This window comes from Oncorhynchus clarkii, chromosome 2, assembly GCF_045791955.1.
Source record: "Oncorhynchus clarkii lewisi isolate Uvic-CL-2024 chromosome 2, UVic_Ocla_1.0, whole genome shotgun sequence".
NCBI lineage: Eukaryota > Metazoa > Chordata > Actinopteri > Salmoniformes > Salmonidae > Oncorhynchus > Oncorhynchus clarkii.
Window position 1 is genome coordinate 5,377,879 of NC_092148.1, and position 144,179 is coordinate 5,522,057.

The 144,179-nt window shown below is 43.5% G+C and overlaps 5 protein-coding genes and 1 pseudogene across 8 annotated transcripts in view; 5 read left to right on the forward strand and 1 right to left on the reverse strand.

The window, feature by feature from the left end:
- LOC139378858 (serine/threonine-protein kinase 31-like) overlaps positions 1 to 10,499 on the forward strand; it is a 24,245-nt gene extending 13,746 nt beyond the window's left edge. The window contains exons 18-26 of the mRNA XM_071121418.1: positions 4,999 to 5,100; positions 5,647 to 5,727; positions 5,980 to 6,105; positions 6,477 to 6,608; positions 7,112 to 7,198; positions 7,898 to 8,047; positions 9,697 to 9,828; positions 10,148 to 10,222; positions 10,398 to 10,499. Coding sequence (XP_070977519.1) covers positions 4,999 to 5,100; positions 5,647 to 5,727; positions 5,980 to 6,105; positions 6,477 to 6,608; positions 7,112 to 7,198; positions 7,898 to 8,047; positions 9,697 to 9,828; positions 10,148 to 10,222; positions 10,398 to 10,499 — 987 coding nt within the window. The remainder of the gene's footprint in view (positions 1 to 4,998; positions 5,101 to 5,646; positions 5,728 to 5,979; positions 6,106 to 6,476; positions 6,609 to 7,111; positions 7,199 to 7,897; positions 8,048 to 9,696; positions 9,829 to 10,147; positions 10,223 to 10,397) is intronic.
- Positions 10,500 to 19,098: 8,599 nt separating this feature from the next.
- LOC139378871 (pro-neuropeptide Y-like) lies at positions 19,099 to 20,384 on the forward strand (annotated as a pseudogene).
- Positions 20,385 to 26,350: 5,966 nt separating this feature from the next.
- On the forward strand, positions 26,351 to 63,046 carry LOC139378880 (protein PALS2-like). The gene is made up of 12 exons (XM_071121456.1): positions 26,351 to 26,450; positions 35,253 to 35,371; positions 40,128 to 40,280; positions 47,207 to 47,353; positions 47,723 to 47,950; positions 51,801 to 51,932; positions 57,941 to 58,037; positions 58,519 to 58,590; positions 60,702 to 60,863; positions 61,135 to 61,337; positions 62,011 to 62,139; positions 62,870 to 63,046. The coding sequence occupies exons 2-12, from the start codon at positions 35,255 to 35,257 to the stop codon at positions 63,044 to 63,046; spliced, it is 1,617 nt and encodes a 538-aa protein (XP_070977557.1). The 5' UTR covers positions 26,351 to 26,450; positions 35,253 to 35,254.
- A 5,973-nt stretch (positions 63,047 to 69,019) lies between these two features.
- On the reverse strand, positions 69,020 to 85,382 carry LOC139378884 (gasdermin-E-like). 2 transcript variants are annotated; one of them, XM_071121470.1, is made up of 10 exons: positions 85,259 to 85,362; positions 84,712 to 84,975; positions 83,097 to 83,289; positions 79,142 to 79,316; positions 77,561 to 77,681; positions 76,775 to 76,894; positions 71,913 to 72,040; positions 71,262 to 71,604; positions 70,989 to 71,062; positions 69,020 to 69,526 (listed from the first exon to the last, which is right to left on the reverse strand). In XM_071121470.1, the coding sequence occupies exons 2-10, from the start codon at positions 84,920 to 84,922 to the stop codon at positions 69,299 to 69,301; spliced, it is 1,593 nt and encodes a 530-aa protein (XP_070977571.1). In that variant the 5' UTR covers positions 84,923 to 84,975; positions 85,259 to 85,362; the 3' UTR covers positions 69,020 to 69,298. The 2 variants fall into 2 exon arrangements, with proteins under 2 accessions (XP_070977571.1, XP_070977579.1); XM_071121478.1 differs by having other exon boundaries at positions 69,027 to 69,526; positions 84,712 to 84,922; positions 85,259 to 85,382.
- Positions 85,383 to 91,089: 5,707 nt separating this feature from the next.
- Positions 91,090 to 110,977, forward strand: LOC139378897 (gasdermin-E-like). Of its 3 annotated transcripts, none has more exons than XM_071121496.1 (10): positions 91,090 to 91,317; positions 92,835 to 93,087; positions 93,447 to 93,651; positions 101,058 to 101,232; positions 103,671 to 103,791; positions 104,206 to 104,331; positions 105,079 to 105,206; positions 107,360 to 107,531; positions 107,639 to 107,712; positions 110,568 to 110,977. In XM_071121496.1, exons 2-10 carry the CDS (start codon positions 92,865 to 92,867, stop codon positions 110,847 to 110,849), a joined length of 1,506 nt encoding a protein of 501 aa, XP_070977597.1. In that variant the 5' UTR covers positions 91,090 to 91,317; positions 92,835 to 92,864; the 3' UTR covers positions 110,850 to 110,977. The 3 variants fall into 3 exon arrangements, with proteins under 3 accessions (XP_070977597.1, XP_070977606.1, XP_070977591.1); XM_071121505.1 differs by having other exon boundaries at positions 91,146 to 91,317; positions 92,839 to 93,087; XM_071121490.1 differs by lacking the exon at positions 91,090 to 91,317 and having other exon boundaries at positions 92,727 to 93,087.
- A 13,619-nt stretch (positions 110,978 to 124,596) lies between these two features.
- On the forward strand, positions 124,597 to 135,615 carry LOC139419579 (gasdermin-E-like). Its single transcript, XM_071169552.1, has 10 exons — positions 124,597 to 124,632; positions 124,857 to 125,129; positions 129,716 to 129,926; positions 130,598 to 130,760; positions 131,006 to 131,126; positions 133,579 to 133,686; positions 134,273 to 134,400; positions 134,545 to 134,728; positions 134,956 to 135,029; positions 135,272 to 135,615. The coding sequence occupies exons 2-10, from the start codon at positions 124,919 to 124,921 to the stop codon at positions 135,560 to 135,562; spliced, it is 1,491 nt and encodes a 496-aa protein (XP_071025653.1). The 5' UTR covers positions 124,597 to 124,632; positions 124,857 to 124,918; the 3' UTR covers positions 135,563 to 135,615.
- Positions 135,616 to 144,179: the final 8,564 nt, after the last annotated feature.

Sequence of the window (144,179 nt, forward strand, 5' to 3'; positions counted from 1 at the left end):
GATGTGTAGCTACTGTTCTCCATCATTCTATCAGCAGACAGCACTGACTGATGTGTAGCTACTGTTCTCCATCATTCTATCAGCAGACAGCACTCTGACTGATGTGTAGCTACTGTTCTCCATCATTCTATCAGCAGACAGCGCTCTGACTGATGTGTAGCTACTGTTCTCCATCATTCTATCAGCAGACAGCACTCTGACTGATGTGTAGCTACTGTTCTCCATCATTCTATCAGCAGACAGCACTCTGACTGATGTGTAGCTACTGTTCTCCATCATTCTATCAGCAGACAGCACTGACTGATGTGTAGCTACTGTTCTCCATCATTCTATCAGCAGACAGCACTCTGACTGATGTGTAGCTACTGTTCTCCATCATTCTATCAGCAGACAGCACTCTGACTGATGTGTAGCTACTGTTCTCCATCATTCTATCAGCAGACAGCACTCTGACTGATGTGTAGCTACTGTTCTCCATCATTCTATCAGCAGACAGCACTGACTGATGTGTAGCTACTGTTCTCCATCATTCTATCAGCAGACAGCACTACTGTTCTCCATCATTCTATCAGCAGACAGCACTCTGACTGATATGGAGCTACTGTTCTCCATCATTCTATCAGCAGACAGCACTCTGACTGATGTGTAGCTACTGTTCTCCATCATTCTATCAGCAGACAGCACTCTGACTGATATGGAGCTACTGTTCTCCATCATTCTATCAGCAGACAGCACTCTGACTGATGTGTAGCTACTGTTCTCCATCATTCTATCAGCAGACAGCACTCTGACTGATGTGTAGCTACTGTTCTCCATCATTCTATCAGCAGACAGCACTCTGACTGATGTGGAGCTACTGTTCTCCATCATTCTATCAGCAGACAGCACTCTGACTGATGTGTAGCTACTGTTCTCCATCATTTATCAGCAGACAGCACTGACTGATGTGTAGCTACTGTTCTCCATCATTCTATCAGCAGACAGCATTCTGACTGATGTGTAGCTACTGTTCTCCATCATTCTATCAGCAGACAGCACTACTGTTCTCCATCATTCTATCAGCAGACAGCACTCTGACTGATATGGAGCTACTGTTCTCCATCATTCTATCAGCAGACAGCACTCTGACTGATGTGTAGCTACTGTTCTCCATCATTCTATCAGCAGACAGCACTCTGACTGATGTGTAGCTACTGTTCTCCATCATTCTATCAGCAGACAGCACTCTGACTGATGTGTAGCTACTGTTCTCCATCATTCTATCAGCAGACAGCACTCTGACTGATGTGTAGCTAATGTTCTCCATCATTCTATCAGCAGACAGCGCTCTGACTGATGTGTAGCTACTGTTCTCCATCATTCTATCAGCAGACAGCACTCTGACTGATGTGGAGCTACTGTTCTCCATCATTCTATCAGCAGACAGCACTCTGACTGATGTGTAGCTACTGTTCTCCATCATTTATCAGCAGACAGCACTGACTGATGTGTAGCTACTGTTCTCCATCATTCTATCAGCAGACAGCATTCTGACTGATGTGTAGCTACTGTTCTCCATCATTCTATCAGCAGACAGCGCTCTGACTGATGTGTAGCTACTGTTCTCCATCATTCTATCAGCAGACAGCACTCTGACTGATGTGGAGCTAATGTTCTCCATCATTCTATCAGCAGACAGCACTCTGACTGATATGTAGCTACTGTTCTCCATCATTCTATCAGCAGACAGCACTCTGACTGATGTGGAGCTACTGTTCTCCATCATTCTATCAGCAGACAGCACTCTGACTGATATGTAGCTACTGTTCTCCATCATTCTATCAGCAGACAGCACTCTGACTGATGTGTAGCTACTGTTCTCCATCATTCTATCAGCAGACAGCACTCTGACTGATGTGGAGCTACTGTTCTCCATCATTCTATCAGCAGACAGCACTCTGATGTGGAGCTACTGTTCTCCATCATTCTATCAGCAGACAGCACTGACTGATGTGTAGCTACTGTTCTCCATCATTCTATCAGCAGACAGCACTGACTGATGTGTAGCTACTGTTCTCCATCATTCTATCAGCAGACAGCACTGACTGATATGTAGCTACTGTTCTCCATCATTCTATCAGCAGACAGCACTACTGTTCTCCATCATTCTATCAGCAGACAGCACTCTGACTGATGTGTAGCTACTGTTCTCCATCATTCTATCAGCAGACAGCACTACTGTTCTCCATCATTCTATCAGCAGACAGCACTCTGACTGATATGGAGCTACTGTTCTCCATCATTCTATCAGCAGACAGCACTCTGACTGATGTGTAGCTACTGTTCTCCATCATTCTATCAGCAGACAGCACTCTGACTGATGTGTAGCTACTGTTCTCCATTATTCTATCAGCAGACAGCACTCTGACTGATGTGTAGCTACTGTTCTCCATCATTCTATCAGCAGACAGCGCTCTGACTGATGTGTAGCTACTGTTCTCCATCATTCTATCAGCAGACAGCACTGACTGATGTGTAGCTACTGTTCTCCATCATTCTATCAGCAGACAGCACTCTGACTGATGTGTAGCTACTGTTCTCCATCATTCTATCAGCAGACAGCGCTCTGACTGATGTGTAGCTACTGTTCTCCATCATTCTATCAGCAGACAGCACTGACTGATGTGTAGCTACTGTTCTCCATCATTCTATCAGCAGACAGCACTCTGACTGATGTGTAGCTACTGTTCTCCATCATTCTATCAGCAGACAGCACTGACTGATGTGTAGCTACTGGTCTCCATCATTCTATCAGCAGACAGCACTCAGAATGATGGAGAACAGTAGCTACATATCAGTCAATCAGCAGACAGCACTCTGACTGTGTAGCTACTGTTCTCCATCATTCTATCAGCAGACAGCACTCTGACTGATGTGTAGCTACTGTTCTCCACAGCTTTTTCATTGAAAGCTCATTTACTTGTGTGTCTGCCAGCCAAATAGTGTTACACTTCTGTTGTAAATTACGCTATTGTCTGATGAATGTGTTGTACTAATGTAGTGTCTGATGAAGGTGTTGTACTAATGTAGTGTCTGATGAAGGTGTTGTACTAATGTAGTGTCTGATGGTGTTGTACTAATGTAGTGTCTGATGAAGGTGTTGTACTAATGTAGTGTCTGAAGGTGTTGTACTAATGTAGTGTCTGATGGAGGTGTTGTACTAATGTAGTGTCTGATGGAGGTGTTGTACTAATGTAGTGTCTGATGATGGTGTTGTACCAATGTATTGTGTGATGGTGTTGTACTAATGTAGTGTCTGATGAAGGTGTTGTACTAATGTAGTGTCTGATGAAGGTGTTGTACTAATGTAGTGTCTGAAGGTGTTGTACTAATGTAGTGTCTGATGGAGGTGTTGTACTAATGTAGTGTCTGAAGGTGTTGTACTAATGTAGTGTCTGATGAAGGTGTTGTACTAATGTAGTGTCTGATGAAGGTGTTGTACTAATGTAGTGTCTGATGGTGTTGTACTAATGTAGTGTCTGATGAAGGTGTTGTACTAATGTAGTGTCTGATGAAGGTGTTGTACTAATGTAGTGTCTGATGAAGGTGTTGTACTAATGTAGTGTCTGAAGGTGTTGTACTAATGTAGTGTCTGATGAAGGTGTTGTACTAATGTAGTGTCTGATGAAGGTGTTGTACTAATGTAGTGTCTGATGAAGGTGTTGTACTAATGTAGTGTCTGAAGGTGTTGTACTAATGTAGTGTCTGAAGGTGTTGTACTAATGTAGTGTCTAGAACTAGTTGCATGCCCCTGATCACTATTGAAGCAAAACAAACAAAGACTTTCAATATAAAACAGGTTCATGTCAACACACAGCTGGACTCACCTGCTCCCGTTTTCTCCTGTTGTGCCATTTACAAACAAACACGTGACTGTCTCAACTGTTCTGGGGAACTACGGTGAGCTTCATAATGTGACTGTCTCAACTGTTCTGGGGAACTACGGTGAGCTTCATAATGTGACTGTCTCAACTGTTCTGGGGAACTACGGTGAGCTTCATAATGTGACTGTCTCAACTGTTCTGGGGAACTACGGTGAGCTCCATAATGTGACTGTCTGAACTGTTCTGGGGAACTACAGTGAGCTTCATAATGTGACTGTCTCAACTGTTCTGGGGAACTACGGTGAGCTTCATAATGTGACTGTCTCAACTGTTCTGGGGAACTACGATGAGCTTCATAATGTGACTGTCTCAACTGTTCTGGGGAACTACGGTGAGCTTCATAATGTGACTGTCTCAACTGTTCTGGGGAACTACGATGAGCTTCATAATGTGACTGTCTCAACTGTTCTGGGGAACTACGGTGAGCTTCATAATGTGACTGTCTCAACTGTTCTGGGGAACTACGATGAGCTTCATAATGTGACAGGCTCAACTGTTCTGGGGAACTACGGTGAGCTTCATAATGTGACTGTCTCAACTGTTCTGGGGAACTACGGTGAGCTTCATAATGTGACAGGTGAAATGCCATCTGCTTCCTCTCCTAACGTATTGCACAAGTTGACTGCAGGTTTTACTTAAGTAGCCACAAATATAAAGATGTATTGAAACACTTCAACTTCCAGTAATAACATCATCCTATCACTAAAATAAGTACAGAAGCACAGACTGACCGGCCTGCTCTGCACTAATACTATGGCTGAACATGCTGTAGATGACGAAAGTGGAGACATGGAGAATAGTTCTGTATTGAAAAACTTCCCCAAGATATTTTACAAACGGTATTGAAAAACCAATCTTTGGCCATTTCCAAATCCCCTGCTATACGGTATACCAGCCAAGCCTATAGGATGCCGTTTGGAACACAGTCCCAGAACAGCTGGCTTGTCTGCGGAGGATACCCAGCTCATGTGCTCAATTTGAATAGTTATAATGGCTGAATGATTTCCTGTGAATGCAGTAGTGATTAGAGTGGTAATATAGGAAAGGGAGGTTTATTAATGGTTTCTCCTGTCAGGCTGAAGACTTTGACCTAACGGAGATTCTGAAGAAGAAGGAAGAGATTGCTGAGACCAGAAACACTCTTTTCCATGAAATCGGTCAAGAAAGAAAAGAATATGTACGTTACATGTTCCAACATCTTTCTGTCATTCTAATTCTGTCATATGTTCTGTCATTCTAATTCTGTCATATGTTCTGTCATTCTAATTCTGTCATATGTTCTGTCATTCTAATTCTGTCATATGTTCTGTCATTCTAATTCTGTCATATGTTCTGTCATTCTAATTCTGTCATATGTTCTGTCATTCTAATTCTGTCATATGTTCTGTCATTCTAATTCTGTCATATGTTCTGTCATATGTTCTGTCATTCTAATTATGCCATATGTTCTGTCATATGTTCTGTCATTCTAATTCTGTCATTCTAATTCTGGCATATGTTCTGTTATTCTAATTCTGGCATATGTTCTGTCATTCTAATTCTGGCATATGTTCTGTCATTCTAATTCTGTCATATGTTCTGTCATTCTAATTATGCCATATGTTCTGTCATATGTTCTGTCATTGTAATTATGTGTTCCAACTAAGTCCAGGAACACTTCCACAATGTGTAAGTTCCACTCATCACACCCCTCCCTAATAGCTGTGTCATGTTTATGTTGTAGATGAAGCTCAGTGCTCTGGCTGAAGGCTGCTGTCCTGAGCTCCCCCTGCTCTACCCTGAGGCAGACATCCACAGCCACATGGTGAGAGACAACCTGAGTCCTGACTGATCCAACTATACCTCTGTACAAGACCATAAGGAAACCAGGACATGGTCCCATTGTGCTGCAGTTCTGTCTCCTAGTGGAGATCTGTGAATGTGTCCAGTATTATTTCACTGTGTTCCTAATTACCATGTTCTCATCATGTATGTATTATTAGCAGCACCTACGTATTTCACAGATGTTAGTATGATGACCACAACTGTGTGTGTGTGTGTGTGTGTGTGTGTGCAGAGCTCTGGAGGTCTGGTGGTGAAGAGTCTGGACAGGGACATGTTTGACGCTGAGCCCATGAAGGAGCTGAGTGGACGCAGGCCTCTGGTCTGTACTGAGTTCCAGGGACAGAGGGTCATACTCAAGGTAACCCCTTTTTCACACACCTTTTTAGGTCTACGTCCCAAATAGCACCCTATTCTCTATATAGTGCACTACTTTGACTAGGGCCCCCATAGCGCTCTGGTTAAAAGTAGTGCACTATATAGGGAATAGGGTGCCATATGGGAGTTAGCCTTACAGGTTAAAAACATTGTGTAAATGTGGAACTCAATCAGGCCGAAATGTGAGCAAACATTTTGAAACAGAATGATTGTTCTTTTTGAACATGTTCAGGTATTACTGTTCCTGTTTAAAGACGTTTTGATCTCGTTTAGTGCCAACTGAAACACCCTGGTCTTTTGACAGGGGTTTAGCTGTTATCCTTATTGGTGGTTTGTGTCTGGTTTCCCTGTCAGGGTTACACTGTGAATGAGGAGGCAGAGGCCAGAGTGTTGGAGAGAACCACCCAGTTTCACAGAACCAGGACTCAGCGGGAGAGTCAGACTGACACTGGAATACTCCCTCTTCTGGCACTGTTCTTTGGCAAGGTACTGCTCACTCAGCTTCCCTGTCTCGACCCAGTCACTAAGCTTCATATGTCTTCCTGTCTTACAAGCCACATGTTTCATGATCTGAGGAACTTGACTTAAAGACATGTTTATGCATGATCTGAAAATGCGGTCGGAGGCTTCGTATGGAGGGTGTGATGTAATTGCGGAGCCTCCTGATGAGGCGTGCAGAGGCCATGTCGAGCTCTGTACCGCATCGCCGTGAGCCTCCCAAATTTTGTAACAATGCAGAGGGCTCTGTTTAGCTCTGCGTTGACATGATTGGTTGACAGTAGGTGGGGGCGTAACGTCCTGTGTAAACACACACACTTCCAGCTCTGCTCCCCTAAGCGTGGGACGTATGAAAGCCCTGAAGTCTGTGGAGGCATCATCGTAGTGAATGTTGTACAACCACTTCAGATGTCTGATTGACCAGGCAGAACATTTTAGAGAGGTCGTGATCTCCATTTGTCATGATGTCACTATGAACCCTTCTCTTCCAGTCAGACCCTCTTGCCTATGTGATGGTGCCATACTTCCCCAATGGAAGTCTCTGGGCTGTTCAGGCTGCCAAACCCCTAACAACCTCAGTGAGTTCTCTCAACTACCTTCCTCATATTTCATGTTTAGAGTTACAAAACTCTCCCAAAATTTCCAGGTTTCCAGAAATCTCAGTTGGAGGATTCCCCTTCTTCCAACAGAGTTTTCTGGGAAATCGGGCAGTTTTGGAACCTTATTCACATGCCCTTGTTTTGTAGTAGTATAACATATTGACCTACTGTCCTGTCTCTCCCATCAGGAGACTGGTAGTATAACACATTGACCTACTGTCCTGTCTCTCCCATCAGGAGACTGGTAGTATAACACATTGACCTACTGTCCTGTCTCTCCCATCAGGAAACTGGTAGTATAACACATTGACCTACTGTCCTGTCTCTCCCATCAGGAGACTGGTAGTATAACACATTGACCTACTGTCCTGTCTCTCCCATCAGGAGACTGGTAGTATAACACATTGACCTACTGTCCTGTCTCTCCCATCAGGAGACTGGTAGTATAACACATTGACCTACTGTCCTGTCTCTCCCATCAGGAGACTGGTAGTATAACACATTGACCTACTGTCCTGTCTCTCCCATCAGGAGACTGGTAGTATAACACATTGACCTACTGTCCTGTCTCTCCCATCAGGAGACTGGTAGTAAAACACATTGACCTACTGTCCTGTCTCTCCCATCAGGAGACTGGTAGTATAACACATTGACCTCCTGTCCTGTCTCTCCCATCAGGAGACTGTGAAGGTGATGAGAGGCGTGGCCAGGGGCCTCGAGGCCCTCCACGCTGCAGGCGTCACCCATGCCTCCCTCAACCCCAACAACGTCTTCGTCCTCCACCGACACCAAGGCATGGTGGGAGACTACGACTTCATAAAGACTCCTGTGAGTAGCCTTTCCTCCATCCTAACGTGCAGGCTAAAGAAACGCACACCTGTTTAGGAGAGGTGCTGGCTAGAGGAGTAGAACACCTGTTTAGGAGAGGTGCTGGCTAGAGGAGTAGAACACCTGTTTAGGAGAGGTGCTGGCTAGAGGAGTAGAACACCTGTTTAGGAGAGGTGCTGGCTAGAGGAGTAGAACACCTGTTTAGGAGAGGTGCTGGCTAGAGGAGTAGAACACCTGTTTAGGAGAGGTGCTGGCTAGCGGACTAGAACACCTGTTTAGGAGAGGTGCTGGCTAGAGGAGTAGAACACCTGTTTAGGAGAGGTGCTGGCTAGAGGAGTAGAACACCTGTTTAGGAGAGGTGCTGGCTAGAGGAGTAGAACACCTGTTTAGGAGAGGTGCTGGCTAGGGGAGTAGAACACCTGTTTAGGAGAGGTGCTGGCTAGGGGAGTAGAACACCTGTTTAGGAGAGGTGCTGGCTAGAGGAGTAGAACACCTGTTTAGGAGAGGTGCTGGCTAAGGGAGTAGAACACCTGTTTAGGAGAGGTGCTGGCTAAGGGAGTAGAACACCTGTTTAGGAGAGGTGCTGGCTAGGGGAGTAGAACACCTGTTTAGGAGAGGTGCTGGCTAGGGGACTAGAACACCTGTTTAGGAGAGGTGCTGGCTAGGGGACTAGAACACCTGTTTAGGAGAGGTGCTGGCTAGGGGAGTAGAACACCTGTTTAGGAGAGGTGCTGGCTAGGGGAGTAGAACACCTGTTTAGGAGAGGTGCTGGCTAGAGGAGTAGAACACCTGTTTAGGAGAGGTGCTGGCTAAGGGAGTAGAACACCTGTTTAGGAGAGGTGCTGGCTAAGGGAGTAGAACACCTGTTTAGGAGAGGTGCTGGCTAAGGGAGTAGAACACCTGTTTAGGAGAGGTGCTGGCTAGGGGAGTAGAACACCTGTTTATGAGAGGTGCTGGCTAGGGGAGTAGAACACCTGTTTAGGAGAGGTGCTGGCTAGCGGAGTAGAACACCTGTTTAGGAGAGGTGCTGGCTAGCGGAGTAGAACACCTGTTTAGGAGAGGTGCTGGCTAGAGGAGTAGAACACCTGTTTAGGAGAGGTGCTGGCTAGAGGAGTAGAACACCTGTTTAGGAGAGGTGCTGGCTAGAGGAGTAGAACACCTGTTTAGGAGAGGTGCTGGCTAGAGGAGTAGAACACCTGTTTAGGAGAGGTGCTGGCTAGAGGAGTAGAACACCTGTTTAGGAGAGGTGCTGGCTAGCGGAGTAGAACACTTCAAATTAAAGGAAAATTGCACACTAGGAGCTCAGATGTAATAATTTAATAACCAACGTTTCAACAGACAAGCTGTCTTCATCAGGGTATAATGACAGACACTGCGGGGTGACTAGTTTCTATAGTGTCAAAGGACACACACAGGTGTCTGTAATTATGGCCGGGTGTGGCCTGATCATTGGTATAAAAAATAACATACAAAAAACGTGAATGGACAGCACAACCCTAATTTACCACATCTCTCTCATCAAACAGAAACAACTGTTTTCCCCCTCCATTTTAAATACACTATCTCATGTACCTTGGTTTCTTTTACACGTGTCTGAATGAGCGCTACGTATGGTTGTTTCATGGTTGTACGTACCATGTCGGTTCCAGGTACAGAGGGCAGTGGACAGTGGGATGGTGGCCGGCTCTATCAGCCTGGTTGCCCCAGAGCTCCGTCAGACACAAAGCACACCTCCTACTCCAGCCTGTGACATGTACTCCTACGGCTGCCTGCTGTTCTGGGTAAAACGCCTTCATGTTGCCCTCTCTGTAGATCAGCCCAGGTCTCTGTATAACACAAGATGGATGGCTCTATAGCTCGTGGTCAAGCAGCTTTGGGACAGAGTGGAATACAGCAGGAATTGATATATATTTTAAGGGGTTTCAGGGGAACTCTGACATGTCATACAGGAGAAATCATTAGCAGAAGTTACTGATAACATTGAATATTCATCCGGAGAGACTCGAGGAGATGTGAACAATAGACTTGTTGAAAAGAAGCTCTCCGTAAGCAGTTGGGTCCATACCATTTATTTTTTGGCATCAACAACTCTGTCTGCAGCTGCATGCCCCAGGGTTCAACGGGGATCTGGATAGTGGCAGCAGACTGGCCCTGGATATCAGCGGAGTGAAACTGGTCAGTAACCCTGATGGCCTTTTCATGTTTCAATTCATTTAGAATGCATTTTATTTTTGCTCCCAAAGTACAGGTCAGTTTTAATTAGGAGAATAAAACATGTCATTTTTAACACACTTTCCATTGATAGACAATCACAAAGTGCTTAAAGGATGTTGTGTGTCCTCTTGTCCAGGAGGACAAACTTCAAGCCCTGCTGTCTAAGCTGCTGGTGTGTGTTGGAAGACTGACTGCTGCTGAGACCCTGGCTGATGACTACTTCCTGTCTGACCAGTAACCAGGCAACTGGTACATACTGGGATAGTTTGGTTGACAGTTTTACTTTAATACTAGCTTGGGTAACGTCTGTTTAGCTAACATTCCACTCCGTGACATACCAAATATGCTTTACCAGTACCCAGACTACTTCAATACTACAATGTTTTGTTGATCTCCCAATATAAAAGCACAATATATTTGTCAGTCTGCTGATGTAAAAGCACAGTATCATGTTGTTTAGCTGTATATTATTTTCCGTTTTTAAATGTTCTGTTCAGTAACTAGGTGATGTTGGAGTACCCTGTCTTGCAGTTGTCACTTTCTAGAGGAAATAAAAGACACGTTCTGAGATGGACCTGATCTGTATGGACCTGATCTTAATGGACCTGGTCTGTATGGACCTGGTCTGTATGGACCTGGTCTGTATGGACCTGGTCTGTATGGACCTGATCTGTATGGACCTGGTCTGTATGGACCTGATCTCATTTAGAACTCAAAGGGAACCACCACCAGCACAATGCTTTCGGTTCTAAGACATTAGTTAGAGTTTTTGCTGCTGTGTACTCTTTAACACTAGTTCTGTGCTCTGTTGCTGACTGTCTCCTGACTTGCCTGATCGGGATGTTGTCAGCATCAATCTACTGTAAAATCTCTGAAAATCCCTTGGAAAACGCTCCCCTGAGAAAATTGTTATCATTACATGTTTTCTCACCCTTCACTGGTTGAAAACTATGGTCAGATTTTTGTGCCCCCTACGTGCCCCTATTTTACAGAACTGCGGGTTGATGGTTTTGCACACTCTCTAAATGTCCTTTGATTTGGAGAGATTCATTAGAAGTTGGGCTTTTTTTGTTGTTTATTTTCCATCTGTAAAAACACGATGTTCATATTGTATTTTTGTCTCATTCTCATCATTTAATTTCATATCCTCATCATTTAATTTCATATCCTCATCATTTAATTTCATATCCTCATCATTTAATTTCATATCCTCATCATTTAATTTCATATCCAAACTGCTGGAGTAAAAATACTAAAGATGTTTTGCTTCAATGCCTCATTCCATATGGAGCCAGATGTGTATATGGGCTTGTCCTTATCTGGGGATGACTTCCTTAATCTTTGTTGTTCTGATGTGGAACATCAGGCTTCCATGAGAGAGGACTACTGCTGCCCATCTTCTGCCTGTCTGGGAATGGTTACTTCCTTAATCCTTGTTGTTCTGATGTGGAACATCAGGCTTCCATGAGAGAGGACTACTGCTGCCCATCTTCTGCCTGTCTGGGAGGGTTTTCCATGACAGTTAATGGCTCATCAATTTGGGGAGGATCTGTAAGAGTGGTGTCACTGGTTGGAGAATGACCTGTCTGCATTAGGGCTTGTGAGAGATTTATCCAGAGGTCTTCTTTTCCTTCAGGACTGGTGGTGGTCTATCCTTTGAGGAGACTTGCCTTGAAATTGATAGATAAATTATTCATGAGAAATAATGGCTGTCCATTGGGAGTGGTTCTTTACAAAACCTTACCTAACTATAATTTGATTCCCTTTTGCCTAGTGGGTGGCTGTTTGAATCTTATGTGGTAGAAGTCGCTATTTTACATATGGTCAACTTTGAACTTGTCCCAAGTAATGGCTGTTACAGTTTAGCAGATGCTCTTATCCAGAGCAATTAGGATTAAGTTCCTTGCTCAAGGGTACATCGACCGATTCTACACCTAGTCTGCTTAGAGATTTGAAATCCAGCGATCTTTCGGGTTACTGGCCCAATGCTCTTAACCGCTAGGCTACCTGCTGCCCTGTTGGTTTATGTAGGAGTCTCAGGACGTTGTTGTGATTCAGTGTTTGGAAGAGGCACTATCCCCCTGAAAGATGCATCGTTCTAATAAACTTCACTTTGTAATAGGAAGGGCTGATGGAGGAAGATGAACAGACAGTTCAGGTAAACACCACTTTTTACTGTTAGGACTTGTCTGACTGTTTTAAAATACACTTCTCGTCCCCTTTTAGTGTTTTAAACTAACAAAAATAAATTCTCATACACCAGAACCACTGGGACATATTTTTCATAAACACATTTTAATGCAAAATGAACAAATCAACCATCAGTCGATTCAAGATGAGCATCAGCGGTTTTCTAGTGGAAAAACCATTGAAGAGCTTGTCAGGCAAGCAGTTATCTCAAAGTGGGCACTCTTTTTAAATGAAACGTTAAAACTATAAATCCTCTTCAAGCCATTGTCCCTGCCTGGACTCTGGCAGTTGTACAGCAATCTCTCTTATGGACAGATCAATTTAGGTGACCAGGGGACTGGATGAAAAGCATGCTGTGATCGTATCTGTGATCACTGTGACCTCACTCACACATGTCCTCCTGACGCATTAGGTTACCACTCTGGTTAATAATACTCGGTTGTAATACTCTGCTATCCAGATTGGTGTCAGTGATTAGTAAAATAACATACAGTCTAGGGTATAGCTGTAGACAGACTTGCCTCATCAAACTTATGTGATGTTTTTACTATGCAAATTCTCTAAATAATGTTATGGTGATCACTGGAAGTAATGAACCTGCTTTGCTGCTTTCTCTAGCTGCTTGGCATGCATCCAAAATGGCACCTTATTCCTTACATAGTGCACTACAATCAAATCAAATTTATTTATATAGCCCTTCGTACATCAGCTGATATCTCAAAGTGCTGTACAGAAACCCAGCCTAAAACCCCAAACAGCAAGCAATGCAGGTGTAGAAGCACGGTGGCTAGGAAAAACTCCCTAGAAAGGTCAAAACCTAGGAAGAAACCTAGAAAGGAACCAGGCTATGAGGGATGGCCAGTCCTCTTCTGGCTGTGCTGGGTGGAGATTATAACAGAACATGGCCAAGGTGTTTAAATGTTCATAAATGACCAGCAAGGTCAAATAATAATAATCACAGTAGTTGTCGAGGGTGCAGCAAGTCAGCACCTCAGGAGTAAATGTCAGTTGGCTTTTCATAGCCGATCATTAAGAGTATCTCTACCACTCCTGCTGTCTCTAGAGAGTTGAAAACAGCAGTTCTGGGACAGGTAGCACGTCCGGTGAACAGGTGAGGATTCCATAGCCGCAGGCAGAACAGTTGAAACTGGAGCAGCAGCACGGCCAGGTGGACTGGGAACAGCAAGGAGTCATCATGCCAGGTAGTCCTGAGGCATGGTCCTAGGGCTCAGGTCCTCGGAGAGAGAGAATTAGAGAGAGCATACTTAAATTCACACAGGACACCGGTTAAGACAGGAGAAGTACTCCAGATATAACAAACTGACCCCCCCCCCCAAGTACTGGAGGCTGAGACAGGAGGGGTCAGGAGACACTGTGGCCCCATCCGATGATACCCCCGGACAAGGCCAAACAGGAAGGATATAACCCCACCCACTTTCCCAAAGCACATCCCCCACACCACTAGAGGGATATCTTCAACCACCAACTTACCATCCTGAGACAAGGCCGAGTATAGCCCACAAATATCTACAATGGCACCCTATTCCTTACATAGTGCACTACAATGGGAATAGTGTGCTATGTGGGACGCTACCTTGGAGTTGATCCTCCCGCCGACACGTCCATCAATATTAACGGTGAATTATAATTACTGAAGACCACAAGAGCAAAGCAGCTAAACTCTTCTTAATTGCTGAAGGCCACAAGGGCAGAGCAGCTAAACTCCTCTCCTGTCTGACTAGATGCAGGGAAGTCAATCATGTGAGTGAAAAGATGGGAGAATGTTCTAGCTCAGGAAAGGTATTATTGGTTTCTTCTGAGGTTTTTGCCGTATATTGATGACCATAAGATAAGTCTCAAAAGGATTGATTCACTGAATAGACTGGAGCCAACAAGTATTACTTAGATTATTATAAAAGGCATGTACATACATTTCAGCTTTCCATTTTTAATTAACTTTTCTAAAAACATAATTCCACTTTAACATCATGGGCTATTGTGTGTGTGTGGATCAGCGACACAATCTAAATGGAATCCATTTTAATTTCGGGCTATACACAAAATGTAGAAAGTGCAGACTTTCTGAAGTATTCAGTACATGCTATCTGAATTCAGACCTTTCTGAAGTATTCAGTACATGCTATCTGAATTCAGACCTTTCTGAAGTATTCAGTACATGCTATCTGAATTCAGACTTTCTGAAGTATTTAGTACATGCTATCTGAATTCAGACTTTCTGAAGTATTCAGTACATGCTATCTGAATTCAGACTTTCTGAAGTATTCAGTACATGCTATCTGAATTCAGACTTTCTGAAGTATTCAGTACATGCTATCTGAATTCAGACTTTCTGAAGTATTCAGTACATGCTATCTGAATTCAGACCTTTCTGAAGTATTCAGTACATGCTATCTGAATTCAGACCTTTCTGAAGTATTCAGTACATGCTATCTGAATTCAGACTTTCTGAAGTATTCAGTACATGCTATCTGAATTCAGACCTTTCTGAAGTATTCAGTACATGCTATCTGAATTCAGACTTTCTGAAGTATTCAGTACATGCTATCTGAATTCAGACCTTTCGGAAGTATTCAGTACATGCTATCTGAATTCAGACTTGACTCTGGGCCCATCCATATTCCAACGAGCCTTTCAATGGAAGCACATTATTCAGACATGGACTTGCACTGGCATTGCTTATCATAACATAAACTGCAGTTGTCAGAGGTCGATAGCATGGTTGAGCAAAGTTTAGTGACTCATTACAAATATTTAGTTTCCTATCGATGTAATGCTCTTAACAAGTTTGTCTCTTCAAAGAGGATCATACTTCCGGCGCCGACAGAGATGGCCGCCTCGCTTCGCGTTCCTAGGAAACTATGCAGTTTTTTGTTTTTTTACGTGTTATTTCTTACATTAGTACCCCAGGTCATCTTAGGTTTCATTACATACAGTCGAGAAGAACTACTGAATATAAGATCAGCATCAACTCACCATCAGTACGACCAAGAATATGTTTTTCGCGACGCGGATCCTGTGTTCTGCCTTACAAACAGGACAACGGAGTGGATCCTATGCAGCGACCCAAAAAAACGACTCCGAAAGAGAGGGAAACGAGGCGGTCTTCTGGTCAGACTCCGGAGACGGGCACAGCGCGCACCACTCCCTAGCATTCTTCTTGCCAATGTCCAGTCTCTTGACAACAAGGTTGATGAAATCCGAGCAAGGGTAGCATTCCAGAGGGACATCAGAGACTGTAACGTTCTTTGCTTCACGGAAACGTGGCTTACTGGAGAGACGCAATCCGAAGCGGTGCAGCCAACAGGTTTCTCCACGCATCGCGCAGACAGGAAAAAACATCTTTCTGGTAAAAAGAGGGGCGGGGGCGTATGCCTTATGACTAACGTGACATGGTGCGATGAAAGAAACATACAGGAACTCAAATCCTTCTGTTCACCTGATTTAGAATTCCTCACAATCAAATGTAGACCGCATTATCTACCAAGAGAATTCTCTTCGATTATAATCACAGCCGTATATATCCCCCCCCAAGCAGACACATCGATGGCTCTGAACGAACTTTATTTAACTCTCTGCAAACTGGAAACAATTTATCCGGAGGCTGCATTCATTGTAGCTGGGGATTTTAACAAGGCTAATCTGAAAACAAGACTCCCCAAATTTTATCAGCATATCGATTGCGCAACCAGGGGAGGAAAGACCTTGGACCATTGTTACTCTAACTTCCGCGACGCATATAAGGCCCTGCCCCGCCCCCCTTTCGGAAAAGCGGACCACGACTCCATTTTGTTGATCCCTGCCTACAGACAGAAACTAAAACAAGAGGCTCCCACGCTGAGGTCTGTCCAACGCTGGTCCGACCAAGCTGACTCCACACTCCAAGACTGCTTCCATCACGTGGACTGGGAGATGTTTCGTATTGCGTCAGATAACAACATTGACGAATACGCTGATTCGGTGTGCGAGTTCATTAGAACGTGCGTTGAAGATGTCGTTCCCAGAGCAACGATTAAAACATTCCCTAACCAGAAACCGTGGATTGATGGCAGCATTCGTGTGAAACTGAAAGCGCGAACCACTGCTTTTAATCAGGGCAAGGTGTCTGGTAACATGACCGAATACAAACAGTGCAGCTATTCCCTCCGCAAGGCTATCAAACAAGCTAAGCGCCAGTACAGAGACAAAGTAGAATCTCAATTCAACGGCTCAGACACAAGAGGCATGTGGCAGGGTCTACAGTCAATCACGGACTACAGGAAGAAACCCAGCCCAGTCACGGACCAGGATGTCTTGCTCCCAGGCAGACTAAATAACTTTTTTGCCCGCTTTGAGGACAATACAGTGCCACTGACACGGCCTGCAACGAAAACATGCGGTCTCTCCTTCACTGCAGCCGAGGTGAGTAAGACATTTAAACGTGTTAACCCTCGCAAGGCTGCAGGCCCAGATGGCATCCCCAGCCGCGCCCTCAGAGCATGCGCAGACCAGCTGGCCGGTGTGTTTACGGACATATTCAATCAATCCCTATACCAGTCTGCTGTTCCCACATGCTTCAAGAGGGCCACCATTGTTCCTGTTCCCAAGAAAGCTAAGGTAACTGAGCTAAATGACTACCGCCCCGTAGCACTCACATCCGTCATCATGAAGTGCTTTGAGAGACTAGTCAAGGACCATATCACCTCCACCCTACCTGACACCCTAGACCCACTCCAATTTGCTTACCGCCCAAATAGGTCCACAGACGATGCAATCTCAACCACACTGCACACTGCCCTAACCCATCTGGACAAGAGGAATACCTATGTGAGAATGCTGTTCATCGACTACAGCTCGGCATTCAACACCATAGTACCCTCCAAGCTCGTCATCAAGCTCGAGACCCTGGGTCTCGACCCCGCCCTGTGCAACTGGGTACTGGACTTCCTGACGGGCCGCCCCCAGGTGGTGAGGGTAGGCAACAACATCTCCTCCCCGCTGATCCTCAACACTGGGGCCCCACAAGGTTGCGTTCTGAGCCCTCTCCTGTACTCCCTGTTCACCCACGACTGCGTGGCCACGCACGCCTCCAACTCAATCATCAAGTTTGCGGACGACACAACAGTGGTAGGCTTGATTACCAACAACGATGAGACGGCCTACAGGGAGGAGGTGAGGGCCCTCGGAGTGTGGTGTCAGGAAAACAACCTCACACTCAACGTCAACAAAACTAAGGAGATGATTGTGGACTTCAGGAAACAGCAGAGGGAACACCCCCCTATCCACATCGATGGAACAGTAGTGGAGAGGGTAGCAAGTTTTAAGTTCCTCGGCATACACATCACAGACAAACTGAATTGGTCCACTCACACAGACAGCATCGTGAAGAAGGCGCAGCAGCGCCTCTTCAACCTCAGGAGGCTGAAGAAATTCGGCTTGTCACCAAAAGCACTCACAAACTTCTACAGATGCACAATCGAGAGCATCCTGGCGGGCTGTATCACCGCCTGGTATGGCAACTGCACCGCCCTCAACCGTAAGGCTCTCCAGAGGGTAGTGAGGTCTGCACAACGCATCACCGGGGGCAAACTACCTGCCCTCCAGGACACCTACACCACCCGATGTCACAGGAAGGCCATAAAGATCATCAAGGACATCAACCACCCGAGCCACTGCCTGTTCACCCCGCTATCATCCAGAAGGCGAGGTCAGTACAGGTGCATCAAAGCTGGGACCGAGAGACTGAAAAACAGCTTCTATCTCAAGGCCATCAGACTGTTAAACAGCCACCACTAACACTGAGTGGCTGCTGCCAACACACTGACACTGACTCAACTCCAGCCACTTTAATAATGGGAATTGATGGGAAATGATGTAAATATATCACTAGCCACTTTAAACAATGCTACCTTATATAAATGTTACTTACCCTACATTATTCATCTCATACGCATACGTATATACTGTACTCTATATCATCGACGGTATCCTTATGTAATACATGTATCACTAGCCACTTTATACTATACTATGCACTTTGTTTACATACTCATCTCATTTGTACATACTGTACCCGATACCATCTACTGTATCTTGCCTATGCTGCTCTGTACCATCACTCATTCATATATCCTTATGTACATATTCTTTATCCCCTTACACTGTGTACAAGACAGTAGTTTTGGAATTGTTAGTTAGATTACTTGTTATTACTGCATTGTCGGAACTAGAAGCACAAGCATTTCGCTACACTCGCATTAACATCTGCTAACCATGTGTATGTGACAAATAAAATTTGATTTTACTCGACCTACAGTTGATAAATGATTTATTCCGTGTGCGACATTATTCAATGACCGTCCATACATTTGATTACACACCCAAATAAAAGGTGTAGATGACAATGACGCATTTCCTTACTTTAAATCTCAACATGAAATCAGCATTGTTCATGTCAAACACTGAAGACTAGTTAAGTAGGCATATATATATCTATATCCTGGTTTAACGTTTGGCAAAGTGCTATATTACCCATCCCTGAACTCTTTTCCTTGCAGTCTGAGGTGAACATTACTTATGTGTTCTTTTGGGCACCCCCCCCTCCCCTCTCCTCCAAATGCGCTCCCTGCCACAGATATAAAACTCACCGGATGCTTGCTGCCAAACACAGTTGCGAGCACAGAACAGTCATTCAACGAAAAACCATCTCCAGTCTTCACAACATAAAGTGAGTAAAAAGCACTTTTCTATTGCTGACTATTTGCCTTTTTATAGACTTCCAGGATTTTTGTAAAGTTGCTCTTGATTGAATTACTAAAGAAAATATTTGTCCTCTGGAAAACCTTGTTTTCTGCACATTCAAAATATAAGAGTTGGTTAATATTTTTTCAGTTGGTTATTAAAGATGATGGAATATTGTTTTGGATAACAAGGTGTCGTTGGCTTTATGGTTCATTTTATAAGTTATTACGCACAGTAGCAAATAAAAATAATTGCATTTTATTGGCTACAATATGAACTAAGGACAGGAGCGTAGTCACAGTGCATTTGTTTTCTAGTTTGTTTCTCTGCGCTTTTGTGTGTTTTAGATGCGCCCTAACGCAGCGATGTCTCTGGGTATGCTGGCCGTGTACTTGCTGATATGCATGTCCAATCTGATGGCCGCGTATCCATCCAAACCCGTCATTCCCGCAGAAGATGCGCCTGGCGAGGACTTCGCCAAGTACTTCTCTGCACTCAGACACTACATCAACCAAATCACTCGACAGCGGTGAGTTCTTCATCTGGTGATGGGAAGGTACAGCACATGATGAAGATTATTATTTGGAGTAAACAATGAAATGCATACATTAAACAAGATGTGCATTTGATCCCAGAAGATAACACTTGAAAAACACATTTCCAAAGTGGTTCTGATGCTTCTGTTTTTGTTGCCTTTCACAAAATATCTGTATTTCATATGAGGTTTAACTTTCTAAATGTTTTCCTTTTTATTTGTACTCGTTACCTCTTTCTCAGGTATGGGAAAAGATCCAGCCCTGATATGGTGTTCTCTGACCTGCTACAGAGGGAGAGCACAGAGAGCGTCCCACTAGCAAGCTATGGAAGGTGGGTGTAAAAACATACCGAGGATACCGATATACCTGTCCTCAGAATGATCAGCTTTAGACATCATCTTTTTGGGGGTGAGGATTAGTAGCCTAAATCTAATCCATTCTTGTTTCAAGTAGTTTCATACTGTCAGAGATGCTGTTCCTCATTGTTTATTGGGCCACTATAACCTATAGGCTATAGTATATTGTGCATTTGAGAGTAACAGACACAGCAATAGTCAATTACTTATTAGTCAATGGACCAATATAATAATGGACCAACGTTTATGAACACTTTGCTTGTTTCTCCTGACAGATATGAGGATCTACCGTTGTGGTGGTGAAGCCAGTGTATTATGGACTTCCATACCAGTCCCTTTCAACAACAACACACTGCCTGTTTGTCACAGCACCACAACAACACCACACTGCCTGTTGGTCACAGCACCACAACAACACCACACTGCCTGTTGGTCACCGACTCGACCTGGACTTTAATGGATATCTACAGCCTGCATGCAACCACCTCCCTGTCTGTCTGTCATAGTAGAAGTGTCCTGTACATATGTTACTTTCTCCTTTTGTGCATCACACTGTGTACTGTAAACCAAAATAAACATTTACTGGTTGGATCAAAATACATCATATAAAGTACCTTGGATCAATGTTTTAGAATGTGACTCTGTTTTTAAGTATATAAACAAGAAAATCCTAGGACTCCAGAATCAGAAAGTAAGCAAAGTGGTCTTTCTTAAAGAAAAACATTTCTAGTGCATTTTTTTTTTTTTAAACACTTATTGGATACTAGTTGTTCCTGCCACAACCAGGACGAGGACCTACACCTAGAACCAGTGCTGCACAGGGTTCTCTTTGTTCCCACAGGTTTTACTAAGATATACTGCCCTCTTCTGGACTGGCCTTAGTACCCTGACACCATTATACTCCAGCTTGGACTGTAGCCTTCAAACAGCTGTCTGGGGTGAGAGGTGAGAATAACAATCTATTCATTCTGTCCATTTATTTCAATGTGTAACAATCTTTCACTGGTCTGTGTGGATTTTGATTGTGTACAATCGTTGTATATAACAGCACCTTGCCTAACGTGAAAACAGATTTAAGGTGTAGAGTCATTAAGTGGCCTGGGATCCCTATGGATCCCTGGTCAAAAGTAGTTCACTATGGAATAGGGTACAATTTGGGACACTGGCCTGGTTACCTCCAAAGGGACATGAGATAATGAGATCTGGTGCATGAACCCAGTTACCTAACTCTGTACTAAATGGCACCCTCTGTAGTGCACTATTTATCGCCTGGTAGGGTACCACTTGGGACTAAGTCCTGTTTTAGAAGATAGAACAGTCCCTGCATACTAATGGGTTCATTGTTCTAGAATGCTCAAATGTAACACAAGGTTCTGTCCCAAATTGGCACCCTGTTCTCTATATCGTGGACTACTTTTGACCAGGGCTCAGTAGTGCACTATGTATGGAATAGGGTGCCAATTTGAGATGTAGACATACAGTAGGATTCTTTATGTTGACGGCCAGATAATCATGTCAGGTCATATGTTATGTCTTTGGCTGTACTGAATAAATATGATACTGCTGTCTCTGGTTTTTAATGCTTATTTATTTCACAAGGAGTATGAATGTGTAACAGTGGCTAGTCATGTTGTGTAACTAACATAGGGCCTTTACGTCCTAAATGGCACCCTATTCCCTATATAGTGCTCTACTTTTTACCAGGACCCATAGTGGGCTTTACTATATAGGGTGCCATTTGAGATGTTATGTGTGGGTTAAAACGGTTTGTGGAGCGCAGGAGACCCAGATGATCATAGTCGATGTCAAATGCAGAATCTATAATTTATGAAATAATTACTCCTATTGAAAACTATATGAACAGAAAAGAGCAAGTCTGAAGTTCTCACACCGATATCTGTAGTACGTTAAACGAGTGGGTGGGAACTACATTAACTAGCTCCTCGTCTCTAAAGTGGACTTCGAGATCAAGCGTCATTCGGCGGCATGTCTCCAGGACAGGAGTCGACTGTTGCGCGCAAGGAAAAGTAGCCTCGTCTGGGGTGCAGGGAACCTATGGAGACTTGAAAGTCTGACTGAAGGACACGGAGAACGTCAGGTAAAGTCATACATTTTTTTAATGACCATCTTCTTCGAAACCGCATGAGGGGCTTAGTGCCACGAAAAGGGGTTCAAATAGCGAAACGCAAGTCAGGTTAGCAATCCACTCACCAATCTGGCAACACTCGCTAGCTAGCTAACACTAGCTGGATCCAGTCAGGCTGGAACTCAGTTGATTGCTAGCAAGCTAATAATAACACGCTAGCTACCACTGCTAACCTAACAAAGAGCATATTTCTAGACTAGATTTGAACTAGTTGGCTAGCTAAGCCAGATATCCAGTTAGATTGTAATGCCACAAGTTATGACGTGGAATTGTGCCAAATGCTCCGCTGTTATTTTGTTTAGCTCTAAATAGCTCAAATACACATTTAGTTTAATTGACCATAAAAGTGGTTGTATTTGCTTGATACCTAACGGGACAGTTTACTAATAAAGTTAGCAAACCACTAGGAAGGTGTCCCATGCGACCTCTCATCTGCTCGGTCTCAGCCGAACGGGAAACCAAAAATGTCTGCACGTGTTCCGCAGCCCGCACAGGAAGCTAGCTGATAGTGTGTGTGCCTTACTCTAACGAGGTGTGAGTCCCAAATGTGTTATTTGGAGTGTAACTCGTGTGTTTGTGAGATATGTGTTGGCTTTCTGGAAGATTCCACGTGTTGAGCTGTACGAGTCAGACATGTTAGACACATTGAGAAAGAACACTTTAGTGTCAACAATGGAGAGAGTAGTCAAATGTCTTGCTTTGCATGGATCGGCCTTTTTTGTTGTTGGCTACGTGTAGTTAGTTACCCTATACATTATTCTGTCAGTGCCGGCTTGCTCACACAATGAGCCCATCATTTCACCACGACTTGGACGTTTCCATTGCCACAATGAATGATAAAACAGATTGTCCCATCTAACAACTTTGGATACCTCGTGGTGTCCCAAATGATACCCAATTCACTACATAGTACACTAGGTGGCCTGGTCAAACGTGGCGTCACTGTACAGGGAAAGGGTTTCAGGTGGGACGGATGTCTTTTTATTTTTAATGCCTTTATTTGGGAGACGTGATCTGTTTTGGATCAACAGTAAAACACAGACCAGAAATGGTCATGCCGAATTTGGACCTCTTCCTGTAATCAGTGTGTTTTTTTGTTCTTCATTCCTGTGGTAGTGTTCAAATCCTTGTTTGCGTCTGAGGTTGAGCTATATACATCTTTCAACTTTAAAAAGCCTTATGAAATGGTGTAAAGCTGAGGGGGCGGTCCAGGAGACAGACGGGTGGCTTATTCAATGGAGTACAGTAGTACGATCCTTCAGATAGGAAAGCATACTTTTCTATTGAAATGGTCTGTAACAATACACTGAAGCACTCTCCTGAATAAGCCTCTGGTCTGACAGTGAAACCCATTCATCCCTGTAGCCTGCTGCTTATTATATGGGGTGGCAGGGTAGCCTAGTGGTTAGAGCGTTGGACTAGTAACCGGAAGTTCATATCCCCGAGCTGACATGGTACAAATCTGTCGTTCTGCCCCTGAACAGGCAGTTAACCCACTTTTCCTAGGCCGTCATTGAAAATAAGAGTTTGTTCTTAACTGCCTTCCCCATGGTCCCTGGCTGCGTCCCTTCACCCGGGTACTTAGCTTGGTCCCTTTCCTTAGTTGAGTCCCTGGTCTGGTCCTTTCCCCCTGGTCCCTGGCTGGTCTGGTCCTTTCCCCCTGGTCCCTGGCTGGGACGCTGGCCTGGTCCTTTCCCCCTGGTCCCTGGCTGGGACGCTGGCTGGCTTCAGGGTTTAATTGAGGTGTTGGAGAATCCAGAGAATTTCAGCCTCTGTGGGAATGCTGCTGGCGAGAGCAGCAGTGTGTATCACACCCTGGTTGTCTCCCAAATGGCAAAGGGTGCTATTTGGGAGACAACCAGCGTGTGAATTCTGATTCCCTCTGAAGTGTGTAGTCAGTGTGTACTGCACTCATTCACTCCCCCTCACATACAGTATTTGAAAAGGAATGGACTGGTGTGAACCTGGAGTCCTCCGTTGAAACAATAACAAAGTGGCCCACCCCACCTCGGGTTTGTTCAGACGCTGAGGGAAGAGCCTGGATAAATGTAACCACTCTCAAATGCATAGACAGAGCTATGGATGCAAAGACTGACCATCCATGATATCAACATTATAGGTATTACCATGTTTTGAGGCTATACAGTGTTTGTTTCCATTTACATTGTTTACAAACATTGGGAGTTTATATTTTTGTGTTCTGATGGGGGGTACAACAGTTGAACTAAGCTCATGAGACATAAGTTAGCCTATATTCTTCAAGAATCAATGTGTGTATATAGCATTCATTTAGAAGTCAACAAATGAATGTAGCAACTAAGGATTCTAGCTTTAAGGAATATGGTGGATATAATCCCCTCTCAAATTCATGCTTAAACCCATCCAGTGCTCTAATTTAAACCCACATAAAAAAATACCACAGTTTACTATGTAATACTATAGTACTTACTATAGAATTCTGTAGTAAAACTTAGTATACTACATACTGTAGTAGTACAATTCCCTCGATCATGTGTAATACTTAGTATAGAATTGTGTAGTATAGTGTACAATGCTATAATACATATTAAGGTATTATCCACACAAAAAAACACTAATAAATACTACAGTATTTAATTTGCATATACCCTGCCCATTTCCCCCTCCCCCATATCACAATTTGTGCCACCCGTAAGTCAGAAACCTACATGACAAGTACAAACCATACAATGTGTTCCCTTTGGTTATAGAAAAGAGTAGAAGCTCTGAACTCCCCGTTCAGAACCCAGTCCTACCTATCTACAGGTTATCTGCTCTTTTAGTCTTTCTCCCCACTTCTGTCTCAAAGATAAACAAAAACACTTCAGTAAATACTACATACGGTAATGTCCCCCAAAACACTTCAGAAAATACTACAGTATACTACAGTCTGCAAAAAACACTACAGTAATGACTGTTTCTATATAATAAAAAATACTACAGGATTTGTACTATAGTAAACTGTAAACACTACAGTAATTACTTTTTCTCTATATAAAAATGTACTACAGTATTTACACTATAGTAAACTGTAAACACTACAGTATATATTCATGTTGGGCGATACCCTGATTTTCATACCGTCATATTGATTCTGTACTGTTTACTATAGTAAACAGGGATTTATTTGACACAGATTTCTTGTAGTTAGTTATAGTTATAAGCAGTGGTGCAGGCACTCACCCTCAGTCCAACGTGCGGGGGTGTATGTATGTCCAGCGTGTGGGGGTGTATGTATGTCCAGCGTGCGGGGGTGTATGTATGTCCAGTGTGCGGGGGTGTATGTATGTCCAGCGTGTGGGGGTGTATGTATGTCCAGTGTGCGGGGGTGTATGTATGTCCAGTGTGCGGGGGTGTATGTATGTCCAGCGTGCAGGGTTGCCCCCAACCCCCAAATAAGTCCTTTTTTAAACGGTATTGAAAATCATACTGTCGATATTTCGAAATACCCCGGTATATCGCCCAAGCCTAGTAGTGTTTTTGCAACACTACAGTGAATACTACAGTATTCCTACCATAGTATACACTATAGTATTTATTTCATGTGGGAACCCACAAGGTGGAGTGAGTTAAGTACACACACCTCAGGGAGAAGGCCTGGGTAGAGAATCTGGACGGTTTGAATGTTCGCTTTAAATGCTACTGATCCCCGTGGTGATGAAAACCAACCTGACAAATATAGACCACACAATGATACCAGGGACTTGGCAGCTCTGGAGTTGACTACTTGCACTCTTGACCTCTAGGGTAATCAACATAATGCGATTAATGCTTTTCAGTCCGTCCCCCCCCCCCCCCCCCCAGAACGGTATGACCACATGACTTTCTTTGTCCAATCAGAAAGCACACACTAAGAGTGAGGATTGAAAGCCCTCTGGAGTGGCAGTGATCTGACCAAATGGAAACTGTTGAACATTACAGCATGTTGTCTACAGCAAGACTAAAATGGTTGGACTATTGTCCTTTAAAGGTCGACGCGGCCATTTCAGATGAGTCACTCTGAAGCTATTTAAGTTGGAAAGCAAGCATTTCAGGTTAGCTAGCAATCCCGTATTATTGGGCATTGGGTAATAACAAGGTGTTGTCTCCCTGTGTTCCTTTTCAGGTTCTTCTGTGTTGCCACAGGCAGGCAGGCCACCAGATGACTGGTGTGTACTGGGAGTAGGGCTTTCAGCCGCTGCGCTGCGTTGGAGCACAATTCACAGGTGAGTGTCAGAGGTTCACTTCCTGCTTTACTACTTCCATTCTTCTGTCACGTACGTCCACCTTTTTTTTTTTAACACTGATTGGTTAAACATGAATCTATGTTTGAAACAATGCTCCATTCATGAGGATGTCTGAGTAACTAAGGTGTGAAGAGGGACAACAATGTGTCTGTTGTGGAAATGTATTTTCTGCTGTGTGTGTCTGTGTGGTGTGTCCATCCATCTGGACAACCCAGCCACAGCGTGTTTGATTAGGCCAGTTTGTACTCTCCTCTGTCTGGACAGTGGGGTTGGTTATGCCAGTTTGTACTCTCCTCTGTCTGGACAGTGGGGTTGGTTAGGGCAGTATGTACTCTCCTCTGTCTGGACAGTGAGGTTGGTTCGGCCAGTTTGTACTCTCCTCTGTCTGGACAGTGGGGTTGGTTCGGCCAGTTTGTACTCTCCTCTGTCTGGACAGTGGGGTTGGTTATGCCAGTTTGTACTCTCCTCTGTCTGGACAGTGGGGTTGGTTCGGCCAGTTTGTACTCTCCTCTGTCTGGACAGTGTGGTTGGTTCGGCCAGTTTGTACTCTCCTCTGTCTGGACAGTGGGGTTGGTTCGGCCAGTTTGTACTCTCCTCTGGCTGGACAGTGGGGTTGGTTCGGCCAGTTTGTACTCTCCTCTGTCTGGACAGTGGGGTTGGTTCGGCCAGTTTGTACTCTCCTCTGTCTGGACACTGGGGTTGGTTCGGCCAGTTTGTACTCTCCTCTGTCTGGACACTGGGGTTGGTTCGGCCAGTTTGTACTCTCCTCTGTCTGGACAGTGGGGTTGGTTCGGCCAGTTTGTACTCTCCTCTGTCTGGACACTGGGGTTGGTTAGGCCAGTTTGTACTCTCCTCTGTCTGGACAGTGGGGTTGGTTCGGCCAGTTTGTACTCTCCTCTGTCTGGACACTGGGGTTGTTTAGGCCAGTTTGTACTCTTTTCCCTTTATAGGGAACTACTTCTGACCAGGGCTCATAGGGTGCTTTTTGGGGCACAACCTTTATCCAGGAGGAGTGGGGGAAAAACCCATCCTCTCCACCAAGACTTTGAAACTATGTAAAAAAAAAAATTAAAAAAAAGAGTGATCAACGTTGTTGTTAACATCCTGGTTGGTAGCTGATGAAGTGGAAACCTTTTGATGTGGGTTCCCTACCCTCTCCAGTCTACCTGAGATGAGGGCAGACAGACTGGTTTTGATATAGGGTGAAGTTGCCCTTAGACACTCATCTTGGGACAGTTTAGCATTTTCCCCCACTAATGGTTAAGGTTAGGATTGGAGGCGGAGAAGCCTATCATAGATCTGTACCTAGGGGAAAGTTCATCCTGTAGTGTTATTGTTCCATTCAAATGTCTCTCAAAAACATATTATTTACAAGGTGTTATAATGGGCCGCTGTTGTTTGCATTGTGGCTACATGGGGTTTGTTTACATGTCAGATTGTTGTTTAATACACCTGAGTATACCACACCTTAGGAACACCTGGCCTAATATTGAGTCTCAAAGGATCATAGGGGTTTAAAGGGTGTGTCTCAGTCACCAGATCTCAACCCAATTTCAACACTTATGGAAGATTCTGGAGCGGCACCTGAGACTGTGTTTTCCATCATCAATACACCAAATGATGGAATTTCTCATGGAAGAATGGTGTCACATCCCTCCAATAGAGTTCCAGACACTTGTAGAATCTATGCCTTGGTGCATTGAAGCTGTTCTGTTGGCTCGTGGTGCCCAACGCCCTAATTTGGGCTTTCCTTTATTTTGTTACCTCTATGTTAGTGTGTGCAAGTCAAAGTCCTTGTGATTTTGTCATGATGTTTCTTGTGAAGATTAGAAGGTAGACCAGAGAAAGCTGTCAGTAGGCTGTGACAAGCCTTGGTTTGAGTGTTTCACCAGTAACCACTTACAGGCTTGAATTGGGAAACGGTTCTGTTCTCTTATATAGTTAATGTTGGAGACATCTACCAGTGGGACCCGTCAATGTCTGTCCCAAATGGCACCCTATTCCCTATATAGTGCACTATGATGGGTCTTGGTCAAAAGTAGTGCACTATAAAGGAAATAGGATGCCATTTGGAACTTCTCCATTGTTTTAGCGAGTTGCTTGTTGGGGTTATGGAAATGAAGGCTTTTCGTACTGAATCACTCCATTGATGGTCGCTTACTGCTCCAGTTGTTTCACCCTTGTTATGCCGGGTATTTTACATCAAGGCCCTACATTTGTGTTTGATCTTGATTTTTGGAATTTGTCACTGTGCACTCATTAATATCCAAATCAAATGTCGTTACCATAGAAGTTAAAATAGACAGTTTAAAGGGGCGTGACGTGTTTCATCAACATCCATCTTGAATTATACAAAGGGTGGGTCTAATCCTGAATGCTGGTTGGTTAAAACTGCATTCCACCCGGTGTCTATTCCATAAGTTACCACCGGCTAAATCTGACTTTTTAAATTGAATCTGTTCTTTCTGACTACACAATCCACTGTTTCATCAGCCCAGCCAGGCAATTTATAAACTTGACCTCCACTAGAAAAAGTATGTAGACATTATCTCGCGTTTCTTTTAGGCTAACATTTAGTTTACAACAGTGGGTATTTGTATAAACCTTGCTGTCTGTCTCTCCGACATTTGCAACATTTGAATATTGAAACAATGTAATATCCAGCTGTCCCATAGTAATGAAGGAGTCGGGACGAGACAGGAGGCAGCTTTTCTCAGCCAGTCGAAATCATGAATCAGCTGGCATCATTTTTATGGTTTGTTCGTTCTAAATGTTCTTTTGCCATACTGGCTGACAACGTTCTTATCCCTTGCTTGCTTGCTTGCTAGCCAACTACGGATAACTTACAGTCAGGTCAAACAGCAAAGGAGATGCATTTTAATTTGTTTAAGCTGTTTTCTAGTGACATTTATTTGGATACATCCAATGCGCTAATGAGGCGTGATTTCACCTGGCATAGAAAATGTGTTCTCTTGTCAGGACACTGTTGTTCATAGGAGCTAGGCAACAGCACAGCTAACACAATCACATCAAACTGAAGCTGGAAAGACTGGAAACTAGCTGCTCTTTGTTTCGTTTGACATTTTTTCAATTGACATTTATTTGTATGTGTGTATGTACACTGCTCAAAAAAATATAGGGAACACTTAAACAACACAATGTAACTCCAAGTCAATCACACTTCTGTGAAATCAAACTGTCCACTTAGGACGCAACACTGATTGACAATACATTTCACATGCTGTTGTGCAAATGGCATAGACAACAGGTGGAAATTATAGGCAATTAGCAAGACACCCCCAATAAAGGAATGGTTCTGCAGGTGGGGACCACAGACCACTTCTCAGTTCCTATGCTTCCTGGCTGATGTTTTGGTCACTTTTGAATGCTGGCGGTGCTTTCACTCTAGTGGTAGCATGAGACGGAGTCTACAACCCACACAAGTGGCTCAGGTAGTGCAGCTCATCCAGGATGGCACATCAATGCAAGCTGTGGCAATAAGGTTTGCTGTGCCTGTCAGCGTAGTGTCCAGAGCATGGAGGCGCTACCAGGAGACATGCCAGTACATCAGGAGACGTGGAGGAGGCCGTAGGAGGGCAACAACCCAGCAGCAGGACCGCTACCTCCGCCTTTGTGCAAGGAGGAGCAGGACGAGCACTGCCAGAGCCCTGCAAAATGACCTCCAGCAGGCCACAAATGTGCATGTGTCTGCTCAAACGGTCAGAAACAGACTCCATGAGGGTGGTATGAGGGCCCGACGTCCACAGGTGGGGGTTGTGCTTACAGCCCAACACAGTGCAGGACGCTTTTCATTTGCCAGAGAACACCAAGATTGGCAAATTCGCCACTGGCACCCTGTGCTCTTCACAGATGAAAGCAGGTTCACACTGAGCACATGTGACAGTCTGGAGATGCCGTGGAGAACATTCTGCTGCCTGCAACATCCTCCAGCATGACCGGTTTGGCGGTGGGTCAGTCATGGTGTGGTATGGCATTTCTTTGGGGGGCCGCACAGCCTTCCATGTGCTCGCCAGAGGTCGCCTGACTGCCATTAGGTACCGAGATGAAATCCTCAGACCCCTTGTGAGACCATATGCTGGTGCAGTTGGCCCTGGGTTCCTCCTAATACAAGACAATGCTAGACCTCATGTGGCTGGAGTGTGTCAGCAGTTCCTGCAAGAGGAAGGCATTGATGCTATGGACTGGCCCACCCGTTCCCCAGACCTGAATCCAATTGAGCACATCTGGGACACCACCTCATCAGGAGCATGCCCAGGCGTTGTAGGGAGGTCATACAGGCACGTGGAGGCCACACCCACACTACTGAGCCTCATTATGACTTGTTTTAAGGACATTACATCAAAGTTGGATCAGCCTGTAGTGTGGTTTTCCACTTTAATTTTGAGTTTGACTCCAAATCCAGACCTCCATGGGTTGATAAATTTGATTTCCATTGATAATTTTTTGTGTGATTTTGTTGTCAGCACATTCAACTAGGGAAAGAAAAAAGTATTTAATAAGAATATTTAATTCATTCAGATCCAGGGCGTGTTATTTTAGTGTTCCCTTTATTTTTTGAGCAGTGTATATATGTATGTAAAACATGATGCCAGCTGATTCATGATTTCAACTGGCTGAGAAATGCTGCCTGCCTCCCTGTTTGTCTCGTCCTGACTCGTTTATTACTATGGGACAGCTGGAGGTCGAATTTGAATATTGAAAACATTTAGCAAATGTCAGAGAGACAGACAGGAAGGTTTATATAAATCTCTGCTGTTGAAAACTAAATGTTAGTCTAAAAGAAATGGTAGATAATGTCTAGATGCTTTTTATAGTGGAGATCAACTTTATAAATTACCTGGCTGGGTAGATGAGACAGTGGATTCAGCAGTCAGATGGAACAGAGTAAATAGGCATTTTAACTTCATAGATTTAGCCTGTGGTAACTTGTGGAATAGACACAGGCTGGAATGTGTTTCAGGATTAGACCGACTCGTATAAAACTAGACATGATCGCCTGGTCTTCCCGATATCTACTAAGGTGTGAGACAGGCCGTTCATACAAGGACCTGTACATACAGTGCATTCGGAAAGTATTCAGACCCCTTGACCTTTTCCACGTTTTGTTACATTACAGCCTTATTCTAAATATATATATATATATATATATATATATATATTTTAAATCATCAATCTTTAAAAAAAATGTTAATGTAACCTAACTAGGCAAATCAGTTAAGAACACATACACTACCGTTCAAAAGTTTGGGGTCACTTAGAAGGTCCTTGTTTTTGAAAGAAAAGCATATTTTTTTTTTGTCCATATAACATTAAATTGATCAAAAATACAGTGTAGACATTGTTAATGTTGTAAATGATTATTGTAGCTGGAAACGGCTGATTTATTTTTAATGGAATATCTACGTAGGGGTACAGAGGCCCATTATCAGCAACCATCACTCCTGTGTTCCAAAGGCACGTAGTTAGCTAATCCAAGTTTATAATTTTAAAAGGCTACTTGATCATTAGAAAACCCCTTTGCAATTATGTTAGCACAGCTGAACACTGCTGATTTTAAAGAAACAATAAAACTGGCCTTCTTTAGACTAGTTGTGTCTGGCGCATCAGCATTTGTGGGTGCGATTACAGGCTAAAAATGGCCAGAAACAAAGACATTTTCTTCCGAAATTCATAACTTTTCTTGTTCTAAGAAATGAAGGCTATTCCATGTGAGAAATTGCCAAGAAACTGAAGATCTCGTACAATGCTGTGTACCACTCCCTTCACAGAACAGCGCAAACTGGCTCTAACCAGAATAGAAAGAGGGGTGAGAGGCCCCGGTGCACAACTGAGCAAGAGGACAAGTACATTAGTGTCTAGTTTGAGAAACAGACGCCTCACAAGTCCTCAACTGCCAGCTTCATTAAATAGTACCCACAAAACACCAGTCTCAACGTCAACAGTGAAGAGGCGACTCCAGGATGCTGATCTTCTAGGCAGAGTTGCAAAGAAAAAGCCTGATGCTGCCACCACCATGCTTCACCATATGGATGGTGCCAGGTTTCCTCCAGATGTGACGCTTGGCAATCAGGCCAAACAGTTTTGGTTTAATCAGACCAGAGAATCTTCGGCTTTATAGTGCAAAAGTATTCATCCCCCTTGGCGTTTTTCCTATTTGTGTTGCATTTCAACTTGTAATTTAAATAGATTTTTATTTGGATTTAATGTAATGTACATACACAAAATAGTCCAAATTGGTGAAGTGAAATGAAAAAAATACTTATTTAAAAAATAAATAAAAAAACTGAAGTGGTGTGTACATATGTATTCACCCCTTTGCTTTGAAGCCCCTAAATAAGATCTGGTGAAACCAATTACCTTCAGAAGTCTCATAATTAGTTAAAGTCCACCTGTGTGGAGAAGTACAGATCAGGTTTGGGTCATAAAAAAAAAAATCCTCAAACTTAACATCCCACGGAGCACCATTAAATCCATTATTAAAAAATTTAGAGAATATGGCACCACAACAAACCTGCCAAGAGAGGGCCGCCCACCAAAACTCACGGACCAGGCAAGGAGGGCAGTAATCAGGGGGCAACAAAGAGACCAAAGATAACCCTGAAGGAGCTACAAAGCTCCACAGTGGAGATTGGAGTATCTGTCCATAGGACCACTTTAAGCCGGACACCACAGAGAGCTGGGCTTTACGGAAGAGTGGCCAGAAAAAATACATTGCTTAAAGAAAATAATAGGCAAACACGTTTGGTGTTCACCAAAAGGCATGTGAAAAAAAAGGCACTCCCCAAACATATGGAAGAAGGTACATTGGTCAGATGAGTCAAAAATTGAGCTTTTTGGCCATCAATGAAAATGCTATGTCTGGTGCAAACCCCACACCTCTCATCACCCCGAGAGCACCATCCCCACAGTGAAGCGTGGTGGTAGCAGCATCATGCTGTGGGAATGTTTTTCAACCTCCAGGGACTGGGAAACTGGTCAGAATGATGGATGGCGCTAAATACAGGGAAATTCTTGAGGGAATCCTGTTTTAAGTCTTCCAGAGATTTGAGACTGGGGCAGAGGTTCACCTTCCAGCAGGGCAATTACCCTAAGCATACTGCTAATGCAACAATCGACTGGTTTAAAGGGAAACATTTAAATGTCTTGGAATGACCTGGTCAAAGCCCAGACCTCAATCCAATTTAGGATCTGTGGTATGACTTAGATTGCACCAGTGGAACCCATCCAACTTGAAGGAGCTGGAGCAGTTTTGCCTTGAAGAATGAGCAAAAATCCCAGTGGCTAGATGTGTCAAGCAAGTTGAGACATACCCCAAGAGACTTGTAGCTGTAATTGCTGCAAAAGGTGGCTCTACAAAATATTGACTTTGGGGGGGTGAATAGTTATGCACGCTCAAGTTTTAGTTTTTTTGTGTGTCTTAATTCTTGTTTGTTTCATAATAAAAAAATATTTTGCATCTTCAAAGTGTTGTGTAAATCAAGTGATACAAACCACAAAAAACTCTATTTTAATTCCAGGTTTTAAGGCAACAAAATGGGGAAAATGCCAAGGGGGGTGAATACTTTCGCAAGCCACTGTAGGTGCCTTTTGGCAAAATCTAAACGGGCTGTCATGTGCCTTTTTCTTGATGAGTGACTTCCGCCTGGCCTGTCCACCATAAAGGCCTGATTGGTGGAGTGCTGTAGAGATAGTCACTCTGAGAACCTTCCAGAAGGACAACTATCAGGTTCTTTGTCACGTCCCTGACCAAGGCCCTTCTCCCCCGATTGCTCAGTTTGTCCGGGCGGCCAACTCTAGGAAGAGTCTTGGTGGCTCCAAGCTTCTTCCATTTTCAAGAATGATGGAGGCCACTGTGTTCTTGGGGATCTTCAATGCTGCAGAAATTTTTTGGTACCCTTCCCCCAGATCTGTGTCTCAACACAATCCTGTCTCAGAGCTATACGGACAATTCCTTCGACCTCATGGCTTGGTTTTTGATCTGACATGCACTGTCAACTGTGGGACCTTTTATATAGACAGGTGTGTGTGGCTTTCCAATCAATTGAAATTACCATTGGTAGAATCCAATCAAGTTGTAGAAATATCTCAAGGGTGATCAATGGAAACAGGATGCACCTGACCTCAATTTTGAGTCTCATAGCAAAGGGTCTGAATACTTATGTAAAGAAGGTATTTCTGTTTTTTAGTTGTAATAAATTGACAAACATTTCTCAGCCTGTTTATGGTTTATTGTGTGTAGATTGATGAGGAAAGGAAATAAATATGTAATCAATTTTAGAATAAGTCTGTAACGTAACAACGTGGACAAAGTGAATGGTTCTGAATACTTTCTGATTGCACTGTAGCTAGCTAGACATGACCGCCTGGTCTTCCTGGTAGCTAACTAGGTCAGACAGGAAGTCTCACCATCAGTGCACATTTACAAACATTCTCTAGTCAGAACATCCTGGTTTGATGTTGATGTGTGTTCTTATGTACCAAATATGCCAGGTGTTGTTGTGGGGGAAGGCCAGAGGGGGGAGGAGACCTTTGTGGAGCATCCCTACGTGGCGCAGACCTTCTGAAATACCAGGCCGCCGTGTCACGACAACAGTCTAGGTTATCAGTGCTGACTTGTGGTGCTGATGTTTGGGAGTCTCTGCCATATACATAGGCTGACATTACGTGGCCTTCTGATTGCAAGTCTGCATAGAACTATTGATTTTGTGGATATAAAAATAGTATTTTTCTTTTTTTAAACATTTTGTGTTTGTCCTCCAGCCATGCAGCAGGTGCTGGATAACCTGAGAGAACTGCCTCCCACCACGGGGGCCAAAGACATCGACCTCCTCTTCCTCAAGGGAATCATAGAGAGCCCCATAGTCCGCTCCCTCGCCAAGGTAACATACACTCCATCATATCATCAGTTAAGAGAGAAGAGAAGGAGGGGAGAGGAAGAAGCACTCAGTGCCACCATATAAATGTCTCCTCCATCTTGTCAGAACGGACTGTGCCAATAACGGCCATGAGTCAAACAACAGCAGTCTGGAACGTTTTGGCCACAAGTGTTTTGAATGTATGGTATGGCCAATTAGCCAGCCAGTCTGCCAGTACATGGCGCAACTGGCCAGCAATTTTAGTTGCTTGCAACCGAGTTGTTTGTTGGTTGCTTGGGGAAACACTGCAACCAATAAGCATCTCATCTGCAACTTGGTTGAATCCAGTTCAAACTTTGTGCAACTAGTTGCAAGCAACAGCCAATCAAAACAAACACTTTTGTCACATGATCCATTTGAAGGTTCGGAATTCCGACCCAGTTGTCATGTCAACACAGCTGTTCGTGCTGCGCAGAACAACCCGCAATCAGGGTTGACAGAACAGAGACTAACACAACAGGAGTTGTATACAAGTTATTTGTACATGGTTTAGCAGTCAATACATGTAATTTCAAAGAGAAGCCAAACCTCTCCTTGACCAGTTTCAACTGAAATTGTCCACCATGAACTGTGCTAGCTTGGTTAGCTCGTTGTTAACTAGCTAGGTGTTGGTGTTTGCCGTGTAATTTTGGCTAGCTAGCTGTGTTGGTGTTTGCCATGTAATTTTGACTAGCTAGCTGTGTTGGTGTTTGCGATGTCCTTTAGGCTAACTAGCTAAATTGTACAGGCTGCATTTCTACGGTGTCCTTGCTGTCACAATAACCAAACAGTTGGGTGAACACATTAGTGAAACCACGACGTAATGCAGCAGATGACATGGGTTGAGTTTAGAATTCTCAAACCATCCGCTTCAATTTGATTGGCTGTTGCGTGCAATTTTAATCACATTTGAGTTGCTTCATGTAACCAACCGCAAAGTTGCTTGAGATTCCGTCACTTGCAACTGCAACTAGAATTGCGTTAAAGTTGCTTTGTGTAACCCCAGCCTAAGTCTCGGTGGTTACTGCCGGGTGCATGGGGTTAACAGCTGCACATCTATGTTTAACACTGCAGTGAAATGTCATCTACAACGTGTTTCAGAGGGCCAGCCATGTCAGAGTCTGTAGAGGCCAGGGGCCTAATGCCTAATTTATAAACCGCAGTGGTGTTAAAGTACTTAAGTATAAATACTTTACAATTGAAGCAGTTTTTGTGGGTGTCTGTCCTTTACTTTAAAACCTGTTTCTGCACCTGGGCTGTATGGGTGAGGGGGAGTGTGGACAGTACACTGTGCAGTTGTCCCTTGGTCGTATTTGATTCTATTTTTTTTCACTTTTGTAGTGGTGTAAAGTATTTTAGTACTTTTAAAGTATTTTTTGGGATGAATCTGTACTATAGTAATCATATTTTTTGACTCATTTTACTTCATTACATTCCTAAAATGTCTTTACTTATTACTCCATACATTTTCCATGACACCCAAAAGTACTCATTATGTTTTGAATGCTTAGCAGGACAGGAAAATGGTCTAATTGACACACTTATCAAGAGAACATTCCTGGTCATCCCTACTGCCTCTGATCTGGAGGACTCACTAAACAGAGAACATTACTAGTCATCCCTACTGCCTCTGATCTGGAGGACTCACTAAACAGAGAACATTACTGGTCATCCCTACTGCCTCTGATCTGGAGGACTCACTAAACAGAGAACATTACTGGTCATCCCTACTGCCTCTGATCTGGAGGACTCACTAAACAGAGAACATTACTGGTCATCTCTACTGCCTCTGATCTGGAGGACTCACTAAACAGAGAACATTACTAGTCATCCCTACTGCCTCTGATCTGGCGGACTCACTAAACAGAGAACATTACTGGTCATCCCTACTGCCTCTGCTCTGGGGGACTCACTAAACAGAGAACATTACTGGTCATCCCTACTGCCTCTGCTCTGGGGGACTCACTAAACAGAGAACATCCCTGGTCATCCCTACTGCCTCTGATCTGGAGGACTCACTAAACAGAGAACATCCCTGGTCATCCCTACTGCCTCTGATCTGGTGGACTCACTAAACAGAAAACATCCCTGGTCATCCCTACTGCCTCTGATCTGGAGGCCTCACTAAACAGAGAACATCCCTGGTCATCCCTGGTCATCCCTACTGCCTCTGATCTGGAGGACTCACTAAACAGAGAACATCCCTGGTCATCCCCACTGCCTCTGATCTGGTGGACTCACTAAACAGAAAACATCCCTGGTCATCCCTACTGTCTCTGATCTGGCAGACTCACTAAACAGAGAACACCCCTGGTCATCCCTACTGCCTCTGATCTGGAGGACTCACTAAACAGAGAACATCCCTGGTCATCACTACTGCCTCTGATCTGGAGGACTCACTAAACAGAGAACACCCCTGGTCATCCCTACTGCCTCTGATCTGGTGGACTCACTAAACAGAGAACATCCCTGGTCATCCTACTGCCTCTGATCTGGAGGACTCACTAAACAGAGAACATCCCTGGTCATCCCTACTGCCTCTGATCTGGAGGACTCACTAAACAGAGAACATCCCTGGTCATCCCTACTGCCTCTGATCTGGTGGACTCACTAAACAGAGAACATCCCTGGTCATCCCTACTGCCTCTGATCTGGAGGACTCACTAAACAGAGAACATCCCTGGTCATCCCTACTGCCTCTGATCTGGCAGACTCACTAAACAGAGAACATCCCTGGTCATCCCTACTGCCTCTGATCTGGTGGACTCACTAAACAGAGAACATTCCTGGTCATCCCTACTGCCTCTGATCTGGTGGACTCACTAAACAGAGAACATCCCTGGTCATCCCTACTGCCTCTGACCTGGTGGACTCACTAAACAGAGAACATTCCTGGTCATCCCTACTGCCTCTGATCTGGTGGACTCACTAAACAGAGAACATCCCTGGTCATCCCTACTGCCTCTGACCTGGTGGACTCACTAAACAGAGAACATCCCTGGTCATCCCTACTGCCTCTGATCTGGTGGACTCACTAAACAGAGAACATCCCTGGTCATCCCTACTGCCTCTGACCTGGTGGACTCACTAAACAGAGAACATCCCTGGTCATCCCTACTGCCTCTGATCTGGTGGACTCACTAAACAGAGAACATCCCTGGTCATCCCTACTGCCTCTGATCTGGTGGACTCACTAAACAGAGATCATCCCTGGTCATCCCTACTGCCTCTGATCTGGAGGACTCACTAAACAGAGAACATCCCTGGTCATCACTACTACCTCTGATCTGGTGGACTCACTAAACAGAGAACATCCCTGGTCATCACTACTGCCTCTGATCTGGAGGACTCACTAAACAGAGAACATCCCTGGTCATCACTACTACCTCTGATCTGGTGGACTCACTAAACAGAGATCATCCCTGGTCATCCCTACTGCCTCTGATCTGGAGGACTCACTAAACAGAGAACATCCCTGGTCATCACTACTACCTCTGATCTGGAGGACTCACTAAACAGAGAACATCCCTGGTCATCCCTACTACCTCTGATCTGGTGGACTCACTAAACAGAGAACATCCCTGGTCATCCCTACTGTCTCTGATCTGGTGGACTCACTAAACAGAGAACATCCCTGGTCATCCCTACTGTCTCTGATCTGGAGGACTCACTAAACAGAGAACATCCCTGGTCATCACTACTGCCTCTGATCTGGAGGACTCACTAAACAGAGAACATCCCTGGTCATCCCTACTGCCTCTGATCTGACGGACTCACTAAACAGAGAACATCCCTGGTCATCCCTACTACCTCTGATCTGGTGGACTCACTAAACAGAGAACATCCCTGGTCATCCCTACTGTCTCTGATCTGGTGGACTCACTAAACAGAGAACATCCCTGGTCATCCCTACTGTCTCTGATCTGGAGGACTCACTAAACAGAGAACATCCCTGGTCATCACTACTGCCTCTGATCTGGAGGACTCACTAAACAGAGAACATCCCTGGTCATCCCTACTGCCTCTGATCTGGAGGACTCACTAAACACAAAGAAGAAAAACGTGTTTAATTTTTGTTTTATTTTTTTTGTACCGTCTTTGAAATGCAAGAGAAAGGCCATAAGGAATAGTGTGTTTGTTTGTTGTGACATGCTGACATCTGGTGGACATTTTACACTAGGTTCACTTTTCACAGGGAAAAAACTGACCAGGGCACGCATAAATTAAATCAGGCTTTATTTCTACAGCATGGAATGCAACACAATGTGCTTCATAGGAAAAAAACAAATAACACCTGAAATATTTACTACACAACAAATGAAAGAACAACAATAACTGAATGACTAAAAAGCACCCCAAGGAAAATCTCAACTTAAAAGCTGTTTTAAGATCTCTTTTAAATATGTCCACAGTTTCAGCCCCCCTCAGGTTCTCTGGCAGGCTGTTCCGGGGGCAGAATAACTAAACGTTGTCTCTCCATGCCTCTTGGTCCCCCTCAGGTTCTCTGGCAGCCTATTGGTCCCCCTCAGGTTCTCTGGCAGCCTATTGGTCCCCCTCAGGTTCTCTGGCAGCCTATTGGTCCCCCTCAGGTTCTCTGGCAGCCTATTGGTCCCCCTCAGGTTCTCTGGCAGGCTGTTCCAGAGGCCGGGGGCAGAATAACTAAACGTTGTCTCTCGGTCTGGGCGTTGGGATAGTTAAAACCTGAACTAAATACTGTGTGTATTAATGTGTGTCTCTGCAGGCCCATGAGAGGCTGGCGGATGTGAAGCTGGAGGCTGTGAGAGACAACAACCAGCAGCTGGTCTCAGAGATCCTAGACTCCCTCACAGGACTGAGTAGTAGAGACGCCTCCGCCGAGGAACTAGCCAACATCCTCCAGGAACCACACTTCAAGGTACTCACACACCTATGTATGCACACACACACTCACACACCTATGTGTACACACACACACAGTACCGTTGAGTTGTTAGAGCTAGCCTGAAAGTAGACTAGAGAATGACTGTCCTGTCAATCACCATATTACTCCTGAAGTTTCTGCCTCGCTGTCTCTGCCTCTCGCTCTCTCTCAAGATTCAATTCATTTCAATTTATTTTATTTTATTGTCATTATGTAACAATATACATGTTGCCAAAGTTTACTTTGGAGATTAACATTATAATAATAATAATCATCTCTCTCCCTGGTTGGAACTACACTACATGGTCAAAAGTATGTGGACACGTGTTCGTCGAACATCTCATTCATTGACTCTCTGGTGCCTCTACGGCAGCTAGAGCTGTGACTCTCTGGTGCCTCTACGGCAGTTAGAGCTGTGACTCTCTGGTGCCGCTACGGCAGTTAGAGCTGTGACTCTCTGGTGCCTCTACGGCAGCTAGAGCTGTGACTCTCTGGTGCCGCTACGGCAGTTAGAGCTGTGACTCTCTGGTGCCGCTACGGCAGCTAGAGCTGTGGCTCTCTGGTGCCTCTACGGCAGCTAGAGCTGTGGCTCTCTGGTGCCTCTACGGCAGCTAGAGCTGTGGCTCTCTGGTGCCTCTACGGCAGCTAGAGCTGTGGCTCTCTGGTGCCTCTACGGCAGCTAGAGCTGTGGCTCTCTGGTGCCTCTACGGCAGCTAGAGCTGTGGCTCTCTGGTGCCTCTACGGCAGCTAGAGCTGTGGCTCTCTGGTGCCTCTACGGCAGCTAGAGCTGTGGCTCTCTGGTGCCTCTATGGCAGTTAGAGCTGTGACTCTCTGGTGCCTCTATGGCAGTTAGAGCTGTGACTCTCTGGTGCCTCTACGGCAGTTAGAGCTGTGGCTCTCTGGTGCCTCTACGGCAGCTAGAGCTGTGACTCTCTGGTGCCTCTACGGCAGTTAGAGCTGTAATACTGAATGTGTTTAAGGAGAACTGTTTGGATTTAATCATTGTTTTTGTGGTGTTGGAAGCTGTTGTGTTAATTTATATTATTATTATTATTATTATTATGAAATTGTTTTCCTCAGGGCACCATTGTAAATGAGACACTGGTATCAATTGCTTATAATAATCTGTCTTTGACTCTCTCTCTCTGCCTCTGCTACTTGCCCCTCCTAGAGATAAAAATAAAAAAATAGCCTATTCTGTCTGGACCAATGAGAAACTGCGGCCTGAGGGGGGCTATGTCCCTGGTCCAATGGGAGTGGAGGGGTCAAGTGGGGGAGGTAGACGCACATTTCTGGGTTAGGGAGTTCTATCATGTGTGAACCAGATCTGTACTGATGCATGTTGCTGCTCTCTCTGTCTCTGTCTCTCTCTGTATTTCTGTTTTTCCCTCTCTCTGTCTCTCTCTGTTCTGTCTCTCTCTGTCTCTGTCTCTCTCTGTCTCTGTGTCTCTCTGTCTCTGTGTGTGTGTGTGTGTGTGTGTGTGTGTCAGATATTCATCCTGTGATATGGCTGCTCTGCAGGTGAGAACTTAACAGTCTTGTTCCTCCTTTCCTTCCTGTGGGACTGATTCATGATTGTATTTCCTGCATGCTACATTTGGTCTTAAACATGAACTGGTTGTGAAGAAGTGTGGTCTACTTGTGAAGAAGAGCTGTGATTGGTTCATATACATTGGAGGGGCAGTTACCCAGTAGGTTGTGTGTTTCTCTCTTGTTAGTTGGTAGTAAATCAATGAGTGTTGCTGCTTGACTACGACATGATGAAATATGTTGAGGAGGAGGGTGTGGAGACAGGTCTGTGTGATGTGTTGAGGAGGAGGGTGTGGAGACGGCTCTGTGTGATGTGTTGAGGAGGAGGGTGTGGAGACAGGTCTGTGTGATATGTTGAGGAGGAGGGTGTGGAGACGGGTCTGTGTGATGTGTTGAGGAGGAGGGTGTGGAGACGGCTCTGTGTGATGTGTTGAGGAGGAGGGTGTGGAGACAGGTCTGTGTGATGTGTTGAGGAGGAGGGTTTGGAGACAGGTCTGTGTGATATGTTGAGGAGGAAGGTGTGGAGACAGCTCTGTGTGATATGTTGAGGAGGAGGGTGTGGAGACAGGTCTGTGTGATAAAAATCAAATCAAATCAAATCAAATTTTATTTGTCACATACACATGGTTAGCAGATGTTAATGCGAGTGTAGCGAAATGCTTGTGCTTCTAGTTCCGACAATGCAGTAATAACAAGTAATCTAACTAACAATTCCAAAACTACTGTCTTGTACACAGTGTAAGGGGATAAAGAATATGTACATAAGGATATATGAATGAGTGATGGTACAGAGCAGCATAGGCAAGATACAGTAGATGGTATCGGGTACAGTATGTACAAATGAGATGAGTATGTAAACAAAGTGCATAGTATAGTATAAAGTGGCTAGTGATACATGTATTACATAAGGATACCGTCGATGATATAGAGTACAGTATATACGTATGCGTATGAGATGAATAATGTAGGGTAAGTAACATTTATATAAGGTAGCATTGTTTAAAGTGGCTAGTGATATATTTACATCATTTCCCATCAATTCCCATTATTAAAGTGGCTGGAGTTGAGTCAGTGTCAGTGTGTTGGCAGCAGCCACTCAGTGTTAGTGGTGGCTGTTTAACAGTCTGATGGCCTTGAGATAGAAGCTGTTTTTCAGTCTCTCGGTCCCAGCTTTGATGCACCTGTACTGACCTCGCCTTCTGGATGATAGCGGGGTGAACAGGCAGTGGCTCGGGTGGTTGATGTCCTTGATGATCTTTATGGCCTTCCTGTGACATCGGGTGGTGTAGGTGTCCTGGAGGGCAGGTAGTTTGCCCCCGGTGATGCGTTGTGCAGACCTCACTACCCTCTGGAGAGCCTTACGGTTGAGGGCGGTGCAGTTGCCATACCAGGCGGTGATACAGCCCGCCAGGATGCTCTCGATTGTGCATCTGTAGAAGTTTGTGAGTGCTTTTGGTGACAAGCCGAATTTCTTCAGCCTCCTGAGGTTGAAGAGGCGCTGCTGCGCCTTCTTCACGATGCTGTCTGTGTGAGTGGACCAATTCAGTTTGTCTGTGATGTGTATGCCGAGGAACTTAAAACTTGCTACCCTCTCCACTACTGTTCCATCGATGTGGATAGGGGGGTGTTCCCTCTGCTGTTTCCTGAAGTCCACAATCATCTCCTTAGTTTTGTTGACGTTGAGTGTGAGGTTGTTTTCCTGACACCACACTCCGAGGGCCCTCACCTCCTCCCTGTAGGCCGTCTCATCGTTGTTGGTAATCAAGCCTACCACTGTTGTGTCGTCCGCAAACTTGATGATTGAGTTGGAGGCGTGCGTGGCCACGCAGTCGTGGGTGAACAGGGAGTACAGGAGAGGGCTCAGAACGCAACCTTGTGGGGCCCCAGTGTTGAGGATCAGCGGGGAGGAGATGTTGTTGCCTACCCTCACCACCTGGGGGCGGCCCGTCAGGAAGTCCAGTACCCAGTTGCACAGGGCGGGGTCGAGACCCAGGGTCTCGAGCTTGATGACGAGCTTGGAGGGTACTATGGTGTTGAATGCCGAGCTGTAGTCGATGAACAGCATTCTCACATAGGTATTCCTCTTGTCCAGATGGGTTAGGGCAGTGTGCAGTGTGGTTGAGATTGCATCGTCTGTGGACCTATTTGGGCGGTAAGCAAATTGGAGTGGGTCTAGGGTGTCAGGTAGGGTGGAGGTGATATGGTCCTTGACTAGTCTCTCAAAGCACTTCATGATGACGGATGTGAGTGCTACGGGGCGGTAGTCATTTAGCTCAGTTACCTTAGCTTTCTTGGGAACAGGAACAATGGTGGCCCTCTTGAAGCATGTGGGAACAGCAGACTGGTATAGGGATTGATTGAATATGTCCGTAAACACACCGGCCAGCTGGTCTGCGCATGCTCTGAGGGCGCGGCTGGGGATGCCATCTGGGCCTGCAGCCTTGCGAGGGTTAACACGTTTAAATGTCTTACTCACCTCGGCTGCAGTGAAGGAGAGACCGCATGTTTTCGTTGCAGGCCGTGTCAGTGGCACTGTATTGTCCTCAAAGCGGGCAAAAAAGTTATTTAGTCTGCCTGGGAGCAAGACATCCTGGTCCGTGACTGGGCTGGGTTTCTTCCTGTAGTCCGTGATTGACTGTAGACCCTGCCACATGCCTCTTGTGTCTGAGCCGTTGAATTGAGATTCTACTTTGTCTCTGTACTGGCGCTTAGCTTGTTTGATAGCCTTGCGGAGGGAATAGCTGCACTGTTTGTATTCGGTCATGTTACCAGACACCTTGCCCTGATTAAAAGCAGTGGTTCGCGCTTTCAGTTTCACACGAATGCTGCCATCAATCCACGGTTTCTGGTTAGGGAATGTTTTAATCGTTGCTATGGGAACGACATCTTCAACGCACGTTCTAATGAACTCGCACACCGAATCAGCGTATTCGTCAATGTTGTTATCTGACGCAATACGAAACATCTCCCAGTCCACGTGATGGAAGCAGTCTTGGAGTGTGGAGTCAGCTTGGTCGGACCAGCGTTGGACAGACCTCAGCGTGGGAGCCTCTTGTTTTAGTTTCTGTCTGTAGGCAGGGATCAACAAAATGGAGTCGTGGTCCGCTTTTCCGAAAGGGGGGCGGGGCAGGGCCTTATATGCGTCGCGGAAGTTAGAGTAACAATGGTCCAAGGTCTTTCCTCCCCTGGTTGCGCAATCGATATGCTGATAAAATTTGGGGAGTCTTGTTTTCAGATTAGCCTTGTTAAAATCCCCAGCTACAATGAATGCAGCCTCCGGATAAATTGTTTCCAGTTTGCAGAGAGTTAAATAAAGTTCGTTCAGAGCCATCGATGTGTCTGCTTGGGGGGGGATATATACGGCTGTGATTATAATCGAAGAGAATTCTCTTGGTAGATAATGCGGTCTACATTTGATTGTGAGGAATTCTAAATCAGGTGAACAGAAGGATTTGAGTTCCTGTATGTTTCTTTCATCGCACCATGTCACGTTAGTCATAAGGCATACGCCCCCGCCCCTCTTTTTACCAGAAAGATGTTTTTTCCTGTCTGCGCGATGCGTGGAGAAACCTGTTGGCTGCACCGCTTCGGATTGCGTCTCTCCAGTAAGCCACGTTTCCGTGAAGCAAAGAACGTTAGTCTCTGATGTCCCTCTGGAATGCTACCCTTGCTCGGATTTCATCAACCTTGTTGTCAAGAGACTGGACATTGGCAAGAAGAATGCTAGGGAGTGGTGCGCGCTGTGCCCGTCTCCGGAGTCTGACCAGAAGACCGCCTCGTTTCCCTCTCTTTCGGAGTCGTTTTTTTGGGTCGCTGCATAGGATCCACTCCGTTGTCCTGTTTGTAAGGCAGAACACAGGATCCGCGTCGCGAAAAACATATTCTTGGTCGTACTGATGGTGAGTTGATGCTGATCTTATATTCAGTAGTTCTTCTCGACTGTATGTAATGAAACCTAAGATGACCTGGGGTACTAATGTAAGAAATAACACGTAAAAAAACAAAAAACTGCATAGTTTCCTAGGAACGCGAAGCGAGGCGGCCATCTCTGTCGGCGCCGGAAGTAGCTACTATATGTTGAGGAGGAGGGTGTGGAGACAGGTCTGTGTGATATGTTGAGGAGGAGGGTGTGGAGACAGGTCTGTGTGATATGTTGAGGAGGAGGGTGTGGAGACAGGTCTGTGTGGTATGTTGAGGAGGAGGGTGTGGAGACAGGTCTGTGATGTGTTGAGGAGGAGGGTGTGGAGACAGGTCTGTGTGATGTGTTGAGGAGGAGGGTGTGGAGACAGGTCTGTGTGATGTGTTGAGGAGGAGGGTGTGGAGACAGGTCTGTGTGATATGTTGAGGAGGAGGGTGTGGAGACAGGTCTGTGTGATATGTTGAGGAGGGGGGTGTGGAGACAGGTCTGTGCGATATGTTGAGGAGGGGGGTGTGGAGACAGGTCTGTGCGATATGTTGAGGAGGAGGGTGTGGAGACAGGTCTGTGCGATATGTTGAGGAGGGGGGTGTGGAGACAGGTCTGTGCGATATGTTGAGGAGGGGGGTGTGGAGACAGGTCTGTGCGATATGTTGAGGAGGAGGGTGTGGAGACAGCTCTGTGTGATATGTTGAGGAGGAGGGTGTGGAGACAGCTCTGTGTGATATGTTGAGGAGGAGGGTGTGGAGACAGCTCTGTGTGATATGTTGAGGAGCAGGGTGTGGAGACAGCTCTGTGTGATATGTTGAGGAGGAGGGTGTGGCGACAGCTCTGTGTGATATGTTGAGGAGGAGGGTGTGGCGACAGCTCTGTGCGATATGTTGAGGAGGAGGGTGTGGAGACAGGTCTGTGTGATGTGTTGAGGAGGAGGGTGTGGAGACAGGTCTGTGTGATATGTTGAGGAGGAGGGTGTGGAGACAGGTGTGTACTTGATTAACAGTGTCACGTCCTTCCCTGTTCTTGTCCCTTACCGGGCTGCAACCAGGGATCCTCTGCCTCACAAACAAACATGACCACACACTTGACAATGTCTTAGCAGAACGGCTCTATAGAAATGTGAGCCATTGTTTTCATTTTTTTATAGCGTGAGTGGGGACGTGTTCAGCTGGGGAGTGAGGTTACGAATCCAACTGTTTTACACTGTTTCCTTTCTGTGTGGTGATGTTTTTTTCTCCTTGGCTTAGTGTTCTACTGGAATAATACAATCACTCTTCAATAATCATGTCTCTCCCTCTCTCCTCCAGTCTCTGATCGAGGCCCATGACAAAATGGCAGCTCTTTTCCAGTCTCTCTCCTTTCCAGTCTCTCTCTTTTCCAGTCTCTCTCTTTTCCAGTCTCTCTCTTCTTTTCCAGTCTCTGATCAAGGCCCATGACAAGGTGGCAGCTAACTGTCTCTCTGTCTCTCTCTCTCCAGTCTTTGATTGAGGCCCATGACAAGGTGGCAGCTAAATGTTATGAGATGCCGTCGGAGGTGAACAGTAATGCCACGGCGACCGGCCCCCTCATGCCCGCCGACGCTGTCAGGATAATTGGCATTCAGAAGAAGGCTGGCGAACCACTGGTGAGTTAATGACTGTCACAAATGGCACCCTATTCCTTATATAGTGCACTACTTTTGACCAGGGACCAATAGCCGGGCTCCGGTCAATAGTGGTGCACTATGTAGGGAACAGGGTACCATTTAGGACGTCGTCTCAGACATTACCAATCAATCTGCAAGATCTGGATGACTGTTCATAGTTTGTAGTTAGCAGGTTAGGTACATAGAATATTTAAATCCCTTCTCATGCATTAACCTCCTCTCTCTCTCTCTCTCTCTCTCTCTCTCTCTCTCTCTCTCTCTCTCTCTCTCTCTCTCTCTCTCTCTCTCTCTCTCTCGCTCTCTCTCTCCATTCTCTCAATCCCCCTCTCTTTCTCTTCTCCTCCTCAGGGCGTGACGTTCAGGGTGGAACGCGGGGAGCTGGTGATCGCCAGGATCCTGCACGGCAGTATGATCGACCGGCAGGGCATGCTGCACGCGGGCGACGTGATCAGGGAGGTGAACGGGCGCGAGGTGGGCAGCGATCCCAAGGAGCTGCTGGAGCTGCTGAGGGACTGCCAGGGGGGCGTCACCCTCAAGATCCTGCCCAGCTACCGCGACACTCCAGCACCCCCACAGGTGAGAACAGGGTCATATTTATTAGTGAACCGTAGCAAAATGTTTTACAACAGAAAACAAAAATGTTTCTTGTTGGCCAGATTTCAGGTAGGTCCCTCAGTTTCAGTTAGCTTCCATTCACATCCTAATGACAACAACATGGGTGGCTAATCATCCTCCTCTTGGAGGGACATTGGGAATGTAGAGTTTTTGCAGCAACACACCCGATTCAGTTCATTGAGGTGATTCAGCCGATTAGTAGAGTCAGATGTGTTAAAGCAGGGCTGGACCAAAAGCCTGCCCCAACAAGTAGCTCTTCGGGAGGACTGGTTCCCCACTAGGTCAGAGGGGCTGTAATAATGATACTGTTAGATGTTAGAATGAGCTCTTCAGGAGGACGGCTGGTTCCCCACTAGGTCAGAGAGGCTGTAATAATGATACTGTTAGATATTAGGAAGAGGGCTGGTTCCCCACTAGGTCAGAGAGGCTGTAATAATGATACTGTTAGATATTAGGAGGACGGCTGGTTCCCCACTAGGTCAGAGGGGCTGTAATAATGATACTGTTAGATGTTAGAATGAGCTCTTCAGGAGGACGGCTGGTTCCCCACTAGGTCAGAGAGGCTGTAATAATGATACTGTTAGATATTAGGAGGAGGGCTGGTTCCCCACTAGGTCAGAGGGGCTGTAATAATGATACTGTTAGATATTAGGAGGACGGCTGGTTCCCCACTAGGTCAGAGGGGCTGTAATAATGATACTGTTAGATGTTAGAATGAGCTCTCCAGGAGAACGGCTGGTTCCCCACTAGGTCAGAGAGGCTGTAATAATGATACTGTTAGATATTAGGAGGAGGGCTGGTTCCCCACTAGGTCAGAGGGGCTGTAATAATGATACTGTTAGATATTAGAATGAGCTCTTCAGGAGGAGGGCTGGTTCCCCACTAGGTCAGAGGGGCTGTAATAATGATACTGTTAGATATTAGGAGGAGGGCTGGTTCCCCACTAGGTCAGAGGGGCTGTAATAATGATACTGTTAGATATTAGAAGGACTATGCCCCTATCTCCTATTGAGAACCTGTTTCTGCACCTGGGCTGTACAGGTCAGAGGAAGTGTGTACAGTACATACACTGCAGTTGTCTCTTGGTCGTATTTGATTTTTGCTTTAGCAGTGTAAATTATGTTTTGGGGGGGAATCTGTACTTTACTATTGATGTTTTTGACAACTTTAACTTCACTACATTCTTAAAGAAAATATGTACTTTTTACTCCAAACATTTCCCCTGACACCCAGAAAGTACTTGTTACATTTCAAATGCTTAGCAGGAAAAAGGTCCCATTCACACACTTCCCAACTGCCTCTGATCTGGCAGACTTGCTCATCACAAATGCTTAGCAGGACAGGAAAAAGGTCCCATTCACACACTTCCCAACTGCCTCTGATCTGGCAGACTTGCTCATCACAAATGCTTAGCAGGACAGGAAAAAGGCCCCATTCACACACTTCCCAACTGCCTCTGATCTGGCAGACTTGCTCATCACAAATGCTTAGCAGGACAGGAAAAAGGTCCCATTCACACACTTCCCAACTGCCTCTGCTCTGGCAGACTTGCTCATCACAAATGCTTCATTTGTAAAGGATGTCTGGGTGTTGGAGTGTGCCCCTGGCTAGCCATACATGTACAGAACAAGAACATGGTGCTGTCTGCTTTTCTATAGTAACAAATCATTTGAAATGATTTATACTTTTACATTTTGATACTTAAGTATATTTTATCAATTACATTTCATTTTGATACATATTTATAACCAAACACTTTGACTTTTACTCAAGTAGATTTTTACTGGGTGACTTTTACTTGAGTCATTTTCTATGAAGTTTTCTTTGACTTTTTCCATCACTGTGTTTTTGAACCTGTCAGGGTGGTTGAGGGGGAGACGAGGTTGACCTGGTCCTAACCCAGAATGACAGGGCACGCAGCTGGAACTGTTACCCTGCCTGGGACACACTGGTCCTATTAATACACTTCATGGGATAACTGGGGCACTGAGGAGAGGGAGAGGAGGAGGAGGAGGGAGGGGAGGAGGAGGAGGGAGGGGAGGAGGAGGAGGGAGGGGAGGAGGAGGAGGGAGAAGAGGAGGAGGGAGAGGAGGAGGAGGGAGAGGAGGGAGAGGAGGAGGAGGGAGAGGGGGAGGAGGGGAGGGAGAGGGGGAGGGGGGGAGGAGAAAGGGAGGAGGGAGAGTGTATGAAAGAGAAGGAAAGCCTATCTGGGGCATGAAGAGGAGTAAAGGAAAGGACAGCTGATCTGGGGCCTCATGTAGGACAGGGCCTCCAACCCTGTTCCTGGAGAGATACGGTCCCGTAGGACAGGGCTCTCCAACCCTGTTCCTGGAGAGATACGGTCCCGTAGGACAGGGCCCTGCAACCCTGTTCCTGGAGAGATACAGTCCTGTAGGACAGGGCTCTCCAACCCTGTTCCTGGAGAGATACGGTCCCGTAGGACAGGGCTCTCCAACCCTGTTCCTGGAGAGATACGGTCCCGTAGGACAGGGCTCTCCAACCCTGTTCCTGGAGAGATACGGTCCCGTAGGACAGGGCTCTCCAACCCTGTTCCTGGAGAGATACGGTCCCGTAGGACAGGGCTCTACAACCCTGTTCCTGGAGAGATACGGTCCCGTAGGACAGGGCTCTCCAACCCTGTTCCTGGAGAGATACGGTCCCGTAGGACAGGGCTCTCCAACCCTGTTCCGGGAGAGATACAGTCATGTAGGACAGGGCTCTACAACCCTGTTCCTGGAGAGATACAGTCATGTAGGACAGGGCTCTACAACCCTGTTCCTGGAGAGATACGGTCCCGTAGGACAGGGCTCTCCAACCCTGTTCCTGGAGAGATACAGTCATGTAGGACAGGGCTCTACAACCCTGTTCCTGGAGAGATACAGTCATGTAGGGCAGGGCTCTACAACCCTGTTCCTGGAGAGATACGGTCCCGTAGGACAGGGCTCTCCAACCCTGTTCCTGGAGAGATACAGTCATGTAGGACAGGGCTCTACAACCCTGTTCCTGGAGAGATACAGTCATGTAGGGCAGGGCTCTACAACCCTGTTCCTGGAGAGATACGGTCCCGTAGGACAGGGCTCTCCAACCCTGTTCCTGGAGAGATACAGTCCTGTAGGACAGGGCTCTACAACCCTGTTCCTGGAGAGATACAGTCCCGTAGGACAGGGCTCTACAACCCTGTTCCTGGAGAGATACGGTCCCGTAGGACAGGGCTCTCCAATCCTGTTCCTGGAGAGATACGGTCCCGTAGGACAGGGCTCTCCAATCCTGTTCCTGGAGAGATACGGTCCCGTAGGACAGGGCTCTCCAACCCTGTTCCTGGAGAGATACGGTCCCGTAGGACAGGGCTCTCCAACCCTGTTCCTGGAGAGATACAGTCCCGTAGGGCAGGGCTCTCCAACCCTGTTCCTAGAGAGATACGGTCCCGTAGGACAGGGCTCTCCAACCCTGTTCCTGGAGAGATACGGTCTCGTAGGACAGGGCTCTCCAACCTTGTTCCTGGAGAGATACGGTCCCGTAGGACAGGGCTCTCCAACCCTGTTCCTGGAGAGATACGGTCCCGTAGGACAGGGCTTTCCAACCCTGTTCCTGGAGAGATACGGTCCCGTAGGACAGGGCTCTCCAACCCTGTTCCTGGAGAGATACAGTCCTGTAGACTGTTTGATTCTCGCTGTAGATTCTCACAGTACAGACTGTAGAGCGTTGGGCTGTTGGTGATTTACAATCTGAAGATGTCGTTGTTAAACACCCCTCCTATTTCCTTTTTTCTACCTGAAGCTGTAACTATGGTAACACAGACCTTGTTTTCTAGGTTCACCTGAAACCCCACTTTAACTACAGCCCAGCCACAGACAACCTGATCCCCTGTAAGGAGGCTGGCCTGGCCTTCTCTAAAGGAGATGTTTTGCACATTGTCAACAGAGAGGACCCTAACTGGTGGCAGGTAGGTACTGCTGACCACAGAACAGCCCTTAGCTGTGTGTTATTCATCCATAATCCACAGGTCCTCATGCCTTACTGCTCAACTATATGGCTCTGCTACTACTTTCAGAGGAACGTTCTCTTAGACTCAGGGTTGAATGACTTTCCCACATCCACCCCTAGGCACTTGATCTGAAACAACTGGATGGAGAGATGCAGTGTAAGCAATATGGTAATAGGTCCGTGCTCCATCTTGCCTTCTGATTGGCTAGGTGGAAATGTTAATTAGTGATGCACGATAAATCGGAATCGGCCGATATTAGCTAAAAATGCCAAAATGTAAAATGTAGCGCTACACGTGCAACACAGCATTCCTAACCTAGCCCACAATGCATGTTGTGTGGATCGAGCAGTCAACAAGGCCAGCAGTCATTTGAAAGAGTAAGAACATTTCAGAGAGACAACTCAAAGGTGAAATCCATTAGTGGCAAGATAATGGAATTCATTGCCCTTGACAAATAACCGTTCTCTGTCGTGGGTGTTGTTGGCTTTCGCCGACTGGTTGAGCACCAGTACACACTACCAAGTGTGCTGTTGTTCAGATGTTGCCCTACCGGAGTTACACAGTAATAGCTTCACCACATGCTATGGAACACCGTTTGGGTCTTTACGTGTCAAATAAGATACACGTCAAATAACACTTCCACAATAACACTATTTGATAATAACACTATTTGATAATAACACTATTTGATAATAACACTATTTGATAATAACACTATTTGATAATAACACTGTTTGATAATAACACTATTTGATAATAACACTATTTGATAATAACACTATTTGATAATAACACTATTTCACAATAACACTATTTGATAATAACACTATTTGATAATAACACTGTTTGATAATAACACTATTTGATAATAACACTATTTGATAATAACACTATTTGATAATAACACTATTTGATAATAACACTATTTGATAATAACACTATTTCACAATAACACTATTTGATAATAACACTATTTGATAATAACACTATTTGATAATAACACTATTTGATAATAACACTGTTTGATAATAACACTATTTGATAATAACACTATTTGATAATAACACTATTTGATAATAACACTATTTGATAATAACACTATTTGATAATAACACTATTTGATAATAACACTATTTGATAATAACACTATCTGATAATAACACTATTTGATAATAACACTATTTCACAATAACACTGTTTGATAATAACACTATTTGATAATAACACTATTTGATAATAACACTATTTGATAATAACACTATTTGATAATAACACTATTTCACAATAACACTGTTTGATAATAACACTATTTGATAATAACACTATTTGATAATAACACTATTTGATAATAACACTATTTGATAATAACACTATCTGATAATAACACTATTTGATAATAACACTATCTGATAATAACACTATTTGATAATAACACTATTTCACAATAACACTGTTTGATAATAACACTATTTGATAATAACACTATTTGATAATAACACTGTTTGATAATAACACTATTTGATAATAACACTATTTGATAATAACACTATTTGATAATAACACTATTTGATAATAACACTATTTGATAATAACACTATTTGATAATAACACTATTTGATAATAACACTATTTGATAATAACACTATTTCATAATAACACTATTTGATAATAACACTATCTGATAATAACACTATCTGATAATAACACTATTTGACAATAACACTGTTTGATAATAACACTATTTGATAATAACACTATTTGATAATAACACTATTTGATAATAACACTATTTGATAATAACACTATTTCACAATAACACTGTTTGATAATAACACTATTTGATAATAACACTATTTGATAATAACACTATTTGATAATAACACTATTTGATAATAACACTATCTGATAATAACACTATTTGATAATAACACTATCTGATAATAACACTATTTGATAATAACACTATTTCACAATAACACTGTTTGATAATAACACTATTTGATAATAACACTATTTGATAATAACACTATTTGATAATAACACTATTTCACAATAACACTGTTTGATAATAACACTATTTGATAATAACACTATTTGATAATAACACTATTTGATAATAACACTATTTGATAATAACACTATTTGATAATAACACTATTTGATAATAACACTATTTGATAATAACACTATTTGATAATAACACTATTTGATAATAACACTGTTTGATAATAACACTATTTGATAATAACACTATTTGATAATAACACTATTTCACAATAACACTATTTGATAATAACACTATTTGATAATAACACTATTTGATAATAACACTATTTGATAATAACACTATTTGATAATAACACTATTTGATAATAACACTATTTGATAATAACACTATTTGATAATAACACTATTTGATAATAACACTATTTGATAATAACACTATTTCACAATAACACTATTTGATAATAACACTATTTGATAATAACACTATTTGATAATAACACTATTTGATAATAACACTATTTGATAATAACACTATTTGATAATAACACTATTTGATAATAACACTTCCACAATAACACTGTTTGATAATAACACTTCCACAATAACACTGTTTGATAATAACACTTCCACAATAACACTGTTTGATAATAACACTGTTTGATAATAACACTATTTGATAATAACACTATTTGATAATAACACTATTTGATAATAACACTATTTGATAATAACACTTCCACAATAACACTGTTTGATAATAACACTTCCACAATAACACTGTTTGATAATAACACTTCCACAATAACACTGTTTGATAATAACACTTCCACAATAACACTGTTTGATAATAACACTTCCACAATAACACTGTTTGATAATAACACTGTTTGATAATAACACTATTTGATAATAACACTATTTGATAATAACACTATTTGATAATAACACTATTTCACAATAACACTATTTGATAATAACACTATTTCACAATAACACTATTTGATAATAACACTATTTGATAATAACACTGTTTGATAATAACACTATTTGATAATAACACTATTTGATAATAACACTATTTGATAATAACACTATTTCACAATAACACTATTTGATAATAACACTATTTCACAATAACACTATTTGATAATAACACTATTTGATAATAACACTATTTGATAATAACACTATTTGATAATAACACTATTTGATAATAACACTATTTGATAATAACACTATTTGATAATAACACTATTTGATAATAACACTATTTGATAATAACACTATTTGATAATAACACTTCCACAATAACACTGTTTGATAATAACACTTTCACAATAACACTGTTTGATAATAACACTTCCACAATAACACTGTTTGATAATAACACTTCCACAATAACACTGTTTGATAATAACACTTCCACAATAACACTATTTGATAATAACACTGTTTGATAATAACACTATTTGATAAAAACACTATTTGATAATAACACTATTTGATAATAACACTATTTCACAATAACACTATTTGATAATAACACTATTTCACAATAACACTATTTGATAATAACACTATTTGATAATAACACTATTTGATAATAACACTTCCACAATAACACTATTTGATAATAACACTATTTCACAATAACACTATTTGATAATAACACTATTTGATAATAACACTATTTGATAATAACACTATTTGATAATAACACTATTTGATAATAACACTATTTGATAATAACACTATTTCACAATAACACTATTTGATAATAACACTATTTCACAATAACACTATTTGATAATAACACTATTTGATAATAACACTATTTGATAATAACACTATTTGATAATAACACTTCCACAATAACACTATTTGATAATAACACTATTTCACAATAACACTATTTGATAATAACACTATTTGATAATAACACTATTTGATAATAACACTATTTCACAATAACACTATTTGATAATAACACTATTTGATAATAACACTATTTCACAATAACACTATTTGATAATAACACTATTTCACAATAACACTATTTGATAATAACACTATTTCACAATAACACTATTTGATGCGTTAAATAAGCTTTTAATTTGCCATGTAAAATAACACCGTTCTGTTGTTGAATGTTGTTGTGTTCTGAGTTTACAAGCCAAGCACCACCACTACTATCAGTAGCACTGTCAAAGCTGTACAAGGTTCTGAGTTTACAAGCCAAGCACCACCACTACTATCAGTAGCACTGTCAAAGCTGTACAAGGTTCTGAGTTTACAAGCCAAGCACCACCACTACTACCAGTAGCACTGTCAAAGCTGTACAAGGTTCTGAGTTTACAAGCCAAGCACCACCACTACTATCAGTAGCACTGTCAAAGCTGTACAAGGTTCTGAGTTTACAAGCCAAGCACCACCACTACTACCAGTAGCACTGTCAAAGCTGTACAAGGTTCTGAGTTTACAAGCCAAGCACCACCACTACTATCAGTAGCACTGTCAAAGCTGTACAAGGTTCTGAGTTTACAAGCCAAGCACCACCACTACTATCAGTAGCACTGTCAAAGCTGTACAAGGTTCTGAGTTTACAAGCCAAGCACCACCACTACTATCAGTAGCACTGTCAAAGCTGTACAAGGTTCTGAGTTTACAAGCCAAGCACCACCACTACTATCAGTAGCACTGTCAAAGCTGTACAAGAAAAGTCTGCAAACACCGGCCACGAACGATGTGTTTACAATACCGCGTTGGTAATAAAGCATCATTTGTTCAACCGCAACTTCTGGGGCAGCTAGCTTTAGCTTGGTACCTAGCTAGCACCAATACAACCAGCCTGAAAACAATGACCAGTAGAACCTGCTGTCAATTTTTCTATTCTTAGCGATGATTTAGGAATCCTTGTGAGTAAGTATTAGCTAGGTAGTCTCTTGTTGTTCCCCTATTGAAATTGAACTTCAGTTAGCCAGCGACCTAACCTTGTTTCCCATAGCTATATTATAAGCAGCCAGCTAGCTAGTGAGTCTCAACGGGACCGGGTTATTTGCTGTGAAGCTAGCCGCAATAAGGATTAGGCACAATAGAGGAATTTGCGGTTTGCCTTCAAAATAAAAGTACCTCTTTGAAAGTGATGCAGAAGGTTACAATTGGTGGAATCATGCCATATTTCGACTAGATAATGTTAAACAAGATTGGAATGTGGAGCAATGAAATGGGGTATCAGTTTACTCGGTGACACCCACAGAACACAACTGTGAAGTTGTGAAGAGTTTACGCAAATATTAGCGTTGGAGCTCTTATCGCGGGACGTAGCTCTTATCGCGGGACTGTGACTGTGTGAAATCATCTCCACAGTCAGCCTATTGTGTGTTGACATTCATATTGCACTGTACCTAAGGATTGGGGATCAATGAAATGGGGTATCGGTCTACTCAATACCCAATATATTTTTTCCCAATGTCCTCCTCAGTTATCAGACTCCAAAACATCCACACAGTATAGGTTGACAATAAATGTGGCTCAATTCGCAGTTGTTTCAGAGTCCCGCAATAAGAGCTAATGTTCTCTAGGCGTCACTGAGTAGACTGATACCCCATGTCATTGATCCACAAGCCATTGGTAAGGCTCTACAGTGAAATAAGGACGCCCACAATGCAATTCTAAAGTATTTTATTTATTTTTTATTTTACCTTTATTTAACTAGGCAAGTCAGTTAAGAACAAATTTAAGAAGATATCGGAAATCGGCCAAAAATGTAATATCGGTGCGTCACTACTTTTAATCATATTGCTTCCAGCTGTCCTAACTCCCCGGCCCTGACCACCCTAATGGAAAAGGGGCTAGGATTCCATTTCTGACTTTAATTTACAAAACAATAACTGATCCTTAGGAGTAGAGCAAGAGAAACAGGAAGTAGCATGTCTCTGACCTCACATCCTGTCCCTCAGGCAGTCAACATTGTGGGAGGAGCCACAGGACTGATCCCCAGTCAGTTCTTAGAGGAGAAGAGGAAGGCCTTTGTGAGGAGAGAATGGAATGGATCAGGTACATTTCTGACTGTAAAGTGACATTGGGTGTTTTGAAAAGTGCTTCAAATGTAATTATTATTACGTAGTTAGAGTTCTTTACACCCACCTATATAACTCAGAATACTGCCTGGTTCAACTAAGGTGAAATGGAATTGTAACACACATCTTTATACTCAACAAAGTACTGACATCTACCCCAAAATCATACCTTCTTCCCACCTGTTTGTGTCCAAAATGGATCCCTTTACCCTATATAGTGAAAAGTAGTATACTATATACACACAGCCTCTATACCCATGACAGTTTATTTCTCAAATTATCACATTTGGCAGCAAACTGCCATGAAAGTATAGGCTGAATCCACACTCTAATAAATAACCCCCCCCCCACTATTTCCCCTCTACTTGTGTCCACAACTCAGACGTACTTAGGAAATATGTTTACTCTGGTGCCCTCTTGTGGTTCAGTGAACTTTTAATGTGTTTTGTTCCTCCCAGGTGTTCTCTGTGGGACACTAACAGGAAAGAAGAAGAAGAAGAAGATGATGTACCTGATGTCCAAGAATGCAGGTGAGTTCAGCAGCCATTAGACCTCTCTGATCCAGCTGTTAGACCTCTCTGATCCAGCCGTTAGACCTCTCTGATCCAGCCGTTAGACCTCTCTGTTCCAGCCATTAGACCTCTCTGATCCAGACGTTAGACCTCTCTGATCCAGCCGTTAGACCTCTCTGATCTAGCCGTTAGACCTCTCTGATCTAGCCGTTAGACCTCTCTGATCCAGCCGTTAGACCTCTCTGATCCAGCCGTTAGACCTCTCTGATCCAGCCGTTAGACCTCTCTGATCCAGCCGTTAGACCTCTCTGATCCAGCCGTTAGACCTCTGTTCCAGCCGTTAGACCTCTGTTCCAGCCGTTAGACCTCTCTGATCCAGCCGTTAGACCTCTCTGATCCAGCCGTTAGACCTCTCTGATCCAGACGTTAGACCTCTCTGATCCAGACGTTAGACCTCTCTGATCCAGCCGTTAGACCTCTCTGATCCAGCCGTTAGACCTCTGTTCCAGCCGTTAGACCTCTCTGATCCAGCCGTTAGACCTCTCTGATCCAGCCGTTAGACCTCTCTGATCCAGCCGTTAGACCTCTCTGATCCAGCCGTTAGACCTCTCTGATCCAGCCGTTAGACCTCTCTGATCCAGCCGTTAGACCTCTCTGATCCAGCCGTTAGACCTCTCTGTTCCAGCCGTTAGACCTCTCTGTTCCAGCCGTTAGACCTCTCTGATTCTGCTCTAACGGGCTTCAGTTCACCCTGTGGGTGTTATACTGATAACAGTAGTGGGGGTTGTTATACTGATAACAGTAGTGGGTGGTGTTATACTGATAACAGTAGTGGGTGGTGTTATACTGATAACAGTAGTGGGGGTTGTTATACTGATAACAGTAGTGGGGGTTGTTATACTGATAACAGTAGTGGGCGTTGTTATACTGATAACAGTAGTGGGGGTTGTTATACTGATAACAGTAGTGGGTGGTGTTATACTGATAACAGTAGTGGGTGTTGCTATCAGTAACATGTTGTTGGCCAGAGCCGTCTCCTAATGCATATCAAAGCAAAGAACAGCTGGATAATACCTCTATCTCTCATTATTGGCAGACATTCATTTAATATTTCAGTGATATGAAAGTGTACTACAGTACAGCCTAACTAATACGTATGTGTGGAGTAGGTTCATTTTTCCATCTATTGTGGGCTCTACACCGAGTGTACAAAACATTAGGGACACCTGCTCTTTCCATGACATATACTGACCAGGTGTCACTTGTTAAATCCACTTTAATCAGTGTAGCTGAAGGGGAAGCAACTCAATAGTAGGAAGGTGTTCTTTAATGTTTTGAACACTCAGTGTATATAACTGTAGTATAGATGACTGTATATAATACTGAACAAAAATATAAATGCACCGTGTAAAGTGTTGGTCCCATGTTTCATGAGTGGAAAGAAAATGTCTCAGAAATGTTCCATACACACAAAAAGCTTATTTCTCTCAAATGTTTTTCACCAATTTGTTTACATCCCTGTTAGTGAGCATTTCTATAGCATGATCAGTACACAGGTGCACCTTGTGCTGGGGACAAAAGACCATTCTAAAATGTGCAGTTTTGTCACACAACACAATGCCACAGATGTCTCCAGTTTTGAGGGAGTGTGCATTTTGCATTCTAACTGCAGGACTGTCCACCAGAGAATTGAATGTACATGTTTCCACCAGAAGCCACCTTCAACGTCGTTTTAGAGAATATGTCAGTACGTTGAACCGGCCTCACAAACGCCATCCCAGGACCTCCACATCCGGCTTCTTTACCTGCGGGATCGTCTGAGACCAGCCACCGGGACAGCTGTTGAAAATGAGGAATAAAGCCCTTTTTGTGGGGGGAAAAACTCATTCTGATTGGCTGGGCCTGGCTCCCCAGTGGGTGATTCTATGCCGAACCATGGCTGTGCCCCGCCCAGTCATGTGAAATCCATAAATTAGGGTCTAATGAATTTATTTCAATTGACAGTTGTTAACTAACTCAGTAAAATCGTTGAAATTGCGTTTTTATATTTTTGTTCAGTAGTTGTGTTAGTTTTATTACTGAGCAAACTAAGCTGATGGTGGTAGTGTGTCTGTTGTCGTGACGACCAGAGTTTGACCGCCACGAGCTGCAGATCTACGAAGAGGTGGCCAAGATGCCTCCATTCCAGAGGAAGACCCTGGTTCTGATTGGTGCTCAGGGAGTGGGCCGGCGCAGTCTGAAGAACAGACTGATCGTCATCAACCCCCTGCTCTATGGAACCACCGTCCCCTGTGAGTCCCAGTCCCCCCTGTGTGTGTGTGTGTGTATATCAACCCCCTGCTCTATGGAACCACCGTCCCCTGTGAGTCCCAGTCCCCCCTGTGTGTGTGTGTGTGTGTGTGTGTGTGTGTGTGTGTGTGTGTCAGGGGTACAGCAGAAGACAAACTTCAGTCTCCTATGGATGAATGAGATTTTTCCTCACCCCTCTTTCTCTCCTCACCCCCCTCTTTCTCTCCTCACCCCCCCCTCCTTACCTCCCACCATTTCCTCACCTCCCTCCAGTCACGTCTCGGCCTGCTCGGGAGGAGGAGAGAGACGGCCAGTCGTACTGCTTTGTGTCCCGGTCCCAGATGGAGACAGACATTAAGGCCCGTCGCTACCTGGAGCATGGAGAGTACGATGGAAACCTCTACGGAACCAAGATGAACTCCATCCACGAGGTGGTGGACGCAGGACGTACCTGCATACTGGACGTTAACCCACAGGTAGGTCTGACACACACACATTTCACACAGTCAGGATCTATTCATTTTAAAGGTCCAGTTCTGTCAAAAATGTGATTTTTCTGTGTCCTTATATTACTGCACTTAGGTTGGAATAATACTGTAATGTGAACATTATGATCATGCCTTTTTAGTGTAAGAGCTGATTTGAAAAGACGGCCTGAAATTTCAGCTTGTTTTTGTGGGATGGAGTTTTGGTCTGCCTGCTGACATCACCATGTGGAAAGTTAGCTTAACAGACCAATAAGAAAGAGAGTTCCAAACCTCTCTGCCAATAACAGCTAGTTCTCAGTTTTCCCCTCCCCAACCAGACCACTTCCAGACAGTCTTGGCTAAATTCTTTGAGAAATAGTTTTTGCTAAGAAGCTATTTTTTGTTTCTTTTTGTCTATTTTGATTGAAAATAATGACAGTAAGGGACCTCATTTGTTACCCAGAAATCATTTGATATTGAGATAAAGACAGCTGCATGGGTCTTAAGCAAAACCTGAATAAGCATGATGTTTGTTGATGGGTCGTGTGTGTGTTGATGGGTCGTGTGTGTGTTGCTGGGTCGTGTGTGTGTGTGTGTGTTGATGGGTCGTGTGTGTGTGTGTGTGTGTGTTGATGGGTTGTGTGTGTTGATGGGTCGTTTGTGTGTGTGTGTGTGTCGTCAGGCACTGAAGCAGTTGAAGACAGCAGAGTTCATGCCGTTTGTGGTGTTTGTTGCTGCTCCACAACTGGACACACTAAGAGCTATGCACAAAGCCGTGGTGGACGCTGGACTCACCACCAAACTGCTCACGGTCAGTCTCTGGATGTTGGTGGATCTGTGCACAATTCTGACTGTTGTAGTTATTCAGAAGATAATCACTGATGGAAACCTCTCTCACTCTCTCTCCCCTTCCACTCTCTCCCCTTCCACTCTCTCCCCTTCCACTCTCTCCCCTTCCACTCTCTCCCCCTCCACTCTCTCCCCATTCTCTTTTTCTCCCTCCCCTTCTCCCTCTCCCCCTCCACTCTCTCCCCCTCCACTCTCTCCCCCTCTACTCTCTCCCCCTCTACTGTCTCCCCCTCTCCCCCTCCACTCTCTCCCCCTCCACTCTCTCCCCCTCCACTCTCTCCCCATTCTCTTTTTCTCCCTCCCCTTCTCCCTCTCCCCCTCCACTCTCTCCCCCTCCCCTTCTCCCTCTCCCCCTTCTCCCTCTCCCCCTCCACTCTCTCCCCCTCCCCTTCTCCCTCTCCCCCTCCACTCTCTCCCCCTCCACTCTCTCCCCCTCCACTCTCTCCCCATTCTCTTCTGCTCCCTCTCTCTCCCCCTCCACTCTCTCCCCCTCCACTCTCTCCCCATTCTCTTCTGCTCCCTCTCTCTCTCCCTCCCCTCTCCCCATTCTCTTCTTCTCCCCCTCCACTCCACTCTCTCCCCCTCCACTGTCTCCCCCTCTCCCCCTCCACTCCACTCTCTCCCCCTCCACTGTCTCCCCCTCTCCCCCTCCACTCTCCCCCTCCCTCTCTCTCTCCCCCTCCCTCTCTCAGGAGACAGATCTGAAGAAGACGGTGGATGAGAGCGCCAGGATCCGCCGGGCCTACAGCCACTACTTTGACCTGACCATCGTTAACGACAACCTGGACAAGGCCTTTGAGCAGCTGCAGGCGGCCGTGGAGCAGCTGTGTTCTGAGCCCCAGTGGGTCCCTGTCAGCTGGGTGTACTGAGAGACACATCCTGGTTAGGCTGCTCCCTACTGGGCTGGAGGACACGCCGCCCGCTGCTGGGTCCAGGAAGAGGTTGTCCCTAACCACCACGGTTGGGGTTCAATTTCAAATCTGGAAGTAGACGAACTACAATTCCACATTTTTCCCATTGAGGAAAAGTGGAATGTTGGTGAACTTCCTAAATTGACTGAATTGAAATGGAATTGACCCCTACAGGGATGTGAGAGCTAAGGACAAATTGAGACTTATGTTTGTATGGGACTTTACCATGCAGCCCCACCCCGCCTAGCCTCACCCCGCCTAGCCCCACCCTGCCTAGCCCCACCCTGCCTAGCACCACCCCGCCTAGCCTCACCTAGCCCCACCCTGCCTAGCACCACCCCGCCTAGCCTCGCCTAGCCCCACCCCGCCTAGCCCCACCCTGTCTAGCCCCACCCTGTCTAGCACCACTCCGCCTAGCCCCACCTAGCCCCACCCCGCCTAGCCTCACCCCGCCTAGCCCCACCCCGCCTAGCACCACCCCGCCTAGCCCCACCCCGTCTAGCACCACCCCGCCTAGCCTCACCTAGCCCCAACCTGTCTAGCCCCACCCCCCTAGCACCACCCCGCCTAGCCCCACCCCGCCTAGCCTCACCCTGCCTAGCACCACCCCGCCTAGCCTCACCTAGCCCGACCCCGCCTAGCCCCACCCCACCTAGCCTCACCTAGCACCGCCCCACCCTGCCTAGCCCCACCCCGCCTAGCCCCATCCTGCCAAGCACCGCCTAGCCTCACCTAGCCCCACCCCGCCTAGCCTCACCTAGCCCCACCCTGCTTAGCACCACCCCACCTAGCCCCACCCTGCCTAGCCTCACCTAGCCCCACCCTGCCTAGCCCCTCCAGGCTCAGTCTGCTCTGCACCACAGGCCCCATCTGTACACTATGCAACTCTCTGGATACGTCCAAAACAGCACCTTATTCCCTATGTAGTGCACTACTTCTGACCAGCACTACATAGGGAGTAGGGAGCCATTCGGAATAGAACCAATGTTCACAATACACAAGAAGAACTTTATTTATTGAACATAGTTTTCTAACTTTAACTTGACTACCTTTCTGTTCATATGGAACGAGAAACAAAATCATGGAGTTGAGGATATTTTAAAAATATTTAATGTTTTATTTTATCACTGTTGGTTGCTCATAACGTTTAGAACAATAATACAAGCGTATTTATTCTGAAAGGAGATGTGAGGAGGGCTTGCTTTGTGACGATACCTCAGTGTGTTAAAACTCTTCTCAGTTTACATTGCATACAATACTTCATCTCCTGGCCACTATGTCCCAAATGACACCCTATTCCTTTATATAGTGCACTACTTTCACCGGAGCCTTATCAGCCCTGGTCATAAGTAGTGCACAACATAGAGAATAGGGTGCTATTTGAGATGCACACCCGGTCTCATCTCTGAACCCTCCATGTAGAATAACAGCCATGTTCTCTCTCTTTAAGGCAGACTAAGGGCTGAGAGAGAGGTGGTAATATCACACCACATCTGTGATATAAAGGTCTTTGTTGCTGTTTCTTGGATGAGACCATAATGTAGGCTAATACAACCCCCCCTCCCCCCCTTGTTACGCCGCTTTCTGTGTGACGAGATTGTGAATGGTTTCATTAAAGGTCGACTCAGCGAGATGTCGTTGCGTGCACAAAGTTAGCATGTAGTGGATCCATTTCCTCCACAACTAGGGAGCATGGAGCACGAGGTTAAACTACTCCGCTGTTTTGGTCCCGTACCTACCACGTTGTAGCAGCGTGAAGCGCACATGCTTTGTGTGACTATCTCACTCATCTCTATATCTTCGTTGCAACGTCATCTCAAGGAGTCTACTTTAAATTCCATTGTATCGTCAGCGGACGGTCTCCCAGTTGGGTCAGTACTCTTGTCAGTACATGTCTGTATGGTGCTGTGTTTTATGTTGGAATAATACTTCCAGGAGACTGGACCTTGACAGCGTACTGCATCTGAGAACTATCTCTTTGTGATATTACTGAAACTTAACCAACTGCCATATCTACTTAAAAGTTATATATTTTACAATTTCAACAGAGCAAAACATTGTATTTTCAGATGTGTCAAATAAATTAACTTTTTTTTTTTTTTTACAACTTGTACTTATCTCAGGTCATATTTATCATATCCAGAGTGTGTAAAAATGTGACTTAATTTATTTCACAGAAGGGTATATTTGTTTATTTAAACAAATCCTATTTCAAAGGTGTAAATGTCTCCCATATTAGTCAATAGAAACAACCATTTGGCTTAGTTCATTAAATGTCAGTAGTTACAGTGCCTTCAGGAAGCATTCACAACCCTCAACTTTTCACACATTTTGTTGTTACAGCCTGAATTTGTTTTTTTATTTACATTTAGATGTTATCACTGACCAGCACATAACACCCCATAATGTCAAAGTGGAATTGTTTATTTTTTACAAATGAACTAAAAATTTAAAGCTGAAATGTCTAGAGTCAATAAGAATTCAACCCCTTTATGGCAAGCCAACCAAGACAGTGGCCAAGATACAATTTTAACTTAAATCTATGGCAATACCTGAAAACGGTGGTCTAGAAATGATTAACAACCAATTTGACAGAGCTTGAAGAATTGAGAAAATAATGTGCAGATGTTGCACTATCCAGGTGTGGAAAGTGCTTAGACTTACCCAGAAACACTCACACCTGTAATCACTGTCAAAGGTGCTTCTACAACATAGTGACTCGGGTGTGAAAACTCATGTAAATTATATTTATATATATATTTCATTTAAGTAAATTTGAAAACATGTTTTCACTTTTATTATGGGGTATTTGTGTCTAGATGGGTGAGGGGAAAACAGATCTATATAATCCAGGCTATAACAACAACTGTGGAATAAGTCCATGGGTGTAAATACTTTCCGAAGACACTATAACAAACATATTAGTTTGTTAAACATAAAACACAACATGTAAAGTTTTGGTCCCAGGTTTCATGAGCTGAAATAAAAGATCCCAGAAATGTTCCATATGCACAAACCGTTTCTCAAATGATGTGCACATTAGTTAACATCCTTGTTAGTGAGCATTTCTCCTTTTGCCAATTTAATCCATCCATCTGACAGGAGTGGCATATCAAGAAGCTCATTAAACAGCATGCTCATTACACAGGTGCACCTTGTGTTCAAGGTTTGAGGGAGAGTGCAATTGGTATGCTGACTGCAGGAATGTCCGCCAGAGCTTTCAATGTTTTTTTTCTACCATAAGCTGCTTTCGTTTTAGAAAATCTGTCAGTACGTTGAACCGGCCTCACAACCGCGGCCCACTTGTAACCACACCGTCCCAGGACCTCCACATCCGGCTTCTTCACCTGCGGGATCGTCTGAGACCAGCCACCCGAACGAACAGCTGATGAAACTGTAGGTTTGCACAACTGAATCATTTCTGCACAAACTGTCAGAAACCGTCTCGGGGAAGCTCATCTGCGTGCTCGTCCTCCTCAGTCAACCTCATTGCAGTTTGGTGTTGTGACTGATTTCAGTGGGCAAATGCTCACCTTCGATGGCTACTGACACGCTGGAGAAATGTGCTCTTCAGGATGAATCCCGGTTTCAACTGTACCGGGCAGATGGCAGACAGCGTGTATGGCTTTGTGTGGGCGAGCGGTTTGCTGACGTCAACGTTGTGAACAGAGTGCCCCATGGTGGCGGTGGGGTTATGGTATATGATACAGACAACTAACACAATTGCATTTTATCGATGGCAATTTGAATGCACAGAGATACAGTGACGAGATCCTGAGGCACATTGTTGTGCCATTCATCCGCCACAATCACCTCGTTTCAGCACGATAATGCACGGCCCCATATCCCAGGGATCTGTACACAATTCCTGGAAGCTGAAAATGTCCCAGTTCTTCCATGGCCTGCATACTCACCAGACATGTCACCCATTGAGCATGTTTGGAATGCTCTGTATCGACGTGTAGGACGGTGTGTTCCAGTTCCCGCCAATATCCAGCAACGTCACACAGCCATTGAAGAGAAGTGGGACAACATTCCACAGGCCACAATCAACAGCCTGATCAACTCTATTTTTCAAAGGTATCTGTGACCAACAGATGCATATCTGTATTCCCAGTCGTGAAATCTATAGATTAGGTCCTAATGAATTTATTTCAATTGAACGATTTCCTTATATGAACTAACTCTGTAAAACCTTTGGAATTATTGTTTATATTTTTGTTCAGTGTAGCTTTGCTGGAGGCCATTTTCCCTGAAAAGCCTCATAATTGATGTTTGGTCCATACAGTACCATGTTACCAGAACCCCTGTTTTCCTCCAAAACTACTCTCTACTTTTATAAAGCCAGTAGAGTCGACCAACTGTCCAATCATTGCCATTTTTACATTTAAATGTACTGTAGGTCATTTAGCCAACACTTATCTAGAGTGACTTGAATATATGGAGTGGTAAACACCAGTAAAACAGAAAGGAAAATCCTACCACTGCTGCTCAGGCTCCCAGGTGATTTATAACGTTGTGACCCTGGGAGCGTAAGCAGTGGTGAGCAGCGTTTTCCAGGAGTTTTCCCTACAACTCCAGGACCTGCGGAAAGCACCTGGATGTCTGTATGTTCTCCAGCTGTTGTAGATGGGAAACATCAGTATAATAATAATAATGGTGTAAAGTTTTAGTATCCTGACAAAAAAAGAGCATAATGAAATGAGGGCCGTCCTTGTAACTTGCCACGCAGGAGAAAAGATCCAGGAGAAAAGGTAAACAGAACGGTGGAATTAAAGCTCTTCAGTCTGTATCACTGAAGAGTTAGATTGCACAGCAGAATTTAAGGAAATGTTCAGTGCATACCGTCAATGCATTCTGTTCCTGCTTTAGAACATTGCCTTTAAATTTAAATCACGCTGGAATGCTGAACTTTTGCGATGCGGATTGAATAGATCCCTTGACATGCTCCCAATTCTGAGGAGTAGTTTTAGGCCAGGATTCAATCCAAGCTGCGTTATCATAGAGCAGTGACTTTTAAAGGTAATTTACGCTTGATGCACCTTCTGCCGTGAATGATAATGTCCACAAACAAAAAAATGCCTTTAAAAGGATCATGGTCAGCTGTCCAGTGCACTACTCTATAACACACTTTGGATTGAATACTGGCTTTTAAAACAATCAACAGTTCTTGGGTGTAGAGTCTTCATACTGATCTTGTAAGGTCCTAATACTGATCCTGTAAGGTCTTAATACTGATCCTGTAAGGTCTTAATACTGATCCTGTAAAGTCTTAATACTGATCCTGTAAGGTCTTAATACTGATCCTGTAAGGTCTTAATACTGATCCTGTAAGGTCTTAATACTGATCCTGTAAGGTCTTAATACTGATCCTGTAAGCTCTTAATACTGATCCTGTAAGGTCTTAATACTGATCCTGTAAGGTCTTAATACTGATCCTGTAAGGTCTTAATACTGATCCTGTAAGGTCTTAATACTGATCCTGTAAAGTCTTAATACTGATCCTGTAAGGTCTTAATACTGATCCTGTAAGGTCTTAATACTGATCCTGTAAGGTCTTAATACTGATCCTGTAAGGTCTTAATACTGATCCTGTAAGGTCTTAATACTGATCCTGTAAGGTCTTAATACTGATCCTGTAAGGTCTTAATACTGATCCTGTAAAGTCTTAATACTGATCCTGTAAGGTCTTAATACTGATCCTGTAAGGTTATATCACTCCTATTGGCCATGACAACGTCATCCAGTAATAGTGCCTTCAGAAAGACTTCACACCCCTTGACTTTTTTTCACGTTGTTACAACCTGATTACATTGAGATTTTGTGTCACTGATCTACATACAATACCCCAATGTCACAGTGGAATTGTTTACAAAGGAATTCAAAATGAAAAACTGGTTATGGTAAGCCTAAATAATCACAAGTTGCATGGACTGTGTGCAATAAGTGTTTAATATGATTTGAATGACGACCCCACACACACAGTTAACTGTAAGGTCCCTCAGTCGAGCAGTGAATTTCAAGCACAGGTTTACCAATGGTTCGCAAAGAAGGGCACCTATTGGTAGATGTTTGTTTTTTTAAAGCAGACCTTGAATATCCCTTTGAGCATTGTGAAGTTATTAATTACACTTTGGATGGTGTATCAATACACCCAGTCACTACAAAGATACAAGGAAACCGCTCCTCCCTCTCTTACTCAGTCTCTCCTTACACTAAAGAGGCCAGGCCTTTCACAGTGATATTCATGACTAGAGGAAGGTATCCAGGCTGGCCCTTCATCTCTGTCCTCAGTGTGTCCTCCTCTCTCTTCAGTGTAACTTTAGAGTGACCAAAGAGACTCTCTGTCCTCTGATACAGCTCCTCCTCAGTCAGAACAGCCAGACCAGCATCTTTCAGAGAGAGGGTCTCCCCACTCCCTGCTGCCACATGCTGCACCTGGAGGACAAGCAGCACAGGAATATGATCAGATACTGATCAGATACTTACAGACGTAAGATGCAATGACAATTTCAAAATGGAGAATGAAGTATTGTAATAACGTGGGAGTGTTTATTTGTCCTGTTACACACATGTTGGTAATTTGTGTTTGTTGCATATCCCAACTCCCCCTGGGACACCCACAGGGAGTGAGGTCACGGCCAGGGTTACTGGCCCAACGCTCTAACTGCAAGGCTACCTGCCGCCCTTAATCTATTCCAAACAACTACTGAATTAATTGAACCTTTATTTAGCTTAGCCAAGTGGTGAACAGGCCAAGTGGTGAACAGGCCAAGTGGTGAACAGGTCACACAGTACTATTTTTTTTTATTTTATTTTATTTTGTTATTTTTTTTTGTTGTTGAATTTTACCCCTTTTTCTCCCCAATTTCGTAGTATCCAATTGTTGTACTATCTTGTCTCATCGCTACAACTCCCGTACGGGCTCGGGAGAGACTAAGGTTGAAAGTCATGCGTCCTCCGATACACAACCAACCAAGCCGCTGCTTCTTTAACACAGCGCACATCCAACCCGGAAGCCAGCCGCACCAATGCGCCGGAGGAAACACCGTGCACCTGGCCACCTTGGCTAGCGTACACTGCGCCCAGACCGCCACAGGAGTCGCTGGTGCGCGATGAGACAAGGACACCCCTACCGACCAAGCCCTCCCTAACCCAGGCGACGCTAGGCCAATTGTGCGTCGCCCCACGGACCTCCCGGTCGCGGCCGGTTACGACAGAGCCTGGGCGCGAACCCAGGACTCTGATGGCACAGCTGGCGCTGCAGTACAGCGCCCTTAACCACTGCGCCACCCGGGAGGCCACAGTACTATATTTTTGAAGAAGTATACAGACTTGTTTACCAGACAGTGAAGTATTTATTTTTTACCCCCTTTTCTCCCCAATTTCATGGTGTCCAATTGTTAGTAGTTACTGTCTTGTCTCATCGCTGCAACTCCCGTACGGGTTCGGGAGAGACGAAGGTCGAGAGTCATGCATCCTCTGAAACACAACCCAACCAAGCACGCATCCAACCCGGAAGCCAGCCGCACCAATGTGTCGGAGGAAACACCGTACACCTAGCGACCTGGTCAGCGTGCACAGCGCCCGGCCTGCCACAGGAGTCGCTAGTGCGCGATAAGACAAGGATATCCCTACCGGCCAAACCCTCCCTAACCCGGACGACGCTAGGCCAATTTTGCGTCGCCCCATGGACCTCCAGGTCGAGGCTGGCTGTGACAGAGCCTGGGCTCGAACCCAGAGTCTCTGGTGGCACAGAGGCACAGATGCGATGCAGTGCCTTTGACAACTGCGCCACCCGGGAGGCCCATAGGTTGTTTGTAAGTGTACAGTACTTTTGAAGAAGTATAGACTTGTTTTTACCAGGCTAAGTGTAACAAAAGGAGAAATGTGAACTCACCAGGATCTGCAGGGCCTGTAAGACTGGAGGACTGCAACAAGATCCCAACACAGAGAGACACTCATCTGTCATTCCTGAGAAATAAAGATTCACAGATGGTGTGAAACAGGAAGTGGTTTTCAGGGCATTGTGGGTTCTGAGAAAATAAAATGTTCATGAAGTGAGATGCCAGTTTTCCTGATAAATGCAGTGGCTGGAGACTGTTGTGACAATGAACTGAACTGGCACTTAATATTCAACTAGTCAACTAATATTCACTGCTCAGTGTCTCACCATCCATGGCACTGATAATGAGATGAGTGGCATTGAGGAGGGATGGTGTCTGGCTGGAATCACTGAGGAGGGACCGTGTCTGGCTGGAATCACTGAGGAGGGTGGGTGTCTGGCTGGAATCACTGAGGAGGGAGGGTGTCTGGCTGGAATCACTGAGGAGGGACCGTGTTGGGCTGGAATCACTGAGGAGGGACCGTGTTGGGCTGGAATCACTGAGGAGGGACCGTGTTGGGCTGGAGTCCGAATGCTCTAGAAGGTTCAGTATGGCCTGGACTGTCTGCATCTGAGACGCTTCCTTAACCTCCCCCAGGTCAGCTGTCTTACCTGTGCACATCTGGTCCAGCTGTGAGAAGAGCCATTATTAGAAAGAATAGGTGAGATGTGTGGTTTGTTTTTTCCTGCTAAACTTAGTTGAATGTACTGACTGTAAGTCTCTCTGGATAAGAGTGTCTGGTAAATGACTCGTGAAGGTTCGAGACAGAAGATATTTAGGATACTATGGTAGATTATAATGATGACAGACCGAACGTAATGAGAAGTTAGTATGTTCAGCATTTTCAGAAAGCTGATGATTCTTGCCAGTAATCCGCTCATAGAAAATAACTGTAGGACTGTGTGTGTTTGTGCCCTGTTTCTGTACGCCTCACTCACCACACTCTCCAGCACACTGACTGCCTCTCTGTCCTCCATGGTTGTCTTGAGGAGCTGGAGCAGAGAGGAACGTGTGTCTGCTGGCAGGACTGACAGCAGCTGGAAATGACCCCTCAGTTTCTCCAGTTCTGTCAACACACAAACACTTTGCATCTAGCGGAAGTTTGACTCAGCTGTCACCGTATCACAGAGATTTCACAACCAGAAAACTATCATATGTACGATTTATTCTGCAACCACAATGGGACAAATGTATGAATTTATTTATTTTAATAAATTGTTAGAGGAAACAGTGATCTCTCCAAGGCAGTGCTATAACCTTTTACATGATCCTCCTGATGAGCTCTTTTGTTCATATGACCGATGTATTTATTCATCTAGGCAAGAAGGTGAAGAACAAATCCTTATTTACAACAGGATACGCTAGACATTGGCCCTGTACACTCATGTTGTATGCACAACGCATTTGGCACAAGGTTTTTGGACCAAAACAATTACACAAGTGTTATGGACTGTGGAGCCACGGCACAATGATTGAGTAAACATTTCTGTGCAGACAATTTATCACAAAAATAAGTTGTATCACAACAACCATTGTGTTAAATGTGTTGTAAATCAGTTCTACAACCTGAATGTGACGGGATCATTAAGAGTTTTACATAAAGAACAACATGTAACATTCCATTCAGTATATGTCCACCACTAGACCAGGGACGTCTTCCACCACTAACGTCTTCCACCACTAGACCAGGGACCTCTTCCACCACTAGACCAGGGACCTCTTCCACCACTAGACCAGGGACCTCTTCCACCACTAGACCAGGGACCTCTTCCACCACTAGACCAGGGACCTCTTCCACCACTAGACCAGGGACCTCTTCCACCACTAGACCAGGGACCTCTTCCACCACTAGACCAGGGACCTCTTCCACCACTAGACCAGGGACCTCTTCCACCACTAGACCAGGGACCTCTTCCACCACTAGACCAGGGACCTCTTCCACCACTAGACCAGGGACCTCTTCCACCACTAGACCAGGGACCTCTTCCACCACTAGACCAGGGACCTCTTCCGCCACTAGACCAGGGACCTCTTCCGCCACTAGACCAGGGACGTCTTCTACCACTAACGTCTTCTACCACTAAAGTCTTCCACCACTAGACCAGGGACGTCTTGTACCACTAACGTCTTCTACCACTAGACCAGGGACGTCTTCTACCACTAGACCAGGGACGTCTTCCACCACTAACGTCTTCTACCACTAGAACAGGGACGCCTTGCACTACTAAACCAGGGACGTCTTGCACCACTAGACCAGGGACGTCTTCTACCACTAACGTCTTCTACCACTAGACCAGGGACGTCTTGCACCACTAGACCAGGGACGCCTTCTACCACTAGACCAGGGACGCCTTCTACCACTAGACCAGGGACGTCTTCTACCACTAGACCAGGGACGCCTTCTACCACTAGACCAGGGACGCCTTCTACCACTAGACCAGGGACGTCTTCTACCACTAACGTCTTCTACCACTAGACCAGGGACGTCTTGCACCACTAGACCAGGGACGTCTTGCACCACTAGACCAGGGACGTCTTCTACCACTAGACCAGGGACGTCTTCTACCACTAACGTCTTCTACCACTAGACCAGGGACGCCTTCTACCACTAGACCAGGGACGCCTTCTACCACTAGACCAGGGACGCCTTCTACCACTAGACCAGGGACGCCTTCTACCACTAACGCCTTCTACCACTAACGCCTTCTACCACTAACGTCTTGCACCACTAGACCAGGGACGTCTTCTACCACTAACGTCTTCTACCACTAACGTCTTGCACCACTAGACCAGGGACGTCTTCTACCACTAACGTCTTCTACCACTAACGTCTTGCACCACTAGACCAGGGACGTCTTCTACCACTAACGTCTTGCACCACTAGACCAGGGACGTCTTCTACCACTAACGTCTTGCACCACTAGACCAGGGACGTCTTCTACCACTAACGTCTTGCACCACTAGACCAGGGACGTCTTCTACCACTAACGTCTTGCACCACTAGACCAGGGACGTCTTCTACCACTAACGTCTTGCACCACTGGACCAGGGACGCCTTGCACCACTGGACCAGGGACGCCTTGCACCACTGGACCAGGGACGCCTTGCACCACTAGACCAGGGACGCCTTGCACCACTAGACCAGGGACGCCTTCTACCACTAGACCAGGGACGCCTTCTACCACTAGACCAGGGACGCCTTCTACCACTAGACCAGGGACGCCTTCTACCACTAGACCAGGGACGTCTTCTACCACTAACGTCTTCTACCACTAACGCCTTCTACCACTAACGTCTTGCACCACTAGACCAGGGACGTCTTCTACCACTAACGTCTTCTACCACTAACGTCTTGCACCACTAGACCAGGGACGTCTTCTACCACTAACGTCTTGCACCACTAGACCAGGGACGTCTTCTACCACTAACGCCTTGCACCACTAGACCAGGGATGCCTTCTACCACTAACGTCTTCTACCACTAGACCAGGGACGCCTTCTACCACTGGACCAGGGACGCCTTCTACCACTAGACCAGGGATGCCTTCTACCACTAACGTCTTCTACCACTAGACCAGGGACGCCTTCTACCACTAGACCAGGGACGTCTTCTACCACTAACGTCTTCTACCACTAACGTCTTGCACCACTAGACCAGGGACGTCTTCTACCACTAACGTCTTGCACCACTAGACCAGGGACGTCTTCTACCACTAACGCCTTCTACCACTAACGTCTTGCACCACTAGACCAGGGACGTCTTCTACCACTAACGTCTTGCACCACTAGACCAGGGACGTCTTCTACCACTAACGTCTTGCACCACTAGACCAGGGACGTCTTCTACCACTAACGTCTTCTACCACTAGACCAGGGACGTCTTGCACCACTAGACCAGGGACGCCTTCTACCACTAGACCAGGGACGCCTTCTACCACTAGACCAGGGACGTCTTCTACCACTAGACCAGGGACGCCTTCTACCACTAGACCAGGGACGCCTTCTACCACTAGACCAGGGACGTCTTCTACCACTAACGTCTTCTACCACTAACGTCTTCTACCACTAGACCAGGGACGTCTTGCACCACTAGACCAGGGACGTCTTGCACCACTAGACCAGGGACGTCTTCTACCACTAGACCAGGGACGTCTTCTACCACTAACGTCTTCTACCACTAGACCAGGGACGCCTTCTACCACTAGACCAGGGACGCCTTCTACCACTAGACCAGGGACGCCTTCTACCACTAGACCAGGGACGCCTTCTACCACTAACGCCTTCTACCACTAACGCCTTCTACCACTAACGTCTTGCACCACTAGACCAGGGACGTCTTCTACCACTAACGTCTTCTACCACTAACGTCTTGCACCACTAGACCAGGGACGTCTTCTACCACTAACGTCTTCTACCACTAACGTCTTGCACCACTAGACCAGGGACGTCTTCTACCACTAACGTCTTGCACCACTAGACCAGGGACGTCTTCTACCACTAACGTCTTGCACCACTAGACCAGGGACGTCTTCTACCACTAACGTCTTGCACCACTAGACCAGGGACGTCTTCTACCACTAACGTCTTGCACCACTAGACCAGGGACGTCTTCTACCACTAACGTCTTGCACCACTGGACCAGGGACGCCTTGCACCACTGGACCAGGGACGCCTTGCACCACTAGACCAGGGACGCCTTCTACCACTAGACCAGGGACGCCTTCTACCACTAGACCAGGGACGCCTTCTACCACTAGACCAGGGACGCCTTCTACCACTAGACCAGGGACGCCTTCTACCACTAGACCAGGGACGTCTTCTACCACTAACGTCTTCTACCACTAACGCCTTCTACCACTAACGTCTTGCACCACTAGACCAGGGACGTCTTCTACCACTAACGTCTTCTACCACTAACGTCTTGCACCACTAGACCAGGGACGTCTTCTACCACTAACGTCTTGCACCACTAGACCAGGGACGTCTTCTACCACTAACGCCTTGCACCACTAGACCAGGGATGCCTTCTACCACTAACGTCTTCTACCACTAGACCAGGGACGCCTTCTACCACTGGACCAGGTACGCCTTCTACCACTAGACCAGGGATGCCTTCTACCACTAACGTCTTCTACCACTAGACCAGGGACGCCTTCTACCACTAGACCAGGGACGTCTTCTACCACTAACGTCTTCTACCACTAACGTCTTGCACCACTAGACCAGGGACGTCTTCTACCACTAACGTCTTGCACCACTAGACCAGGGACGTCTTCTACCACTAACGCCTTCTACCACTAACGTCTTGCACCACTAGACCAGGGACGTCTTCTACCACTAACGTCTTGCACCACTAGACCAGGGACGTCTTCTACCACTAACGTCTTGCACCACTAGACCAGGGACGTCTTCTACCACTAACGCCTTGCACCACTGGACCAGGGACGCCTTGCACCACTGGACGCCTTGCACCACTAGACCAGGGACGCCTTCTACCACTGGACCAGGGACGCCTTCTACCACTAGACCAGGGATGCCTTCTACCACTAACGTCTTCTACCACTAGACCAGGGACGCCTTCTACCACTAGACCAGGGACACCTTCTACCACTAACCTCTTCTACCACTAACGTTTTCTAACGTTTTGAGCCACAACCAATTGTGTATTCTACTATTCTACCTCTCAACAGTAAGTTGAGACCCCGACTGAGTTCCCCTGACAGAAATCTAATGATAACAACAACAATTTAAATTGGTACGTGGGCCTACAAAAGGAGGGGAACTTCCATTAGTCTCGTTACCTCTCTGAAAGCAGCTCTTCTTTGGGGTGTCGTCGCGAGCGCCAGACACCCCCACTAAGCTCTTCTTAACAGGCCCATCCACCTCGAACCCCCCAAGAGTGTGGGACATTAGGCACAGCTCTGAGGAACAAGAGTGTGGGACATTAGGCACAGCTCTGAGGAACAAGAGTGTGGGACATTAGGCACAGCTCTGAGGAACAAGAGTGTGGGACATTAGGCACAGCTCTGAGGAACAAGAGTGTGGGACATTAGGCACAGGTCTGAGGAACAAGAGTGTGGGACATTAGGCACAGCTCTGAGGAACAAGAGTGTGGGACATTAGGCACAGCTCTGAGGAACAAGAGTGTGGGACATTAGGCACAGCTCTGAGGAACAAGAGTGTGGGACATTAGGCACAGCTCTAAGGAACAAGAGTGTGGGACATTAGGCACAGGTCTGAGGAACAAGAGTGTGGGACATTAGGCACAGCTCTGAGGAACAAGAGTGTGGGACATTAGGCACAGCTCTAAGGAACAAGAGTGTGGGACATTAGGCACAGCTCTGAGGAACAAGAGTGTGGGACATTAGGCACAGCTCTGAGGACAAGACAAGGATACAGTAGTATGAACCTATTAATACAGACACGCATTCAAATACATTGGACATACTGAACATTAACAGAGACCATGCACTTGATAAGGCTTTGTAATATACAACCTACATGGTCTGATGATGGGTCCAGGTGAGGGTTGACAGTTTAAAACGTGTGTTGTTGCCTGAGAAACAGGAAAATAAAGGCTCCCTCACCATAGTGTCCGTTGAGTTTGATCTCCAGCTCTATAATGCCGTAAGCGATGACGGTGTGGGCAGGAATCTCCAGAGACACGTTGCTGTCTTTGTGCAGGCTGCTGTTCTCCTTTACAGACACCTGTGGAAAGTGGTACTTCAGTCATCTTTGGGGGGTGTCTGTACTTTACTATTCATATTGTTGACAACTTTTACTTTCACTTCACTACATTCCTGAAGAAAATAAGGTACTTTTTACTCCGTACATTTTCCCTGACACTCAAAAGTACTCGCTACATTTTGAATGGTCCAATTCACACACTTATCAAGAGAACATCCCTGGTCATCCCTACTGCCTCTGATCTGACACACTCAATAAAACACCAACGCTTCATTTGTAAATTATTGTGTTGGAGTGTGCCCCTGGCTATCCGTAAATTAAATTAAAAAAGAAAATGGAACCATCTGGTTTGCTTAATATAAGGAATTTGAAATTATTGATACTTTTACTACTTAAGTATATTTTAGCAATTACTTTTGATACTTAAGTATATTTAAAACCAAATACTTTTAGACTTTTACTTAAGTAGTATTTTACTGGGTGACTTTCACTTGAGTCATTTTCCTTCAAACCAGTCAAGGGAAGTGAACAAGTGGACATGACGACATAGAATGACTGATCTACTGTAGTAGTCTATGTAGTAGTCATTCATATGACTGATCTACTGTAGTAGTCTATGTAGTAGTCATTCATATGACTGATCTACTGTAGTAGTCTATGTAGTAGCCATTCATATGACTGATCTACTGTAGTAGTCTATGTAGCCTCTAGCACACATAGGCCTGTCTGCAGTGTTGTCATAGGTCCAATCCAGCCTGCAGCCTCCAGCACACATACGCCTGTCTGCAGCGTTGTCATAGGTCCATCCAGCCTGCAGCCTCCAGCACACATAGGCCTGTGCAGTGTTGTCATAGGTCCAATCCAGCCTGCAGCCTCCAGCACACATACGCCTGTCTGCAGCGTTGTCATAGGTCCATCCAGCCTGCAGCCTCCAGCACACATAGGCCTGTCTGCAGTGTTGTCATAGGTCCAATCCAGCCTGCAGCCTCCAGCACACATAGGCCTGTCTGCAGTGTTGTCATAGGTCCAATCCAGCCTGCAGCACACATAGGCCTGTCTGCAGTGTGGTCATAGGTCCAATCCAGCCTGCAGCTTCCAGCACACATAGGCCTGTCTGCAGTGTTGTCATAGGTCCAATCCAGCCTGCAGCTTCCAGCACACATAGGCCTGTCTGCAGTGTTGTCATAGGTCCAATCCAGCCTGCAGCACACATAGGCCTGTCTGCAGTGTTGTCATAGGTCCAATCCAGCCTGCAGCTTCCAGCACACATAGGCCTGTCTGCAGTGTTGTCATAGGTCCAATCCAGCCCGCTGCCCTTGGAGTCAACCTCTTCCCTATTTTCCCTGCTTAAAGATTCATTCATCATACAGGGTAAACTACATGGCTAACTTCAACTCTTGTAATATATAATATCCCAGCCTAACAAATAGAGATGATTAATGTAACAAATCCTACAACGCTCTTCATCTCTCTCCATCTACCTGGGTGCTCTTGGGCCCACAGAAGCTCAGCAGCTCCCCTAACTGCCCCCCCTGCTGGACCTCCTCTATGACCGAACACGGCTGGGTCGTCACAATCCTCTCCTTCACCACCGCAAACACCTCCCTGGACTTCTCACGGGTCTGCTGGATCAGACAGTGGGACATGTCCAAAAGCCTGCAGGAGAGACAAATAAATCAGAGAATTGTCCTTTGATGAGGGCAAAGATGATTCAAGTTATGTTTCTTGGATGATTATAAAGTAGCTTGGAGAAATTCAGTCTGTTTGTGACAACATGCCACTCCTCATTGTGCCAAACATGACAAGCAGTGGCAAGGAGTAGAATGGTGTGGGGTGGGGGCTGTGCTTTGGCAAAGTGGGTGGGGTTATATCCTGCCTGTTTGGCCCTGTCCGTGGGTATCATCGGATGGGGCCACAGTGTCTCCTGACCCCTCCTGTCTCAGCCTCCAGTATTTATGCTGCAGTAGTTTGTGTCGGGGGGCTAGGGTCAGTCTGTTATATCTGGAGTACTTCTCCTGTCTTATCTGGTGTCCTGTGTGAATTTAAGTATGCTCTCTCTAATTCTCTCTCTCAGATGACCTGAGCCCTAGGACCATGCCCCAGGACTACCTGGCCTGATGACTCCTTGTTGTCCCCAGTCCACCTGGCCGTGCTGCTGCTCCAGTTTCAACTGTTCTGCCTGCGGCTATGGAACCCTGACCTGTTCACTGTGATTACTATTATTTGACCATGCTGGTCATTTATGAACATTTGAACATCTTGGCCATGTTCTGTTATAATCTCCACCCGGCACAGCCAGAAGAGGACTGGCCACCCCTCATAGCCTGGTTCCTCTCTAGGTGTCTTCCTAGGTTTTGGCCTTTCTAGGGAGTTTTTCCTAGCCACCATGCTTCTACACCTGCATTGCTTGCGGTTTGGGGTTTTATGCCAGGTTTCTTTCTGTACAGCACTTTGAGATATCAGCTGATGTAAGAAGGGCTATATAAATCAATTTGAATGTTAGCACAGACAGACTGGATTTCTCCAGGCTACGCATAAAGCAGTGTTCAGCTTCATTAATACATTTACTGGTATTATAAATCTATTTTTATTTTTTAACTATAGCATACATATGGTGTTGGGCAGTCAGAATACAGTCCGCCCATATGGTATTGGTAGTCAGAATATAGTCCGCCCATATGGTGTTGGGTAGTTAGAATACAGTCCGCCCATATGGTGTTGGGTAGTTAGAATACAGTCAGCGCATATGGTAGAATATAGTCACTGCATACAGTTTGCAAAGAAGAAACACTGATCATGAGGAAAGATGCTGTGATATACAGGGCATTCGGAAAGTATTCAGACCCCTTGACTTTTTCCACATTTCGTTACAGCCTTATTCTAAAATTGGTTAAATAGTTTTTTCCCCTCGTAAATCTACATATAATACCCCAGAATGACAAAGCAAAAAGTTTTTTTTCAATAAAAAATGTATAAAACATAAACTTAAAAATGCACAGTTATAAAGGTAATCAGACCCATTACTCAGTACTTTGTTGAAGCACTTTTGGCAGAGATTACAGCCTAGAGTCTTCTTGGGTATGACGCTACAAGCCTGGCACACCTGTATTTGTTGTGTTTACTAGTCTCCCAGTCCCTGCTACTGAAAAACATCCCCACAACATGATGCTGCCACCTCCATGCTTCACTGTAGGGATGGTACCTGGTTTATTCCAGACGTGACGCTTGGTATTCAGGCCAAAGAGTAAAATCTTGGTTGTAGTATCATACCCAAGACTCTAGGCTGCAATCGCTGCCAAAGGTGCTTCAACAAAGTACTGAGTAAAGGGTCTGAATACTTATGTAAATATAATATTTGTGTTTAAAAAAATGTTTTTATTAGCAAACAAAATTAAAAAGCTGTTTTTGATTTGTCATTATGGGATATTGTGTGTAGAAGTTTGCTGCTTCAGTGTCTTCAGATATTTTTGTCAGATATTACTATGGAATACTGAAGTATAATTACAAGCATTTCATAAGTGTCAAAGGCTTTTATTGACAATTACTTATTATTTGCAGTGTTGACCCTTCTTTTTCAAGACCTCTGCAATCTGCCCTGGCATGCTGTCAATTAACTTCTGGGCCACACTGATGGCAGCCCATTCTTGCGTAATCAATGCTTGGAGTTTGTCAGAATTTGAGGATTAACCACAAGTTCTCAATGGGATTAAGGTCTGGGGAGTTTCCTGGCCATGGACCAAAAATATAAAGGTTTTGTTCCCCGAGCCACTTAGTTATTATGGCAAGGTGCTCCATCATGCTGGAAAAGGCATTGTTCGTCACCAAACTGTTCCTGGATGGTTGGGAGAAGTTGCTCTCGGAGGATGTGTTGGTACCATTCTTTATTCATGGCTGTGTTCTTAGGCAAAATTGTGAGTGAGCCCAGTCCCTTGGCTGAGAGGCAACCCCACACATGAATGGTCTCAGGATGCTTTACTGTTGGCATGACAACAGGACTGATGGTAGCGCTCACCTTGTCTTCTCCGGACAAGCTTTTTTTTCGGATGCCCCAAACAATCGGAAAGGGGATTCATCAGAGAAAGTGACTTTACCCCAGTCCTCAGCAGTCCAATCTCTGTACCTTTTGCAGAATATCAGTCTATCCCTGATGTTTTTCCTGGAGAGAAGTGGCTTCTTTGCAGTCCTTCTTGACACCAGGCCATCCTCCAAAAATCTTCTCCTCACCATGCGTGCAGATGCACACGTGCCTGTTGCCATTCCTGATCAAGCTCTGTACTGGTGGTGCCCCGATCCCGCAGCTGAATCAACTTTAGGAGACGGTCCTGGCGCTTGCTGGAATTGTCTTGGGCGCCCTGAAGCCTCCTTCACAACAATTGAACCGCTCTCATTGAAGTTCTTGATGATCCGATAAATGGTTGATTTTGGTGCAATCTTACTGGCAGCAATATCCTTGCCTGTGAAGCCCTTTTTGTGCAAAACAATGATGACGGCACGTGTCTCCTTGCAGGTAACCACAGCTGACAGAGGAAGAACAATGATTCCAAGCACCACCCTCCTTTTGAAGCTTCCAGTCTGTTATTCGAACTCAATCAGCATGACAGAGATCTCCAGCCTTGTCCTCGTCAACACTCACACCTGTGTGAACGAGAGAATCACTGACATGATGTCAACTGGTCCTTTTGTGGCAGGGCTGAAATGCAGTGGAAATGTTTTTTGGGGATTCAGTTAATTTACACGGCAAAGAGGGACTTTGCAAATAATTGCAATTCATCTGATCTCTCTTCAGAACATTCTGGAGTATATGCAAATTGCCATTATACAAACTGAGGCAGCAAACTTTGAAAATTAATATTTGTGTCATTCTCAAAACATTTGGCCACGACTATATATAAGGAATAGGGTGCTATTTGAGATTCAGCCTGTGTGTTTTCCTTTCACTAACCACTGACTCTACTGTAGGAAGAGGTGAACTGAGTGTAACCTGGGGTTACTGTAGGTACAGGTGAACTGAGTGTAACCTGGGGTTACTGTAGGTACAGGTGAACTGAATGTAACCTGGGGTTACTGTACGTACAGGTGAACTGAGTGTAACCTGGGGTTACTGTAGGTACAGGTGAACTGAGTGTAACCTGGGGTTACTGTAGGTACAGGTGAACTGAGTGTAACCTGGGGTTACTGTAGGTACAGGTGAACTGAGTGTAACCTGGGGTTACTGTAGGTACAGGTGAACTGAGTGTAACCTGGGGTTACTGTAGGTACAGGTGAACTGAGTGTAACCTGGGGTTACTGTAGGCACAGGTGAACTGAGTGTAACCTGGGGTTACTGTATGTACAGGTGAACTAAGTGTAACCTGGGGCTACTGTATGTACAGGTGAACTGAGTGTAACCTGGGGTTACTGTAGGTACATATTAGAGAGAGAGAGAGAGGAACTCACTTGTCTTTGGAGTCGCGCAGCAACTTCTGTACATCCACCTCCTCTTTCTTCAGGCTGCCGAAGGACGACTGGAGTTTAGATGTGTCTTTCCCCTCCACTTTAAGGTTTATAGCAACCAAATTCGACTCAAAGTTTCCTGATTTGTTGTCACCAAATGTCCCTTGGTACTTTAGGAAATCAGTCTTGACCACAACTGTAGGAGAGGGAAGCAAAAATGTTTTTTTTAATTCTTCTAGCTCTGTCAAATTGGTTTTTGATCATAGTTTTATCTTAAATCTACATAAATCTACTTAAATCTAACTCGGCCACTCAGTGACATTCACTGTCTTTTTGGTAAGCAACTCCAGTGTTTATTTGGCCTTGTGTTTTAGGTTAGTGTCCTGCTAAAATTTGAATCTGCCTGTGCTTAGCTCCATTCCGTGTATTTTTTATCCTGAAAAACTCCCCAGTCCTTAACGATTACAAACATACCCATAACATGTTGCAGCCACCACTATGCTGGAAAATATGGAGAGTGGTATTCAGTAATGTGTTGGATTGGATTTGCCCCAAACATAACAATTTGTATTCAGGACAAAAATTGTATTGCTGTACATTTTTTGCAGTATTACTTTAGTGGCTTGTTGCATACACACTTCCTTCTTCTCACTCTGTCAATTAGGCTTAAAGTCATCATTGGCCTCATGGTGAAATCCCTGAGCAGTTTTCTTCCTCTCTGGCAACTGAGTTAGGAAGGGTGCCTGTATCTTTATAGCGACTGGGTGAATTGATACACCATCCAAAGTGTAATTAATAACTTCACCATGCTCAAAGGGATATTCAATGTCTGCTTTTTTTTACCCATCTACCAATAGGTGCAAAAACCTCCCTGGTCTTTGTGGTTGAATCTGTGTTTGAAATGCACTACTCAACTGAGGGACCTAACAGATAAACATAATTCCACTGTGACATTATGGGGTATTGTGTTCAGGCCATTATGGGGTATTGTGTTCAGGCCATTATGGGGTATTGTGTTTAGGCCATTATGGGGTATTGTGTTCAGACCATTATGGGGTATTGTGTTCAGGACATTATGGGGTATTGTGTTTAGGCCATTATGGGGTATTGTGTTTAGGCCATTATGGGGTATTGTGTTCAGACCATTATGGGGTATTGTGTTCAGGCCATTATGGGGTATTGTGTTTAGGCCATTGTGGGGCATTGTGTTTAGGCCATTGTGGGGTATTGTGTTTAGGCCATTATGGGGTATTGTGTTTAGGCCATTATGGGGTATTGTGTTTAGGCCATTATGGGGTATTGTGTTTAGGCCAGTGACAAAACAAATCTAAATGTAATCCATTTTAAATTCCGTCTGTAACACAACAAAATGTTGAAAAAGTCAGGGGGTGTGAATACTTCTGAAGTCACTGTATGTATCATTATGTATCATGATAGGATCCTCTTCATAATCTTTCCAGTAACATGGATAACAGAATCGACGCTCAAATCTTTCACAAGGAACACATTCACACAGTATCACACTTAGGGAGAGCGGAGCCTATACCTGCAAACAAACAGGTAGCAAGTACAGGTGTGCAGCCTATCATTTCAACTGAGGGGCTGATCTTGTGTTTACCTGGGGTTAAGGGTGTGTCTCCAGTCAGCACATCACTGAGGGTAAAATCAGTGGGCAGGTACTTGGGTTTCTGCCAAATCCAAAAACGCTTGCGTTTCACAACCAGTGAGAGAGGGACCAGTTTGTCTGAGTCAATCAGACTGGACACAGGGATCAAGCTGCCATCATCATCAATCTCCTCCACAAAGTTTCTTGTAGCCGTGGAAAACATCTTCAATGGGAGACAGACACAGAAATGGTCGAGGATGATGTCTCTGTTTGCAACTGATAACAAACACGACAAGAACACAAGATTAATAATACGATAATATTCACATTGAAAAAGTTCCCATTAATTTACTATCTAAAAAAATAAAACGTTAAAGCCATGAGCTATGAGCCATATGAGTAGCAGACTGGATACGCTAAGAAATCAGACTTTACACAGAGTCAATACTGTGGTTGTTATTCGTAAACGTTCATAGACGTCTATCTATGCGTTCATAATTCACGACTCAATATGTTCAAAATTGAAACTACTGCTACCTACAAGAGCAATATGTTTTACCGTTTATCCTGGCTATGTCCTAGCCGAACGCGAAAGACCGTTCCAGGTTAGAGTTACCGGTTTAGATAAAGGTAGATATTTCTGTCCCAACAGCGGAATAAGTACGGTGATAACAAAGAGTTTCGCTCCACCCCTTTCTCCAGCCACGTGCACTGGGAGTGTTTTGGGGGAACCCCCTCACGTTTGGCTCTATCTCTCTGTGCTTCCATCTCCACCTCCTGTCCAGGGCACCACCAGCTGCACAGTGAAACCAAACATGTTCTCATTGTTCTATCTGTGGTAAAACATTACAAAATAATGTAGCCATGATGATAATATTTTATTACATGTAACGGAACTTTCAATGCATAGATAGACAAGCTTGGCTCCACGAAGACACCTATGATACATATTAAAGTATAAGTTAATTATGCCCCATCAAGAGCCCCCTTATTTACATAAGTATTCAGACCCTTTTGCTATGAGACTAGAAATTGAGCTCAGGTGCATCCTGTTTCAATTGCTTGTCCTTGATATGTTTCTACAACTTGATTGGAGTCCACCTGTAGTATATTCAATTGATTGGACATGATTTGGAAAGGCACAAACCTGTCTATATAAGGTCCCACAGTTGACAGTGCATGTCAGAGAAAAAACCAAGCCATGAGGCCGAAGGAATTGGCTTTAGAGCTCCGAGACTCTGACAGAGCTCCAGAGTTCCTCTGTGGAGATGTGAGAATCTTCCAGAAGGACATCCATCTCTGCAGCATTCCCCCAAACAGGCCTTTATGGTAGAGTTTCCAGATGGTAGCCACTCCTCAGTAAAAGGTACATGACAGCCTGCTTGGAATTGCCAAAATGCACCTAAAGGACTCTCAGACCATGAGAAACAAGAAACCAAGATTGAACTCTTTGGCCTGAATGCCAAGCGTCACTTCTGGAGGAAACTTGGCACCATCCCTACGGTGAAGCATGGTGGTGTCAGTATCATGATGTGGGGATGTTTTTCAGTGGCAGGGACTGGGAGACTAGTCAGGATTGAGGGAAAGATGAACAGAGCAAAGTACAGAGAGATCCTTGATGAAAACCTGCTCCAGAGTGCTTGGGACCTCAGACTGGGACGATGGTTCACTTTCCAACAGGACAACAACCCTAAGCACACAGCCAAGACAACGCATGAGTGGCTTCGGGTCAAGTCTCTGAATGTCCTTGAGTGGCCCTGCGAGAGCCTAGACTTGAACCCGATCGAACATCTCTGGAGAGACCTGAAAATAGCTGTGCAGCGACGCTCCCCATACAACCTGACAGAGCTTGAGAGGATCTGCAGAGAACAATGGGAGAAACTCCTCAAATACAGGTCTGCCAAGCTTGTAGCATCATACCCAAGAAGACTGAAGGCTGTAATCGCTGCCAAAGGTGCTTCCACAAAGTACTGAGTAAAGGGTCTGAATACTTACAGTTGAAGTCGGAAGAACATACACTTAGGTTGGAGTCATTAAAACTTGTTTTTCAGGCCTCCCGGGTGGCGCAGTGGTTAAGGGCGCTGTACTGCAGCGCCAGCTGTGCCATCAGAGTCCCTGGGTTCGCGCTCAGGCTCTGTCGTAACCGGCCGCGACCGGGAGGTCCTAGTGTCGTCCGGGTTAGGGAGGGCTTGGTCGGTAGGGGTGTCCTTGTCTCATCGCGCACCAGCGACTCCTGTGGCTGGCCGGGCGCAGTGCGCGCTAACCAAGGTGGCCAGGTGCACGGTGTTTCCTCCGACACATTGGTGCGGCTGGCTTCCGGGTTGGATGCGCGCTGTGTTAAGAAGCAGTGCGGCTTGGTTGGGTTGTGTATCGGAGGACGCATGACTTTCAACCTTCGTCTCTCCCGAGCCTGTACGGGAGTTGTAGCGATGAGACAAGATAGTAGCTACTACAACAATTGGACACCACGAAATTGGGGAGAAAAAGGGGTAAAAAAAAAACAAAAAAACTTGTTTTTCAACCACTCCACAAATTTCTTGTTAACTATAGTTTTGGCAAGTCAGATAGGACATCTACTTTGTGCATTACACAAGTCATTTTTCAAACAATTGTTAACAGAGATTATTTCACTTATAATTCACTGTATCACAATTCCAGTGGGTGAGAAGTTTACATACACTAAGTTGACTGTGCCTTTAAACAGCTTGGAAAATTCCAGAAAATGATGTCATGGCTTTAGAAGCTTCTGATAGGCTAATTGACATAATTTGAGTACATTTGAGGTGTACCTGTGGATGTATTTCAAGGCCTACCTTCAAACCCAGTGCCTCTTTGCTTGACATCATGGGGAAAATCAAAAGAAATCAGCCAAGACCTCAGGAAAAAAATTGTAGACCTCCACAAGTCTGGTTCATCCTTGGGAGCAATTTCAAAACGCCTGAAGGTACCACGTTCATCTGTACAAAAAATAGTACGTAAGTATAAACACCATGGGACCACGCAGCCGACATACCACTCAGGAAGGAGACGCGTTCTGTCTCCTAGAGATGAACATACTTTGGTGTGAAAAGTGCAGATCGATCCCAGAACAACAGCAAAGGACCTTGTGAAGATGCTGGAGGAAACAGGTACAAAAGTATCTATATCCACAGTGAAACGAGTCCTATATTGACACAACCTAAAAGGCCGCTCAGCAAGGAAGAAGCCACTGCTCCAAAACCGCCATAAAAATGCCAGACTACGGTTTGCAGCTGCACATGGGGACAAAGATCGTACTTTTTGGAGAAATGTCCTCTGGTCTGATGAAACAAAAATAGAACTGTTTGGCCATTATGACCATCATTATGTTTGGAGGAAAAAGGGGGAGGCTTGCAAGCCGAAGAACACCATCCCAACCGTGGGGGTGCTTTGCTGCAAGAGGGACTGGTGCACTTCACAAAATAGTTGGCATCATGAGGAAGGAAAATGGTGTGGATATATTGAAGCAACATCTCAAGACATCAGTCAGGAAGTTAAAGCTTGGTTGCAAATGGGTCTTCCAAATGGACAATGACCACAAGTATACTTCCAAAGTTGTGGCAAAATGGCTTAAGGACAACAAACTCAACGTATTGGAGTGGCCATCACAAAGCTCTGACCTCAATCCTATAGAGAATTTGTGGGTAGAACTGAAAAAGCATGTGCGAGCAAGGAGGCCTACAAACCTGACTCAGTTACACCAGCTCTGTCAGGAGGAATGGGCCAAAATTCACCCAACTTATTGTGGAAAGCTTGTGCAAGTCTGCCTGAAATGTTTGGCAATGTTAAAGGCAATGCTACCAAATACTAATTGAGTGTATGTAAACTTCTAACCCACTGGGAATGTGATGAAAGAAATACAAGCTGAAATAAATAATTCTCTGACATTTCACATTCTTAAAATAAAGTGGTGATCCTAACTGACCTAAGACGGGGAATTTTTGCTAGGATTAAATGTCAGAAATTGTGAAAAACTGAGTTTAAATGTATTTGGCTAAGGTGTATGTAAACTTCCGACTTCAACTGAATGTAAATGTAATATTTCCGTTTTTTATCAATTTGCTAAAAAATTGTCTAAACTTATTTTTGCTTTGTTATTTTGGAATAATGTTTGTAGATTGATGAGGTGAAAAAACTATTTCATCAATTTTAGAATAAGGCAGTAACATGACAAAAAGTGGAATGCATTGTATACACAATTCATGCCTCAGTTGCCTCAAGGGTTGAAAATCAATCTTGTCCTGTCTCCTCCCTTTCATCTACACTGATTGAAGTCGATTTAACAAGTCACATCAATAATTGATCATAGCTTTCACCCGGATTCACCTGGTCAGTCTATATGTCGTGGAAAGAGCAGGTGTTCTTAATGTTTTGTACACTCAGTGTATGTTGGATTTATTCTTCTGTGGAGTGCCAATATGGGTGATTGATGGCTTCAAAGCCTTTCATTGGCCAATACATAGCATCAGCAATCCAAGGTTTATATACATCATTGGTTGTCATGCACAGCCTAAAGCTAACAAACATCCTGATACAGCCGTGCTAGTCTAGAAGATAAACTAAAGGCTATAATTATGCTATTTGTAGCATATACCCAATGTTGCTAGTCTAGGAGATGAACCAAAAGCTAGAACTATGCTATTTGTAGCCTGACTGCATGTGTGTAATTTAATGTGAAAAGTCTATATCTGCTGTATAATGACAGTCAGCTCACCTCTCAATCTTTTGATCTCTTAGAATTAGAAAAACATACATTAGGAGCACATCGTCGACGACATCATGAAAAAAACTTTACAAAGTACACAAGTGTAGATTCTAGTTTTTTTATTTTACCTTTATTTAACTAGGCAAGTCATTTAAGAACAAATTCTTATTTCAATGACGGCTTAGGAACAGTGACTGCCTGTTCAGGGCAGAACGACAGATTTGTACCTTGTCAGCTCGGGGATATGAACTTGCAACCTTTCGGTTACTAGTCCAACGCTCTAACCACTAGGCTACCCTGCCGCCCTGTTAACAGTAACGAGGCTATGTACAGGGTGTACCGGTACCTAGTCAATGGTTTTTCTGCCATTCATTTTATTAAAAAAATCTAATTAATTACTTTTGATGTTGACATACCTTGGCTGTGGCGGATTGAAGATTTTGTATATGGGTCTTTCTATAAATATTGCGACCAGTGTGTGACATTGGGATCAACATTTCTAAATGTTTTAAAACAAAAATAAAAATGATTTTTATGCAGTTCCACCTTTAGAGGAATAAAAGGGAACACATGCTAACTGAGCCTTAACTCCACCTATACAACAACATAGGACATCCTTTAAGCAGGGTTCATACAGACATTCAAAAGTCAAATTCAAGGACATAATTGTAATTTTGAAGGACCTTAATGTTATATAATCATGTATATAATTGTACATATAGGGCCTAAAAAGTAGCCCATTACCACTTTAAGAATAATGTATTTTTTAGGCCTTGCCAATGCAATGGGGGTAGAAACTCAAACTATGGGTGTAGAAACTCAAACTATGGGTGTAGAAACTCAAACTATGGGTGTAGAAACTCAAACTATGGGTGTAGAAACTCAAACTATGGGTGTAGAAACTCAAACTATGGGTGTAGAAACTCAAACTATGGGTGTAGAAACTCAAACTATGGGTGTAGAAACTCAAACTATGGGTGTAGAAACTCAAACTATGGGTGTAGAAACTCAAACTATGGGTGTAGAAACTCAAACTATGGGTGTAGAAACTCAAACTATGGGGGTAGTAACTCAAACTATGGGTGTAGAAACTCAAACTATGGGGGTAGAAACTCAAACTATGGGGGTAGAAACTCAAACTATGGGTGTAGAAACTCAAACTATGGGTGTAGAAACTCAAACTATGGGTGTAGAAACTCAAACTATGGGGGTAGAAACTCAAACTATGGGTGTAGAAACTCAAACTATGGGGGTAGAAACTCAAACTATGGGGGTAGTAACTCAAACTATGGGGGCATTTGGAATGCATTATCTGTTTCGTTGTTGTTGTTGTTTTTGTGAAAGATATTTGATTGTATTATTTATGTTAGTCTATGTCTGAATAGATTATGAAAATCATCATGTCATGGATGTGGCTGTTACAGATAGGTGTTCTGTGGCATAATAGAGTCCATGGTCACGGTGAACTTTCCCTCAGCTGTCAAGGAGAGTGACATTGTGGACCACAGTGGGACATTTTGTGACAGCGGAGAAGCCAGCGTAGACATGGGGACACAATTGGTGGCAGAAGCAGTGTATTAAAACTTTAAGTCTGGGACTGAACACGTCTTCCACACTCGAGTCGTCCTTTGAAGAAAGAGGAAGTGATACTGAAGAAAGAGGAAGTGGAAGTAAAAGGGTTACTTAGCAAAGACAAGTAAGTTACCCTCTTATATATGTGGAAGAGGACGTAGCATCTTTATAAACACACACTATATGATCGGTGAAAGCTGCTGTGCTGGTTTAAAGTACCCAACTGAAAGCCGATGCCCAGAGTTACCCATGATGTTACACAGTGATTGAAGTCAATAATTGTCAGACTCAATAGGACCTGAAGGAAGAAACTGTGAAAAACTGTAAGTATTGAAGCTCTTGCAGGTTATGAAATACTACAATGAAATACTGCTCTTTCAGGTCATGTTTTGGATGCATATATGCATTGGATAGCTGTGCCATCATTGATATTAGAATGTTGGAAGTTTAGCCACACACAGAAGAAGGTGCTATCTAGAACCTAAAAGGGTTCTTCGGCTGTCTCCATAGGATAACCCTTTGAAGAACCCTTGTTTGTTTCAGGTAGAACCCTTTTGATTCCCAGTAGGACAGTTTTAGGGTTCCATGTAGAAGCCTTTCTACAGAAGGTTCTACATGGAACCCAAAATGGTTCTACCTGGAACTAAAAAAGGGTTCTATGGTGACAGCCTGAAGAACCCTTTTGGAATTTTCTTTCTAAGAGTGTAGATTTATGTGACTGGGTGTAGTCGCACATGCATAACCACAGATGTAGGCTGTCTAAAGTGGTAGGCTATACTTCTGTGGTTAGCACAAAGCCTTAGTGTCAAGTCTGTGAGTTCACTAGTAACGGAAGTTGGACTGATATTTTCAACCACTCATTTGGTAGATAAGCCTAATTCAAAGGCGTTATCTTGCATCTTATCTAATCAGTATCTGTTCATTGCTTATTTGAATCAAGATCAAACTATTTTCAACTCTCAAAGTAAAGGGTAATAAGTGTGGTTATATTGTATACCCTTTGTTGTCAGAGCATACATACAACTTTCATTACAAGTGAACGTTAGGTTGTTTGCTTTCTGTTGAATGTTAATAAAAAAAAAATCCTGACTTGAAATCCTAATTTAGGTGTCAGGTATTCAGCAAATTATCTATTAGGAACATTAGATTATGAGGTTAAAAAGTGGTGGCATTCTCCTTTAAGTTTGTACAGGGCTAATGTCAAGGCTCAGATTATAATGGGTCCCTCCTGCAGAGTTCTGGACATGTCCCATCCTGTGATCAAGCAGACCCGCGTAAATCCCAGAGCAGTGTTAGGCATCTTGACGGAGAGGATTATGACATCACTACCTTGCTTGGTCACAAAAAATGTTCAGAAGCAGTAACTTGGCATGTACCAAGAACCTAAACACGGATGACAAGCCATTTCCCTGAACCCTGCATTTTAGACATTCTAGTATGTAATTCTTAATAACAAACTGTATCTTTACAATTTATCAATGTCAAAAGGACCCAGAGGAAGAATACTAAAGCTGATTTTTGCGATATAAAAAGGAAGTCGAAAAATCTACAGCATGCTGTGGATTGCCTTGAATGATACACAACCAATGTTTTTGACTGAAATGATATCCTGTTTGTGTTTATATCCTGTTTCCTGTCATGTCAAAAGCAATGCTACTCTGTTCTGATCCACTCTTTTCCCAGGGAAATTGAGCCTTGTGTTTGCATTGTTGAGTGTCTTGACAACTGTGAAATGTATTTAGAATGCTCTTCTGAAGCTGTTGTATTGAGTGTTCATGTGTTCATCCTAGTTTTGTTTCTTAGACATCTTTGTCATTTGTGTCTTTGTCATCTGCTGCAGCCAGAAACACGATCCATCATCATCTCGCAGATGTTTGCCAAAGCCACAAAAGCCTTTGTGAAGGACACAGATCATGAGGGACACCTGATCCCTGTGTCCAGTCTGAATGACACAGACAAACTGAATCTCCGATCACTCATTGTCAAGACCAGGCACAGATGCTTCTGGCAGGAAGCCAAATACCAGTCCCCTGGCTTTACCCTCGGTGATGTTCTGGAGCCTGGAGAGCCTGGAAACACACCTTTAAGCCCAAGTAAGCACCAGAGCATCCCGCTAGTGACAAATAACTATGGGTTGTTGTTGTTCTAAAATATCTGACCATTGATTTAAATATTTATCCTACTCTTGTTTTTCTGAGCAGAATAGGAAAATGATAATGTCATGGATGTGTCTGTTATAGATATGTGATGGATGTGTCTGTTATAGATATGTGATGGATGTGTCTGTTATAGATATGTGATGGATGTGTCTGTTATAGATATGTGATGGATGTGTCTGTTATAGATATGTGATGGATGTGTCTGTTATAGATATGTCATGGATGTGTCTGTTATAGATATGTGCTGTGGTATAATAGCATAGAGTCCTTTCAACTGTTGAACTTTCCCTCAGCTGTCAAGGAGTCTGACTTTGTGGACTACAGTGGGACATTTGGTGACAAGAAAGAAATGAAAGCAGATGGAAACGTGGAGGCAAAGTTGGCTGATTTCAACCTGACAGTGGGAGGGAAATGGTCCACCAAACAGAAGCTGTCCCTTGGCAGCCTGAACAAAGAGAAGGTTGATGTGAAGGACTTACACAACTACTCAAAAAACAGGTGGGTTACCCTATACTATACATATGTTCAATGCAGTCATAATACATCATAATACATCATAATACATCATAATACAGTCATAATACATCATAATACAGTCATAATACATCATAATACATCATAATACATCATAATACAGTCATAATACATCATAATACAGTCATTATACAGTCAGAATAGTCATACTACGTCGTAATATAGTCATATATCGTCTACTTCCGGCACCGACAGAGATGGCCGCCTCGCTTCGCGTTCCTAGGAAACTATGCAGTTTTTTGTTTTTTTACGTGTTATTTCTTACATTAGTACCCCAGGTCATCTTAGGTTTCATTACATACAGTCGAGAAGAACTACTGAATATAAGATCAGCGTCAACTCACCATCAGTACGACCAAGAATATGTTTTTCGCAACGCGGATCCTGTGTTCTGCCTTACAAACAGGACAACGGAGTGGATTCCATGCAGCGACCCAAAAAAACAACTCCGAAAAAGAGGGAAACGAGGCGGTCTTCTGGTCAGACTCCGGAGACGGGCACACCGTGCACCACTCCCTAGCATTCTTCTTGCCAATGTCCAGTCTCTTGACAACAAGGTTGATGAAATCCGAGCAAGGGTAGCATTCCAGAGGGACATCAGAGACTGTAACGTTCTTTGCTTCACGGAAACGTGGCTCACTGGAGAGACGCTATCCTTCTCCATGCATCGCGCAGACAGAAACAAACATCTTTCTGGTAAGAAGAGGGGCGGGGGCGTATGCCTTATGACTAACGTGACATGGTGTGATGAAAGAAACATACAGGAACTCAAATCCTTCTGTTCACCTGATTTAGAATTCCTCACAATCAAATGTAGACCGCATTATCTACCAAGAGAATTCTCTTCGATTATAATCACAGCCGTATATATCCCCCCCCCAAGCAGACACATCGATGGCTCTGAATGAACTTTATTTGACTCTTTGCAAACTGGAAACCATTTATCCGGAGGCTGCATTCATTGTAGCTGGGGATTTTAACAAGGCTAATCTGAAAACAAGACTCCCTAAATTTTATCAGCATATCGATTGCGCAACCAGGGGTGGAAAGACCTTGGATCATTGTTACTCTAACTTCCGCGACGCATATAAGGCCCTGCCCCGCCCCCCTTTCGGAAAAGCTGACCACGACTCCATTTTGTTGATCCCTGCCTACAGACAGAAACTAAAACAAGAGGCTCCCACGCTGAGGTCTGTCCAACGCTGGTCCGACCAAGCTGACTCCACACTCCAAGACTGCTTCCACCACGTGGACTGGGACTGTTTCGTATTGCGTCAGACAACAACATTGACGAATACGCTGATTCAGTGTGCGAGTTCATTAGAACGTGCGTTGAAGATGTCGTTCCCATAGCAACGATTAAAACATTCCCTAACCAGAAACCATGGATTGATGGCAGCATTCGCGTGAAACTGAAAGCGCAAACCACTGCTTTTAATCAGGGCAAGGTGTCTGGTAACATGACCGAATACAAACAGTGCAGCTATTCCCTCCGCAAGGCTATCAAACAAGCTAGGCGTCAGTACAGAGACAAAGTAGAATCTCAATTCAACGGCTCAGACACAAGAGGCATGTGGCAGGGTCTACAGTCAATCACGGACTACAGGAAGAAATCCAGCCCAGTCACGGACCAGGATGTCCTGCTCCCAGGCAGACTAAATAACTTTTTTGCCCGCTTTGAGGACAATACAGTGCCACTGACACGGCCTGCAACGAAAACATGCGGTCTCTCCTTCACTGCAGCCGAGGTGAGTAAGACTTTAAACGTGTTAACCCTCGCAAGGCTGCAGGCCCAGATGGCATCCCCAGCCTTGCCCTCAGAGCATGCGCAGACGAGCTGGCCGGTGTGTTTACGGACATATTCAATCAATCCCTATCCCAGTCTGCTGTTCCCACATGCTTCAAGAGGGCCACCATTGTTCCTGTTCCCAAGAAAGCTAAGGTAACTGAGCTAAACGACTACCGCCCCGTAGCACTCACTTCCGTCATCATGAAGTGCTTTGAGAGACTAGTCAAGGACCATATCACCTCCACCCTACCTGACACCCTAGACCCACTCCAATTTGCTTACCGCCCAAATAGGTCCACAGACGATGCAATCTCAACCACACTGCACACCGCCCTAACCCATCTGGACAAGAGGAATACCTATGTGAGAATGCTGTTCATTGACTACAGCTCGGCATTCAACACCATAGTACCCTCCAAGCTCGTCATCAAGCTCGAGACCCTGGGTCTCGACCCCGCCCTGTGCAACTGGGTACTGGACTTCCTGACGGGCCGCCCCCAGGTGGTGAGGGTAGGCAACAACATCTCCTCCCCGCTGATCCTCAACACTGCGGCCCCACAAGGGTGCGTTCTGAACCCTCTCCTGTACTCCCTGTTCACCCACGACTGCGTGGCCACGCACGCCTCCAACTCAATCATCAAGTTTGCGGACGACACAACAGTGGTAGGCTTGATTACCAACAACGACGAGACGGCCTACAGGGAGGAGGTGAGGGCCCTCGGAGTGTGGTGTCAGGAAAATAACCTCACACTCAACGTCAACAAAACTAAGGAGATGATTGTGGACTTCAGGAAACAGCAGAGGGAACACCCCCCTATCCACATCGACGGAACAGTAGTGGAGAGGGTAGCAAGTTTTAAGTTCCTCGGCATACACATCACAGACAAACTGAATTGGTCCACTCACACAGACAGCATTGTGAAGAAGGCGCAGCAGCGCCTCTTCAACCTCAGGAGGCTGAAGAAATTCGGCTTGTCACCAAAAGCACTCACAAACTTCTACAGATGCACAATCGAGAGCATCCTGGCGGGCTGTATCACCGCCTGGTACGGCAACTGCTCCGCCCTCAACCGTAAGGCTCTCCAGAGGGTAGTGAGGTCTGCACAACGCATCACCGGCGGCAAACTACCTGCCCTCCAGGACACCTACACCACCCGATGTCACAGGAAGGCCATAAAGATCATCAAGGACATCAACCACCCGAGCCATTGCCTGTTCACCCCGCTATCATCCAGAAGGCGAGGTCAGTACAGGTGCATCAAAGCTGGGACCGAGAGACTGAAAAACAGCTTCTATCTCAAGGCCATCAGACTGTTAAACAGCCACCACTAACATTGAGTGGCTGCTGCCAACACACTGACAATGACTCAACTCCAGCCACTTTAATAATGGGAATTGATGGGAAATGATGTAAATATATCACTAGCCACTTTAAACAATGCTACCTTATATAATGTTACTTACCCTACATTATTCATCTCATATGCATACGTATATACTGTACTCTATATCATCGACTGTATCCTTATGTAATACATGTATCACTAGCCACTTTAACAATGCCACTTTGTTTACATACTCATCTCATATGTATATACTGTACTCGATACCATCTACTGTATCTTGTCTGTGCTGCTCTGTACCATCACTCATTCATATATCCTTATGTACATATTCTTTACACTGTGTACAAGACAGTAGTTTTGGAATTGTTAGTTAGATTACTTGTTGGTTATTACTGCATTGTCGGAACTAGAAGCACAAGCATTTCGCTACACTCGCATTAACATCTGCTAACCATGTGTATGTGACAAATAAAATTTGATTTGATTTGATTTGATATAGTCATAATAGTCTCAATACAGTCATACACAGTCATAATACAGTCATAATAGTCACAATACAGTCGAATACAGTCATAATAGTCATATACAGTCATAATACAGCCATAATAGTCATAACACAGACATAATACTTCATAATACAGTCATACCAAGTAATAATACAGTCATACCAAGTAATAATACAGTCATAATAGTCATAAAACAGTCATAATACATCATAATACAGTCATATACAGTCATAATAGTGACAATACAGCCATATACAGTCATAATAGTCATAACACCGTCATAATACATCATAATACAGTCATAATACAATCATAATACAATCATAATACATCCTAATATAGTCATAATACAGTCATAATACATCATAATACAGTCATAATACAATCATAATACATCCTAATATAGTCATAATACAGTCATAATAGTCATAATACATCATAATACAGTCATAATACAGTCATAATACAGTCATAATACATCATAATACAGTCATAATACAGTCATAATAGTCATAATACATCATAATACAGTCATAATACAGTCATAATAGTCATAATACGTCATAATACAGTCATAATACAGTCATAATAGTCATAATACGTCATAATACAGTCATAATATAGTCATGTATATACAGTCATAATAGTCATAAAACAGTCATAATAGTCAAACTACGTCATAATACAGTCCTAATATAGTCATATATAGTCATACTACATCATAATACAGTCATAATATAGTCATGTATATACAGTCATAATAGTCATAAAAAGTCATAATACAGTCATAATAGTCATAAAACGTCATAATACAGTCATAATGTGGTCATATATAGTCATAATACAGTCATATTGCAGTCATATACAGTCATAATAGTCATACTACAGTCATAGTCACAATACAGTCATATGCAGTCATAAGTCATTATACAGTGATAATAGTCATAATACAGTCATTATACAGTCATAATAGTCATAATAGAGTCATAATAGTCATAATACAGTCATAATACAGTCAGTCATAAGTCACAATACAGTTATATACAGTCATAATACGTCATAATGCAGTCATAATACAGTCATACCAAGTCATATGCAGTCATATTGCAGTCATAATTGTCATACTACATTATAATACAGTCATAATATGGTCATAGATAGTCATAATAGTCATACTACAGTGATAATAGTCACAATACAGTAATAATACAGTCACAATACAGTCATATACAGTCACAATACAGTCATATACAGTCACAATACAGTCATATACAGTCACAATACAGGCATAATAGTCATACTACAGTGATAATAGTCACAATACAGTCATATACAGTCACAATACAGTCATATACAGTCACAATATAGTCATATACAGTCATAATACAGTCATATACAGTCACAATACAGTCATACAGTCATAATACAGTCATAATAGTCATAACACAGTCACAATACATCACAATACAGTCGAATACAGTCATAATAGCCATAAAACAGTCATATACAGTCATAATACAGTCATAATAGTCATAGCACAGTCATAATACATCATAATACAGTCATATACAGTCATAATAGTCATAATACAGTCATATCCAGTCATAATACATCCTAATATAGTCATAATACAGTCATACACAGTCATAATACATCCTAATATAGTCATGATACAGTCATACACAGTCATAATACATCCTAATATAGTCATAATACAGTCATACACAGTCATAATACATCCTAATATAGTCATAATATAGTCATAATAGTCACAATAGTCATAATACAGTGATAATAGTCATACTACAGTGATAATAGTCACAATACAGTCATATACAGTCACAATACAGTCATATACAGTCACAATACAGTCATATACAGTCATACTACAGTGATAATAGTCACAATACAGTCATATACAGTCACAATACAGTCATATACAGTCACAATACAGTCATATACAGTCATAATACAGTCATATACAGTCACAATACAGTCATACAGTCATAATACAGTCATAATAGTCATAACACAGTCACAATACATCACAATACAGTCAAATACAGTCATAATAGCCATAAAACAGTCATATACAGTCATAATACAGTCATAATAGTCATAGCACAGTCATAATACATCATAATACAGTCATATACAGTCATAATAGTCATAATACAGTCATATACAGTCATAATACAGTCATATACAGTCATAATACATCCTAATATAGTCATAATACAGTCATACACAGTCATAATACAGTCATATACAGTCATGATACAGTCATACACAGTCATAATACATCCTAATATAGTCATAATACAGTCATACACAGTCATAATACATCCTAATATAGTCATAATATAGTCATAATAGTCACAATAGTCATAATACAGTGATAATAGTCATACTACAGTGATAATAGTCACAATACAGTCATATACAGTCACAATACAGTCATATACAGTCACAATACAGTCATATACAGTCATACTACAGTGATAATAGTCACAATACAGTCATATACAGTCACAATACAGTCATATACAGTCACAATACAGTCATATACAGTCATAATACAGTCATATACAGTCACAATACAGTCATACAGTCATAATACAGTCATAATAGTCATAACACAGTCACAATACATCACAATACAGTCAAATACAGTCATAATAGCCATAAAACAGTCATATACAGTCATAATACAGTCATAATAGTCATAGCACAGTCATAATACATCATAATACAGTCATATACAGTCATAATAGTCATAATACAGTCATATACAGTCATAATACAGTCATATACAGTCATAATACATCCTAATATAGTCATAATACAGTCATACACAGTCATAATACAGTCATATACAGTCATGATACAGTCATACACAGTCATAATACATCCTAATATAGTCATAATACAGTCATACACAGTCATAATACATCCTAATATAGTCATAATATAGTCATAATAGTCACAATAGTCATAATACAGTGATAATAGTCATACTACAGTGATAATAGTCACAATACAGTCATAATACAGTCACAATACAGTCATATACAGTCACAATACAGTCATATAGTCATAATACAGTCATAATAGTCATAACACAGTCACAATACATCACAATACAGTCGAATACAGTCATAATAGCCATAAAACAGTCATATACAGTCATAATACAGTCATAATAGTCATAGCACAGTCATAATACATCATAATACAGTCATATACAGTCATAATAGTCATAATACAGTCATATACAGTCATATACAGTCATAATACATCCTAATATAGTCATAATACAGTCATACACAGTCATAATACATCCTAATATAGTCATAATATAGTCATAATAGTCACAATAGTCATAATACAGTCATAATACATCATAATACAGTCATATACAGTCATAATACAGTCATACCAAGTCATATTGCAGTCATATACAGTCATAAGTCATTATACAGTCATAATACAGTCATAATAGTCACAATACAGTCATATACAATCATAATAGACATAATACAGTCATAAGAGTCTTAATACAATAATTTTAATTCATATACAGTCATAATACAGTCATAATACATCATAATACAGCCATAATACAGTCATATACAGTCAGGATACAGTCATAACAATTTACCTTTAAAGTAGCTTTCCATTGTTTCCAGATTTCTATGAAATATGACCTAAAATGTGTCCCTACTGCAGAGTTCTGGACATGTCCCATCCTGTGATCAAGCAGACCCGTGCAAATCCCAGGGCAGTGTTAGGCGTCTTGATGGAGAGGATTATGACGTCACTACCTTGCCCGGTCACAAACAATGTCCTTAAGCATGGCAATGTAGGAGCCAACGTGAGCGCCTGTGTGTTCCTGAGCGGGAAGGTAGGAAGAAAGATAACCAAGTGTTCTACTGAAGTGAATTATATTTTCCTCATATTTTACTGGTAACTCAGATTTAGACAATCTCTGTTTTAAAATAGATTTTTAATCTCAATAATCTCACTTCATGATAGCTAGGCCTTCATAAATAAAGTCAATGTCAGGACCATATTGACAGATCACAGATGTCTGTTCAGTAGTCGTAATACTCACAGATGTCTGTTCAGTAGTCGTAATACTCACAGATGTCTGTTCAGTAGTGGTAATACTCACAGATGTCTGTTCAGTAGTGGTAATACTCACAGATGTCTGTTCAGTCATGGTAATACTCACAGATGTCTGTTCAGTAGTCGTAATACTCACAGATGTCTGTTCAGTAGTGGTAATACTCACAGATGTCTGTTCAGTAGTGGTAATACTCACAGATGTCTGTTCAGTAGTCGTAATACTCACAGATGTCTGTTCAGTAGTGGTAATACTCACAGATGTCTGTTCAGTAGTGGTAATACTCACAGATGTCTGTTCAGTAGGCGTAATACTCACAGATGTCTGTTCAGTAGTCGTAATACTCACAGATGTCTGTTCAGTAGTCGTAATACTCACAGATGTCTGTTCAGTAGTCGTAATACTCACAGATGTCTGTTCAGTAGTGGTAATACTCACAGATGTCTGTTCAGTAGTGGTAATACTCACAGATGTCTGTTCAGTAGTGGTAATACTCACAGATGTCTGTCCAGTAGTGGTAATACTCACAGATGTCTGTTCAGTAGTCGTAATACTCACAGATGTCTGTTCAGTAGTCGTAATACTCACAGATGTCTGTTCAGTAGTCGTAATACTCACAGATGTCTGTTCAGTAGTCGTAATACTCACAGATGTCTGTTCAGTAGTCGTAACAGTCACAGATGTCTGTTCAGTAGTGGTAATACTCACAGATGTCTGTTCAGTAGTGGTAATACTCACAGATGTCTGTTCAGTAGTGGTAATACTCACAGATGTCTGTTCAGTAGTCGTAATACTCACAGATGTCTGTTCAGTAGTGGTAATACTCACAGATGTCTGTTCAGTAGTGGTAATACTCACAGATGTCTGTTCAGTAGTCGTAATACTCACAGATGTCTGTTCAGTAGTGGTAATACTCACAGATGTCTGTTCAGTAGTGGTAATACTCACAGATGTCTGTTCAGTAGTCGTAATACTCACAGATGTCTGTTCAGTAGTGGTAATACTCACAGATGTCTGTTCAGTAGTGGTAATACTCACAGATGTCTGTTCAGTAGTCGTAATACTCACAGATGTCTGTTCAGTAGTGGTAATACTCACAGATGTCTGTTCAGTAGTGGTAATACTCACAGATGTCTGTTCAGTAGTGGTAATACTCACAGATGTCTGTTCAGTAGTGGTAATACTCACAGATGTCTGTTCAGTAGTCGTAATACTCACAGATGTCTGTTCAGTAGTGGTAATACTCACAGATGTCTGTTCAGTAGTCGTAATACTCACAGATGTCTGTTCAGTAGTCGTAATACTCACAGATGTCTGTTCAGTAGTCGTAATACTCACAGATGTCTGTTCAGTAGTCGTAATACTCACAGAGTACCTTTGATATTTTCAGTATTTTCAATTTTTCTTTTGAATAAAGACTTTCTAAAATGCCACAGTTCAGCATTTTGACTGTGACTTCTGGAAAATGTTTAACCCACTTATCCCAACATTTCTCCACGTTTTCACCATCATTGAAAAAGCCCTAGTTCTTTTGTTGTTTTGACAAAGTCATTTCTGAATATTTGTATTTATTTACTGTGATTAATTTACGTCTGTCCATCTTTTTAAGGTCAACCCTGTTACGTGAACTCTCGTTTTAATATGGTGAAACTGTTTTCTAAAGAAATATTCAACATCTAATAGTTAAATCATGGTGTAAAAGCAGGTAAAAACTGGTTCTCCTCCTTTAGTTAATTTTCTGGTGTTTTGTGGTGGAAAACTGAGTGGGTTGAGCGTAACACTTTAAACCTGTTATCCATAGATTTAAACAAATAAATGGGGAAGCTTGCTTTCCATTGCCACTCCCTGCGAACAGGCTTCCATTACCCCTGTCACAAGGATATTTATGGCTGATTTAAAATGGTCAACCCTAATATGGTCAACCTTGTTACTTAATAGGCACTTACTATAATCATTTAAACAAATATCTCTTGAGATGGGAAAACATAATTTTTTACGAAGTTGAACCTATGCTCTTTATGAGAGACTGTTCAAATTAGGTGAAATCCCAAAATAAAATTGAGCAAGTTACACTTCTCAAAAGGCAGCAAATCGTGTTTTTATCATTAGAACCACTTCCTGAAAATGTGGTGGTGTAGAATATGTGACTGTCTGGGTTAGAATCTGGGTCGTCTGGGCACCAAACGTCTCTGACTCATTTAAAATGTTCTCCACAGGCCTCTATGAAGCAGATCGGCAGTACTCAGACAGAAAGTGATGTGTCACTGGGTATTCCTGCAAATACTGTCATGGCCTACAGTCTGATTGAGCTTTACGTCAAATGCAATGGACAGTTTGGTGAGGAAATGTATGGTTTGTCAATGTCCCAGGTTTAGCTGCATGGTTAAGTACCATGGTAAAGTACACAGCCAGCGTCTCTGTTCCTCAGTGTATTTAGTATATTCCACTGTATTGAGTATAGCCACTGTATTTAGGACAGCCACTGTATTTAGTACAGCCACTGTATTTAGTACAGCCACTGTATTTAGTATAGCCACTGTATTTAGTATAGCCACTGTATTTAGTATAGCCATTGTATTTAGTACAGCCACTGTATTTAGTACAGCCACTGTATTTAGTATAGCCACTGTATTTAGTACAGCCACTGTATTTAGTACAGCCACTGTATTGAGTATAGCCACTGTATTTAGTATGGCCACTGTATCTGTCTGTGTGTGACTGGTTATGACTGTTGTCTGCTCTTGTCCACAGAGCTGTGCCTCATCCGCAACAATGGGGGCTTTGAAAAGGTTTGGTCAAAGGATGAGATTGAAGAGGATGGAATTATGGACCTGAGAGGCGACTTTGATACCAACAGCCCCTTAAATCTGAACGAAGGTAATAATGCCAGTGGAGGGTAATGTCTATAAGGGTAGTCTACTGAATGGAACGTCTGGTCAACATGTAGTCTACTGAATGGAACGTCTGGTCAACATGTAGTGTACTGAATGGAACGTCTGGTCAACATGTAATGTAGTCTACTGAATGGAATGTCTGGTCAACATGCAATGTAGTCTACTGAATGGAACGTCTGGTCAACATGTAATGTAGTCTACTGAATGGAAAGTCTGGTCAACATGTAGTCTACTGAATGGAACGTCTGGTCAACATGTAGTCTACTGAATGGAACGTCTGGTCAACATGTAATATAGTCTACTGAATGGAAAGTCTGGTCAACATGTAATGTAGTCTACTGAATGGAACATCTGGTCAACATGTAATGTAGTGTACTGAATGGAACGTCTGGTCAACATGTAATGTAGTCTACTGAATGGAACATCTGGTCAACATGTAATGTAGTCTACTGAATGGAACGTCTGGTCAACATGTAGTCTACTGAATGGAACGTCTGGTCAACATGTAATGTAGTCTACTGAATGGAACGTCTGGTCAACATGGAATGTAGTCTACTGAATGGAACGTCTGGTCAACATGTAATGTAGTCTACTGAATGGAATGTTCCATATTTAAATCGTTCTCTTTGATGAGTAATTACAATGTTTCCACACTTTTGGAATATAAAAATAAATGATTTGCCACATAAAAATACTTTTTATGGTCTCTGTGTTGTTTGTGTGTTGACAGAACTGGAGAAACTGAGTGGTCATTTCCAGCTGCTGTCAGTCCTGCCGGTGGCCAAACGCTCCTCTCTGCTCCAGCTCCTCAAGACAACCATGGAGAACAGAGAGGCAGTCAGTGTGCTGGAGAGTGTGGTGAGTGGTAGAGGTCTTCACGGGTCCAACAGATCCGAAATCCGACCCGGGACCCGAGTGGGTTCGGGTCCTAAATTCTGACTTTTGTCTCGGCTCTGGATCGGGTCTGGTCTAATTGCCACAGGTTTCTGGGTATGTGTAATTACAACTGATTTACCGAATGGACCTGACTGGACCCGTTCTCTTGTTGTCTGTTTCAGCCAATTGCAACTCAATAAAATGTATAGCTTATGTCCAACTGAAACTGATTCCGGCCGCTCACCTGAAATGCCCCTGCTGCCGAGGAGAGGGAGAGAGAGAGCGAGTGAGTAAAAGGAGACATTGTCTAGGCTACTGTTATTCCTGAAGATTGAGGCCTTTTTCAATGAAGTAAAGCGAAAGTTAGAGGAAAAAGAGTATTATCAGGATAAGGTAAGACCCAGATGCAGACCGAGTCGAAGTAACAATGTTTATTTCAGCAACAGAGGCAAAGGTACAGGACGGCAGGCAGGCTCAGGGTCAGGTCAGGCAGAGGTCGGAAATCCAGATAGGGGCAAAGGTACAGGACGGCAGGCAGGCTCAGGGTCAGGACAAGCAAGGGTCAAAAACCAGGAGGGCAAGAAAAATAGAGGCTGGGAAAAGACAGGATCTGACAGGACAAACGCTGGTCAGCTTGACAAACAAGACGAACTGGCAACAGACAAACAGAGAACACAGGTATAAGTACACAGGGGATAATGGGGAAGATGGGCGACACCTGGAGGGGGTTGGAGACGAGCACAAAGACAGGTGAAACAAATCAGGGCATGACAGTAGCCCGCCCTCTAGGAGCGACACCTGGCGCCCTACATGGGCGCATACCTGGTTGCCCGGGGTGCCAGCGGTGGAGGTCGGCGATGAAGGCTGGGTCCAGAATGTCTCTAACAGGGACCCAGCACCTCTCCTCCAGGTCATAACCCTCCCAGGCGTATAGTAGTAGTCCTATAGTAGTTGTCCTATAGTAGTAGTCCTATAGTAGTAGTCCTATAGTAGTAGTCCTATAGTAGTTGTCCTATAGTAGTAGTCCTGTAGTAGTAGTCCTATAGTAGCCCTAGAGTAGTAGTCCTGTAGTAGTAGTCCTATAGTAATTGTCCTATAGTAGTAGCCCTATTGTAGTAGCCCTATAGTAGTAGCCCTATAGTAGTAGCCCTATATAATAGTAGTCCTATAGTAGTAACCCTATAGTAGTCCTATAGTAGCCCTATAGTAGTATCCCTATAGTAGCCCTATAGTAACCCTATAGTAGTTGTCCTATAGTAGTAGTACTATAGTAGTAGCCCTATAGTAACCCTATAGTAGGCCTATAGTAGTCGTCCTATAGTAGTAGTCCTATAGTAGTAACCTTATAGTAGTAACCCTATAGTAGTAGTCCTTTAGTACTCCTATAGTAGTAGTCCTATAATAGTAGTCCTATAGTAGTAGTCCTATAGTAGTAGCCCTATAGTAGTAACCCTATAGTAGTAGTCCTATAGTAACCCTATAGTAGTAGTCCTATAGTAGTAGCCCTATTGTAGTAACCCTATAGTAGTAGCCCTATTGTAGTCCTATAGTAACCCTATAGTAGTAGCACTATAGTAGTAGTATCCCTATAGTAGTAGCCCTATAGTAGTAGTCCTATAGCAGTAGTCCTATAGTAGTAGCCGTATAGTAGTAGTCCTATAGTAGTAGCCCTATAGTAGTAACAATATAGTAGTAACCCTATAGTAGTAGTCCTATAGTAGTAGCCCTATAGTAGTAGCGCTATATGAGTAGTCCTATAGTAGCCCTATAGTAGTAGTCCTATAGTAGTATTCCTATAGTAGTATTCCTATAGTAGTATCCCTATAGTAGTATCCCTATAGTAGTAGCCCTATAGTAGTAACCCTATAGTAGTAGTCCTATAGTAGTAACCCTATAGTAGTAGTCCCATAGTAGTAGCCCTATAGTAGTAACCCTATAGTAGTAGCCCTATTGTAGTCCTATAGTAACCCTATAGTAGTAGCACTATAGTAGTAGTCATATAGTAGTAGCCACACACACACACACACCCCTACCTAACTACCTACCCACCTACCCACCTACCTACTTACCTACCTACCTAATGGCAGGAATGAATATATTTCTCTCTCTCTCTCTCTCTCTCTCTCTCGTCACAGCTGGATCAGATGTGTGAAGGTGAGACTCCTGACCTGGGTGATCTGGAAGAGTCTGAGAGGGAAACAGTCCAGGCCATACTGGATCTTGTAGACCAATGTGTTGGGAAGGAAGAGGACGAGATCAGATCCTCACTTCTCAGTGCCGTCCACCTCATTGTCAGTGCCATGGACGGTGAGATAGAGAGCAGTTTTCACAGGATTCTCCAGTTATTATTTGATCAGTTCCTGGGAAACTAGGTTCAGTACTGTGGTTTTATGTGTGTATATTTATATCTTCAGGAATGACAGATGAAGGTCTCTCTGTGTTGGGATCCTGCTGCAGTCCTCCAGTCTTACAGGCCCTGCAGATCCTGGTGAGTTCACACCTGCTTGATTGAGCCTCCAGTCCTGTATGACCTGGAGTTCATTTTTCTAGGTTTTTGTTTATGTAAATGTGTTTGGGTTTATGTAAATGTGTTTGGGTTTATGTAAATGTATTTGGGTTTATGTAAATGTATTTGGGGTTATGTAAATGTATTTGGGTTTATGTAAATGTGTTTGGGTTTATGTAAATGTATTTGGGTTTATGTAAATGTATTTGGGTTTATGTAAATGTATTTAGGTTTATGTAAATGTTTCTTCCCATGTTAAATAAATTAATATTTCTACCATTATGATAACATTGTACCACCAGTAGCAGTACTGACACCAATGACGGTAACCAGTGGCAATTTCTAACAAAAATATTGGTGGGGCAAACTCAATGAAAAAAGTGAATATGCATCGATACATTACTACACTAAACATTGAATGCACCATCATAAATAACTACCAATCCCAGAAATTAGTTTTGAGCCACACACAAAAAACGTTATAGCATAGCATGGAACCCAAACCGGCTGCGCGCGCCATCGTGCATAAATGTATTTTGTCTCTCCACACCAAACGAGATTATGACACGCAGGTTAAGATATCAAAACAAACTCTGAACCAATTACATTATTTTAGGGACAGGTCGAAAAGCATTAAACATTTATGACAATTTAGCTAGCTAGCTTGCACGTGCTAGCTAATTTGTCCTATTTTGCTAGCTTGCTGTTGCTAGCTAATTTGTACTGGGATATAAACATTGAGTTGTTATTTTACCTGAAATGCACAAGGTCCTTTATTCCGACAATTAATCCTCAATAAAATGGTCAACCGAATCGTTTCTAGTCGTCTCTCCTCCTTCTAGGCCTTTTCTTCTCTTGACTTTATATTGCGATTGGCAACTTTCATAAATTAGGTGCATTACCGCCACTGACCTCGTTCGTCTTTCAGTCACCCACGTGGGTATAACCAATGAGGAGATGGCACGTGGGTACCTGCTTCTATAAACCAATGAGGAGAAGAGAGAGGCAGGACTTGCAGCGCGATCTGCATCAGAAATAGAACTGACTTCTGTTTTAACCTTTGGCAACGCAGACGCTCGTTGACGCGCGCGAGCAGTGTGGTTGCAATAATTTAATAATATAGATTTCTAAATTTATTTTGCAACGCTCGCGCACGTGAGCGGTGTAGTCAGCTGATTACAGGCTAACTACACCGCTTGCGTCACGTGCGCGAGCGTTGCAAATTAAATTGGGTTCCGTGGGTTATGACCAGTGTATATGCTACTGCCCATATCTTTGGCTCCTATTGCAAGGAAGACCACGGTAGTCCGGCATACTTTATAGAGTAAAGTCTATTTTACTTCAGAATCAATATCAGCATCGGTCTGCAATATTGCTAATCACTGTTAGAGTGATGGGACGCATCAGAACACCATTCTGAGTGCAGTTGCCTCTGCCTGTCTGTTAACAAGATGTTCAGGTTATGAATTTAGCAACAATGTTTATAAAGCTACTCTCTGCCTCACTTCAACCATTGCATAGATACAGTTCCATGGGTTTTTATATTCTGACATCAATCATTAACAACAACACGTAGTAGCTAGCTAGCTACCTCAAACAGCTGTTAGCCACCGCAAGTTCCATCCAAACCACTCAGGTTGAATTATTTTCTAACTTGCTCTATTTTAACTGAGGCCTGTTCAGTGGTTGATGAGCACCAAGATGTTTTATCTCTACAAGTTTTAAAATAATTTTCTAGGAGATTGTTGACATGATTCATGATGACTTTTCAGCTAGCTAACTAGAAGACGATGAACAACTATGAAATTTCTACCAGAGATAAGATGTCTATTTATCTTTGGCAAATGACATCAATCCTTCATGGGCGGACACTACTAATGAATCTCTATGGCAGCACCCAAGTGGGCTACAGCTGACTGAGTCCCCAGGCTAGCCTCTCCATAACAGATCACTGAGGGAGGCTGAAACAGCTGCATTAGGGAGCTGCCTTTCCTCAAATCAAATTGACCAAAATAACAATACAACAGGGAACGAGCATGTACTGTGTGCTTTATTAGCTCAAGCAATTACAAATCAAATGTGTTTGAATGAAATCCAGAATTACATGCAGAACAGCGCCATCTCCCGGATAGTGGTGGGGCTGCCCTGAATGATGTATTGCATCAAAGTATAGGTCACATCAATTACACGTTTATAAGTAATTTAGGAGTTTCTTAAATGGAGGCCACCGATCTCAAATCTGAAGTAATTTAACCTTTAAAAGTAATTTACTTAATCATTTACTAAAGAGATTTGATGAATCATTTTGCTCAGTGTAATTTCCCTTCATTTAAATTGAGTTACACCAATTACACGTTTTATTTAAACACACCAAATGATCACTGGAATCATAACATGTATGACATACTAAAAGGGTCTGATTAGCCAATCATTTGATTTAATATAGACCCCTCTCCTGATAACAGTTTGCCACTGGAAAGAATGCTTAAGGTCCTTGTATATCTTTGTAATGAGTGATCTACAAGGCTGTAACACTAATGATATTAAATACATTAGTTTATTTTATAGCATTCAAAATAATATATCTCTAAATCTCCAAAATAACTCTACTCATCAATACTGGGACAAGCCTATTTGCTTCTAAGTATTTGAAACAATGCATACAAATCAAGTTTTGCAGTATAAAGGACTTTCATTATGTTTCACATTGATAAACAGTTCAATATCAATTAAAACATGTATAATGTCTAACTATTTGTCATTTTAAAGTGTTTTTCATTGTTGCAAATTCTAGGGATGCAGATGCCACATTAATTCCTGTGCTGCTTGTCCTCCAGGTGCAGCATGTGGTAGCAGGGAGTGGGGAGACCCTCTCTCTGAGAGATGCAGGTCTGGCTGTTCTGACTGAGGAGGAGCTGTATCAGAGGACAGAGAGTCTCTTTGGTCACTCTAAAGTTACACTGAAGAGAGAGGAGGACACACTGAGGACAGAGATGAAGGACCAGCCTGGATACCTTCCTCTAGTCATGAGTATCACTGTGAAAGGCCTGGCCTCTTTAGTGCAAGGAGGGAGAGAGAGAGAGGGAGAGAGAGAGAGAGAGAGACCATGCAACTTGTAAATCCTGTTTGAACTGATACACTCAGTATTCCATTCCATGTCTTACTCCTGCACTAGTTGAGCTACAGAACTAGTGAACAACAGTGAATGTATCCTTGTAATGTTTTCAGTAAAGTTCAACAAACGATATCAGACGTCCCGACCTCCATTCTTCTAGTCATTAGATAATACAACATAAAGTGGGACATTACAGAGGGAGGGGGGAGGGGGGGTTAGTTTATTAGGATCCCCATTACATAATACAACATAAAGTGGGACATTAGAGGGAGGGAGGGAGGGAGGGAGGGAGGGAGGGAGGGAGGGAGGGAGGAGTGAGGGAGGGAGGGGAGGGAGGGAGGGAGGGAGGGAGGGAGGTGGGGATCCTACACATTGTCAAGTGACCCGTATGACAACAGAAACAGAATCCTGTTCAAAATACTGTTCACCAGAATCATGTCCCAAAAACAAGTCTGTTATTGTTGTAGACTCATTTGAAAGTGTAAACTTTCTCACATTACTGTGCTACCAGGTTCAAAAAGTATAAGAGGAAGTCCAGCACCCTGGTATTCTTGATGTCAAGAAAACCAGGGTGATGAAGTTGTTCTTATTTTTAATAATAATTCTATACTCAAAGATAGATAAAGATGCTGAATATGTGGAGTCAGTATAATGGTCCATTCCTGTGATGTCTGATTCACAGTGTTTGAACAACATAGACATTTTGTCATCACCTATGCGATGTGTGTGTGTGTGTGTGTGTGTGTGTGTGTGTGTGTGTGTGTGAGAGAGAGAGAGAGAGGGGGTATGAGTGGGTGTATGTGTGGGTATGTGTCTGTGCATATGAATGGGAGAGTGAAGGAGGGTGAATATGAATATGTGTAGGAGGGTGGGAGAGAATGGGTGTGTGGAGGACTACGCTATATGTTGTGTGTGAATGAAGGAGAATGGATGAGGAAGTAGGTGTATAGAGGGGTGTACAATAGATGTGTTTGAGAAGAAGGGATGGGGGAAAGACAGAGGTGCTGATAAACTGTGTCTGCTGGGTAAGAGAGGACAAGGAGGGGAGGTGCTGATAATCTGGTTCTGGTGGGTAAGAGAGGACAAGGAGGGGAGGTGCTGATAAACTGGGTCTGGTGGGTAAGAGAGGACAAGGAGGGGAGGTGCTGATAAACTGGGTCTGGTGGATAAGAGAGGACAAGGAGGGGAGGTGCTGATAAACTGGTTCTGGTGGGTAAGAGAGGACAAGGAGGGGAGGTGCTGATAAACTGGTTCTGGTGGATAAGAGAGGACAAGGAGGGTAGGTGCTGATAAACTGGGTCTGGTGGGTAAGAGAGGACAAGGAGGGGAGGTGCTGATAAACTGGGTCTGGTGGGTAAGAGAGGACAAGGAGGGGAGGTGCAGATAAACTGGGTCTGGTGGGTAAGAGAGGACAAGGAGGGGAGGTGCTGATAAACTGGGTCTGGTGGATAAGAGAGGACAAGGAGGGGAGGTGCTGATAAACTGGGTCTGGTGGATAAGAGAGGACAAGGAGGGGAGGTGCTGATAAACTGGGTCTGGTGGATAAGAGAGGACAAGGAGGGGAGGTGCTGATAAACTGGGTCTGGTGGGTAAGAGAGGACAAGGAGGGGAGGTGCTGATAAACTGGGTCTGCTGGGTAAGAGAGGACAAGGAGGGGAGGTGCTGATAAACTGGGTCTGGTGGATAAGAGAGGACAAGGAGGGGAGGTGCTGATAAACTGGGTCTGGTGGGTAAGAGAGGACAAGGAGGGGAGGTGCTGATAAACTGGGTCTGCTGGGTAAGAGAGGACAAGGAGGGGAGGTGCTGATAAACTGGTTCTGGTGGATAAGAGAGGACAAGGAGGGGAGGTGCTGATAAACTGGGTCTGGTGGATAAGAGAGGACAAGGAGGGGAGGTGCTGATAAACTGGGTCTGCTGGATAAGAGAGGACAAGGAGGGGAGGTGCTGATATTTATATATATGGACTTGGTCGTTTACCAAATAGGGCTATCTTCTGTATACCCCCCACCTTGTCACAACACAAATGATTGGCTCAAACGCATTAAGAAGGAAGGAAATTCCACAAATTTTAAGGCACACCTGTTAATTGAAATGCATTCCAGGTGATTACCTCATGGCACTGGTTGAGAGAATGCCAAGAGTGTGCAAAGCTGTCATCAAGGCAAAGGGTGGCTATTTGAAGAATCTCAAATATACAATACATTTTGATTTGTTTAACACTTTTTTGGTTACTACATAATTCCATATGTGTTATTTCATAGTTTTGATGTCTTCACTATTATTCTACAATGTAGAAAATAGTACAACTTATTAAAACCCTTTAATGAGTAGGTGTGTCCAAACTTTTGACTGGTACTGTATATTTATTTGTTTTCATATTATATATATTTTTTATTGCACTCAAGATAGAAAATGTATACATACGAACAACTACTAACAGGCACACACAGATAATGACTACATCTCATCTGCCCAGACCTGCATGCTCACACCACCATCCCTAGTGCGTGCATGATTGTTTGCCACTTGGCCCTTAACGTGCTTTTCTCGTATGCCAAAGATGATTCAAATATATTATTTTTCTTGGCTGATAATAATGTATTCTGGAGAAATCCAGTCTGTTTGTGCCAACATTCCACTCCTTACCACTCCTCATTGTGCTAGACATGACGAACAGTGGCAAGGAGTGTAATGTTAGCACAGACAGACTGGATTTCTCCAGGTTACTCATACAGCTGTATTCAGATGCATTACGACATTTACTGGTCTTATACCTCTATTTAAAAAAAAACTATAGCACAACCAAGTATTTTGACTAAAGTACATTACACGACTAATCGCTCACGCCTGTCAGGCACTGTTTTTCCTGTTAAAACCTGTTGAGGCTAGGGGGCAGCATTTTCACTTTTGGATGAAAGGTGTGCCCAGAGTAAACCGCCTCCTACTCTTTCCCAGATGGAAATATATGCATATTATTATTACTGGTGGATTTGGATTGAAAACACTCGGAAGTTTCTAAAACTGTTTGAATTATGTCTGTGAGTATAACATAACTCATATGGCAGACAAAAACCTGAGAAGAAATCCAAACAGGAAGTGAGAACTCAATTTTGAAAACAGTGCCATTTGATGTCCATCTTAGATATGGATGAGCATGCACTTCCTAGGGCTTCCACAAGATGTCACCGTCTTTAGATTCTGGTTGTATGATTCTACTATAAAGGAGGGGCTCATAATAGCTCTTTTACTGAGTGGTCTGGCAGAAAGCCTCGGTCTCATTGCGCTCGGTCACGAGAGAGTGTTCTTGCTTTCCAATGCGTTTCTTCAGATAATGAAATTCTCCGGTTGGAATCTTATTGCTGATTCATGTTTAAAACATCCTAAATATGGATTGCATACATCATTTGACTTGTTTCTACGACCTGTAACGGAACTTTTTGAGTTTGTCTGGAGGAATTGCTTGTGCTTGTTGAGGATTGAATGCTGGGCTGAACAAGCTAACAACAAGTGGATAAATGGTGGGCTTTATGGAACAAATCAGTCATTTATTGTCGAACTGGGATTCCTGGAACTGCCTTCTGATGAAGATATTCAAAGGTAAGTGAATATTTATAGTGTTTTTTGTAGCTTCTGTTGACGGCAAAATGGCGGCTATTTCTTTGGGTTCTGAGCGCTGTTCTCAGATTATTCTTTTTCCTTAAAGTTTAAAAAAAATCTGACACAGCGGTTGCATAGAGGATACGTTTATCTTTAATTCTGTGAATAACACTAGCATCTTTTATCAATGTTTATATTGAGTATTTCTGCAAAATCACCGGATGTTTTGGAATCAAAACATTACTGCACGTAACGCGCCAATGTAAACTGAGATTTTTTTTACATATGTGTGTATATATATATATGCACATTATCGAACAAAACACACAATACATGTATAACATGATGTCCTATGAGTGTCATCTGATGGAGATAATCAAAGGTTAGTTATTCATTTTATCTATATTTCTGCTTTTGTGACTGGGAAAAATGGCTGTGTGTGTTTTTGAATTTGGTGGTCATCTAACATAAATATATGTTATGTTTTCGCTGTAAAATATTTAAAAAATCGGACACGATGGGTAGATTAACAAGATGTTTATCTTTCATTTGCTGTATTGGACTTGTTAATGTGTGAAAGTTAACTATATTTTTTGTCAGCTGAATGGGAGGGGGTGTTCCCTTTAGGGAACTCCTTGCCATAACAAGTTTAATGATGGCGAGGGCAGGTGTTTGGCAGGCATGAGCGAAGGACACTGTGTGCTAACTAGCTAGTCCGTGGAGGACTCCGGTACACAGCAAGCGGAAGGCCTGGGGTGACGGGGTGACACCGCGTGCTAGCTAATTAGATAACTAGCAAGCTAACTAGCTCATGGTGTCGCAAGCTAGCTAGAACACAGTGATGCCCCAGCCTCCTGCCCGCTGTGTACTCCGGCACACAGCAGGCAGGGGGACACTGTGTGCTAGCTAGCAGGACTCCGGTACACAGCAGGCAGGGGGACACTGTGTGCTAGCTAGCAGGACTCCTGTCCTGGTCAGTCCCTGGATGGGAGACCAGATAGTGCTGGAAGTGGTGTTGGAGGGCCAGTAGGAGGCACTCTTTCCTCTGGTCTAAAAAAATATCCCAATGCCCCAGGGCAGTGCCCCCAATATAACATATATTTAGATTTCTTGAACACCTTTTTGATTACTACATGATACCAGATGTGTTATTTCATAGTTTTGATGTCTTCACTATTATTCTACAATGTACAAATATAGAAAAAACCTGGAATTAGTAGGTGTGTCCAAACTTTTGACTGGTACTATGTATATATTTATTTGTTTTCATATTATTATTATTATTTTTTATTCCACTCCAGATAGGAAACATATATATACGAACAACAAATTACAGATGCCCACAAACAATGACTACATCTCATCTACCCAGACCCGGATGCTCACACATCCCTAGTGTCTGCATTAATGTTTGCCACTTGGCCTGAAATTGTACCAATTTGATTTTCTCGGTTGCCCATGCTAAATCAATGATGGCCCCCTGGTCGGTAATTGAGACCATGATTACTACAAGTTTAGATAGCTGGCTAGACTAATTGACTAATCTAAAACATGTTTGCTGACATGGGTAAGTGACTGTCAGTGACTGAAATAAGAAGAAGACTGCTGATGCAAAACCACATTTCGAAATTGCACCTTGTGTATTCTACTATTCCAAGCCTATTCCCTATATAGTGCACTACTTTTGACAGGTCCATAGGGCTCCATTGAAGGGAAAAAGCCAAAGGAAACACTGCCTTCTTTCATTGGTCTTGTTACCTCTCTGAAAGCAGCTTTTCTTTGGGGTGTTGTCGCGGGTGCCAGACCCCCACTACGCTCTTCTTAACAGGCCCATCCACCTCAAACCCCCCAAGAGTGTGGGACATTAGGCACAGCTCTGAGGAACAAGAGTGTGGGACATTTGGCACAGCTCTGAGGAACAAGAGTGTGGGACATTAGGCACAGCTCTGAGGAACAAGAGTGTGGGACATTAGGCACAGCTCTGAGGAACAAGAGTGTGGGACATTAGGCACAGCTCTGAGGACAAGAGTGTGGGACATTAGGCACAGGACAAGACAAGGAGACAGTAGTATGAACCTATTAATACAGACGCATTCAAATACATTGGACATACTGAACATTAACAGAGACCATGCATTTGATAAGGCTTTGTAATATACAACCTACATGGTCTGATTATGGGTCCAGGTGAGGGTTTACAGTTTAAAACGTGTGTTGTTGCCTGAGAAACTGGAAAATAAAGGCATATGCTCCTTCACCATAGTGTCCATTGAGTTTGATCTCTTTCTCAATAACGCAGTAAGTGATGACAGTACGGGCAGGAATCTCCAGAGACAGACTGCTGTCATTGAGCAGACTGCTGTTCTCCTTCACAGACACCTGTGGGTTGACAAGACAGAAACCTCACATCTGGGGTGTATTAACTACGAACCAAACGGGACAAAACAAGGAGGGACCTACCTGAATTGGTCCAGTAAGAAACTCAGCTTTTGTTGCAAAACTCTTTCTATAGTAAGGGAACACCCCCCTGAAATGGAAAAAAATGAATGGGAAGTCATTGGCACTGGACAAACCATATACACGGTGTCCAATACCACTCAATTCGGCGTTGTTTCGTTCAAAGTTGATTGCAAATGCCATATGGCAAATGCCAGGTGTAACACTTTAAAAATCCAACAGGTGGCGAGCGCGCTCCACCGTGGTTTTTCATATTGCAAATGCAACACAAGTCAACATCCAAAAGCAAAATTTTGAAAAAATCAAAAACCTAGCAACCCCTTAAAAAAGTGCTTTCTGGACCATCTTTTGAAATTCTTTAGATTTCTTTTGTCAATTACACATGTGTAAGAACTGTAGAATATACTTTTGTCAACTTTTATTATCATATATATATATTTTTTAAACTTGTGCATAAGGCGTATGTTTTGTCCATTTGCAATATGATTTCATAGGAAGTCAAAAGTCAAAGTCAAAAGTCACTTTTTTTTGGGCCAAATGCCATAAGAAATTTGACGTGCTCAAAAATCCTGCAGAAATGCAAAATTGACTGGCCTGATGAAAACAGGATGGCCGGGCAGTGATAGTGGTTCCTTTCCATCGCTCGTTGTGTTGACTTCATCATGTCCATTTGGTGATGTTTTTTCACTGTTGAATCATATTGCAAGTGCACGTGCATTTGCAATATGTTTCAATGGGCATTTACCATCACGAATTTGGCATGCTCAGAAATCCTGCAGAAATGCAAAATTGACTGGCCTGATGAACACAGGATGGCCGGGCAGTGATAGTTGCTCCTTTCCATCGCTCGTTGTGTTGATTTCATCATGTCCATTTCGTGATGTTTTTTTTCACTATTGAATCATATTGCAAATGTACGTTCATTTGCAATATGTTTCAATGGGCATGTACCATCACGAATTTGGCATGCTCAAAAATCCTGCAGGAAAGCGAAATTGACTGGCCCGATGAACTCTGGATGGCTGGGCAGTGATAGTTGTTCCTTTCCATCGCTCGTTAGGGTTGATTTCAGAATGTCACTTTGGTGGTACCTCACTGTTAAACATATTGCAAATGGACAATAGTCACCAGCAAGACACCGTCCATCAGTCAATTAGATATCATTCTGACACCAAACTGATACAAACCAAACCCACTTTTTCCAACACATTTAGTAGCCAACTATCACATACTTCAGAGCTGGCCCATAATTCACAACGTCTTCTGTTCAAACCATAATAAAAACCCAAAACACGTAGTTACGTTTTAGCTGCGGGTCCAGTCCTGACATTATGTGTAGGCCTATGTGAGGCGACCCCGAATCCCAAGTTTTGGCTCGATAGGTCATTTGGTGCCCGAGCAAGACCCTAATTGGTGCTGAAAATCCACTTTTTTCCATGCCTTGCTACGGGGTCCTTGAATGAGCAATCGGACAGAAACGTTGGATCCGTCTATATGGGCCAAGGCGGTCGTAATGCACCTAGTCTTGCGACTCGGGGACATTTCTAAATGTCGTCATTTTCGTGATGCAAAAATGAATTGAAGTTATTCCAAAGGGGCTGTTTCTCGGTCCGAGAACCTTCTAGAGCCACGTAACTCACCACGCACTATCAACCTGAGGTCTAGAACATGATTCCAAAGTTTCAGAACTCTAGGTCTGACGGTTCTTTAATAGTTCGAACAAAGTTAACTCATGCAGGCAGTGTATGTCTCTTCGCACCCCAATGTGTCCCTCCTTCCAAGCTGTGTGTGTGTGTGATTTAGTTTTTCTTTGAAATTTTATGGGAAAAATGACTGATTTACAGTTCATGGGGGTTCTGACTTTTTTTAACCCTTCGAAACAGCCCCTGTGACACCAATTATGGCACTTACGGTTGGCACAGGAAGCTATAAGTCAACACATATCCTCACTGGGGTATGCTTTTACAGAATCCTGAGTTTTAAGTCTTTACGTTAAGAACTGTCTGATTTACACAGGGTTGAATGCACTATTTCTATCATGGATATTCACTTTTAGGGTGATTTTAACCACTTCCGGTTAGTCCAGGAAGCTTAGAATCAACACAGGTAGACCTCATAGTGGCCTGATGGACTGTCACCGAAGACAGGTTCATACGGCATTCATAACCCACATAGGCTTCAGGTTGAATTTAGGGGTGCAGGCAATGTATTCCTATGGGGAGAGAAGTCAATGCAAACTGTTTGATGTAAACACCTTCTTTTAACTGTTAAGGAATAATGCCACACGGTCAAGGTTAGGCTTGCACGGATCAGGAGGACCTCATGAACGTACCTGAGGTCGAATTGTGCTTCTCACCCTAACGGTTCTCTCACTGTCACCCAAAAGCAAATGACGTTGGGGGGCAGGCTTCATTTTGGGCCTACTTTTCTCATGGTCGCTGCGCTTAGACCGAGCGAGCTACGGTCAAGCGGGATATCTTGTTGAACTCGGCACGGCCTAGAGATTATGGTAATGCCATTGCCTGCTCTCTGTGTCTTTAAGCACCACACTTTGTCACTCCATCCTTGCTGTGTATGTGTGTGAGAGCTTTTCTTTGACATCACTGTTGGGAGAAATGACTGATTTACAGTTCAGGAGGGTTACCTAGTCACACATATGAAGTTTTGGAAAGACGTGACTTTTTTAACCCTTCGAAACAGACACTGTGACCCAATTAAAGGCCCTTACGGTTGGCACAGGAAGCTATAAGTAAACACATATATTTCTTAGGGTATGCTCTTACAGAATCCTGAGTTTAAAGTCTTTATGTTAAGAATTGACTGATCTACACAGGTTTGAATACAGTGATTTTCATAATGACAGGTTATGTGTTTCAAAACACTTTCAGGGTGAATTTAATCACTTCCGGTTGCTCCAAGAAGCTTAGAATCAACACAGGTAGACCTCATAGTGGCCTGATGGATTGTCATCGAAGACAGGTTCATACGGCATTCATAACCCACATAGGCTAAGTGACCCCAAAATTTTGAACGGTAGTGTATATGTATATATATTAAATATGAATCTATACAGAGTAAAGTACATGGTTAACTTCAACACTTGTAATATATAATATCCAAGCCTAACAAATAGAGATGATTAATGTAACAAATCCTATAACGCTCTTCATCTCTCTCCATCTACCTGGGTGCTCTTGGGCCCACAGAAGCTCAGCAGCTCCCCTAACTGCCCCCCCTGCTGGACCTCCTCTTTGACCGAACATGGCTGGGTCGTCACAATCCTCTCCTTCACCACCGCAACCACCTCCCTGGACTTCTCACAGGTCTGCTGGATCCCACAGTGGGACATGTCCAAAATCCTGAAGGAGAGACAAATAAATCAGAGAGTTGTCCTTTGATGAGGTCAAAGATGATTCAAATCTATTATTTTTCTTGGCTGATAATAATGTATTCTGGAGAAATCCAGTCTGTTTGTGCCAACATTCCACTCCTTGCCACTCCTCATTGTGCCAAACATGACGAACAGTGACAAGGAGTGTAATGTTAGCACAGACAGACTGGATTTCTCCAGGTTACTTCTACAGCTGTATTCAGATTCATTAAGACATTTACTGGTCTTATAAATCTATTTTTTTAAACTATAGCTACAACCTCAAAAATGTTTAAGGTTTTGTTGAAGGTCAATGTTGATGTATTTATTATTTTTGATTTGTATTCGTATTCCCCAGTCAGTCCATATGGTGTTGGGTAGTCAGACTACAGTCAGCCCATATGGTGTTGGGTAGTCAGACTACAGTCAGCCCATATGGTGTTGGGTAGTCAGACTACAGTCAGTCCATATGGTGTTGGGTAGTCAGACTACAGTCAGCCCATATGGTGTTGGGCAGTTATAATACAGTCAGTCCATATGGTGTTGGGTAGTCAGACTACAGTCAGCCCATATGGTGTTGGGTAGTCAGACTACAGTCAGCCCATATGGTGTTGGGCAGTTATAATACAGTCAGTCCATATGGTGTTGGGTAGTCAGACTACAGTCAGCCCATATGGTGTTGGGCAGTTATAATACAGTCAGTCCATATGGTGTTGGGTAGTCAGACTACAGTCAGCCCATATGGTGTTGGGTAGTCAGACTACAGTCAGCCCACATGGTGTTGGGTAGTCAGACTACAGTCAGCCCATATGGTGTTGGGTAGTCAGACTACAGTCAGTCCATATGGTGTTGGGTAGTCAGAATACAGTCAGTCCATATGGTGTTGGGTAGTCAGACTACAGTCAGCCCATATGGTGTTGGGTAGTCAGACTACAGTCAGTCCATATGGTGTTGGGTAGTCAGAATACTGTCAGCCCACATGGTGTTTTGGGCAGTTAGAATACAGTCAGCCCATATGGTGTTGGGTAGTCAGAATACAGTCAGCCCACATGGTGTTGGGCAGTTATAATACAGTCAGCCCATATGGTGTTGGGCAGTTATACTACAGTTAGCCCATATGGTGTTGGGTAGATAGATAACAGTCAGCCCATATGGGTAGTTAGAATACAGTTAGCCCATATGGTGTTGGGCAGTTAGGTTACAGTCAGCCCATATGGGTAGTTAGAATACGTACAGGTGAACTGAGTGTCCTTAGCTTAATGATGAGCTTTGAGGGCACTACGGTGTTGAACCCTGAGCTGTAGTCAATGAATAGCATTCTCTTTTTTAAAACTTTTTTTACCCCCTTTTTCTCCCCAATTGGTAGTAGTTTCTCATGTCTCATCGCTGCAACTCCCGTACGGACTCGGGAGAGGCGAAGGTCGAGAGCCATGCGTCCTCCGAAACACAACCCAACCTAACCGCACTGCTTCTTTGCGCCCGGCCCGCCACAGGAGTCGCTAGTGCGCGGTGGATATCAAGGATATCAAGGATATGGTTTGTTGGAGGGCATAGCGGGAAATCTTCTAAGGTTCTGGGTTAGAGTCCCGCTCCTTGAAAGCGGCAGCTCTAGCCTTTAGCTCAGTGCGGATGTTGCCTGTAATCCATGGCTTCTGGTTGGGGTATGTACGTACAGTCACTGTGGGGACGACGTCATCGATGCACTTATTGATGAAGCCAATGACTGATGTGGTGTACTCCTCAATGCCATCGGAATAATCCCTGAACATATTACAGTCTGTGCTAGCAGAATAGTCCTGTAGCTTAGCATCTGCTTCATCTGACCAATTATTTTATAAACCGAGTCACTGCTGCTTCCTGCTTTGATTTTTGCTTGTAATCAGGAGGAGAGAATTATGGTCGGTTTGCAAAATGGAGGGCAAGGGAGAGCTTTGTGCACTGCTAGCCGAACTGCTTCTTGACACAACGCACATCCAACTCGGATCCAACCCGGTCGTCCCCACATCTCTGTGTGTGGAGTAAAAGTGGTCTTGAGTTTTTTTCCCCCTCTGGTTGCACTTTAACATGCTGATAGAAATGAGGTAAAACAGATTTAAGTTTCCCTGCATTAAAGTCTCCGGCCACTAGGACCGCTGCCTCTGGATGAATGGTTTCCTGTTTGCTTATGGCGGAATACAGCTCATTGAGTGTGGTCTTAGTGCCAGCATCGGTCTGTGGTGGTATGTAGACAGCTACGAAAAATACAAATGAAAACTCTCTAGGTAGATAGTGTGGTCTACAACTTATCATGAGATACTCTACCTCAGGTGAGCAAAACCTCGAGACTTCCTTAGATATCGTGCACCAGCGGATGCCACTGTTGTTTACAAATATGCATAGCCCACCAGCCCTTGTCTTACCAGACGCCCCTGTCTATCCTGCCGATACAGTGTATAACCAGCCTCCTCCTGTATGTTGATTATGTCGTCTTTTAGCCACGACTCCGTGAAGCATAAGATATTACAGTTTTGAATGTCCTGTTGGTAGTTCAATCTTCCTCGTAGGTCATCGATTTTATTTTCAAATGATTGCACGTTAGCTAGTAGAACGGAAGGCAGTTGGGGTTTTATTTGATCACCTACAAATCCTCAGAAGGCAGCCCGACCTCTGACCCCATTTTCTCTGTCTTCTCTTCACGCAGATTACGGGGATTTGGGCCTGTTCCCGGAAAGCAGTATGTCCTTCACATCGAGCTCATCGCACTCATTGAAGGAAAAAAAGCTTCCAGCTCGTGGTGGTGAGTAATCACTGCTTTGTTGTACAGAAGTTATTTTCAGTCACAAGAGACGGTAGCAGCAACATTAAGTACAAATAAGTTACAAACAATGCAAAAACCGAGCAAAAAAACACAATTGTTCAGGAGCACGAAATATGTCAATTTTAAATTAAATAGATCCTCTCTCTAATCCTGAGAGTGATCTTCCTTGCAATTGCTCGAATAAACCTCATTGCTGATAAATGAGTTCTGCCTTATTCCTAGACTTAGTTTTCCTCAACACCGTCATATGCAGTGCATTCGGAAAGTATTCAGACCCCTTCACTTTTTACACATTTTGTTACGTTACAGCCTTATTCTACAATGGATTAAATAGATTTTCTTCCTCAGCAATCTGCACACAATACCCCATAATGACGAAGCGAACAGGTAGACATTTTTGCAAATGTATTAACATAAGTTTGTTAAAAAAGTTTGAAATATCCAATAAACGTTGTTCCACTTCATGATTGTGTCCCACTTGTTGTTGATTCTTCACCAAAAAATACAGTTTTATATCTTTATGTTTGAAGCCTGAAATGTGGCAAAAGGTCGCAAAGTTCAAGGGGGCCGAATACTTTCGCAAGGCACTGTACGTACACCGAGGTGCTTCTACGAACTAAACTGTGCTATGTTGAATTACATGTAAGAACCACTCCCCAATACTGCTTCACTGACATGAGGATGACAACACATCAAACCCCATTATCCTTCCCTGCAACTTGGCATGTACCAAGGACATAACAATGGACGACAGCCGAACAGTGGAACAGGACAGTTTCCCAGTAAGGGGTTAAAGACAATCCTATGATTATGTAATTAATTCTTAGCTAATGCATTTAAGACATTATAGTATATCATTCTTAAGCAAGCTAATTAGCTTATATTTGTTTAATTCTTTTTTTTTTTAGAAAGAGATGTTGAAAATGGGCATGGATTGATTCAATTGATTAAACCAACCCAAATACGTATAGCTACACTCTTAGAAAAAGGGTTCCAAAAGGGTTCTTTGCATAGGGTTCTACCAAGAGCCGTTTTCATCTGAAGAACCCTTTTTGGAAAATGATGGTTATTTAAGGTAAAGGATTCTACCTAGAACTTTTTATATCCTGCTAACCCTTTTTGGAAGAAAGGGTTCTTTGATGATTATTTGGAAGGAAAGAAGGGTTCTACACAGAACCCTTCTGAATCTGAATAAGCTTTTTATTGTACCTTTATTGGAAACCACATACATGAGAACCTTACAGTGACATGCTAGCGGCTAGTCCACTGTTACAGCACAGTGTACAGTGGTACAGAGAAACCTACATAGAATTCACATAGAAACCTGCTATTTTATACAATGCATTGTGATTGTGGACTGGTTGGCATAGTTTGTTCCAGCTGTAATAGGACGCTACTGTATTTAATCAAACTAGGAAACAAACTGTGGGTGTATTTGGAATGCAGTTCCTGTGTCATTGTGAGAAGGGGGTGTGGCAAAGACACTCCTCTTATAGGCTTGTGACTGACACATCCCCTTCAGAGATTTAGCACTGACTGAGTCCCAAGGACCTGGAGGAAGAAACGGTGAGAACCTGGTAGCTATAGAAGCTCTTGCAGATTACGTCAACAGAGATATGAAATAGTGCTCTTCAGGATACACTGGATAAATATATTATGGGATAGAAAATGTCACATTTCATGCTTTGAGTGAAATGTAGTTTACAGTAGTTTGAATTGATGCTATTGAGAAGGCTTGCTTGGACTTGCATTTATTACTTTTTGTCTTTGTCCTTTCTGTTTGTCCTCAGCCTGAGACACCATTCTCAACCATCTCCTCATCTGTCTCCTTGACCTCTTTGGACTTATAGCTATGGCTACGTTTGCCTCAGCAACAGAAAACTTTGTGAAGAACGTGGATTCTGATGGCAACCTGATACCTGTGTCCTCCCTGAACAACTGTGGCAAGTTGAACCCTCTCTCACTGGTTCTCAAACAGTCACCTTTCTTTATGAAAACCAAATACACGCCTACTAAGTTGACCCTCGATGATGTGTTTACCAAAAATATACCCTTAAATCCAGGTAAACTCCTGATGCCTCATTTCTAACCGTATGTTTCACAGTAAATATCAGCGTGCGACATTTCTTAAAATACGTACACATGAAAATATTGAGAATTATAAACTTAGCGCATGTCACTTCCTAAAACTGTGCTCATGAATGAGCATTAAAGTCGAAATCACACAAACGTTTATTTCTCATAATGGAAATAGAATGCATATGAGTGAATGTGAGAAAACAGACGGTTTACAAGCATGAATGGTGGGTGTCATAAGATGTCAAATTAGAAAGGAAGTCTATTTTTCTCACGTCTATGTGGAGCAATGCCGGTCAAATTAGCGGATCAATTGCCAGAAAATAGACTGATTGTACATTGTTATGCCTGGAATTTTGTAATGTGTAGTTAAAAGCGCCAATGCTGATAAGTTTAACTATCAGTGCCAATACTATGTATAGGCTAGGGCTAATGATAAACGGTGTAGCAATGCATGAATGCAACAAAATCCTATTCATTAACAACTGGATTGTGTTTCAGAATTATATATCAGCTGTCAATGTCATTTCTTTACAGTAGGCTATCACAATAGTAGCTTAATAAAGCCGAGTTGATTGATAAAGTATTTTCATAACCATATAACATGCCGTCAAATGTAACAGTTGAACAGACAGATTATATTTTACAGTGAAGCATTGAGTTCAAAAATTCTGCTGACAGGTCCAAAACTATTTGCCATTGTTTTTTGTAATTTTAGTAATTTAACAGACAATCTTATCCAGAGCAGCTTACAGGAGCAATTAGGTTTAAGTACCTTGCTCAAGGGCACAGATAGATTTTTCACGTGGTTGGCTCTTGGATTTGAACCAGTGACCTTTCGGTTACTGGCCCAATGCTCCTAACCCCTAGGATACCTGTCGCCCAGAAACTGGCACAGTCCTTTGGTCGAATACGGCAATAATTATTACAAAATATGAAAACATTCTGTCAACACCTCCAAAAACATCTGATCAAATTTTCCGTGGCTCACTGCTGTTGTCTAATTCCAATATTCTCCAAATGATACAGCATTATTGTCACCATAAAATGTGAATAGAGGGCGTGCTTTCCAGGCAGAGTTAAAATGCCTGTTCACTCACACAAAGTTTTTAAACGGGTCTGATGTATAACGGGAACTGCGAATGTATGGTGTCTGCCAAGTTTTTAAATCTCTATTTTTAACCATAGATAGGCCTACATATTTTTTTCAGAAATTGCACACGCAGCAATTATTTTGTGTGAAATTGATGCAATTGCTACAAATGGGCCTCATTTATAACTATTGCGTAAATGTCACACTTAATATCCTCTTTGCACCATTTCTGAAAAGAATACTATGTATACAAATAGAGATATTTATAAACTTGACACAAGCAGATGTGCATGTTTCCCATTATAAATCAGACCTGTAGTAAAACTCTGCTTGGAAAAGTCCTCCATTCACCTTTTATGGTGACAATAACGCGGTATAATTTGGAACTATTGGAATTAGGCAACAGCAGTTTCTAAAAGAAAGAGCAATGGCACATTTTATCAACTGTTTTTGGAGATGTTGGCAGAAAGTTTTAAACTTATTCTGTATTTGGCAAACGACTGTTTCTGCCAATGGTAAATGGTGGTGGACCTGTCAGCAGAGCATTTCAATTCAACATGTCTTGCATTGACTGGACTACCTGTTAATTCTGAGACATTGTAAAGGAGAACAAATCAAAGAAAATACACAGCAGTTTCCTCACAGTGCTAGCATATATACTTCAATGGAAAATATCAATCACCTGTTTTTTTTTTTAAATTTGACCCCTTTTTCTCCCCAATTTCGGGGTATCCAATTGTTGTAGTAGCTACTATCTTGTCTCATCGCTACAACTCCCGTACGGGCTCGGGAGAGAGGAAGATTGAATGTCATGCGTCCTCCGATACACTACCCATCCCAACCAGCCGCACTGCTTCTTAACACCCGGAAGCCAGCCAACCCGGAAGCCAGCCGCACCAATGTGTCGGAGGCTACCTTGGTTAGCGCGCACTGCGCCTGGCCCGCCACAGGAGTCGCTGGTGCATGATGAGACAAGGACATCCCTACCGACCAAGCCCTCCCTAACCCGGACGACGCTAGGCCAATTGTGCGTCGCCCCACGGACCTCCCGGTCGCGGCAGGTTACGACAGAGCCTGGGCGCGAACCCAGGGACTCTGATGGCACAGCTGCCGCTGCAGTACATACAGCAGTACAGCGCCCTTAACCGGGAGGCTCAATCACCTGTTAAATTCAGCTGTGTAGCCTACTATAAACTGCACTGCCTATGTGATTGCATAGCCTACAGCAAAACTTGAAATAAATAGCCTATCTATTTACTAGGCTACTAGGCCAAATTAAATGAGAGATGCGAATGCTAATTTGATGTATGGCTCCTTCAGATACATGAACCCATTACAGCCAGAGAAGGTGAGGAATGTAGTCTGCCGTCATGATCATCATAAAATAAATAGGAAATAGATTTCTGTGTCTATTTATACAGTATTAGATTCCAAAAATAAAACACAGATTTTCACTCTTCTCACTAACGGCACATGGCTCCTTTACAATACTTCAACCCCTAGATAGATATTGTGTGTACGTGTGGTCTAAAGTTTGCAGGAAGCAAGTTCAGTTTTTATAAAAGCAAACTTTTGTTGTATATTTAAGTTTATAAATCAGTCCATTTGATTTATAACAGGAAACATGAGTATGTGTGACATGCGCCAAGTTCATAAATGGCAATATTTGTATAGGTACATATTATTTGGATGTGTCTGTTATAGATATGTGATGGATGTGTCTGTTATAGATATGTGATGGATGTGTCTGTTATAGATATGTGATGGATGTGTCTGTTATAGATATGTGATGGATGTGTCTGTTATAGATATGTGATGGATGTGTCTGCTATAGATACAGTGCCTTGCGAAAGTATTCGGCCCCCTTGAACTTTGCGACCTTTTGCCACATTTCAGGCTTCAAACATAAAGGTATAAAACTGTATTTTTTTGTGAAGAATCAACAACAAGTGGGACACAATCATGAAGTGGAACGACATTTATTGGATATTTCAAACTTTTTTAACAAATCAAAAACTGAAAAATTGGGCGTGCAAAATTATTCAGCCCCTTTACTTTCAGTGCAGCAAACTCTCTCCAGAAGTTCAGTGAGGATCTCTGAATGATCCAATGTTGACCTAAATGACTAATGATGATAAATACAATCCACCTGTGTGTAATCAAGTCTCCGTATAAATGCACCTGCACTGTGATAGTCTCAGAGGTCCGTTAAAAGCGCAGAGAGCATCATGAAGAACAAGGAACACACCAGGCAGGTCCGAGATACTGTTGTGAAGTTGTTTAAAGCCGGATTTGGATACAAAAATATTTCCCAAGCTTTAAACATCCCAAGGAGCACTGTGCAAGCGATAATATTGAAATGGAAGGAGTATCAGACCACTGCAAATCTACCAAGACCTGGCCGTCCCTCTAAACTTTCAGCTCATACAAGGAGAAGACTGATCAGAGATGCAGCCAAGAGGCCCATGATCACTCTGGATGAACTGCAGAGATCTACAGCTGAGGTGGGAGACTCTGTCCATAGGACAACAATCAGTCGTATATTGCACAAATCTGCCCTTTATGGAAGAGTGGCAAGAAGAAAGCCATTTCTTAAAGATATCCATAAAAAGTGTTGTTTAAAGTTTGCCACAAGCCACCAGGGAGACACACCAAACATGTGGAAGAAGGTGCTCTGGTCAGATGAAACCAAAATTGAACTTTTTGGCAACAATGCAAAATGTTATGTTTGGCGTAAAAGCAACACAGCTCATCACCCTGAACACACCATCCCCACTGTCAAACATGGTGGTGGCAGCATCATGGTTTGGGCCTGCTTTTCTTCAGCAGGGACAGGGAAGATGGTTAAAATTGATGGGAAGATGGATGGAGCCAAATACAGGACCATTCTGGAAGAAAACCTGATGGAGTCTGCAAAAGACCTGAGACTGGGACAGAGATTTGTCTTCCAACAAGACAATGATCCAAAACATAAAGCATAATCTACAATGGAATGGTTCAAAAATAAACATATCCAGGTGTTAGAATGGCCAAGTCAAAGTCCATACCTGAATCCAATCGAGAATCTGTGGAAAGAACTGAAAACTGCTGTTTTGCAAGGAGGAATGGGAAAAAATGTCAGTCTCTCGATGTGCAAAACTGATAGAGACATACCCCAAGCGACTTACAGCTGTAATCGCAGCACAAGGTGGCGCTACAAAGTATTAACTTAAGGGGGCTGAATAATTTTGCACGCCCAATTTTTCAGTTTTTGATTTGTTAAAAAAGTTTGAAATATCCAATAAATGTCGTTCCACTTCATGATTGTGTCCCACTTGTTGTTGATTCTTCACAAAAAATACAGTTTTATATCTTTATGTTTGAAGCCTGAAATGTGGCAAAAGGTCGCAAAGTTCAAGGGGGCCGAATACTTTCGCAAGGCACTGTATGTGATGTGGTATAATAGCATAGAGTCCATTCAAATGTTGAACTTTCCCTCAGCTGTCAAGGAGTCTGAATTTGTGGACTACAGTGCAACATTTAGTGACAGCCGAGATGCCAGCGTAGACGTGGAGACAAAATTGGCGGCAGATGCAGTTAATGTAAACTTTAACATGGGGGCAAAACACGCCTCCACACACAAGTCGTCCCTTGGCAAACTGAAGAAAGAAGAGGTTGACCTGAAGTGGTTACAAAACAACTCAAAACACAAGTAAGCTACCCTTTTATATAGAGTCATAAAGTAGATCAGAGTCAATGGTTAGACATCAGAATGGGGAAGAGGAAGTTTGAAAGGAAAGTTACAAGTGGGTCTTTGTCCATGTGTAAACACACACTATGATCAGTGAAACATGCTAAAACATTTGTAACATAATGTGACTGTGCCCCTGGGAGTTGAAGTGAACAACATAACTCACACAAAATTCCAGCTAAAAGCGGAAACAATCAATTTGATGCGAGTCAACTTCATGCCATTTCCAAAACCTTGTATTTCTGTCGAGCGAGAGACAGTTTCAGGGACTTAAAAAAAAACTTACCGGCACCCCTAATGGAGAAAGTTCCAGATTTTGTCTAAATTGATTCAACGGCAGTTAACCTAGAGGTTAAGAGAGCTGGGCCAGTAACTGAAAGGTCACTGGTTAGAACCCCCAGAATCCACCCAAGGTGGAAAAATCTGCTGTTCTCTTGAACAAGGCAGGTAACAACCCAAAAACACATGCTCCCCGGAGACCGATGACTTGACCGTCGATTTAGGCAGCTACCCGTAACTCTCTGATTCAGAGGGGTTGGGTTAAACGCAGAAGAAACATTTAGTTGAATGCATTCAGTTGTGCAACTGATTAAGTATCCCCGTTGCATCATTTATTTGTGTCTCTCCTGCAGGCTTCTGGACATGTCCCACTATCTGATCCAGGAGGCCCGTAATAGTAGGTCTGTGTTTGGGGTGGTGATGGAGAGGATTGTGACGAGTGAGCCGTGCTCGATAAGAGTAAAGAAGCATCAGGCTGGAAAATGTGGTGCTGAAGGGAAGGTCACTGGAGTCCCGGTAGGTGTGAGAACAAGAGTAACCAGCCAGCCAGCACTTCTCAAATAACTGGTGACTGAGGCAGCACACCACTGCAGGCAAGCTGATATCCAACCCATGTGTCGGTAGCCGACATGGTGGTATGACGATATCCAAATCACGATAGCGTATCACAGATTTAAAGTGGAAGTCAATTAAGTCCATTTTTGTTGTAGAAACATAAATGGTTTGTTTCTGATTAACTCTAGTTTTTGGTTTATTTACAGGTGTCTGTAAAGGCGAAAGGCAAAGTACAAGAAGTCAAAGATGTGTTCCTGGAGATTCCTAAAAACACTGTCATTGCCTACAGCATTGATGAGATCATGGTCCAACTCGATGGACACTTTGGTGAGGGAGTAGTTCATTATAATAACTTGGATTCTTTGGTTTTCACTTTGGTATACCTTCATCGATCTACTAGTACAAAGCCACTCTATCCTTCAATGTGCTTATCCAGTACACTATCCAGTCTGTCTGGGGTTATAACTGGTTATATTCTATTACAGACACATTAATGTACACTGTTAAATTATATGTGAGCTAAACATAAACAAAATATATAATATATACACTGAGTGTACAAAACATTAACCTCTTACAGGTAGGCGAGACGCTAACGTCTCAACTGGCCAATTGCTGGGGGAAATGCAGAGCGCCAGATTCAAAAGATTCAAATAAAATGCTATAAAATTCAAACTTTCATTAAATCACACATGTAAGATACTCAATTAAAGCTACACTCGTTGTGAATCCAGCCAACATGATTCATCAGATTCTAAAAATGCTTTTCGGCAAAAGCATAAGAAGCTATTATCTGATAGCCTGCACCATCTGCACCAGCAGTGAACAAAGGAGCTAGCATATTACAACCCTGCGGGCGCTACACAAAACACTGAAATAAAATATAAAACATGCATTACCTTTGATGAGCTTCTTTTGTTGGCACTCCAATATGTCCCATAAACATCACAATTGGTCCTTTTGTTCGATTAATTCCGTCCATATATATCGGAAATGTCCATTTATAAAGCGCGTTTGATACAGAAAAAAACAGCTAACAAAAACTACAAAATATTTCAAAAGTTGCCTATAAACTTTGCCAAAATATTTCAAACTACTTTTGTAATACAACGTCAGGTATTTTTAAACGTTAATAATCGATCAAATTGTAGACGGGGCAATCTGTATTCAATACAGGAAAGAAAACAAACCAGCACTGCTTTTCACATCTTACGCAACTCACAAAAGTGTCCCCAGTTCCGAGTTGGTCTACTTCTTCATTGCACAAAGGAATAACCTCAACCAAATTCCAAAGACTGGCGACACCTAGTGGAAGCGGTAGGAACTGAAAATAGGTTCCTATGAAATATCCCATGGCAAAGACCATATAGGGAACAGAGAGAGGAAAAAAAAATCTGAACAGTTAGTCCTCAGGGTTTTGCCTGCTACATAAGTTCTGTTATACTCACAGATATGATTCAACAGTTTTAGAAACTTCTGAGTGTTTTCTATCCAAATCTATGAATAATATGCATATCTTATATTCTTGGCATGAGTAGCAGGAAGTTGAAATTGGGCACGCTATTTATCCAAAAGTGGAAATTCTGCCCCCTAGTTTTATTAAAAACACCTGCTCTTTCCATGACAGGCTGACCAGGTGAATCCAGGTGATGCTATTATCCCTTATTGATGTGAACACTTTCCTAATATTGAGTCTTTGCCCTCATAACAGCCTCAATTCGTTCAGGGCATGGACTCTACAAGGTGTCGAAAGCATTCCACAGGGATGTTCATCCATGTTGATGTCAATGCTTCCCACAGCTGTGTCAAGTTGGCTGGATATCCTTTGAGCGGGAAATACCCAGCAGCATTGCAGTTCTTGACATAAACGACGTGGGCCTGGCACCTACTACCATACCCCGTTCAAAGGCGCTTAAATATTTTGTCTTGCACATTCACCCTCTGAATGGCACACATACATAATCCATGTCTCAATTTCCTCAAGGGTAGAAAATCCTTCTTTAACCTGTCTCCTCCCCTTCAGCTACACTGATGAAGTGGATTTAACAAGTAACATCAATAAGGGATCGTATCTTTCACCTGGTCAGTTTGTGTTGATGGGTTCTGACTTTTCTAAATATTGTTAATTTCAGGTATCCTATTGAAATATTGAGTGCCATGGTCTGTTTCTAAACCAGAAGTTAATGCTTATTACCGGGGTGGCAGGATAGCCTAGTGGTTAGAGTGTTGGACTAGTAACCGGAAGGTTGCAAGTTCAAAAACCCCTGAACAGGCAGTTAACCCACTGTTCCTAGGCTGTCATTGAAAATAAGAATTTGTTCTTAACTGACTTGCCTAGTTAAATAAAGGTAAAAATAAAATAAATTAAGCTTGGTTTGTGTTGAGTCACTGATAAGGGTGGAGAGATGTGGTTTAGTGAGGAATGGAGGTCAGGTATTTCCGGCATCACTTAATTTCATACAGCCTTGCTAGTCCAGGAGATAAATCAAAGGCTATAACACAATTAGGATGATAACATTCTCCAGATCAGGAAATAAACTATACAAAGTCCTAGTGTACAAGTGTAGATTCAAGTTCACTGGTACATCATTGGTCTAAAACCATAATCTAACCCTTCTGTGTTCACTGGTTACAGTACATCACTGGTCTAAGACTGTAATCTAACCCTTCTGTGTTCACTGGTTACAGTACATCACTGGTCTAAGACTGTAATCTAACCCTGCTGTGTTCACTGGTTACAGTACATCATTGGTCTAATACCCTGTTCTCTTGGCTATAGAGGTGCGCTCCTTTGGAAAGGGTGGGTTTGAAAGAGCCTGGAACCTTCTAGGTTCATGCAATATGTCCGCGGTGGTGTCGCTCCCAAAGGAATGCCTCCTTCGTCAAGGTAATGATGCCACTGGATTGACAGAGCAGCTGTGTTTCTCCCTTCTCCATTTTCCTTACAGTTGTAGTTTAAATGAATCTGGTGATTTGATTGATGTGGTAATTGTTTGTATACTGTAAGTCTAGTGATGCTGTAGTGAATGTACTGTATGTTGTTATTTGGGTGAAGCAGAAGCCCTAAATGTCAAGCCTATCCTTTAGTTACAATTGCAGCACATTTGTTGTGACTTTTTAAGTAATTCATAGAAAATAACATACTTTGAAATAGTGGCAGTTGAGTCCTGTGATTCTCTCAATCTGGATACAAACTTTGTGTTGTTTACCACTGGGCACAGATGTCAGTCAGTTCAACGTCTAGTTTTGAATGACATTTGATTGAGGCTGTAAACTAACATGAATTCAACAAACACATTCACCATGTCTTTGGATTTAGGTCAAAAGTAGGTTGAAAAAAAGACTACATTCTATTTATTACCTTGATGATTTTCCCACTTTATTCAACATCACTACATGTACATGTTTTTGTTGAAAGTGGAAACAATGTTGTTTCAACCTGTTTTTGTTTACAGTCTGTTGTGTGTTGACAGAACTGGCGGAACTGAGGGGTCATTTCCAGGTGCTGTCATCCCTGCCAACAGCTAAACGCTCCTCTCTGCTCCAGCTCCTCAAGACAACCATGGAGGACAGAGAGGCAGTTAGTGTACTGGAGAGTGTGGTGAGGCACTATTACGGATTACAAGCACTTAAAATAAATCAGTGGAGCTTTAGAGAAAAGTCTCTGAGGTACTATACCACTCAGTATTTCAGTTCCCTTCAGTTTCTCATCTACACTCTTGTATGGCCGTCTCTCTCCTCACAGCTGGATCAGATGTTGGTTGATGAGACACCTGCCATGGATGATCTTATGGAGGAGACTGAGAAGCAGACAGTCCAGACCATACTGGACCTTTTACATGAGTCTGATGGAACAAATGAGGGCCAGACATACGACGAGTCACCCTCACTGCTCTGTTCCGTCAACCTCATTGTCAGCGCCATGAATGGTGAAATAGAGCAGAATTACATTACATCATCAGTTTATCATTACGTGGATCAATTCTGTTTCAACAACTTTTTTGATAATGACGTAACTTAACCTTTGACCCTGTCAACTGCGACACTCTTCCCGTTCCAGTTTCATGTCATGTGTTCACACGGCTCTAAATGAAGAAACGTTCATTAGTAGCACTGGTGCTCCCAACTTAAAAAAGTGTGCATATTTATTTTGTAGAAATGCCAGATGGGTGTCTCTCTGTGTTGGGATCCTGTTGCAGTCCTCCAATCTTACAGGCCCTGCAGATTCTGGTGAGTTCACACTTCCCCTTTTGCTACACTGGTAAACAAGTCTGTATACTTCTTCAAAAATACTGTACACTTAGCCTGGTAAACAGGTCTGTATTCAATACTTTACTGTATGTCCCAATCATCCATTTTTTTCTGACTAATCATATCAGATCTTTTTCAGAGCTGATCTGATTGTCTAAACGCAGCCATACAGGCACAATACAGCAGTATATAATCATATTCCTGTGCTGCTTGTCCTCCAGGTGCAGCATGTGGCAGCAGGGAGTGGGGAGACCCTCTCTCTGAGAGATGCAGGTCTGGCTGTTCTGACTGAGGAGGAGCTGTATCAGAGGATAGAGAGTCTCTTTGGTCTCTCTGAAGTTACACTGAAGAGAGAGGGGGACACACTGAGGACAGAGATGAAGGACCAGCCTGGATACCTTCCTCTAGTCATGAGTATCACTGTGAAAGGCCTGGCCTCTTTAGTGCAAGGAGGGAGAGAGAGGGAGAGAGAGAGAGAGACCATGCAACTTCTAGTTGAGCTGAAGAACTAGTGAAGAACAGTGAATGTATCCTTGTAATGTTTTCAGTAAAGTTCAACACACGATATCAGACGTCCCGACCTCCATTCTTCTAGTCATTAGATAATACAACATAAAGTGGGACATTACAGAGGGGGGAGGGAGGGAGGGAGGGAAGGAGGGGGGAGGGAGGGAGGGGATCCTACGTTTGAGCATTGTCAAGTGACCCACATGACAATAACAGAAACAGAATCCTGTTCAAAATCCTGTTCACCAGAATCATGTCCCAAAAACAAGTCTGTTATTCTTGTAGACTCATTTGAAAGTGTAAACTTTCTCACATTACTGTGCTACCAGGTTCAAAAAGTATAAGAGGAAGTCCAGCACCCTGGTAATCTTGATGTCTAGAGAACCAGTGTGATTAAGTTGTTATTAATGATTCATTTTAATATTGATTCTTTACTCAAAGATAACATCGCCAATGCTCAATATGTGGTGTCAGTATGATAGTCCATCTCTGTGATATCTGTGAGATTCAGTGTTTGAACAACAAAAACATTTTGTCATCAGAAACCCTATGCGGTGTGTGTGTGAGTGTGTGTGTGTGGGTGAGGGGGTATGAGTGGGTTTATGTGTGGGTATGTGTCTATACATATGAATGGGAGAGTGAAGGAGGGTGAATATGAATATATGTAGGAGGGTGGGAGAGAATGGGTGTGTGGAGGACTAAGCTATATGTTGTGTGTGAATGAAGGAGAATGAATGAGGAAGTAGAGGGGAGGTGGTGATAAACTGGGTCTGGTGGATAAGAGGGTAAGGATGGAAGGGTGGGACAAGCTTGGCTTGGGGAGGCAAGGGGGAGTAAAGATGGGAGATGGGGTTAAGCATGGCTTTGGTGGGGTTAAGGGGGGAGAACAGGGAGGGGGGGTGGAGAGGGATGGATATTGTTAGAGAGAGAGAAGGAACAACTTAATTCTTCTACGTTGTCATCGCATTTCTTTATGACTTGTAAAACCGTTACAACATGAATAAGGATGTTGAAACATTATTATTCCTTGTTTGTCATTACAACTAAGATGTAATGGTGGTTATTGGTGAGAATGAAGAGGGTCTATATCCAGGGGATTGGGATTGGGTGACTGGGAGGGCATTAGACATTTCTCTGAGGTGAGGGGCTATATCCAGGGGATTGGGACGGGGTGACTGGGAGGGCATTAGACACTTCTCTGAGGTGAGGGGCTATATCCAGGGGATTGGGATGGGGTGACTGGGAGGGCATTAGACACTTCTCTGAGGTGAGGGGCTATATCCAGGGGATTGGGACGGGGTGACTGGGAGGGCATTAGACACTTCTCTGAGGTGAGGGGCTATATCCAGGGGATTGGGACGGGGTGACTGGGAGGGCATTAGACACTTCTCTGAGGTGAGGGGCTATATCCAGGGGATTGGGATGGGGTGACTGGGAGGGCATTAGACACTTCTCTGAGGTGAGGGGCTATATCCAGGGGATTGGGACGGGGTGACTGGGAGGGCATTAGACACTTCTCTGAGGTGAGGGGCTATATCCAGGGGATTGGGACGGGGTGACTGGGAGGGCATTAGACACTTCTCTGAGGTGAGGGGCTATATCCAGGGGATTGGGATGGGGTGACTGGGAGGGCATTAGACACTTCTCTGAGGTGAGGGGCTATATCCAGGGGATTGGGATGGGGTGACTGGGAGGGCATTAGACACTTCTCTGAGGTGAGGGGCTATATCCAGGGGATTGGGACGGGGTGACTGGGAGGGCATTAGACACTTCTCTGAGGTGAGGGGCTATATCCAGGGGATTGGGATGGGGTGACTGGGAGGGCATTAGACACTTCTCTGAGGTGAGGGGCTATATCCAGGGGATTGGGATGGGGTGACTGGGAGGGCATTAGACATTTCTCTGAGGTGAGGGGCTATATCCAGGGGATTGGGATGGGGTGACTGGGAGGGCATTAGACACTTCTCTGAGGTGAGGGGCTATATCCAGGGGATTGGGATGGGGTGACTGGGAGGGCATTAGACACTTCTCTGAGGTGAGAGGGGCTATATCCAGGGGATTGGGATGGGGTGACTGGGAGTGCATCAGACATTTCTCTGAGGTGAGGGGCTATATCCAGGGGATTGGGATGGGGTGACTGGGAGGGCATCAGACACGTTTTTTGAGGTGAGAGGGGCTATATGCAGGGGATTGGGATGGGGTGACTGATGGGGCATTAGACACTTCTCTGAGGTGAGGGGCTATATCCAGGGGATTGGGATGGGGTGACTGGGAGGGCATTAGACACTTCTTTGAGGTGAGGGGCTATATCCAGGGGATTGGGACGGGGTGACTGGGAGGGCATCAGGCACTTTTTTGAGGTGATGGGCTATATCCAGGGGATTGGGATGGGGTGACTGGGAGGGCATTAGACACTTCTCTGAGGTGAGGGGCTATATCCAGGGGATTGGGATGGGGTGACTGGGAGGGCATTAGACACTTCTCTGAGGTGAGAGGGGCTATATCCAGGGGATTGGGATGGGGTGACTGGGAGGGCATCAGGCACTTTTCTGAGGTGAGGGGCTATATCCAGGGGATTGGGATGAGGTGACTGGAAGTGCATCAGACATTTCTTTGAGGTGAGGGGCTATATACAGGGGATTGGGATTGGGTGACTGGGAGGGCATCAGACACTTCTGAGGCGAGGGGCTATATCCAGGGGATTGGGATGGGGTGACTGGGAGGGCATCAGACACTTCTCTGAGGTGAGGGGCTATATCCAGGGGATTGGGATGGGGTGACTGGGAGTGCATCAGACATTTCTCTGAGTGATAGAATAATTTGCATGTTTAAGATAATGACTAAAGTATTCCACCCTGAAACCATACAATTGTATGAAATGTGTTAGAGTCATAATTCAATAATGTGACTAGGTCATTGTGTTACTATTTCACAATATGAGCTGGGTATAGTTGAGACATTCAAGGCCAACTGAACTGTCGACTTGTGAGAACTCTGGAACCAATAACAGGAAAGAGGCCTCCCCAACCTAGGTAGGGGAGTAACTGTTAGAAATGGCTAGGCTTGCAGAAGAGAATGAGAAACTATGTGTTAGTATTGTATAAAAATACAGCCCACCTAAGGAGAGGTGGAGTTTCTTCTGGTGTGTGTGTGTGTGTGTGTGTGTGTGTGTGTTATAAAAATATTGTGTTCTCATTTTGAAGTCAGAGCGCTCTCTGAATAAAGTATTGATCTGTTGCAGAATCTGAGACTGTGTCTAATTCTTTATTAATCTGAGATTTAAGACCTCTGGGGAAATAGCCAAAGCTTGAGTGATAGTTGAGTTCAACCATTGGGATAAAAAATCTTGTGACATTAGATACTTCTCTGAGGTGAGGGGCTATATCCAGGGGATTGGGATGGGGTGACTGGGAGGGCATTAGACACTTCCCTGAGGAGAGAGGGGCTATATCCAGGGGATTGGGATGGGGTGACTGGGATGGCATTAGATACTTCTCTGAGGAGAGAGGGGCTATATCCAGGGGATTGGGATTGGGTGACTGGGAGGGCGTTAGACACTTCCCTGAGGAGAGAGGGGCTATATCCAGGGGATTGGGATGGGGTGACTGGGAGGGCATTAGACACTTCTCTGAGGAGAGAGGGGCTATATCCAGGGGAGTGGGATGAGGTGACTGGGAGGGCATTAGACACTTCTCTGAGGAGAGAGGGGCCATATCCAGGGGATTGGGATTGGGTGACTGGGAGGGCGTTAGACACTTCCCTTAGGTGTGCGTGGGGCCTCCACCAGAGTATGTTAGCGGTGCGGAGCTGGAGCGGAGCGAGGAGCAGAGATTCCCAAAGGCTGTAGCGTCGGCTTTCTCTGCCGCTCCAATTTCGCCCCAGTAGCGCTCACTTCACGAGCTCTGGGCATGCCCGCCCCAGCATGCCCGCCCCAGCATGCCCGCCCCAGCATGCCCGCCCCAGCATGTATTTGTAGTCTACTTGTGTGCTGCTAATTGACCCTTGCTTTAGCTATTGTCATGGAGTTCACTAAATATTTTCATAAAGAAACTGATAAAACACACAGGTGTTAAATCAAGGTGACTTATAAAGATGAGGACCAAGAGCAAGAGAGAGAGAGTGTGGCGATGCAGTGTCCACTCTTATGTGTAAGGCTTGGATGCCACCTGCTGGTAGGTTATAGAACGGATGCCATTGTTCTATGCGGCATATGGCAGTTGTTACGCGCTGGCTACATGAAACTTCCACAACTAAAGAATCATTATGGAATCTGAAAAGACAACCCAAAAGTATGATGGTGTACTTACTACATGCACATGCTAAAAAAAAGGAATGAGGTGGGTAGATAACGAAGTGTGTCATTGGAGCAAAGAATTTATAAACTAAAAATCATCTAATTTTTGTTCTATTTTATTTTATTTATTTAACCTTTATTTAACGAGGCAAGTCTGTTAAGAACAAATTCTCATTTACAATGACGGCCTACCTAAAGGCAAAAGGCCTCCTGCGGGGACGGGGGCTTGGATTAAAAAAAAAAAAAAGATAGGACAAACATACATCAAGACAACACAACACAACATAAAGAGAGACCTAAAGACAACAACATAGCGAGGCAGCAACACATGACAATACAACATGGTAGCAACACAACATGGTAGTAGCACAAAACATGACAAAAGCACAAAGGGCAAGAAGGTAAGAGTCAATAATACATCACACAAAGCAGCCACAACTGTCAGTAAGAGTGTCCGTGATTGAGTCTTTAAATTAAGAGATTGAGATAAAACTGTCCAGTTTGAGTGTTTGTTGCAGTTTGTTCCAGTCGCTAGCTGCAGAGAAAATGAGCGACCCAGGGATGTGTGTGCTTTAGGGACCTTTAACAGAATGTGACTGGCAGAACGGGTGTTGTATGTGGAGGATGAGGGCTACAGTAGATATCTCAGATAGGGGGGAGTGAGGCCTAAGAGGGTTTTATAAATAAGCATCAACCAGTGGGTAATGTGTTGGGTCTACAGAGATGACCAGTTTACAGAGGACTATAGAGTGCAGTAATGTGTCCCATAAGGAGAATTGGTGGCAAATCTGATGGCCGAATGGTAAAGAACATCTAGCCGCTCGAGAGCACCCTCACCCGCTGATCTATAAATTACTCCGTGATCTAGCATGGGTAGGATGAATCAGGGTTAGTTTGGCAGCTGGAGTGAAAGAGGAGCAATTACGATAGAGGAAACCAAGTCTAGATGTAACTTTAGCCTGCAGCTTTGATATGTGCTGAGAGAAGGACAGTGTACCGTCTAGCCATACTCCCAAGTACTTGTATGAGGTGACTACATCAAGCTCTAAACCCTCAGAGGTAGTAATCACACCTGTGGGGAGAGGGGCATTCTTCCTACCAAACCACATAACCTTTGTTTTGGAGGGGTTCAGAAGAAGGTTAAGGGTAGATAAAGCTTGTTGGACACTAAGAAACCTTTGTTGTAGAGCATTTCACACAAAATCCGGGGAGGGACCAGCTGAGTTTTAAGACTGTATCATCTGTATATAAATGGATGAGAGAGCTTCCTACTGCCTGAGCTATGTTGTTGATGTAAATTGAGGAGAGCGTGGGGCTTAGGATCAAGCCTTGGGGTACTCCCTTGGTGACAGGCAGTATTATCTACACAATAGGCCATCATTGATTTTGGCCCAATAGGCCTAGCTTATTCCCACATTCAAGGAGCTGTCCGTTTTGATTTGGGTTATTTTACCTAAAAACCTTTAGGCCTACCTATAGAAGAAGAAAACCATACTCTGCATCCCTGCCCAGCCTGGCAAGAGTGGCCAAACGGGTGTTAAGCATCCCCAGTGGCTCTGCAGGTGTGGAGAGGATGTTCTCCGCTGATGGTCGGCTCTCCAGACACCATAGCATGAGCCTGAAGCCACAGACTGGCCAAACTCCTGTTGCACTAATGAGTCATCTTTCATTTAATTTGTATTTAATTCTAAGTAAGTCACTGCCTATATGCACAATTTATAGACACCATCGCATGAGCCTGAAGTCACAGACTGGCCAAACTCCTGTTTCTAAAAATGAATTCAAAGTCACTAATGAAACATCTTTCGTTTAATTTGTATTTAATTCTCAGTAAGTCACAGCCTATATGCACAATTTATAGACTATAATGATTTAATACAACTAAATGTTGTTTAAATGCTGCACACTTTATGTACCTACAAGCCTACTGTGTCGCACATGCAAATGCTTCACAATATATTTCTTTGTAGGCTGTAGACTTGACATCATTAAAATAATATAGCCTAAATAATTCCCTGTCTGGCTCCTGACCTATTTAGAGTGTTTGTGTAGCCTATTTGAAATTATGTTTGCCTCTTACGTTCACTTGTCCTTGTTCATTCAAATACTTTTCTTATGGTTTGGTTTCAATACTTAAAAACCAATTAGTAGTTTTAAAATAGATATGTGTTGGTTAAAATGTGGTTTTAATGCACAATCGAGAGCATCCTGTCGGGCTGTATCACCGCCTGGTACGGCCACTGCCCTGCCCACAACCGCAAGGCTCTCCAGAGGGTAGTGAGGTCTGCACAACGCATCACCGGGGGCAAACTACCTGACCTCCAGGACACCTACACCACCCGATGTCACAGGAAGGCCATAAAGATCATCAAGGACAACAACCACCCGAGCCACTGCCTGTTCACCCCGCTATCATCCAGAAGGCGAGGTCAGTACAGGTGCATCAAAGCAGGGACCGAGAGACTGAAAAACAGCTTCTATCTCAAGGCCATCAGACTGTTAAACAGCCACCACTAACATTGAGTGGCTGCTGCCAACATACTGACTCAATCTCTAGCCACATTAATAATTAAAACGGGATGTAATAAATGTATCACTAGTCACTTGGCTATGTTTGTGTAACCCGTAGTGATAGTATACATTCCACATGAAGTGCTGTTTGTCTGTAATCTCTCCGCTGGGCATGAATAAACATAAATTAATTTAAGCTTGACTTTGGGGTCCTTTAGTGGTAACTACCACGACAGTGTGACAGTTGAACAAAGTTCCTAAGTTATATTCTTGAATAATCAATGGGCAACAAGGGTCCTTATTACAGTGTAATTCCATGTGTAACAAGTAGTGTAGTTAAGTGTAACAACTCATAATTACAGTGTAATAACAACATGTGTGGTTAATGGTGGTTAATTGCAGTCTGGAACTACAGAACAAGACATTTGTGGAGTGGTTGAAAAACGTGTTTTAATGACTCCAACCTAAGTGTATGTATAAACCTACCAGTCTGCCTCTATGACCTTTGCAACAATTTATAATTTGACAAATGTGACCTCTCCCATGCCAGTAGGCGAGCCAGACCAAGAATGAATGAATTCCATTAATTCATTAACCAGTGCAGCCTGTGTAGGTGTTACGGCTTCTAGGAATAGTGGGTGGAGGAGTCAGGCGCAGAGAGCAGGTTAGTTCTGTTATTCCAAAGACAGTGAAAACAGACATGCCAAACACAAGGGAGCATGAAACATCCCGTCCAAACAACAGGACTAGAACTGTCCGGAAAAATAGAAACCACAAAATCATCCAACATCATGAACAGAGAACAAGCCCAATATCCAGCGGGCCTGGTGCCCTTAAACAGCCTACAAACAAAACTCAACTCAAAACAGGTGTACCCAATTAGAGCAAACTAACAGACACAAACGGAAAGGGAATCGATGGCAGCTAGTAGGTCGGCGACGAGGACCACCGAGCGCCGCCCGAACAGGAAGAGGCACCATCTTCGGTGAGATTCGTGACAGTAGGCTTATTGGATATTTATTTAAATCATTATTTATTGATGTTCTTCTCTCTTATCATCATTAAATCGCTGCTAGATAACTACATGCCAACATAACAACGTTGAATGAGTAGAATGAAGACGGGGTCAAATCATGACAAAATAACTAAAGACCAGCCCTCGTTAAAATAATGTTTTTAATTAAAACATTTAATTAATATTTGTATAAATATGTTGGCAATCGTTTTTATAAAAGCAATAATGCCCTGGAACCCAGGGATTATCGTGTGATAACTCCCCCTAAGGGCTGTTTCCGGTCCTCGGCAAACAGCCCTTAGTCTGAGTTATCATAACATTACAATAAAAATAATAAGAATAAAAGTTAGGGATAAAAATACAAATGTGGCGAGATTTCTATCAACAACAATACACTTCTTCATACTTGTCAGCATCTGTAGTATTATAGTTACATTTGAACTAATGTCACAGATCTTTCTAGAGGCTGATCAGGACAGAGGTCATTCAACACCATGTGTTATTTCACTTCCCTTTCCCTGTAGGTCAGACTCATGGTTTTCAAAACATTCAAAACATTTTCTATGCCAGGTTTATATTGGGGTTTTCAGGACATTTGTTCAGAAGTCAAGTGATGTGTGTAATAAAACTGTTTCTTCTTTATCTAACCTTCATCTAACCTGACCTGACCGTGGCCCACATTCCTCACTAATCCACAGCTATCCAACCTTTTCAGTGACCACAACCATGTGATTGCTTTTTCCCTCACTTAGTAACTTTCCAGACCCTTAGCTCTTATCCACCCTCCATTGACCCCATCATA

Bases quoted from the DNA above. Each gene is read 5' to 3' on its own strand.
- LOC139378897 (XM_071121490.1), top strand. From the start codon at position 92,727: ATGTATTTAGAATGCTCTTCTGAAGCTGTTGTATTGAGTGTTCATGTG. The intron at 104,332-105,078 runs GTAATAATGCCA...GTGTGTTGACAG, and splicing joins CCCCTTAAATCTGAACGAAG to AACTGGAGAAACTGAGTGGT. The intron at 105,207-107,359 runs GTGAGTGGTAGA...CTCTCGTCACAG, and splicing joins TCAGTGTGCTGGAGAGTGTG to CTGGATCAGATGTGTGAAGG.
- LOC139378884 (XM_071121470.1), bottom strand. From the start codon at position 84,922: ATGTTTTCCACGGCTACAAGAAACTTTGTGGAGGAGATTGATGATGAT. The intron at 83,290-84,711 runs GTAAACACAAGA...CCTCTCCTACAG, and splicing joins AGACACACCCTTAACCCCAG to TTGTGGTCAAGACTGATTTC. The intron at 71,605-71,912 runs GTGAGTGAGGCG...CTCTTCTCACAG, and splicing joins TCAGTGTGCTGGAGAGTGTG to CTGGACCAGATGTGCACAGG.
- LOC139378880 (XM_071121456.1), top strand. From the start codon at position 35,255: ATGCAGCAGGTGCTGGATAACCTGAGAGAACTGCCTCCCACCACGGGG. The intron at 58,591-60,701 runs GTGAGTTCAGCA...CGTGACGACCAG, and splicing joins CCTGATGTCCAAGAATGCAG to AGTTTGACCGCCACGAGCTG. The intron at 62,140-62,869 runs GTCAGTCTCTGG...TCCCTCTCTCAG, and splicing joins TCACCACCAAACTGCTCACG to GAGACAGATCTGAAGAAGAC.
- LOC139419579 (XM_071169552.1), top strand. From the start codon at position 124,919: ATGGCTACGTTTGCCTCAGCAACAGAAAACTTTGTGAAGAACGTGGAT. The intron at 125,130-129,715 runs GTAAACTCCTGA...ACTTTCCCTCAG, and splicing joins AAATATACCCTTAAATCCAG to CTGTCAAGGAGTCTGAATTT. The intron at 130,761-131,005 runs GTAGGTGTGAGA...GTTTATTTACAG, and splicing joins GGAAGGTCACTGGAGTCCCG to GTGTCTGTAAAGGCGAAAGG.